The 144,179-nt window shown below is 47.6% G+C and overlaps 3 protein-coding genes across 3 annotated transcripts in view; all 3 read right to left on the bottom strand.

The window, feature by feature from the left end:
- Positions 1-63,230: 63,230 nt before the first annotated feature.
- On the bottom strand, positions 63,231-93,434 carry LOC144501502 (E3 ubiquitin/ISG15 ligase TRIM25-like). Its single transcript, XM_078225292.1, has 7 exons — positions 91,977-93,434; positions 82,277-82,372; positions 80,138-80,371; positions 73,715-73,886; positions 71,814-71,903; positions 69,566-69,626; positions 63,231-64,130 (listed from the first exon to the last, which is right to left on the bottom strand). Exons 1-7 carry the CDS (start codon positions 92,568-92,570, stop codon positions 64,109-64,111), a joined length of 1,269 nt encoding a protein of 422 aa, XP_078081418.1. The 5' UTR covers positions 92,571-93,434; the 3' UTR covers positions 63,231-64,108.
- Positions 93,435-99,941: 6,507 nt separating this feature from the next.
- LOC144501508 (E3 ubiquitin-protein ligase TRIM16-like) lies at positions 99,942-125,939 on the bottom strand. The gene is made up of 6 exons (XM_078225302.1): positions 124,649-125,939; positions 112,613-112,708; positions 111,734-111,967; positions 109,840-110,005; positions 105,633-105,728; positions 99,942-102,041 (listed from the first exon to the last, which is right to left on the bottom strand). The coding sequence occupies exons 1-6, from the start codon at positions 125,231-125,233 to the stop codon at positions 101,509-101,511; spliced, it is 1,710 nt and encodes a 569-aa protein (XP_078081428.1). The 5' UTR covers positions 125,234-125,939; the 3' UTR covers positions 99,942-101,508.
- A 16,326-nt stretch (positions 125,940-142,265) lies between these two features.
- trim65 (tripartite motif containing 65) overlaps positions 142,266-144,179 on the bottom strand; it is a 43,704-nt gene continuing 41,790 nt past the window's right edge. Inside the window, exon 6 of the mRNA XM_078225303.1 lies at positions 142,266-143,271. Coding sequence (XP_078081429.1) covers positions 142,751-143,271 — 521 coding nt within the window. The 3' untranslated portion in view covers positions 142,266-142,750. The remainder of the gene's footprint in view (positions 143,272-144,179) is intronic.

The following is a 144,179-nucleotide window of genomic DNA, read 5'->3' as shown; positions in this document are numbered from 1 at the left end:
AATTAGTTAAGGCTCTGCCTATCCTATATAAATTAGTTGGGGCTCTGCCTATCCTATAGGTGTAAAACGGATAACTTCAGTGTCCAGTATGATGTGTAAATTCATTGTTGGAATTGTAGCTTCCGCCATATTGGTAAAGGCTCTTGAATGGATATGCAGGGCCCACACCTTAAACAGAAATTATGGCCTTCGAATAAACCAGGGTGGGATTTTCTCCCTCCCCGAGACCGGAAATTCCCGACCGAGGTGAATGGATCTTTCAATGGTCCCAAAAATGTACCTGTTTTCCAATGTCGCCAGGGTACACCTGGGTATTGATGTGTATACACGTTGGCCACATTCAGCATAGCCCAGAGCTATAGCACTGTCAGATTGGTGTCCAAATGCTCCCATTCAGAGGGCTCAGTGCTGTGTGGTACATATCTTTGTTTTGTTTTCTTGCACAACCTCTAAAGAACGTCACACATTGTTCTGAAAACCCGTGGCTTGTCACTGGACTGAACCATGCCTTGTTTTCAAGTTGATGAATAGATTCTCTGTGGTGTTATCATGTGAATGCACATGCAGCTCAGTTCAACTCTCTCTGACGCATTTATTCAGCCCGTGTCCTGCAAGGCTTGATCGTTCTCCTCTTGGAATGCAGAGAATTCTGTTCGAGAGAGGAAAGAACATTTACTAGACCTTTCGAAACTAAACTTTTATGCAATGCCTACATTGTAAAATTCAACCAGCAGCAGACCTCTGTTAATGTTTGAATAAAATTTGATACCGGTTTTAATTTCTGAAAACTGGGAGTAGGCAAACCTGTATTTACACAACTCCTGGTTTTGTAGCAGAAATGTTCCTCAGCATTCCACACAATGACTGGACTGCAAACTTCAGCATGAAAAGGGAAGGGATGGACTTGCTGAAAATATCTGACGCGACTCTGGCTGATGTTCCTGGGTCAGGAGGATGTGTGTGCCCTGTATTATAAGGCAGTGTGCAGCAGCTGGCCACCTTCACAGCGAGTGAAGCGAGGGTCAAAGCCAGTTACTGATTTCTCACGAGGCGAAGGCTCTCGCTGCAGTCATGGGGGGAGTGCTACATGATGTGGAGATGCCGGCGTCTGTACCTTTAAGACCTGGCTGGCTGTAGAGATTCGCATTCTAATCAGTATTCTGTAACTTGATTTCTGTGTCTGTGCACTGTTTGAGAACAGATATCCACTCCATCTGACGAAGGAGCAGTGCTCCGAAAGCTTATGGTATTTGCTACCAAATAAACCTGTTGGACTTTAACCTGGTGCTACATTGCCAGAGATGCTGATTCTGGATGAGATCTTAAACTGAGGCCCTCTCTGCTCTCTCAGGGGCCTAAGAAATCCCAAGAAGACTAGGGTAGTTCTCCCCGCTGCTCTGACTAATGTGCATCCCTCAACCACTAAAAGAGAATATCAGATCATTATCTCATTGCTGTTACTGAGAGCTTTATCTGCCCAAATTAGGTGCCAAGGTTCCTGCCTTTCAACAGTGATGACATTTAAAAATAACTTCATTCGCTGGGAAATGCTTTGAGATGTACTAGGCTTGTGGAAAGTGCTAAATAAATGCAAGTCTTTTTTTCTCTTTTACCAATGGTCTAAAAATCCTGGCTGCCGACACCTCTTTCTTCATCACTCACTGCACTGCTGTTAAACTGCCTTGTTTTACAATTGAACTATTCTGCTCTCTCAATCTAAGAGAGAATTGCTTTGTTTCAGGTTTTAAGCAATTTCACTCAGTTGCAACCGACACCAATTTCAATGCAACCTCCCAACTGCAATGTCCCATGGACCCATCTCCATGGAGATTGTCGTCACCTTGATTTGATTTGATTTATTAAAATAAGGTAAAGTTTATTTATTAATCACAAGCAGGCTTACACTGACACTGCAATGAAGTTACTGTGAAAGTCCCCTAGTCGCCACGCTCCGACACCTATTCGGGTACACTGGGGGAGAATTTAGCATGGTCAATCCACTAATCAGCACGTCTTTTGGACTGTGGGAGGAAACCAGACCACCTGGAGGAAACCCAGGCAGACACAGGGAGAACGTGCAAACTCCACACAGACACCAACCTAAGCCAGGAATCGAACCTGGGTCCCTGGCGCTGTGAGGCAGCAGTGCTAACCACTGTACCACCGTGCCGGTGGTATTGTCCAATGTTGTGTACAAGATAAAGCATACCGTTCATAGGGAAGGAAAGGAGAGAGTGCAGAATGTAGTGTGACAGTCATAGCTAGCGTGGAGAGAAAAATCAACTTAATGCGAGGTAGGTCCATTCAAAAGTCTGATGGCAGCAGGGAAGAAGCTGTTTTTCAGTCGCAGGGAAGAAGCTGTTTTTCAGTCACTTGGTATGTGATCTCAGACTTTTGTATCTTTTTCCCGATGGAAGAAGGTGGAACAGAGAATGTCCGGGGTGCATGGGGTCCTTGGTTATGCTGGTTGCTTTTCCGAGGCAGCGGGAAGTGTAGACAGAGTCAATGGATGGGAGGTTGGTTTGCGTGATGGACTGGGCTTCATTCACCTTGCGGTCTTGAGCAGAGCAGGAGCCATACCAAGCTGTGATACAACCAGAAAGAATGCTTTCTATGGGGCATCTGTAAACGTTGGTGAGAGTCGTAGCTGACTTGCCAAATTTCCTTAGTCCTGCCTCCTTGGGCAAACAAGGAGTTTGCCTGACCAACCAAGTGTATTACCATGGTGATGAAGTCTTCTTGGATTCATTATGTCTTCAGTTTGAACATACTTGCAGCTCAAAAGGCTAACTTGCGATTTAAACATTGGTAGCAATTAATGATTAGTAATTAATGCCACAAACACTCTGATCTTTTATACTTGCTTAAAAACTGGCTGGTGTATAACACGGCATATTTTCTGAGCCTAAACAGCAGTATTTATTGAGCTGGCTGCCCCTGGGTAGAGCTGAGTTAAAGATAATCAGCCAGGATTCCTCTTCCTGACGACTATCCACTGAACTCTGCTGGGGCCGGCAGATTGCCACAGCCCAGTAGGATTGGCTTGGGTGTGGCACCTTCCATGGAGAATAGCCTGCCAACTGTCACTGCCTAGGCAAACATCACTAACACAGTACCTGAGGGCTAGGGAATGGATTCATAGCCCAACAAGAGTCACGTACCAACCGACACAAGAACAGCTTCTTCCCTGCTGCTGCCAGACGTTTGAATGGACCTACCTCGCATTAAGTGGATCTTTCTCTACACCCTAGCTACAATTGTAACACTACATTCTGCACTCTCTCCTTTCCTTCTCTATGAACGGTATGTTTTGTCTGTATAACACGCAAGAAACAATATTTTTCACTGTATGTTAATACACGTGTCCCTGACATTTTACCCAACAGAAATCCTTCTCAATAAAAAAATTAAACTCGGTGGAAGAGCTTTGTCTGTCCTGTTTTATTGGACTGTCTCCTGTCCTGTGTGAACACGGACCCCACGATTGTGAAATGTGAGGAAGTGACAGCCGGTAAATCATCGTCCTTTAAAAAATGATTTGGTTATTAAGCTGCTGAATTGGAACAAATTGACTCACACTCAGCGCTTGGAGGTTTTTGCGTCATCGCCTTATTTGCATGTTTATTGCCTTTACTTTAGCTTTTATAGGCAGGATGATTTAAAAAAGCAATGTGAGATAAAAGACTGAGACAAGGAGACAGAGTGAGAGAACAGAGAGAGAGAGAGAGTGTGAGTGAAAAAGGCGACAGAGAGAACAGAGAGAGGAGTGAGACAAGGAGACAGAGTGAGAGAACCGAGAGAGAGAGAGAGAGAATGGAAGAGAGCTTGATGGAGAATGAGTGTGAAAATGAGTAAAGGAAAATGACCAAGGCAAAATGTAAAACTGGGAAAACAAGATGGAAGAAAGTGTAGAAAGTAAAATGGAGAGCGGGGAAATCAGAGGAAAGGCGAGAGACCAGAAATCGATATTGTCTGGACAAAAGGTGGAAAGAGACTGAAGGAAATAGTGAAAATAAAATGAGACGCATCAGCTTAGCTCAAGCTGTCAGAGCTCTGGCTACAGGCCCATCGGAACAGATGCTCAGGAGGCTTCATACGTTGCTGCCTCTGGCTACACAGAGTTGATAATGCCAGTTTAAATGGGATATTAATTGACTGTATGTCAGATCAGCACACTCCCTGGGTGCTGTTTTATTTTGAGATGTCTATGCACCCATGAACAGCGCTGATGTTAAAGTGGGACTGATTAGGGACAGTCAGCATGGCTTTGTGAGTGGAAAATCATGTCTCACAAATTTGATTGAGTTTTTTGAAGGGGTAACCAAGAAGGTAGATGAGGGCAGTGCAGTTGATGTTGTCTACGTGGACTTTAGCAAGGCCTTTGACAAGGTACCGCATGGTAGGTTGTTGCATAAGGTTAAATCTCATGGGATCCAGAGTGAGGTATCTAAATGAATACAAAATTGGCTTCTTGACAGAATAAGAAGTTTAACAACACCAGGTTAAAGTCCAACAGGTTTATTTGGTAGCAAAAGCCACACAAGCTTTCGGAGCTGCAAGCCCCTTCTTCAGGTGAGTGGGAATTCTGTTCACAAACAGAGCATATAAAGACACAAACTCAATTTACATGAATAATGGTTGGAATGCGAATACTTACAACTAATCAAGTCTTTAAGAAACAAAACAACATGAGTGGAGAGAGCATCAAGACAGGCTAAAAAGATGTGTATTGTCTCCAGACAAGACAGCCAGTGAAACTCTGTGGGGGTTACAAATAGTGGGACATGAACCCAATATCCCGGTTGAGGCCGTCCTCGTGTGTGCGGAACTTGGCTATCAGTTTCTGCTCAGCGACTCTGCGCCGTCGTGTGTCGCGAAGGCCGCCTTGGAGAACGCTTACCCGAATATCAGAGGCCGAATGCCCGTGACCGCTGAAGTGCTCCCCAACAGGAAGAGAACAGTCTTGCCTGGTGATTGTCGAGTGGTGTTCATTCATCCGTTATCGTGCCTCAGGACATCCTTTCCTGCAGCGTATCAGGTAGACAACGTTGTCCGAGTTGCAAGAGTATGTACCGTGTACCTGGTGGATGGTGTTCTCACGTCAGATGATGGCATCTGTGACGGCGCAGAGTCGCTGAACAGAAACTGAGATTGTGCGGTTGTTTGAAGGCAAGAAGTGGGGGTGTGGAGATGGCCTTGGCAAGATGTTCGTCTTCATCAATGACATGTTGAAGGCTCCGGAGGAGATGCCGTAGCTTCTCCACTCCGGGGAAGTACTGGACAACGAAGGGTACTCTGTCCACTGTGTCCTGTGTTTGTCTTCTGAGGAGGTCGGTGTGGTTTTTCGCTGTGGCGCGTTGGAACTGTTGATCAATGAGTCGAGCGCCATATCCTGTTCTTATGAGGGCATCTTTCAACGTCTGGAGGTGTCTGTTGCGATCCTCCTCATCTGAGCAGATCCTGTGTATACGGAGGGCTTGTCCGTAGGGGATGGCTTCTTTAACGTGTTTAGGGTGGAAGCTGGAGAAGTGGAGCATCGTGAGGTTATCCGTGGGCTTGCGGTACAGTGAGGTGCTGAGGTGACCGTCCTTAATGCAACGGACAACGGATGAATGAACACCGCTCGACAATCACCAGGCAAGACTGTTCTCTTCCTGTTGGGGAGCACTTCAGCGGTCACGGGCATTCGGCCTCTGATATTCGGGTAAGCGTTCTCCAAGGCGGCCTTCGCGACACACGACGGCGCAGAGTCGCTGAGCAGAAACTGATAGCCAAGTTCCGCACACACGAGGACGGCCTCAACCGGGATATTGGGTTCATGTCCCACTATTTGTAACCCCCACAGAGTTTCACTGGCTGTCTTGTCTGGAGACAATACACATCTTTTTAGCCTGTCTTGATGCTCTCTCCACTCATGTTGTTTTGTTTCTTAAAGACTTGATTAGTTGTAAGTATTCGCATTCCAACCATTATTCATGTAAATTGAGTTTGTGTCTTTATATGCTCTGTTTGTGAACAGAATTCCCACTCACCTGAAGAAGGGGCTTGCAGCTCCGAAAGCTTGTGTGGCTTTTGCTACCAAATAAACCTGTTGGACTTTAACCTGGTGTTGTTAAACTTCTTACTGTGTTTACCCCAGTCCAACGCCGGCATCTCCACATCATTCTTTACAGAAGCCAGAGGGTGGTTGTAGAGAGTTGTTTTTCAAACTGGAGGCCTGTGACCAGCAGTGCGCCTCAGGGATCAGTGCTGGGTCCACTGTTATTTGTCATTTATATTAATGATTTGGATGAGAATTTAGGAGGCATGGTTAGTAAGTTTGCAGATGACACCAAGATTGGTAGCATAGTGGACAGTGAAGAAAGTTATCTTCAATTGCAACGGGATCTTGATCAATTGGGCCAGTGGGCTGACGAATGGCAGATGGAGTTTAATTTAGACAAATGCGAGGTGATGCATTTTGGTAGATTGAACCAGGGCAGGATTTACTCAGTTAATGGTAGGGCGTTGGGGAGAGTTACAGAACAAAGAGATCCAGGGGTACATGTTCATAGCTCCTTGAAAGTGGAGTCACAGGTGGACAGAGTGGTGAAGAAGGCAAAAGGCATGCTTGGTTTCATTGGTCAGAACATTGAATACAGGAGTTGGGATGTCTTGTTGAAGTTGTACAAGACATTGGTAAGGCCACACTGGGAATACTGTGTGCAATTCTGGTCACCCTATTATAGAAAGGATATTATTAAACTAGAAAGAGTGCAGAAACGATTTACTCGGATGCTACCGGGACTTGACGATTTGAGTTATAAGGAGAGCCTGGATAGACGGGGACTTTTTTCTCTGGAGCGTAGGAGGCTGAGGGGTGATCTTATAGAGGTCTATAAAATAATGAGGGGCACAGATCAGCTAGATAGTCAATATCTTTTCCCAAAGGTAGGGGAGTTTAGAACTAGGGGGCATAGGTTTAAGGTTTAAGGTGAGAGGGGAGAAATACAAAAGTGTCCAGAGGGGCAATTTTTTCACACAGAGGGTGGTGAGTGTCTGGAACAAGCTGCCAGAGGTAGTAGTAGAGGCGGGTAAAATTTTGTCTTTTAAAAAGCATTCAGATAGTTACATGGGTAAGATGGGTATAGAGAGATATGGGCCAAATGCGGGCAATTGGGATTAGCTTAGGGGTTTTTTAAAAAAGGGCAGCATGGACAAGTTGGGCCGAAGGGCCTGTTTCCATGCTGTAAACCTCTATGACTCTATAGGACCTTACGTTAACAACCATTGGGAGTATAAAGAAACTGAGGGGATAGCAGCCTTGGGTATGGCAGCCACAACATGACACTGACATTTTAACACGTATCTGTAGAGGTCATGCTGGGCAGAACCAGGACAATGTGGGAGTAAGCCTGGAAACTGGGACAGGAAGATCCATGAGGCTAACTGGGGAAGGTGACAGAGGAAGGGAATCCACCCTCCAGAATTGACACTGTGCAGGAAGGGGGTTCAAGGACATTACCCGAATGTCCAAGATCAGCCACACTCCTGCTGCTAATCCACATCCTCTCCCGCTGCTTGGGTTTTGAACATTTGACCTCAGTACCTTGGTTACCATAGTGCAGTGATTCTGCAATGAGGCAAGACAACAGGCAGAATGCAAGTACCCTGGAGGCCAGCATACAAAGGCAAAGAAGTATTGCCTAGCATGGGCAAAGCAGTGTTTTAACTGCAAGAAGCAGCATCATTTTGCCCATTAGTATTTGGGTCAAAGGAAGTGAAACAAAGTTTAAACAGATGGTCACAGGAGAGCGATCAGCAGATGACTCTGATGAAGAATTATACACCATGCAACAAGTTGGTTCAGATTAGTCTATCGAAGGCAAATGATTTGTGACCATTACACTGATGACCCCAGAGGGAGAACAAGAGGTGTCAGATAGACAGTCACGTCATGAACATAACGGCCTGTGTGAAGTGGTTCAACAGATCCAAAAATGAAGCCCTCAAAAGTAAGATTGAGGCTGTATGATGTCATGATGCTCATACAGAGAGGACAAATGAGTCTGAGAGCCCAGTGCAATTGCAAAAAAGGGCATTCCTCCCCCACTCCCTCACGCACCACCAGCAGCATGCTCCCCCATCTCCTCCCCAACATGGGTCACCAGCATTGGGGTAATGGACACTCCCGATGGGTTTCCCTGCCTGACCCCTGACATTTCCCCATCATAAACCCCGATATGCTCCCCATCGTGCCCCACCCCTAAAACCACCCTCTGCATAGCACCCCCTGCATAGCCCAACGCATTGCCTCCCACACATAGCCCCCACTCAGGCCCCACCCCTTGGCACTGCCCCTGGCACACTGGCAGTGCCCAACTGGTGTCCACTGCCTGGTGGACACTGCCTGATAGGCACTGCCCCGACCACCCGGGGGCTTCAATGGCCTCCAAGCCCCCCAGTGTGGCCATTGCGTCAGGTCTCTGCTAGTGGAACCAGTAGTGATTCGTGCTCATGTGACAGCCAGCCAGAGGGATGGGAACATTCTGGGAGCGGGGGATGATTGCTGCCAAATTCACTGGTGAGATTGAGATCCAGACAATCTGATGCTAGTCAACCTCGCATCCTTTCTGGGTGTGATCCAATAAGGAAGGGATCAGGATGATTGTAAACCATTTGATGGCGGGCACGGAATTGAGTTTTAGGCCCGCATGCTATTTTCCCGGATCAGCATGACCTGTGCCAGGCACGGCGAGGTGGGAAAATCACCTCCTATGTGTATTGAACAAAGGGACTGCCTGAACCCGGGTACAGCTGAGACCAGTTCAAGCGAGTTTCCTTAACTAATGAACTCTCTCAGCTGCTGCCAGTCAATAGCTTCTATCCCCCTACTTAAGCTCTTAGCTGAGATTTATAAGTTAAACAATACTGCAGTTAAATGTTGAACACAAATGCAAACAATATTAGATTTTTAGAACGATACTTTAAGTTTCCCTCACCTCACTGAGCCCCCGCACTCTGTCTGAAGCTGCGAGTCACACAGAAAGTTTCTGAATTTATATGTTCTGAACAAAGGGAGTTGCTGAGGGCACAACAGAGACCAAGGGAGTTACCATATCTTTTTAATAGTTAATGGGTGGCACGGTAGCACAGTGGTTAGCACTGCTGCTTCACAGCTCCAGGGTCCTGGGTTCGATTCCCGGCTTGGGTCACTGTCTGTGTGGAGTTTGCACATTCTCCTCGTGTCTGCGTGGGTTTCCTCCGGGTGCTCCGGTTTCCTCCCACAGTCCAAAGATGTGCGGGTTAGGTTGATTGGCCATGCTAAAAAAAAATTGCCCCTTAGTGTCCTGGGATGCGTAGATTAGTGGGTAAAATATGTAGGAATGTGGGGGTAGGGCCTGGGTGGGATTGTGGTCGGTGCAGACCCGATGGGCCGAATGGCCTCTTTCTGTACTGTAGGGTTTCTATGATTTCTATGAATAAACGCATCCTATCTTAACTCAAGAAAGCCAGGTCAGCCCATGCCTGTGGTGGAACATCTTGAGGATGGAGCACTTCTCTGCAGCATTTTTTGAGATTTATAGCAGTTGTTGTTTTACCTTTATCATCTCTCTTTATCCTTTTGATAAACCTTTTCATTTTTTCTATATATTTTTCTATTCCTCGAGAGAGCTCCTTCCTCCGTCCTTTTTGCAGGATTTGCTAAGCTTAATTTTCCTCTCTGTATCAATTTTAATATCTTTTTGAAATTATTTTGGGTCTCCGAACTGACGGGTTTTGGGTTTACCGAGTCCAGTTTGCTGTATTCAGGCTTCATGTAGTAAAATTGCAATCTTGCATTCTTCTGATTTTGGTTCTGAACAGGTATTCCAGGATGGGGCGGCACGGTAGTACAGTGGTTGGGGCGGCACGGTAGTACAGTGGTTAGCACTGCTGCTTCACAGCTCCAGGGACGTGGGTTCGATTCCCGGCTTGGGTCACTGTCTGTGTGGAGTTTGCACATTCTCCTCGTGTCTACGTGGGTTTCCTCCGGGGGCTCCGGTTTCCTCCCACAGTCCAAAGATGTGCGGGTTAGGTTGATTGGCCACGCTAAAATTGCCCCTTCGTGTCCTGAGATGCGTAGGTTAGAGGGATTACGACTAAATATGTAGGGATATGGGGGTAGGGACTGGGTGGGATTGTGGTCGGTGCAGGCTCGATGGGCCAAGTGGTCTCTTTCTGCGCTGTAGGGTTTCTATGATTCTAAATTAGTTGCTTTTAAAACATAACAATTGGGTGTGGAAAAGGTATGCAAAGGAAAGGGAACCTTGTAAGATTAATCCTTTGTTGCTCCCGGCACAGGGTGAATTGAATAAACACATGGAGCTGGTTATCCCTTCTCACCTGGGTTTGTAACAATTTGGGGATATCCCAGCCGGACAGAGACAAATGGAGGGGTTTCGCCCCCGGATCATCAGTGTTTGGGAACCTCACCTGAGGCCGGTTGTAACACAATGCAAGGTTCATTGAGTTTCCGACGCATTAGTTAACACTCACAGAAAACCATCTCTTCATTAAATATTCTGCCTTTCAAGCCAACAGCTACCAGCTAACATTAGCTGATTGGTTTAGAGGCCATGAAGCAAAGTGGTACAATATCTTCGGAGCATCTGTTATCCCTGTTCCATTTCTCTGAACTCAATCTCCTGGATCAGCATGGTTCCTTTTCCCAACCACGTCAGGAGCAAGTGACACAAGCTTCTTGCGTTTATTTGCACTGGTCCCTGGATGAAACATTCAGCTGAAATTCAGTGAGCACGTCAGAACAAGTCAACACAATCAGCGACATAGACCGTTTGGGCAGTTTACATCAAGAACTGTCAGACGCAGTCAGCATAGCAAGAGGAAATTGTGAATATAAGAGAGGCTTTTGAGAGTAGTGAATCCCAGAGTAGCAAAGCCTCACAAGATAGATTCAAAAATACATTGCAGAATCTTTAGAGTGTAGAAGAAGGCCATTTGGCCCATTGAGTCTGTACCAACCACAATCCCACCCAGGCCCAATCAACTGAACCCACACATCTTTGGACCGTGGGAGGAAACCGGAGCACCCGGAGGAAACCCACGTAGACACAGGGGGAGGGAATGTGCAAACTCCACACAGACAGTCACCCGAGCCAGAATTGAACCTGGGTCCCTGGCGCTGTGAGGCAGCAATTCTAACCATTGTGCCACCGTGTCGCTCATTGCAGATTCTTTAAAGTGTAGAAGGAGGCCATTCAGCCCATCTATCCTGCACTAGCTCTCTGAAAGAGTATTCTACCTCGTCCCACTCCCCTGCCCCATGCCCGTGACCTTGCACATTCTTTCTTTTGAGATCGCAATCCGATTCTCTTTCCAATACCTCGATCGAAGCTGCCGCCAGCCACCCTCTCAGACAGCTCATTCCAGACTCCATCCCCTCTCAGACAGCTCATTCCAGACTCCATCCCCTCTCAGACAGCTCATTCCAGACTCCAGCCACCCTCTCAGACAGCTCATTCCAGACTCCATCCCCTCTCAGACAGCTCATTCCAGACTCCAGCCACCCTCTCAGACAGCTCATTCCAGACTCCATCCCCTCTCAGACAGCTCATTCCAGACTCCATCCCCTCTCAGACAGCTCATTCCAGACTCCAGCCACCCTCTCAGACAGCTCATTCCAGACTCCATCCCCTCTCAGACAGCTCATTCCAGACTCCAGCCACCCTCTCAGACAGTCATTCCAGACTCCATCCCCTCTCAGACAGCTCATTCCAGACTCCAGCCACCCTCTCAGACAGCTCATTCCAGACTCCAGCCACCCTCTCAGACAGCTTGTTCCAGACTCCATCCCCTCTCAGACAGCTCATTCCAGACTCCAGCCACCCTCTCAGACAGCTCGTTCCAGACTCCAGCTACCCTCTCAGACAGCTCATTCCAGACTCCAGCCACCCTCTCAGACAGCTCGTTCCAGACTCCATCCCCTCTCAGACAGCTCATTCCAGACTCCATCCCCTCTCAGACAGCTCATTCCAGACTCCAGCCACCCTCTCAGACAGCTCATTCCAGACTCCATCCCCTCTCAGACAGCTCGTTCCAGACTCCATCCCCTCTCAGACAGCTCGTTCCAGACTCCAGCCACCCTCTCAGACAGCTCATTCCAGACTCCAGCCACCCTCTCAGACAGCTCGTTCCAGACTCCATCCCCTCTCAGACAGCTCATTCCAGACTCCATCCCCTCTCAGACAGCTCGTTCCAGACTCCAGCCACCCTCTCAGACAGCTTGTTCCAGACTCCATCCACTCTGAGACAGCTTGTTCCAGACTCCAGCCACCCTCTCAGACAGCTCATTCCAGACTCCAGCCACCCTCTCAGACAGCTTGTTCCAGACTCCATCCCCTCTCAGACAGCTCATTCCAGACTCCAGCCACCCTCTCAGACAGCTCATTCCAGACTCCATCCCCTCTCAGACAGCTCGTTCCAGACTCCATCCCCTCTCAGACAGCTCGTTCCAGACTCCATCCCCTCTCAGACAGTTTGTTCCAGACTCCAGCCACCCTCTCAGACAGCTCGTTCCAGACTCCATTCCCTCTCAGACAGCTCATTCCAGACTCCAGCCACCCTCTCAGACAGCTCATTCCAGACTCCATCCCCTCTCAGACAGCTCGTTCCAGACTCCATCCCCTCTCAGACAGTTTGTTCCAGACTCCAGCCACCCTCTCAGACAGCTCGTTCCAGACTCCATTCCCTCTCAGACAGCTCATTCCAGACTCCATCCCCTCTCAGACAGCTTGTTCCAGACTCCAGCCACCCTCTCAGACAGCTTGTTCCAGACTCCATCCCCTCTCAGACAGCTCATTCCAGACTCCAGCCACCCTCTCAGACAGCTCATTCCAGACTCCAGCCACCCTCTCAGACAGCTCGTTCCAGACTCCATCCCCTCTGAGACAGCTTGTTCCAGACTCCAGCCACCCTCTCAGACAGCTCATTCCAGACTCCAGCCACCCTCTCAGACAGCTTGTTCCAGACTCCAGCCACCCTCTCAGACAGCTCGTTCCAGACTCCATTCCCTCTCAGACAGCTCATTCCAGACTCCAGCCACCCTCTCAGACAGCTCGTTCCAGACTCCATTCCCTCTCAGATAGCTCATTCCAAACTCCAGCCACCCTCTCAGACAGTCATTCCAGACTCCATCCCCTCTCAGACAGCTCATTCCAGACTCCATCTCCTCTCAGACAGCTCATTCCAGACTCCAGCCACCCTCTCAGACAGCTCATTCCAGACTCCATCCCCTCTCAGACAGCTCGTTCCAGACTCCATCCCCTCTCAGACAGCTCGTTCCAGACTCCAGCCACCCTCTCAGACAGCTCATTCCAGACTCCAGCCACCCTCGCAGACAGCTCGTTCCAGACTCCATCCCCTCTGAGACAGCTTGTTCCAGACTCCAGCCACCCTCTCAGACAGCTCATTCCAGACTCCAGCCACCCTCTCAGACAGCTTGTTCCAGACTCCATTCCCTCTCAGACAGCTCATTCCAGACTCCAGCCACCCTCTCAGACAGCTTGTTCCAGACTCCATCCCCTCTCAGACAGCTTGTTCCAGACTCCAGCCACCCTCTCAGACAGCTTGTTCCAGACTCCATTCCCTCTCAGACAGCTCATTCCAGACTCCAGCCACCCTCTCAGACAGCTCGTTCCAGACTCCAGCCACCCTCTTAGACAGCTTGTTCCAGACTCCATTCCCTCTCAGACAGCTCATTCCAGACTCCAGCCACCCTCTCAGACAGCTCATTCCAGACTCCATCCCCTCTCAGACAGCTCATTCCAGACTCCAGTCACCCTCTCAGACAGCTCGTTCCAGACTCCATCCCCTCTCAGACAGCTCATTCCAGACTCCAGCCACCCTCTCAGACAGCTCATTCCAGACTCCATCCCCTCTCAGACAGCTCATTCCAGACTCCAGCCACCCTCTCAGACAGCTCGTTCCAGACTCCAGCCACCCTCTCAGACAGCTCGTTCCAGACTCCATCCCCTCTCAGACAGCTCATTCCAGACTGCAGCCGCCCTCTCAGACAGCTCGTTCCAGACACCAGACACCCTCTCAGACAGCTCGTTCCAGACTCCATCCCCTCTCAGACAGCTCATTCCAGACTGCAGCCACCCTCTGGCTGTAGTGATTATCCCTCACATCACTTTGACCCCTTTTGTGATTTCAAACTCTGGAGTTAGCTGCCGGAAAGGCAGTGAAGACAATTTCAATATGCATGAGGTAATTTAAATCTCATTAGTGAGTCCCGGACACTATTGTGCGGCTTCGCTTGTCCTTACCCCCCAGCCGGTGCTCACTGGCGAGCGTCATGTCAGTCTCCACCAACAGGGACCAGACATGATGACCTCGCCCACCATACCACAGGCCATTGAAGCCCCCCCGGTGGTCGGGGAAGGAACCAAGCAGTGCCCCTTGAGCAGTGCCAGCCTGTGGCACCCTGGCATTGCCCACCAGACACCTGTCAGTGTCAGGGGCGGGGCCTAAAGGGGAGATGTTATCATGGGGCAGGGCCATGACAGGACAGTCATGACTGGGAGGCATTGTGGAGTGGGGGCGGGGGCTGGAGCTCCACAGTGGTGAGAGGGAAGAGAGTACTCTGCATCAGGGGGTGGCCACAATCGGTGGTGATCAGCGGGGCCGCGATGGGGGGTGTGGTATCGATGCCCAGGGGACGAGTTGGGGAGGGCCGATGTCCAGGAGGAGTGGGGGGGGTCGGGGGAGTGACAGATCTCCCACTATACTGTGTACGCACTGTGCACAGTGCACTGAGAGATTGGACATCTGTGCAATGGCACCCCTAGAGCTCAGTGCCAGCTTCCCAATGCAAGTAGGCTCCCTCACTCCCCCTGCTGGCGAGAATCACATTTGGACTCATTTTGTTTTCTAAGTGCTGAACGATTGCGTGTGGGAGCTTGCTCAGAAAACAGGTACGATTCTCTCCCATTTTCATGCTTGCTTGGCACTTAGGAACGTTTGGTAAGATCGCCCCCTATGTGTTTAATTATTCATGCACTTGAGTACCTTAGAGTATTGAAATCCGTTTCATTGTGTATTTTTCATTTTGTTTAAGTTAACAAATATTCTTAAATGTTCCTCACTGTGGTTTTATGAGACACCTCATGATATTCCAAAAAAAAACTACCCACCACCATGAATCAGCGTTTCAAGTTGGGATACTTAAAACAGGTAACGTTAGTATGGTTTGTGACATATTTTATATGTTTCTGCTTTCAACTCGATAGTCTCCTTAGCCTCCTTAGTTCTTCCTTCCCTCAATTCTTCCCTCCACCTTAGAATGTACTTTTGCTGGGAGTTATGAACTATCTCCCTCAATGTCTGCCACTTCCCAGATATTGTCTGAACTATTAATCTGTTTGACCAGTCCACCTTGGCCAATTCCATTTTCATAATCCCCCTTCTTTAAGTCTAACACTGATATTCCAATTTTCTCACACTCAATCTGAATGCTGAATTCTAGCAGACTCTGAACACCACCTCCTAGGGGATTTTTAACCTTGAGATCATTTAAACCTACCTTATTACACATTACCACATCCAAAGTAGCCTGATCCATAGTTGGCTCCATGACACCATCCTGAAACCATCCTGGGACAGCAAGGTGGCACAGTGGTTAGCACTGCTGCCTCACAGCACAGGGACCAGGGTTTGATTCCCGGCTTGGGTCACTGTCTTTGTGGAGTCTGCACATTCTCCCCGTGCCTGTGTGGGTTTCCTCCGGGTGCCCTGGTTTTCTCCCACAGTCTGAAAGATGTGCTGGTTAAGTGCATTGGCCATGCTACATTCTCCCTCAGTGTACCCGAACAGGCGCTGGAGTGTGGCGACAAGGGGATTTTCCCCGTAACTTCATCGCAGTGTTAATGGAAGCCTACTTGTGATTAATAAATAAGCTTGGAATCCACTCTATGAATTAATTCTCTTGGATGCCATTTCCAATTTGATTTTGCCCAATCTATCTGAAAATTAAAGTTGCCCACGATTAATAGAGTGCTCTTTTTACATACATTTGTTACTTTGTGATATAAATTCTTTCCTACAGTGTGGCTATTTTTTGGATCCTATACAACACTCCTACCGCTCTCTTCCTTTGGTATTTTTCACCTTCATCCAAATCGACTCCATGTCCTCTGAGCCTAGACTGTCCCTCAGAACTGTCCTTACTTCCTCTGTTATTAGCAGGGTTACTCCACCACCTTTTCTTTCCCGTATGTCTTTCCTAAAAGGCAAGTAACCCTGAGTATTGATTTCCCAACATTGATCACCTTGCAACCTTGTCTTGGTAACAGTTATCAGATCAGACCCATTTCACTCGACTTGTGCCATCAATTCAGTTATTGATTTATTTGGAGAAGTTTCCATCTCTAACTCGCTGCTCCGGTACCATTCCCCTGCCATACTAGTTTAAAACCTCTCCAACACTACCAGCAAATCCCCTATAAGTATACTGTCCCAGTCCTGTTGGGGTGTAACACATCCAGTTTGTACAGAGCCCACCATCTCCAGAATCTGTCTGAGTAGAGGCCATTCAGCTCCTTGAGCCTGTTCCGCCATTCCTTACGATCATGGCTGATCTTCTCTCGGCCTTGATTCCATTTTCCTGCCCATTCACCATAACCCTTCAGCCCATTACGAATTAAAAATCTCTCGATCTTCTCCTCAAATTTACTCAAAGTCCCGACATCCACCCCACTCTGGGGTAGTGAATTCCACAGACTCGTCACCCTCTGAGAGTAGTTTCTCCTCATCGCTGTTTTAAATCTGCCGCCCTTAACCTAAAACTGAGGACAGACTGAGTGTGTGGACATGTGCATGGCAGATGCAGTATAATGTGGATACATGTGAGGTTATCCACTTTGGTAGCAATAATAGGAAGACAGATTATTATTTGAATGGGTGTAAATTGAGAGAGGTGGATACTCAGCAAGACTTTAGTATCCTCGTGCATCACTCGCTGAAAGTAAGCACGCAGGTACAGCACGCAGTATAGAAGGCAAATGGTATGTTGGCCCTCATAGCAAGAGGATTTGAGTATTGGGATAGGGATGTTTTGCTGCAATTGTATAGGGCGTTGGTGAGGTCACACCTGGAGTATTGTGTGCAGTTTTGGTGTCCTTATCTGAGGAAGGATATCCTTGCTATAGAGGGAGTACAGCGAAGGTTTACCAGGCTGATTCCTGGGATGGCAGGTCTGTCATATGAGGAGAGACTGAGTCAGTTAGGATTATATTCACTGGAGCTCAGAAGAGTGAGAGGGGATCTCATAGAAACGTATAAAATTCTAACAGGGTTAGACAGGGTAGATTCAGAAAGAATGTTCCCAATGGTGGGGGAGTCCAAAACTAGGAGTCAAAGTTTGAGGATAAGGTGTAAACATTTTAGGACTGAGTGAGAAGAAATCTCTCCGAATGGCCTACTCCTGCTTCTGGTTTCTATGTTTCTATGACCTCTTGTTCTAGATTGCCCCACAAGAGGAAACATGCTCTCCATGTCTATCCTGTCAATCCCCTTTATCATCCTATATTCCTCAATTAGATCATCCCTCATTCTTCTATACCCCAGGGAGTATTGGCCTAAACTGTTCAATCTCTCTTCATAAGACAAACTCCTCATCTCTGGATCAATCTAGTGAACCTCCTCTGAACCACCTCCAATGCAACAATATCCCTCTTCAAGTAAGGGGACCAAAACGGTACACAATATTCCAGGTGTAGTCTCACTTATATAGCAACACTTCCTTAATTTTATACCCTATTCCTTTAAGGATAAATGTCAAAATTCCAATGCTTTCCTTATTACCTGCTGTACCTGCATACCAGTCTTCTGCGACTCATGCACGAGGACACCCAGATCCCTTGAGAAAAAGAGTCATACTTTCTCAAAACATTAACTCTTCATAGATCTTCATCAAATCCCTACAGTGCAGAAGCAGGCCATTTGGCCAATCGAGTCTTCACCGACTATCCAACGGAGTATCCCACCCAGATCTTATCCCCGTAACCCCATATATTTACCCTGCTAATCCCCCTAACCTACACATCTTGGACACTGAGGGGCAATTTAGCATGGTCAGTCCACCTAACCTGCACATCTTTGGACTGCGGGAGGAAACCGGAGCACCCGGAGAAAACCCATGCAGACACGGGAAGAACGTACAGATTCCGCATAGACAGTGACCCAAGGCTGGAATTGAACCCAGTTCCCTGGGCCACTGTGTGCCACCTTGTTGCCCTTCTGTGGAACTCTGCTTCTCTCTCCACAGATGCTGCCAGTCCTGAGTCTATCCAGTATTTTCTGTCTTTATTTTACACATAGCAGGGCTGAATTTCTGCCGTAACATTAGACATGCAGAGTCACAAGAACACACGAAATAGGGTCAGGAGTAGACTACATGGACCACTGAGCCTGCTCCACCACTCACTATGACCATAGTCAATCTTCAGCCTCAACTCCATTTTCCCATCCACTTCCCATATCCCTTAATTCCCTGAAACCAAAGCGGGCGATTCTCCCATCCCACTGCGCTAATTTTTTAGCATGGCGGGCTGGGAGAATCGCATGTTCCCGCCGCGCACACATCACCCAGTGCCGGATATCCGGTGCCGACTGAGCCACGCTGGAAACCACGGGAACACCAGATAAGTGATTTAAATCTACTTTTAATGGAATTTAAATCTGATTAGTGGGCCCGGGACTGAATTCTCTAGGCCCGATAGCATCTCCCACCCTGCCAGGAGTATTTCACCCTGACGGGGTTTAGAGTAGCTCCCCACATGCGGGGAACTAGCCGGAGATCCCACTGGAGTGAAGGGGGGGGCAATCGGGGCCCCCCCCAGGGGTCAGGCAGTGGGGTGAGGTGTGCCCCCTGGGTATGGGCATCACGGCAGTGTCAGCCTGTGGACCCTGGCACTGCCCACGGGGCAAAGTGCCCATGCCCCCCCAGGGGGTCAGGCAGCGGGGTGGCGTGTGGCCCCTGGGTATGGGCATCCTGGCAGTGTCAGCCCGTTGCCCTTGGCACTGCCCATGAGGCATGGGGCAATGCCAAGGGGCGGGTCCCGCTGCCAATCTGCCATTGCGATTGATGGGGATAGGGGGAAGGCCAGCAGGTTGGGTCTGCTGGGCAGGGGGGGGTGGGGTCTGTCTCCCAGGGGGTGTCTGCCGGGGTGGGGGGGGGGGGGGCGGGGGGGTGTTCTGCCTGGGGGGGGGCGGAATCGTCACTGCTGGGAGGTGGGGGTGGCCTATCGATTGGGCAATCCAGGATGGGGGGGTTTAGGGCTGGCCTGCGATCAGGCTAGCCAGCAAAATGCAGGCTGACAGTTCGGGACCATTGCACATGCACAGAGCTCCGGAACAGTCAGACTCCAGCGTGAATAGTCCCTGCCCCCGAGCTTTTAATGACATTCCCGATTGTGACCTCTGCATTGCACAGAGTGGGGGAGATTCGAGTCTGAACTCCCACTGAAAAAAAGTGTGATTGACACCAGTTTTCCCGCGAATTCTGCACTTAGAGAATTTGGGAGAATTGCGGCCCAAAACTTCAGATGGTGGGTAATTAGGAAGAATTCCAGCCCAACTCCCTTGATCAGTGGGGTGGTTCCCAATGGTGAGAGAGCTGCTAAGGGGACCAGTTAGAGGGTAAGATTGTGCGGATATCTGAGGGAGTGGGTGACTGGACAACAGTTTGTTATTAGAACTGGCCCAGAGAACCTGCAAGTATTTTCTGTTGCTGCAAATGTTCCCAGGTTCTGAGATGTGCGCTACACCCATCGCTCAGTGGGTGACTCTGAACTCTGAAACACAAGATTGTAGTTCCACTCCAGGGTCTGAGCACTAATGTTGATGCCGATGCATCAATGCAGTACTGAGGGTAAGCTGTACTGTTGGAGATACCGGGCGGGATTTTCCGGCCGCGCTCGGCCTGAAACCGGAAAGTCCCGCCCGAGGTCACTGGACCTTTCCGTGGTCGCCGCTCGCCCGCTTTGATTCCCATGGCGGGTGGGACGGTAAAATTCGCCCCCCACCATCTTTGTTGCAGCAGTAAACCAAAGCCCTGTCCCTTCTCAAGTGACTTGATCCCACAACACTATTTCAGAGAAGAACAGGAGAGTTATCCCTGGCCCATATTGATCCCTTACTGTCACAATCATATCAGTAGATTATGTAGTCATTACCACATTCCTGCTTGTTGGAGGTTGCAGTGCATAGATTATTTGCTGCATTTTCCACATTACAATGGTGGCTATAGTTCAAAAAGTGTTTAATTGGCTGTGAACTGCTTTGGGATCGCTGGTGCTCATAAAATACGCAATATAAATGCAAGACTTTTCCCTCTGTGAGCAAGCAGATGGGTTTTACAATTTAGGCAGACAGGAAGCACACACAGTCCGTGAAATCCTCCCAGGTCTCTTGGAAGTCCCACAGGTATTAAGGGGTAGATCCTCTCTGTTCAGGAATCAAATTAATGAAGATTTGAACACTAACATCCTCAGAAACAGTGCCTGGGGTATATGTGAAGGTGGAGGGCAGATTGAGAAAGCAGTTGATAAGGCACACAGGATCCTGGACATAATACACAGAGGGATTGGATTTAAAAGCAAGGATATTATGAAGAACATTCATAAAATTCTGGTTCAAATGGAGTATTGTGTCCCAGCTGCAGGTGTTCTTCATAACGCCGTGCTTTTAAACCCTATCCCTCTGTGTATTATGAAAGAGTGTGAATGCTTTAGAGAGGGGGCAGAAAAGATTTAGAATGGTTTCAGAGTCATAGAGTCATAGAGGTTTACAGCTTGGAAACAGGCCCTTCGGCCCAACTTGTCCATGCCACCCTTTCTTTTTTAAAAACCCTAAGCTAATCCCAATTGCCCACATTTGGCCCATATCCCTCTATACCCACCGTACCCATGTAACTATCTGAATGCTTTTTAAAAGACAAAATTGTACCCGCCTCTACTGCTACCTCTGGCAGCTTGTTCCAGACACTCACCACCCTCTGTGTAAAACGATTGCCCCTCTGGACACTTTGGTATCTCTCGCCTCTCACCTTAAACCTATGCCCTCTCGTTTTAGACTCCCCTACCTTTGGGAAAAGATATTGACTATCCAGCTGATCTGTGCCCCTCATTATTTTATAGACGTCTATAAGGTCACCCCTCAGCCTCCTACGCTCCAGAGAAAAAAGTCCCAGTCTGTCCAGCCTCTCCTTATAACTCAATCCATCAAGTCCCGGTAGCATCCTAGTAAATCTTATCTGCACTCTTTCTCGTTTAATAATATCCTTTCTATAATAGGGTGACCAGAATTGCACACAGTATTCCAAGTGTGGTCATACCAATGTCTTGTACAACTTCAACAAGACATTCCAACTCCTGTATTCAATGTTCTGACCAATGAAACCAAGCATGCCTTTTGCCTTTTTCACCACTCTGTCCACCTGTGACTCCACTTTCAAGGAGCTATGAACATGTACCCCTAGATCTCTTTGTTCTGTAACTCTCCCCAACGCCCTACCATTAACTGAGTAAGTCCTGCCCTGGTTCAATCTACCAAAATGCATCACCTCACATTTGCCTAAATTAAACTCCATTTGCCATTCGTCAGCCCACTGGCCCAATTGATCAAGATCCCATCGCAATTGGAGATAACTTTCTTCACTGTCCACTATGCCACCAATCTTAGTGTCATCTGCAAACTTACTAACCATGCCTCCTATATTCTCATCCAAATCATTAATATAAATGACAAATAACAGTGGACCCAGCACTCATCCCTGAGGCACACCGCTGGTCACAGGCCTCCAGTATGAAAAACAACCCTCTACAACCACCCTCTGGCTTCTGTCAAGAAACCAATTTTGTATCCATTTAGATACCTCACCCTGGATCCCATGAGATTTAATCTTATGCAACAACCTACCATGCGGCACCTTGTCAAAGATTTTGCTAAAGTCCATGTAGACAACATCAATTGCACTGCCCTCATCTACCTTCTTGGTTACCCCTTCAAAACACTCAATCAAGTTTGTGAGACATGATTTTCCACTCACAAAGCTATGCTGACTGTCCCTAATCAGTCCTTGCTTCTCTAAATGCCTGTAGATCCTGTCTCTCAAAATACCTTCCAACAATTTACCCACCACAGATGTGAGGCTCACTGGCCGGTAGTTCCCAGGCTTTTCCCTGCAGCCCTTTTTAAACAAAGGCACAACATTTGCCACTCTCCAATCTTCAGGCACCTCACCCGTGACTATTGATGATTCAAATATCTCGGCTAGGGGACCCGCAATTTCCTCCCTAGCCTCCCACAATGTCCTAGGATACACTTCATCAGGTCCCAGGGACTTATCTACCTTGATGCACTTGAAGACTTCCAGCACCTCCTTCTCTGTAATATGTACACTCCTCAAGACATCACTATTTATTTCCCCAAGTTCCCTAACATCCATGCTTTTCTCAACAGTAAATACTAATGAGAAATATTCATTTAGGATCTCACCCATCTCTTGTGGATCCGCACATAGATGACCTTGTTGATCCTGAGGAGGCCCTACTCTCTCCCTTGTTACTTTTTTGCCCTTTATGTATTTGTAGAAGCTCTTTGGATTCTCCTTTGCCTTATCTGCCAAAACAATCTTGTGTCCCCTTTTTGCCCTCCTGATTTCTTTCTTAACTCTACTCCTACACTGCACCCCTTATACTCTTCAAGGGATTCACTTGATCCCAGCTGCCTATGCATGTCATGTGCTTCTTTCTTCTTCTTGACCAGGGCCTCAATATCCCAAGTCATCCAGGGTTCCCTACTTCTGCCAGTCTTGCCCTTCACTCTAAGAGGAATATGTTTACCCTGAACTCTGGTTAACACACTTTTGAAAGTGTGCCACTTACCAGACGTCCCTTTGCCTTCCCACAGACTCCCCCAATTTACTTTTGAAAGTTCCTGCCTGATACCATCAAAATTGGCCTTGCCCCAATTTAGAATTTTAACTTTTGGGCCAGACCTATCATTCTCCATAGCTATCTTAAAACTAATAGAATTATGGTCACTGGTCCCAAAGTGATTCCTCACTAACACTTCTGTCACCTGCCCTTCCTTATTTCCCAAGAGGAGGTCAGGTTTTGCCCCCTCACTAGTCGGGCCATCCACATACTGAATAAGAAATTCCTCTCCATCCAACCCTTTAACACTATGGCTGTCCCAGTCAATGTTGAGAAAGTTAAAATCTCCACCCTATTATTACCACCCTATTATTCTTGGAGCTATCTGTAATCTCCTTACATATTTGCTCCTCAATTTCCCGCCGACTATTTGGGGGCCTATAGTACAACCCTATCAGAGATGAGGTATTTCAATTATATGGATTGATTGGGGAAGAGAACATTGAAAGCAGAGTTGTTCAAGATCATGAGAGGTCTAGACAGAGCAGCTAGGGAAGAGTTCTTTCCATTGGCAAAAGGGTCAAGAACCAGAGGACACCGAGTTAAGGTGACTAGCAGAAGAATCTAAAGCAACATGAGGAAAATACTTTTTACATAGTGAGTGATTTGGATCTGGAATGCACTGCCTGAGGTGAGCAGCAGGGTGGCACAGTGATTAGCACTGCTCAAAGCACTGTAGACCTGGGTTCGATTCCCAGCTTGGGTCACTGTGCGGAGTCTGCTCGTGTCTGCGTGGATTTCCTCCAGGTGCTCCGGTTTCCTCCCACAGTCCAAAAAATGTGCATTGGCCATGCTAAATTCTCCCTCAGTGTACCCGAAGAGGCGCCGGAGAGTGGCAACTAGGAGATTTTCACAGTAACTTCATTGCAGTGTTAATGTAAGCCTACTTGTGACACTAATAAATAAACTTTAAACTGAGAGGGTGATGAAGTTGAGTAGGAATTTCTCCTGATCGATTGGTGCAGTGACGCCCAGAGCATGGCGACAATTTGAAGGAATTTTCTGACCATTTTTTTCAAGTAGAAATAAAAATGTAATGGCAGTATCCCTGTACAAGAAACCGTTTTTAAGATTCAAATTGAGGCATCATGCCTGTGAATTTGTTAATAAAAGGAAAATGTCTCTCTGTAGTAAAGGAAGCAAATAACATTTTTGGTCCAGTGACTGTTTTCTTATCCCAAAGTTTCCCATATTCACAAAATCTAAAAGATAATTAGCTGCAAATGATCCAAACTTCTAGAGATGCTGAGGTCTAGACAGGATTACATGAGCAGGCTATTGACTTGTGTGGTTTATTGGAAAGAGTGAACTTACATGAAAGATGGACACTTGCCCAAACCTTTATAACCACTCGTTAAGCCCCAACTGGAGTTTTGCAGCCAATTCTGGGCACCACACAGATTCTTCAATCTGAAGATATTGCAAAGTGAGGAGCCCAGGATTCTTCAATCCAATCATATCCCCATGCGAGGACTGTTCACTCGGAAGATTGGTGATGATTCATGCCATGCAAAACAAACCCCACCTCCTCAGCTTTAAGTTTGCCGAGAGTTGTGAAAAATACAACCGCCTTCATTTTGGAAATAGTTCACATGTTGTGACAGGATCCAACTACAAGATGACACCTTGAGGAAAGTAACAAAATATAACTGTGAGTGATTTTATCCCAAATTACTCCATAGGTGATGGTAAAAACAAGGAACATTCTGTGGTGAACCATAGATGGTTACCACTATGGGTACTTGTACATATGTTACTCTTGTTACTGTTGGGGTTAGGGTTGGGGTGTTCCACCTGTTAGCATTGTTCTGTGGCACACTCCGTTTGGCTCCGCCTTCTTACAGGAGTGATTTATATAAATGATCTGGAAGAAGGAGTAACTGGGGTGATCAGTAAGTTTGCGGACGACACAAAACTGGCAGGACTTGCAGATAGTGAGGAACATTGTCAGAGGCTACAGAAGGATATAGATAGGCTGGAAATTTGGGCAAAGAAATGGCAGATGGAGTTCAATCCTGATAAATGCGAAGTGATGCATTTTGGTGGGAATAATGTAGGGAGGAGCTACACGATAAATGGCAGGACCATAAAGGGTGTAGAGACGCAGAGGGACCTGGGTGTGCAAGTCCACAGATCTTTGAAGGTGACGTCACAGGTGGAGAAGGTGGTGAAGAAGGCATATGGCATGCTTGCCTTTATAGGACGGGGAATAGAGTATAAAAGTTGGGGTCTGATGTTGCAGATGTATAGAACGTTGGTTCGGCCACATTTGGAATACTGCGTCCAGTTCTGGTCGCCACACTACCAGAAGGACGTGGAGGCTTTGGAGAGAGTACAGAGGAGGTTTACCAGGATGTTGCCTGGTATGGAGGGGTTTGGTTATGAGGAGAGATTGGGGAAACTGGGGTTGTTCTCCTTGGAAAGACGGAGGATGAGGGGAGACTTAATAGAGGTGTATAAAATTATGAAAGGCATAGATAGGGTGAACGGTGGGAAGCTTTTCCCCGGGTCGGTGGTGACGTTCACGAGGGGTCATAGGTTCAAGGTGAAGGGGGGGAGGTTTAACACAGATATCAGAAGGACATATTTTACACAGAGGGTCGTGGGGGCCTGGAATGTGTTGCCGGGCAAGGTGGTGGAGGCGGACACACTGGGAACGTTTAAGACTTATCTAGACAGCTATATGAACGGAGTGGGAATGGAGGGATACAAAAGAGTGGTCTAGTTTGGACCAGGGAGCGGCGCGGGCTAATTGTTCTTTGTTTCTCGTTTCAAGGCTTCATTCTATGATCATCTTGCTGGTGCCAGTACAGAGCGAGACTGCGGATAGTTGGGAACCTGTCTCGGGGGCAGGGAATTCAGATGGTGTTCGTAAAGCAGAAGTGGAAATGAATAGGGTTGGGAAGCATTTTCTGATCAGGGCCAGTGTGATCTCCTGGACTCGTTTCGATCGCCACAGGGGGTCGGAGAGGAATTTCCCAGATTTTTTTTTTCCCCATATTGGCCCTGGGGTTTTCACTCTGGGTTTTCGCCTCTCCCTGGAGATCACATGGTCTGGAATGGGGGGGGTGGGGGTGAGTTAATAGGTTGTGATGAACAAAGCATCGTAGCTGTGAGGGACAGCTCGGTGGATAGGATATTAGGATGTAGATAGGCTGGAAAATTGGGCGGGGATCCTGGATTCAGGATTCAATCCTGGACCGGGGAGCGGCGCGGGCTTGGAGGGCCGAAGGGCCTGTTCCTGTGCTGTATTGTTCTTTGTTCTTTGAGTATAAAGGTCACTGCTACTTCCTAGTGGCCCTTAGTCTGGGATAGTATTGTTAAGCAGTATGCTCTATTCTTGTTGTGAATAAAAGCCTTCATTCTCGGGTACGTCCTAGCCTCCCGAGTGAATTAATCGCGCATCAATTTTATTCACAACAAAATACCGAAAATTTTGTTCGAAGAAAAATGGAGCAGATGCTGAAACCCGATCGGCTAATCTTGGATCCGCGTGCCACGGGAGCGTCGAATACTTTCGACCATTGGGTGAAGTGTTTCCAGGATTACATCGACGCCTCGACAGCAGTCCAGACCGACGCTGACAGATTGCGGGTCCTCCACGCAAGGGTGAGCGACACTGTGTATGCAACAATCCGTGATTCCCAAGATTACAAAGAGGCCATCGAATTACTCAAGAAGCTGTACCATAAACAGTCGAACGAAATTCATGCTCGTCACCTATTAGCCACTCGACGGCGGCAGCCCAGCGAAACGACGGGACAGTACCTGCGCGAACTTCAACAGCTCGCCAAAGCCTGCAATTGCAAGGAGGTGTCGGCGACTCAATACACCAACGATCTGATCCGAGATGCGTTCGTGGTGGGAATCGGCTCATCCTATATTTGCCTGCGGCTGCTAGAGCAGCGTAACCTGGACCAGGCTAAGACGGTAGAATTGGCCGATGCACTGGAAACGGCCTCCAGAAGTCTTGAAACCTACCCCGCCTTCCCTATTTGAAAATCTCGTGCCAGGCTGCAAGCCCATCGCGACTAAGAGCAGGCGTACAGCGCTGAGGATCGGATCTTTATTCGATCTGAGGTTCAGCGGCTCCTCAGGGAAGGGGTCATTCAACCTAGCACTAGCCCATGGAGAGCACAAGTCGTGGTGGTCAAGACTGGAGACAAGCCCCAGATGGTCATAGACTATAGTCAGACCATTAATAGGTACACGCAGCTAGACACATACCCTCTCCCGCGCATATCTGACATGGTCAACCGGATTGCGCTGTACCGGGTGTTCTCCACCATCGACTTGAAGTCAGCTTACCACCAGCTCCCTATTCGCCCAGAGGACCGAAAATACACAGCCTTTGAGGCGGATGGCCGTCTCTACCACTTTTTAAGAGTCCCTTTCGGCGTCACTAATGGGGTCTCGGTCTTCCAGCGTGAGATGGACCAAATGGTGGACCAAAACGGGCTACGGGCTACCTTCCCGTGCCTGGACAACGTCACTATCTGCGGCCATGACCAGCAGGACCACGACGCCAACCTCCAGAAGTTTTTACGCACTGCGTCTCTCCTGAACCTGACCTATAACAGGGAGAAGTGCGTATTTAGCAAGCACCGACTCGCAATCCTCGGATACGTGGTGGAAAACGGGGTCATCGGCCCCGATCCAGACCGTATGCGTCCCCTCCTTGAACTTCCCCTACCCACTAGCATCAAAGCACTGAGAAGATGCTTAGGCTTCTTCTCGTACTGTGCACAGTGGGTTCCCAATTACTCGGACAAAGCCCGTCTGCTCATAAAATCTACCTCTTTTCCCCTGACAGCAGAGGCTCGCCTAGCCTTTGAAAGGTTAAAAGCCGACATCGCGAAAGCCACGATGCACGCTGTCGATGAGTCCATCTCCTTTCAGGTGGAGAGTGATGCATCTGATTTCGCGCTGGCCGCCACACTTAACCAGGCGGGCAGGCCCGTCGCCTTTTTCTCTCGCACCCTCCAAGGCCCTGAAATTCGGCACTCCTCTGTGGAAAAAGAGGCTCAGGCCATTGTGGAGGCCGTATGGCATTGGCGCCATTATTTGGCTGGCAAACGATTTACCCTGCTCACGGACCAGGGGTCCGTGGCCTTCATGTTCAACAACACGTTAAAGGGAAAAATTAAGAATGATAAAATCTTGAGGTGGAGAATCGAACTCTCCACCTACAACTATGATATCATGTACCGTCCGGGGAAGCTCAATGAGCCCTCAGATGCCCTGTCGCGTGGAACATGTGCCAGTGTGCAGGAGGACCGGCTACAGGCCCTCCACAATGATCTCTGCCATCCGGGGATCACTCGGCTCTTCCATTTTGTAAAGGCCCGGAATCTGCCCTACTCCTTAGAAGATGTCAGGTCGATAACTCGAAGCTGCCAGGTATGTGCAGAGTGCAAGCCGCACTTCTACCGGCCTGACAGGGCACATCTCATTAAGGCCACTCGCCCTTTTGAACGACTGAGTGTCGATTGCAAGGGCCCCCTTCCTTCGACAGATCGGAATGTGTATTTCCTCAACGTGGTTGACGAGTACTCCCGATTCCCCTTTGCCATCCCCTGTTCTGATATGTCCTCTGCCACGGTCATCAAAGCCCTGCGGAGTCTTTTTACCCTGTTCGGCTACCCCAGTTATATCCACCATGATAGGGGTTCGTCGTTTATGAGCGACGACTTGAGGCAATACCTGCTCTCTAAAGGAATTGCCTCAAGTAGGACTACAAGTTACAACCCCAGGGGTAATGGACAGATCAAGAGAGAAAATGCTACAGTCTGGAAGGCTGTTTTACTGGCGTTAAGGTCTAGGGGTCTTCCAGTCTCCCTTTGGCAAGAGGTACTTTCTGATGCACTCCATTCAATCCAGTCCTTCCTGTGTACGGCAACCAACGCTACCCCACATGAGCGGATGTTTACCTTCCCCAGGAAGTCTTCCTCTGGGACCTCACTGCCATCTTGGTTGACGTACTCAGGACCTGTCCTCCTGCGGCGGCATGTTAGGGCCCGCAAGTCCGACCCTTTGGTTGAACAGGTCCATCTCCTCCACGCCAACCCTCAATATGCCTATGTGGCATATCCTGACGGGCGAGAGGACACGGTCTCTATCAGAGATCTGGCGCCTGCAGGGGACCTGGAAACCCCCGTCACTCCCGCATCCCTGGTTAGGATTCCTTTGCCCATTCTCTCCCCTCCTGACACGGTGCGGGCAGCATCGGGACCTCCACTTAATCCTCTTACTCCCGAGTACAGCTTGCCTGAGTCCAGGAGATTGTCGCCACCTCGAGGTCCACAGGTGTGTGAGGAACTGGAGGAGTCACTGGACACCACCTCGGAGAGAGAGTCGTCACCATGGTCACCAGAACCGGCACTGGAGCCAGTGCTGCGGAGGTCGCAGAGACAGTGCGGACCCCCGATACGGCTGAACTTGTGAACATGTGGACAGTTCGTATTGTCTCCTTACCCCATCGGCCTTTGTTTTTAAAGGAGGGGTGAATGTGGTGAACCATAGATGGTTACCACTATGGGTACTTGTACATATGTTACTCTTGTTACTGTTGGGGTTAGGGTTGGGGTGTTCCACCTGTTAGCATTGTTCTGTGGTACACTCCGTTTGGCTCCGCCTTCTTACAGGAGTATAAAGGTCACTGTTACTTCCTAGTGGCCCTTAGTCTGGGATAGTATTGTTAAGCAGTGTGCTCTATTCTTGTTGTGAATAAAAGCCTTTATTCCCGGGTACGTCCTAGCCTCCCGAGTGAATTAATCGCGCATCACATTCCATGGCAATTCCACATGGGAAGGTGGTTTCAAACATGCTGACTCGCTGATCTAATAGCAAACTTTGCACTAAGTGACCTAGTTACCATCAGCATGTTGCTCCTGAAGCGTGAGAAGCTTTTCACCAATGTAATGGTGATCTCCTGTGAGTAGGTGATGGGCTAATGCAGTGCTTTATCCTTTACATCAACATCGTTTAAATAATTGGGATATTCCCTTCAATTACCAGCTTATAAAGAGCCCGCACAGAGGTTCAAGGTGATAAACAATAGTGTCTGCAAAAGACAAGGTTAGCTGAAACATTGCATTAGTCATGAATGTTAGAGTAGCTGCTTCAATGGAGCTTGCAGACTGCTGGAAGTACACCGTCAGTAATGGAAGGCAGATGATGAAAGGCATCATTCAGGGTTTTGTACAATCATACCGAACAGAAAGTGGCCATTTGGCACATTGTCCCATGTTGAACAGTGCTTGGAAAAAGCACTGAGGTTGGAAAGGGGCAGAGTGCTCTCTGGGGGATGGAAAGTTTCAATATCTATGACTAAGAGTAGCTCGATAACATCACTACCAACCGAGGTGGCCAAGTCCTAAAGGACACAGCTGCTCAGCCTGGTCTGCAGCACGTGATGAGGGATATGGGAAAGAGAAATTCTACTTGACCTCATTCTCAACAATGTACCTATTGCAGATGCATCTGTCCATGACAGTATCAGCAGGAGTGACCGCCACACAATTCTTTCAAAAACAAAATTCCCAAAATCACACTGAGAATACCCTCTGTCGTGTTGTGTGCCACTGTGCTAAATGGGATAGATTTTGAACAGATCTTGCAACTTATGTCAATGAAATCACCTCTGGTCATCTGAAACTCCTGAGAATGCAGGCCCTGTTCTCTAAGTCACTCTTTTTAAGATAATCCTGCCATCCCAGGGATTAGTTTGGTGATCCTCTGCGCTCCCTCCATGACAAGTAGAAGTAGAAGGAAGCCATTCAGCCCATCGACTTTGCATTGACTCAGCATCTTACCCAGGCCCTCCCTTCCACCCCATCCTGTTACCCTGCGTATTTATCATGGCCAATCCACCCAGTCCATACATCCTGGGACACTAAGGGCCAATTTAGCATTGCCAATCAACCTAACCTGCACATCTTTGGAGTGTGGGAGGAAACTGGAGCACCCGGAGGAAACCCACGCAGACACGTCGAGAACGTGCAGGCTCCACACAGTCACCCGAGTCTGGAATCGAATTGGGGTCTCCAGTGCTGTAAGGCGGCAGTGCTAACCACTGAAGGGGGAATGTTATCTGGTGATTGCATGATGTTCAGCATCATTTACAACTCCTCAGATACTGAAGCAGTCTGTGTCCATCTGCACCAAGACTTGGACAACATTCAGGCTTGGGAAGTGGCACATTCTCAAAAATGTCTCAAAGCACTCCATCATCAACAATCTACCTTCCTGACAGCATCTCGCCCATTAGTATTTCTGATACCTGCATTAATAATGGAAACTGTCTCTATAAAAACCTCATAGCGAAATAATCCTTTTGCACCAGTTGTGGCACACGGCACTTCAATCTCAGCAAGAACTGTGCCTCATGACAAGTCAGGTTCACAGTTTCCATTATAAAGGTGACAAAAGGGTTCATAACGGCAAAGTATTGGCAAAAGGGTTCATAATGGCGGAGCAGGCTTGAGGAGGTAGATGGCCTACTCCTGCTCCTATTTCTTCTTATGTTCAAATGCTTGGAGAATGTGTACACCGACATGTAGGGTAGAGATTCCAATGAGACTCTCAGACACTTGCTGCTGCCTCGGAAAAGCAGCCAGCATAATTAAGGACAACCGTGCAGTCCGGACATTCTCTCTTCCACCTTTTTCTGCCGGGAAAAAGCTAGAAAAGTCTGAAGACACGTACCAACCAACTCAAGAACAGCTTCTTCCCTGCTGCTGTCAGACTTTTGAATGGACGTACCTTGCATTAAGTTGATCTTTCTCAACACCCTAGCTATGACTGTAACACTACATTCTGCACTCTCTCATTTTCTTCCCTATGAACGGTATGCTTTGTCTGTATAGCGCGCAAGAAACAATACTTTCCACTGTATACTAATACATGTGACAATAATATATCAAATCAAATCAGACCTTCCCCTCAATAATCTCCCCAATCATCTCCCCAACCTTCCACCAATCTTCTCCTGATTTTCTCTTTGATCTCCTTCCAGAATTAGTGGAAACAACTTCAATCAGCATCCAACAATTCTGAGAGAATGAATGCCGGGTGGTTGGAAGAACCGCAGCAGAAGTGATTGGAGATGCTTTGTAAGATGGATGGATGGATGGATGGATGGACGGATGGATGGATGAATGATTGATTCTGGCCTCTTGTGCATCCCCAGTTTAATCACTCCACCATTGGTCGTCCACACCTTCAGTTAACTCAGCCTGATGAACTGGAAATCCTTCCTTACGCCTCCCTGCCTCTTGCCCTCTTTCCTCCTGTAGGATACTCATTAAAAGCTACCTCTTTGATCGAGCTTTTGGCCACCTGCCCTCATACATCTTCATGTAGCTTTGTGTCATTTTGCTCCGGTGAAATGCCTTGGAACATTTTACTATGTTAAGAGAGCTATATAAATACTTGCTGGAATTGTTAATAGATAGAGAGACCGACAGTCGGGAAGATAGATGGCTGTGACTTAATATGATGTGGAGATGCCGGCGTTGGACTGGGGTGAACACAGTAAGAAGTCTCACAACACCAGGTTAAAGTCCAACAGGTTTATTTGGTAGCAAACATCATTATGGTATATGCTACCAAATAAAGCTGTTGGACTTTAACCTGGTGTTGTGAGACTTCTTACTATGACGTAATATTACAGTGCTAGTCTCCATGTTACAGAGAGCAGTAAGCTAGTTTGGATTCTCATGGAATGATGAGACCATTTCTTTCCATATTTGGTAGTCTGTTTGCGTGTGCCTGTGTGCATACCAATCAGGATGATTCCTGTCTCTCTGTTATGGTCAGCAGGATGGGTGATATGGCTGGATTGGTGCTTCCGCTACTCTACATGGAGCCTGTCCTTCAAACATTTCGCCCCCCCCACCCCCCCGCCCCCCGGGACGTTGATCGATGCCAGTACCTGCTTGTTGTGTTTGACTTCACACAGTGCATGGCAGCCTGTGGCCTGACTCTTGTTTTTGGGTACTTAGCGATCAGAAATCATCCACAATCAAAACCCACCAGCGTGTCAGACAATAGCACTGATAGAGAACAGTGATTCTGCCCTCGGGGTTCAGATTTGCAAATTCTTCAGATGAAGGAGTCAGTTCTTCGTCTCAGGAAATAAATCGGTGCTGTGTGACTGCGATACAGGCCACAGGCTGCAGTCTCCTACATGGAAGCAGTCTTTAGCCTCACCTCGGGCCCACACATGGGAATGGGGACAACCCCATCTGATTGGGTTACCAACTCTGCTCAGACATATTCCTGGAGGTTTCATCACATGATCTTCTTCCAGGCACACCACCCACAAACCCCCACCATTGGCCAGCCAATACGCCTATCCTCATTGATAGGATGATTCTTAACTGTCAGTCACACTGTCACAGACGTTTTATAGACTCTTCTCCAAAGAAGAATCAATGTGAGTGTTGTGGTAAACCACTGTTAGCTTATTACCTGTATATGTGACATGCCTGGACACATCCCTGCCGGCCCTGCCTGGGACTCCTCCCCCCCGGTCCAGGTATAAATGCGACTGCTCCCCACCCCGCTGCCTCAGTCTGGACCAGTTCATCGGCATGGGTGTGCTCCAAGTCTTTTGCTAATAAAAGCCTATTTGTTCTTGCATACAAACTAGTCTTTGCTCAATTGATGGTGCATCAAGTGTGTGTGCGTGTGTGCATGTGTATGCGTGTATGCGCGTATGCGCGTGTGCGTGTATGTGCGTATGCATGTGTGTGTGTGCGTGGGAGTGTGAGAGCATGGGAGTGTGGGAGCGTGGGAATGCATGTGTGTGTCTATGTGGTGTGTGGGTGTGTGTGTGTGTGTGGCGTGTGTGTGTGTGCATGCATGTGTGTGTGTGTGCGCGCTCCCGTGTGTGTGTGGTGTGTGGAGTGTGGCGTGTGTGTGTATGTAGGTGTGCACGCACATGTGCGTGTATGCGGCATGTGTGGCGCATGTGCAGCGCATGTGTGCAGCATGTGTGTGCGGCACATGTGTGCAGCGTGCGTGTGCGGCACACATGTGCGGCACGCGTGTGATCTTACCAGCAGAGGACAAATTCAATTTAAAATAATCCAGCAACAAAGCCTTTTTACTTCTCTGGTAATAAGTTAATAACACATACGTACACAAAGATCCAGCACAAATGAAGATAAAATAAAGGTATAATACTTCTTAATGTTAATCAAGATTTGCTCACATTTGGTACAGCTCTGATGTGTTTGGAAGTCGAGGTTTGCGTTGTTTGAAGTGAAGTTCTTGAAGCTGTAGAGTTGTCTGGCAACTGTGATGGCTTCCACTGTCAAATTGCCCAATGGTTGCTTTAACACCTCCAACCCTCAATCCTCCACATGGCCCCCAGAATGAGTTTTGAAAACGCCAGTCAGATGACTGAGTGAGTTTGTTCAGGGGCTGCTCCTCCAATCACAGCGTGTTTTACTCCTGTGTTGTTTGCTTTTCCGTAGTGAGCCTATCAGCATCAAACATGGGAGAGAAACTGGCTGTGATTGGAGGAGCAGCGAACACCAGCAGCTGTGAGTATTTCTGGAGCTCACCTTGACCATGGTTTCCCGTGACTATTGGTGCTCTGGTTCAGCTGTGTCCCTTGACCCTGCCCCCCAATCCCACTGGTTCAACCCGGCTTCCTCCAACCCCCCCTCCCCTCCACCCCCTGCATCCCTTTTCCTCTTGGCCCTTCCCTTGGGAGGCAGCCATGTTTGGGTACCTTTACCCACACCCAAGCTGATTTAGTGAGGATGAATGAGTGTGGCTGGGTGAGTGTGAGTGAGGAAGTGTGAGTGAGTATTGGGGTGGGTGAGTGTGAGAGGGGGTGAGGGAAGGTGTGTGGATGAGGGAGGGTGTGTGAGGGAGCGTGTGTGGGTGCGTGAGGGGGGATGTGGGTGAGGGGGGTGTGTGAAGGAGGGGGTGTGTGGGTGAGTGAGGGAGGGGGTGTGTGTGTGAGGGAGGGGGTGTGTGGGTGTGTGAGGGAGGGGGTGTGTGGGTGTGTAAGGGAGGGGGTGTGTGGGTGTGTGAGGGGGGAGGTGTGTGGGTGTGTGAGGGGAGGTGTGTGGGGGTGTGTGAGTGAGGGAGGAGGGGGGTGTGTGACGGAGGAGGGGGGTGTGAGGGTGAGGGAGGGGATGTGTGGGTGAGGGAGGGGATGTGTGGGTGAGGGAGGGTGTGTGGGGGTGTGTGGGTGAAGGAGGGGGTGTGGGGGTGAGGGAGGAGGTGTGGGGGCGAGGGAGGGAGTGTGGGGGTGAGGGAGGGGATGTGGGGGTGAGGGAGGGGATGTGGGGGTGAGGGAGGGGGTGTTTGGGTGAGGGAGCGAGTATGGGGGTGTGTGGGTGAGGGAAGGGGTGTGTGGGTGAGGGAGGGGGTATGTGGGTGTGTGGGTGAGGGAGGGGGTGTGTGGGTGAGGGAGGGAGTGTGTGGGTGAGTGTGTGGGTGTGTGGATGAGGGAGGGGGTGTGTGGGTGAGGGAGGGGGTGTGTGGGTGTGTGGGTGAGGGAGGGGGGGTGTGGGTGAGGGAAGGGGTGTGTGAGTGTGTGGGTGAGGGAGGGGGTGTGGGGGTGTGTGGGTGAGGGAGGGTGTGTGTGGGCGAGGGAGGGTGTGTGGGGCAAGGGTGTGTGGGGGCGAGGGAGGGTGTGTGGGGGCGAGGGAGGGGGTGTGGGGGTGAGGGAGGGGGTGTGGGGGTGAGGGAGGGCGTGTGGGGGTGAAGGAGGTGGTGTGGGGGCGATGGAGGGGGTGTGGGGGTGAGGGAGGTGGTGTGGGGGTGAGGGAGGGGTGTGGGTGCGAGGGAGGGGGTGTGGGTGCGAGGGAGGGGGTGTGGGGTTGAGGGAGGGGATGTGGGGGTGGGGGAGGCAGTATGGGGTGAGGGAGGGGGTGTGGGGGTGAGGGAGGGGATGTGGGGGCGAGGGAGGGGGTGTGGGGGCGAGGGAGGGGGTGTGGGGGCGAGGGAGGGGGTGTGGGGGCGAGGGAGGGGGTGTGGGGGTGAGGGAGAGGGTGTGGAGCCGAGGGAGGGGGTGTGGGGGTGAGGGAGGGGATGTGTAGGTGTGTGAGAGTGGGGGTGAGGGAGGGAGCGAGGGGGTGGGAGAGGGAGTATGAAGGTGGGTGTGAGTGTGAAACCAGTGAGGGAGGTTGGGTCACCCTGCTGTAAATACCTAGGCTTGTATTTTGGGAGTGGGGTTCTGCCGGAGAGATCGGGGAGAGGAGGTGCTGATCATGGAGAGCTCACGGAGGGTCTGGTGCAGCTGGGGGGTCCAATACTCTGCAGGTTGGGGGGAATGGGATGTGGTTTACAGGTTTTTGTGGGGGGGGGGGGAGTCAAAGTGTGCATTTGGGGGTTGGCTGGGCGGGGGCACGGTTGGAGTTAGAAATAATTCCTGCTCTAGCTGGCCCACAAGCAGTGCTTGAAAGGAGGTCACCTTTCTCCAGCCCTCTCCTCTTTCTCATTGAGTTTGCCACAAGAAACCCAACTGAGTCAAGTTAATGCTGGAACTGAAAACAAAAGAGACTCAGACTAAAAACAATTAGATATGTAACTCAGCACCTGGATTGAGTGGTCGCTCATACCCTCCCTGTTTCGCTCAATCCCTCTCCCGGCTCTGTTAAAATCAGAAGTGCGTGACTTCAAGGTGGGTTTTGGGTTTGAGATTTATTTACAATTTCACTTTCTACCCAATCCTAACCCGTCTGTTAAATGTTCCCCTTTTGTTGCTGCTTAACATTTAATAAAAGCTCTTTTCAAGAATCTGCCTCTGTCAGAATCACTTCATTAGCAGACAGTACCCTAATCTAAATTTAATAAAATGTTTTGCCTGCCGTCTCACATGTAACCAGATTATGGCTGATCCAATCTCTGTTAACAGCAGGTACCCAACGTGAGTGCTTGTATTGTCAGAACTCGATCAGTATTCAGAGCGAGTCCTCCACACATCAGCCTCTCAGAGGTAATTTAGAGACCTCGTCAGCTCTCAGTAACAAGGACATCCGCAAGCAGCAGAGGTCAGAGTGGTTCAATAACAGATTAAATAGTAAAAGGAAGCTCGGAGGAGCCCAGAATGGCTCCTCGGTGACAAAACAAACAACAGGCATCTTTTTATTATCATGACTGGCACACTTAAAGATATCAAATACCATTTAAATCACCATCCAGTTCTATTCAATCTCCCACGTTCAATTCTCTTTGCTTCTATTTGATTCTGAGTTAGACTTCAAACTGTATGGAGCTTGATTACTGATTTTCATTTCGGATATCTATATCTGTCTGTGAGATCTTGCTGCACACAATTTATCTGCTGTGTCCCGTGCATTACAAGAGTGACTGCACTGCAAAAGTAGTCCAATGTCCTAAAGTGATTTGCAACATTCTGAGGCTGTGAAGGGTGGGTGCGTTTACCATTGAACACGTGTGTTTTTTAGGGCATTCCAGTCAGGGGTGCCCCCCAACATATGGGTGCCATTCATAAATACCTTTCAATATATTGCAACCAGGGGTGTCTGCTGACACAATCCTCTCCAGCTCACTGCGCCTATCGGTGCCCGCCAGCACAATGCACCCATGGGTGCCTTCCAGTGCTTACACCCATGGGTGCCTTCCAGTGCATACACCCATGGGTGGCCTCCAGCACCTGGTAACCACAGGTGTCCTCCAACACATGACACCCACCAGTGCCCTGTCCTCGCTGGTGTTTCCAAGGTTACTTGGGAGGGGGCATTGCAAAAGTACTCATGCCACTGCAGCACCACACACACCCAGAAGGCCCAATGCCCGCCCACCCCTGTGGTTAGCCGGGTAACCACAAATCAATGGTGCATGAGGCTGCCGCCAATCTGAATCAAATAGGTTGCTGCCAGTGTTTTCTGTCTGAGTTTGAATGATCATACATGGCGCTGAGTCACGGTGGCACAGTGCACTGCTGCCTCACAGTGCCAGGAACCTGGGTTTGATTCCTGGCTCGGGTCACTGTCTGTGTGGAGTCTGCACGTTCTCCCCGTGTCTGCGTGGGTTTCCTCCGGGTGCTCCGGTTTCCTCCCACAGTCCAAAGATGTGCGGGTTAGGTGGTTTGGCCATGCTAAATTGCTCCTTAGTGTCAGGGAGACTAGCTAGGGTAAATGCATGGGGTTATGGGGATAGGGCCTGGGTGGGTTTGTGGTCGGTGCAGACTCGATGGGCTGAATGGCCTCCTTCTGCACTGTAGGGATTCTATGAAAACATAGAAGCCGCTGTGTTTTGGTTGCCGGGCAGCGCTGTGTTGGACTATCTCAGTCGGCAGTGGACTACAATTTACCTCAATTAACCTGAATTAGAGTGGGTGGGGAATGGGTAAATCAGCCAAAGGGAAGCAGCCCCAGATACTTTAGGCCCATGCTGGAAGATGGCTTCAGGTGAGGGAGAGAGAGGGGACTCACTGCCATTCCCTGGGCTCAGGCATCACTGAGCACTCTGGGAGCCGTGACCCTCACAAAGCAATTCCCTTCGCAGGACAAGGAACGGACGAAGCAGCCAGCAACACTTACAACAAGCACAGCCCAGTAAAAAACTTCAAAGCTTCAACAGCAACAACATTAAATCAGTACGGCAACCTGCAGCGAAAAAAACACGAATGTTATGTTAAATTTGTCTGACAAAGACAAGGTTCTTTAATCTCAGTAGGTCTGTGCTTGTTCAATGGTTGTGTCACCACCTGCAGTCCGATATCAGGGACTGCACTTTACTCTGCTGCTTGCCAATAAGAACTTAAGAACATAAGAAATAGGAGCAGGAGTAGGCCATCTAGCCCCTCGAGCAATAAGATCATGGCTGATTTGAAGTGGATCAGTTCCACTTACCCACCTGATCCCCATAACCCCTAATTCCCTTACCGATCAGGAATCCATCTACCCGTGATTTAAACATATTCAACGAGGTAGCCTCCACCACTTCAGTGGGCAGAGAATTCCAGAGATTCACCACCCTCTGAGAGAAGAAGTTCCTCCTCAACTCTGTCCTAAACTGACGCCCCTTTATTTTGAGGCTGTGCCCTCTAGTCCTAGCTTCCTTTCTAAGTGGAAAGAATCTCTCCACCTCTACCCTATCCAGCCCCTTCATTATCTTATAGGTCTCTATAAGATCCCCCCTCAGCCTTCTAAATTCCAATCATTTAATCACTGTTTCCAGCGGGGGAGGAAATTTCATTCAAACCAGTTGAAAATTTAACTGGTCCAAACTGGCAGTAACTGGTTTCAACTGAAAGCGATTAACTTAACCTGTGATTCTGCTGGACTCATCAGAGATGGTGTTGGGATTCCCAAATGGCACCAATATTTTTCAGTCAATTTCAATTGGAACTAGTTGCATTTATCTGGAAGCAGTTACCCTGTTCCTAATTTAACTAAAACCAATACACCAGTGAAAGCTACTCTTTCAGTTGTCTCTCTCTCTCTCTCTCCTCCAGTACTCCTCCCCACCCTTCCTATTTCCACTCCCAGTTTTGGGGGCTGGAACATCGGATATGCGGCAGCACGGTGGCACAGTGGTTAGCCCGGCTACCTCACAATGCCAGGGACCCGGGTTCGATTCCTGGCTTGGGGTCACAGTCTGTGCGGAGTTTGCATGTTCTCCCCATGTCTACGTGGGTTTCCTCCGGGTGTTCCGGTTTCCTCCCACGCTCCAAAAGACGTGCTGGTTAGGTGCATTGACCATGCTAAATTCTCCTTCTGTGTACCCGTACAGGGGCCAGAGTGCAGCGTCTAGGGGATTTTCATAGTAACTTCATTGCAGTGTTAATGTAAGCCTACTTGTGAAACTAATAAACTTTAAAAACTTAGTCCCGAGGAGAGAGAATATAAAATACAGGGTAGGAGCTGCAGGAACAGAGAAAGGTGAAGGGAAATGTGCACAAACAGTTGAAGGTGGAATGGCTGATTGAATAAGCTAAGGCATGGAGAATCTGGCTTTACAAATACAGGTGTAGAGCATTAAAACAGGGATATTATGATGAACGTTTATGAAACATTGGTTCAATCTCAGCTGGAGTAGTGGACCCAATTCTGCAGGCGGATCTATCAGATTATTTTATATAAGTGTTGTCTCGGACGGGTGAAGTAGAGGGTAGCTCGCTGGGTTTTCTCACTGTATTTTTAAACTCACCAGCAAATTAAATGAAGAGCTGGGTTCTCTGACATCACGTTCTCACTCTGTCCACCAGCAATGCAGGTTTTCAAAAGATCGGGGCGCCATTTTATAAGGATTTTAAAAATGTATTCAAGGGTGTGGGTATCACTGGCTCAGCCAGCATTTATTGCCCATCCCTAGTTGCCCATTGGAAGGTGATGGTGAGCTGCCGTCTTGAAACACTGCAGTCCCTTAGGTGTTGGTCCACCCACAGTGCTGTTATGGAGGGAATTCCAGAATTCCACATCAGGATGGTGAATGACTTGGAGGGGAATCTCCAGGTGGCAATGTTCCCATGTATCTGCTGCTCTTGTCCTTCTAGCTGGCAGTGGTCGTGGGTGTTGGCAAAGGAGCCTTGGTGAGTTCCTGCAGTGCATCTTGTAGATGGTACAAGCAGCTGCCACTTTTGTTGATGGTGGAGGGATTGAATGTTTGTGGATGGGGTGCCAATCAAGCAGTCTGCTTTGTCCTGGATGCTGTCAAGATTCTTGAGTGTTGTTGGAGCTGCACTCATCCAGTCATGTGGAAAATATTGCATTATACTCCTGACTTGCTTTGGGGATTGTTGTTCTGAATGCTTCAGTTTTTGCGCTAATGTGCTGAGCTCCTCCATCATTGAGGATGGGGAAATTTCTAGAACTTCTTCCTGTGGGTTGTTTAATTATCCACCACCATTCACTGCTGGATGTGGCAGGACTGTAGAGCTTAGATCTGATCCTTAGATGATGGAATTGGCATGACCCTCTCCCCCCGAGGGGCTGTACTCAACTGTGTGCCTCCAATGGATTCTGTTTGCCTAGTGCACATCATGGGGACCTGTCGTGACTCACACGAGTATTCCCTTAATGAAAATCCATTGCATGTTCATGGTTTGTTTTTTAATTTTTCTTGCAGCAACAGAATTATAAGACTGAAGGGTTAATATAAATAGAGATTCGCGCGTGTTGGAATGCCCACCTGACCTTGGCTCTTGGAAATCAAACTTGGTATTTACATGGAATAATACAAGGCAAGATTCCAGGGCAAAGACCATAAAAAGGTTCTTTCATGATCCCAATCACAGACTTTGCTACTCATTTTTATTCAATTTGTATTCATTAATTTTGATTCTTAGTCTTGCACCTACCAGATGTTTTGCAATTTGTTTCTGGGGTTGTACAGCCTGGCCAACCAATTTACACATTTCATCTATGGGTTTTGTTTTGGCATACAATTATAAGTGCGAAATGTTGTTTGCCACAGGACAAAGCAGTGGCATCTCGAACATTTTAAAACACAGTTTCTAGCTGAGTCCAGGTCAGGGTCATATAACTTGGAAACAATGCAACACAGTGGCACAGTGGTTAGTGCTGCTGCCTCACACTCAAGGGACCTAGGTTCAATTCCAACCTCGGGTCACTGTCTGTGCAGAGTCTGCACATTCTCCCTGTGTCTGCATCGGTTTCCTCCGGGTGTTCCGGTTTTCTCCCACACTCCTAAGATGTGAGGGTTAGGTGGATTAGCCATGCTAAATTGCCCCTTAGTGTCCCAAGATAGGTAAATGAATTAGCTATGGTAAATGTGTAGGGTTAAGGGGATAGGGCAGGGGAGAGGGCCTCGGTCGGATGCTCTGTGCATCCATGCAGACTCAATGGGCCAAATGGCCTCTTCTGCACTGGAGGGTTAGTATGATACCGTCTGTCACTAATCTCCATTTTGACACAACTGGCCAATGATTCGGCCAGAGGCATTGCTTTCAAAGTTGAAGAAATGTTCATGCAAACCCTTGGATACAAAATACAGCCTGTCTCTGGCTGCTGGAATGGGGCAGCATCTTGTAACAACAACTCTTTAATACCTAACGACCTTGAAGTCAAGGTGCTTTGTAGCTGACCAGTTTGCTGATTTACAAACAAAAGAAGAGAATTTGTTTTTGTAAAGTTTCAGACCTGTACTGTGGTGTACAAAAAAAACCGCTTTCCCGTGCATCCTGGGGTATACAAATGATATACCATTCCTATCAATGATATAACCCTCTCAAGACAAAGCTGCAACTACCTGGGGACTGAGCATTCACAACTCACCTGTGCTGAAAATGTCTGCCTCTATGAAGATTTCCCGGGCATTTTTGTTTTCTTGAGTTTAACATTATACTCCAAAATCTTCCAACTGATGTGCTTGCAAAGCTCATCCATTAAGAATGGCAAATTTTACACTCAAAATTTATGCACTATTAATGAGACCATTCCAATGTACCATTCCAGTTGTTGCTTCACTCACCAATGACATATCTCAAAGGGAAGCATGCATGGGTCCACAAGGGGCCCAAAGGACTACACTTTGGGGAAGATGTGTCAATAAATGAACATTAAATATCATGGTGCTTTCAGGATTTGCACACTGCCAATGGAATAATAGATCAATGTATAATACCTGTGTACCTCATCTGGAGAAATCAGTTTTGTAACAAGAGTTAGGAAATCTGCACAAGGACTGAACATAGAAATATAGGAAATAGGAGCAGGAGGCGGCCTTTCAGCCCTTCATGCCTGCTCCATCATTCATCATGACCATGATTGATCATCCAACTCAGTAACCTGTCCTTGCCTATTCCCCATATCCACCCATTTAGACCCAAGAGCTAAATCTAACTGCTTCTTGAAAACATACAATGTTTTGGCCTCAACGACTTTCTGTGGTAGAGAATTCCACAGGCTCACCACTCTCTGGGTGAAGAAATTTCTCCTCATCTCAGTCCTAGAAAATCTACCCCATATCCTCGGTTCTGGACTCCACCACCATCTGGAACATCCTTCTTGTTACAAGATGTTGCCCCATTCCAGCAGCCAGAGACAGGCTGTATTTTGTATCCAAGGGTTTACACGAACATTTCTTCAACTTTGAAAGCAATGCATCTGACCGAATCATTGGCCAGTTGTGTCAAAATGGAGATTAGTGACAGATGGTAACATAGGATCCCTCCAGTGCAGAAGAGGCCATTTGGCCCATCAAGTCTGCATGGACTCTCCAACAGAGCATCCTTCCGAGGCCCTCTCCCCTGCCCTATCCCCTTAACCCCACACATTTACCATAACCAATTCACCTACATATCTTGGGACACAAAGGGACAATTTAGCATGGCCAATCCACCTAACACGCACATCTTAGGAGTGTGGGAGGAACCCGGAGCATCGGAAGGAAACTCACGCAGACACGAGGAGAATATGCAGACTCCACACAGACAGTGACCCGAGGCTGGAATTGAACCTAGTTTCCCGGAGCTGTGAGGCAGCAGCACTAACCACTGTGTCACCATGTTGTATTGTTTCCAAGTTATATGACTCTGAACTGAACTCAGCCTATTAGAACTTAATGAGAACCCCCCTCATTCTTCTCAATTCCGGTAAATATATTCCTAACCAACTCAGTCTCTCCTCATACGTCACTCTTTCCATCCCAGGAATCGATCTGAAGAACTTTGAAAGCAGAATTGTTCAAGATCATGAGGGGTCTAGACAGAGTAGTTGGGGAAGAGTTCTTTCCATTGGCAAGAACCAGAGGACACCGAGTTAAGGTGACGAGCAAAAGAATCTAAGGCAACATGAGGAAAATACTTTTTACATAGTGAGTGGTTAGGATCTGGAATGCACTGCCTGAGAGGGTGAGGATGGCAGATCCAATCATGGTTTATAAAAAGGAATTGGCTAATTATCTAAACAGAAAAAAATTGCAGAGTAAAGCTGGGGGATTGGATAGCGCGCAAGAAACAAGACTTTTCACTGTATCCCTATACATGTGACAATAATTGGGGAGGCAATGGCCTAGTGGTATTATCACTAGACTATTAATCCAGAAACTTGGGCCAATGTTCTGGGGATCTGGGTTTGAATCCTGGAATTCAGAATCTACTGATGACCATGAAACAATTGTCGATTGTCGGAAAATCCCATCTGGTTCACTAATGTCCTTTTAGGAAGGGAAATCTGCCATCCTTACCCGGCCTGGCCTACATGCAACTCCAGAGCTACAGCAATGTGGTTGACCATCAACTGCCCTCTGAACAAGGGCAACGAGGGATGGGCAATAAATGCTGGCCAGCCAGCGACGCCCATGTCCCACGAACAAACGATAAAAAATAAATCAAAACAAATACGTTTTATACTTGCGTCCATCATGTCTTTTCCCTGGAGTCATAATGAGGCTGGTCAGTTTCAAACTCACTGAACCATCCACCATTAAAGGGAATATAACTCAGAATGGAGCGAGCGTGAAACCCTGCATTTGACGGAAATTAACAAGAATTAGAGCAAGTGCTGGAAATCCTCAGGAGCTCAGTGGCTTACTGAGAGAGAACAGCTGAAATGTACAGAGGTGTTTCCCCACCCCTGAGGCACATACTCTCCCTTGGTGTTTACTCCAATGAGTACAGCATAGGCTCTTAGCGTAGCAAGTTTCCAGATTGATGAGCTGATTGGAAAGCTCGTCGCACTAAGTCTTGAGGCTCATTTACACGAGTTCAGATCTTTGGGATTCTGCTACATTTGAATTCCACTCCCATCTCTCAGACAGACTCTGTTTCTAGGAAGGCTAGCCCGAGCAGAGAATGCTGATTAAATCTGTTTCAATTCTACGGAATTTCTTTTAAGTAAAATTCAATTCAGAAAATGGGAAAGGCGAGTACAGGGAGCAGTTTAATTACATCGCAGACCATTGGTGATTGGTGCTAGCAGTCTACCTGCCTGACTGAGATTAATCTTCCATTGTAATTCATTTGTCTGCAAACAGGAAATTTATTTCCTCATTAATATAAGAAAGGAACTGCTTTTATTTTCAACGGATTCTGTTTGTATTACAGGTACAGATGAAGAACCCAAGTGCAATGTATCCATCTCACACGACTAGGTGTGCAAGATCCTACTTCACAATCCCATCCTCCTTAGAGTCATAGAGTCATAGAGGTTTACAGCATGGAAACAGGACCCTCAGTCCAACTTGTCCATGCTGCCCTTTTTTTTTAAAACCCCTAAGCTAATCCCAATTGCCCACATTTGGCCCATATCCCTCTGTACCCATCTTACCCATGTAACTATCTAAATGCTTTTTAAAAGGCCAAATTGTACCTGCCTCTACTACTACCTCTGGCAGCTTGTTCCAGACACTCACCACCCTCTGTGTGAAAAAATTGCTCCTCTGAACCCTTCTATATCTCTCCCCTCTCACCTTAAACCTATGCCCTCTAGTTTTAGACTTCCCTACCTTTGGGAAAAGATATTGACTATCTAGCTGATCTGTGCCCCTCATTATTTTATAGACCCCTCAGCCTCCTACGCTCCAGAGAAAAAAGTCCCAGTCTATCCAGCCTCTCCCTATAACTCAATCCATCAAGTCCCGGTAGCATCCTAGTAAATCTTTTCTGCACTCTTTCTAGTTTAATAATAACCCTTCTATAATAGTGTGGCCAGAATTGCACACAGTATTCCAAGTGTGGCCTTACCAATGTCTTGTACAACTTCAACAAGACGTCCCAACTCCTGTATTTAATGTTCTGACCGATAAAACCAAGCATGCCGAATGCCGTCTTCACCATTCTGTCCACCTGTGACTCCACTTTCAAGGAGCTATGAATATGTCTCTTTGTTCTGTAACTCTCCCCAATGCCCTACCATTAACTGAGTAAGTCCTGCCCTCGTTCAATATACCAAAATGCATCACCTCACATTTGTCTAAATTAAACTCCATCTGCCATTCGTCAGCCCACTGGCCCAATTGATCAAGATCCCATCGCAATTGGAGATAACTTTCTTCACTGTCCATTATGCCACCAATCTTTGTGTCATCTGCAAACTTACTAACCATGCCTCCTATATTCTCATCCAAATCATTAATATAAATGACAAATAACAGTGGACCCAGCACTCATCCCTGAGGCACACCGCTGGTCACAGGCCTCCGGTTTGAAAAACAACTTTCTACAACCACCCTCTTGAAGCCAATTTTGTATCCATTTAGATACCTCACCCTGGATCCTGTGAGATTTAACCTTATGCAACAACCTACCATGCGGTACCTTGTCAAAGATTTTGCTAAAGTCCATGTAGACAACAACAACTGCACTGCCCTCATCTACCTTCTTGGTTACCCCTTCAAAACACTCAATCAAATTTGTGAGACATGATTTTCCACTCACAAAGCCATGCTAACTGTCCCTAATCAGTCCTTGTGTCCCTAAATGCCTGTAGATCCTGTCTCTCAAAATACCTTCCAACAATTTACCCACCACAGATGTGAGGCTCACTGGCCTGTAGTTCCCAGGCTTATCCCTGCAGCCCTTTTTAAACAAAGGCACAACTGTACAGGACCTTGGTGAGACCACATTTGGAATATTGCGTGCAGTTCTGGTCACCTCACTATAAGAAGGATGTGGAAGCACTGGAAAGAGTGCAAAGGAGATTTACCAGGATGCTGCCTGGTTTGGAGGGTAGATCTTTTGAGGAAAGGTTGAGGGAGCTTGGGCTTTTCTCTTTAGAGTGGAGGAGGTTGAGAGGCGACTTAATAGAGGTTTATAAGATGATGAGGGGGCTAGATAGAGTGGACGTTCAGAGACTATTTCCTCGGGTGGATGTAGCTGTTACTAGGGGGCATAACTATAAGGTTCGTGGTGGAAGATATAGGGGGGATGTACAAGGTAGGTTCTTAACTCAGAGAGTGGTTGGGGTGTGGAATGGACTGCCTGCTGTGATAGTGGAGTCGGACACTTTAGGAACTTTCAAGCTGTTATTGGATAGGCACATGGAGCACACCAGGATGATAGGGAGTGGGATAGCTTGATCTTGGTTTCGGAAAATGTTCGGCACAACATCGTGGGCCAAAGGGCCTGTACTGTGCTGTCCTGTTCTATGTTCTATGTTCTATTTGCCACTCTCCAATCTTCAGGCACCTCACCCGTGCCTATCGATTATTCAAATATCTCGGCTAGGGGACCCGCAATTTCCTCCCTATCCTCCCACAATGTCCTGGGATACACTTCATCAGGTCCCGGGGATTTATCTACCTTGATGCACTTGAAGACTTCCAGCACCTCCTTCTCTGTAATATGTACACTCCTCAAGACTATTTATTTCCCCAAGTTCCGTAACATCCATGCTTTTCTCAACAGTAAATACTGATGAGAAATATTCATTTAGGATCTCACCCATCTCTTGTGGATCCGCACATAGATGACCTTGTTGATCCTTAAGAGGCCCTACTCTCTCCTTGTTACTCTTTTGCCCTTTATGTATTTGTAGAAGCTCTTTGGATTCTCCTTTGCCTTATAGAACATAGAACAATACAGCACAGTACAGGCCCTTCGGCCCTCAATGTTGTGCCGAGCTTTGTCCGAACCAAGATCAAGCTATCCCGCTCCCTATCATCCTGGTGTGCTCCATGTGCCTATCCAATAACCGCTTGAAAGTTCCTAAAGTGTCCGACTCCACTATCACAGCAGGCAGTCCATTCCACACCCCAACCACTCTCTGAGTAAAGAACCTACTTCGGACATCCCTCCTATATCTTCCACCATGAACCTTATAGTTATGCCCCCTAGTAACAGCTACATCCACCCGAGGAAATAGTCTCTGAACGTCCACTCTATCCCCCTCATCATCTTATAAACCTCTATTAAGTTGCCTCTCATCCTCCTCCGCTCTAAAGAGAAAAGCCCCAGCTCCCTCAACCTTTCCTCATAAGACCTCCCCTCCAAACCAGGCAGCATCCTGGTAAATCTCCTTTGCACTCTTTCCAATGCTTCCACATCCTTCTTATAGTGAGGTGACCAGAACTGCACACAATATTCCAAATGTGGTCTCACCAAGGTCCTGTACAGTTGCAGCATAACCCCACGGCTCTTAAATTCAAACCCCCTGTTAATAAACGGTAACATACTATAGGCCTTCTTCACGACTCTATCCACTTGAGTGGCAACCTTCAGAGATCTGTGGATATGAACCTCAAGATCTCTCTGTTCCTCCACATTCCTCAGAACCCTGCCGTTGACCCTGTAATCCGCATTCAAATTTGTCCTACCAAAATGAATCACCTCACACTTATCTGCCAAAACAATCTCAATGCTTCTTTTCAAGAGGCGCCCGAGGGAAGTGAAACAATGTGCCTTTTTTGTCCATGTCTCTTGTCCCTTTCTATTTATTCCTTTCCTCCACTCCAATTGATTTTTACATTGATCCCTTTTTTTCCTCTCCTTTGTCTGAGGGGAGGTGATGGCCCAGTGGTATTATCACTAGACTATTAATGCAGAAACTCAGCTAATGTTCTGGGGATCAGGTTCGAATCCCACCACGGCAGGTGTTGGAGTTTGAATTCAATTTTTTTAAATCTAGAATTAAGAATCTACTGATGACTATGGAACCATTGTCGGAAAAACCCATCCGGTACATTAATGTCCTTTAGGGAAGGAAATCTGCCGTCCTTACCCGGTCTGGCCTAAATGTGACTCCAAAGCCACAGCAATGTGGTTGACTCTCAACTGCCCTCTGAAATGACTGAGCAAGTCATTCAGTTTCAAGGGCCACTAGGGATGGGCAATAAATGCTGGCCCAGCCTGCAAAGCCCATGTCCCATGAATGAAAAAAAACACTCCAATTGGTTTTAACATTGATTCCCTCAAGCTATCGCCATCAGCTCGACACATCAGGCGTCCTCAGCCTCACCGTCAGGATGCACCCTCTGGCTGCTGATTTATCTCCTCTCTCTATTCCCTCTTTTGCCATGTCTCTGGTCAATTACCCAAAGTCCTCTTTGTCACTATCTCCCACCGGTGTTTATGCACCTGGCCCTGGATCTGCCTGCTCCTGTTCTGAATTTTTATTTTTAAAACCCCTGTGTCTGTGTGGGTTTCCTCCGGGTGCTCTGGCTTCCTCCCACACTCCAAAGATGTGCAGGTTAGGTGTATTGGCCATGCTAAATTGCCCCTTAGTGTCAGGCAGACTGGCAGGGTAAATATGTGGAGTTACGGGGATAGGGCCTAGGTGGGATTGTTGTCAGCACAGGCTCGATGGGCCGAATGGCCTCCTTCTGCACTGTAGGGATTTTATGATTCTATGAAAAGGCTATTTAAAAATCAGCAAAACACAGAATAGCAGCAGGATCCACACACTCTGCTCACATAGCTCACATGGCTTTGAGGAACCGGAGGCGGAGAACTCAACTTTTGGTCTTCACAGGAGGGAACAGAATGTGGAGGGAAAGCTAAAGGAGTGGGGAGACAACAGGGGATCAGGGTGGATTGGAGATAAGCGGGGTGGGGAGCAGCAGAGATATTGTTAGGGGAATAGGTAGGGAAAGCAGTGAGAAGGGGAAGGGAATCACCAGGGATGGATTGTGGGAGAGAATGGGAAAGAGGCAGTGGGCAGATACATTCCTCTCGGATGTGAAACAGTGAATATGTTCAGCTGTAATAGCTCGCTTGCTACCAATGATTATAGGAACACAGGAAATGGAGCAAGAACAGGCCATTCGACGCTTTGATCCATTCAATTCGACCATGGCTGATCTTCTATCTCAACGCCATTTTCCTGCACATCTCCGTAAACCTCGATGACTTCACCATTTATAAATTGGCCAACTTATACATACTTTTATCAATATTTATATAATCAATCATCACGGATCACTCAATTCTTGGGTTCAGCAAGGGGAAATCCAATAACACCCAGAGCTCCTTATCTCCACATAGCCCATAATCCCCATACTCCCCAAACCAAGGAAATCATTGGAAAGTTAATAGGGAATGGCAAAATACTTCTGACAAAACCACTTGTTTTATTTACAAAATTAGTAATTGGAAATCAGCGAATCCGAATTAAAAAGCAGGAATTTGCAGAAAGATTTCATGTGGTAATGATGCCAGTGTTGTTAAGTTGATAAATTTATAAAAGCCAACGACAGCTTTCTTGCAGCAATTGAACGGGAGTGATTTAGTTTTGTGCCTTCACTCTCCCTCACTGAAATCGTTTATTGATATGAACATGCATTGCATTTTAAATGTGGTCGGGGTAAGGAATTTATTTTGCACAAAGCAGAATCAGCCAAGGTTGAATTTGATAGCGTTGGCCAATGTACTACAACTGGTCCTTACATTCGGTGCCTGAAGAAAAAGATTTTGAAAGCAAAGGATGAAGGAATTCAATTTCTGCAACAGATCTTGTGTTGAAGCCATGGTGGAAACATAGAAAAGAGGAATAGGTCATTTGGCCTTTCGAGCCTGCTCCGCCATTCAATAGGATCATGGCTGTTCCTTAACTCAGGTCAGGTGGGTGGGACTTCTGATTACAAACAGGGCACAAGACACAAACTCAATTTGCATGACTAGAATCATAGAATCCTACAGTGCAGAAAGAGGCTATCCGGCCCATTGAGTCTGCACCAATCACAATCCCACCCAGGCCCTAGCCACATATCTGCCCACTAGCCTATGCATCCCGGTACACTAAGGGGCAATTTAGAATAGCCAATCAACCTAGCCCGCACATCTTTGGACTGTGGGAGGAAACCGGGGCAAACTCACGCAGACACAGGGAGAATGTCCAAACTCCACACAGACAGCAACCCGAGCCGGGATTCGAACCCAGGTCCCTGGAGATGTGAAGCAGCAGTGCTAACCACTGTGCAACCGTGACGGCACTTGAGATAATAGTGATTGGAATGTGAGTCTTTACAGCTAATCAAGTCTTAAAGGTACAGAGAATGTGAGTGGAGGGAGCATTAAGCACAGGTTAAAGAGATGTGAAGATAAGATGTGAAGGAGTAGGACCTATCAAATGTGACGGTGGGAAAGTCTGTATAGAACCGGTAGAAATAGCAGAGGTACTCAATGAATACTTTACTTCAGTATTCACAGTGGAAAAGGATCTTGGTAGTTGCAGTGCAGACTTGCAGTGGACTGAGAAGATTGAGCATGTGGACATTAGGAAAGAGGATGTGTTGGAGCTTTTGAAAAGCATCAAGTTAGATAAGTCGCCGGGACCGGATGGGATGTACCCCAGGTTACTGTGGGAGGCGAGGGAAGAGATTGCTGAGCCTCTGGCGATGATCTTTGCGTCATCAATGGAGATGGGAGAGGTTCCGGAGGATTGGAGGATTGCGGATGCGGTTCCGTTATTCAAGAAAGGGAGAAGAGATAGCCCGGGAAATTATAGACCAGTGAGTCTAACCCCAGTGGTTGGTAAGTTGACGGAGAAGATCCTGAGAGGCAGGATTTATGAACATCTGGAGAGGAATAGTATGATCAGAAATAGCCAGAACGGCTTTGTCCAAGGCAGATCATGCCTTTCGAGCCTAATTGAATTTTTTGAAGATGTAACTAGACACATAGATGAGGGAAGAGCGGTAGATGTAGTTTATATGGATTTTAGCAAGGCGTTTGATAAGGTGCCCCATGCAAGACTTATTGAGAAAGTGAAGGGGCATGGGATACAAGGGGACATTGCTTTGTGGATTCAGAACTGGCTTGCCCACAGAAGGCAAAGAGTGGTTGTAGATGGGTCTTTTTCAGAGTGGAGGCCGGTCACCAGTGGGGTGCCCCAGGGATCTGTTCTGGGACCCTTGCTCTTTGTGATTTTTATAAATGGACTGGATGAGGAAGTGGAAGGATGGGTTGGCAAGTTTGCTGATGACACAAAGGTTGGTGGTGTTGTGGATAGTGTAGAGGGATGTCAGCAGTTGCAACGAGACATAGATAAGATGCAAGACTGGGCGGAGAAGTGGCAGATGGACTTCAACCCAGATAAGTGTGTGGTGGTTCATTTTGGTAGGTCGAATAGGATGAAAGAATATAATATTAAGGGTAAGACGCTTGGCAGTGTGGAAGATCAGAAGGATCTTGGGGTCCGGGTTCATAAGACGCTCAAAGCAGCGTCACAGGTGGAGGCTGTGGTTAAGAAGGCGTATGGAATACTGGCCTTCATCAATAGAGGAATTGAGTTTAGAAATCGGGAGATAATGCTGCAGCTGTATAGGACCCTGTTCAGACCCCACCTGGAATACTGTGCCCAGTTCTGGTCACCTCATTACAGAAAGGATGTGGAAGCCATAGAGAGAGTGCAGAGGAGATTTACAAGGATGTTGCCTGGATTAGGTGGCATGCCTTATGAGGATAGGTTGAGAGAGCTAGGTCTTTTCTCCTTGGAGAAGCGAAGGATGAGAGGTGACCTGATAGAGCTGTATAAGATGTTCAGAGGTATTGATAGAGTGGATTCTCAGAGGCTTTTACCCAGGGCTGAAATGGTTGCCACAAGAGGTCACAGGCGCAGACGCTACGACAATGGATGAATGAACACCGCTCGACAATCACCGGGCAAGACTGTTCTCTTCCTGTAGGGGAGCACTTCAGCGGTCATGGGCATTCAGCCTCTGATCTCCAAGTAAGCGTTCTCTAAGGCGGCCTTCACGACACACTACAGCGCAGAGTCGCTGAGCAGAGACTGATAGCCATGTTCCGCACACATGAGGACGGCCTCAACCGGGATCTTGGGTCCATGTCACACTATCTGTAATCCCCACAACCTGCCTGGATGTGCAAAATCTCACTAGCTGTCCTGCCTGGAGACAATACACATCTCTTTAACCTGTGCTTAATGCTCCCTCCACTCACATTGTCTGTACCTTGAAGACTTGATTAGCTGTAAAGACTCACATTCCAATTATTATTCATGTAAATTGAGTTTGTGTCTTTGTGCCCTGTTTGTGGATCAGAACTCCCACCCACCTGACGAAGGGACAGCCTGTTCCGAAAGCTAGTGGCTTTTGCTACCAAATAAACCTGTTGGACTTTAACCTGGTGTTGTTAGACTTCTTACTGTGTTTACCCCAGTCCAACGCCGGCATCTCCACACCTTATCTCAACACCATACTCCTGCTCTCTCTCCCCATATCCCATGGCACCTTTAGGCCAGAATTTCCGGTCTCACACGGGCCGCCACTGCTGCCAGTGAGAATGCTGAATTTGACGTTTAACCATATCTCCATTCACAGCAGCAGGATTGGAGAATCCCAGCCGTAGGTCAGAGAATTCTAGCCTTCAAGTGAAGGAGTACATCTATTTCCCTCTTTAATACATTCAGTGACTTGGTCTCCACAGCCTTCTGTGGTAGACAATTCCAATGGTTCACCATCCTCGGAGTGGAGAAGTTTCTCCTCATCTCAGTCCTAAATGACCCACCCCATATCCTGAGACTGTGACCCCTTGTTCTAGACCCTCCAGCCAGAGGAAACACTGTCCCTGCATCCAGCCTGTCCAACCCTGTCAGAATTTTATACGCTTCAATTAGATCCACTCTCACTCTTCTAATTTCCAGTGAATACAGGCCCAGTTGACCAAATCTCTCCTCATGCGACAATACTGCTATCCCAGGAATCAGTCAGGTGGACCTGCACTGCACTCCCTCTATGGTAACTATATCCTTTCTTAGATAAGGGGACCAAAGCTGCGCACAATACTCCAACTGTAGCCCTGCACAGCTACAGCAAGACATCCATATTCCTGTACTCAAGTCCTCTTGCAAAGAAGGCCAACACACCATCTAACTTCCTCGCCAGAATTTTGCCACCCGCCCACCACAGAATCGGAGCGGACGAGGGATGGACATCAGAAATGTCCGTTGACCTCGGGCAGGAATTTCCGGTCTCGCTCGAGCAAAGCTGTAAAATCCTGCCCCCTAACTGCTTGCTACACCTGCATGCTTCCTTTCAGTGACTGGTGGACAAGGACACCCAGAACCCTTTTATCGTCAACATTTCCCAATCTATCACCATTAGAATAATACTCTGCCGTTCTGTTTCTCTATTCAAAGTGGATAACTTCACATTTATCCATCTTATACTGCATCTGCCATGATGAATATTACAGCTGAATACACATAAAACGGAGTGGGCATTTACAGTTTAATTTACTGCTACAGTCAAACAATAATTTTCATATTGCACAGATTTAACCAGGAATTAATTTCTGAATTATGTAACTTCTATGGCACAGTGATATTGTCACTGGACTAGTAATCCAGAGAGCAAAGGCAAGGTCTGGGGACCTGGGTTCAAATCCCACCAGGGCAGATGGTGAAATTTGAATTCAATAAAAATCTGGAATTAGCAGTCCAGTAATGACCGTGAAACCATTGCCAATTGTCATAAAAACCCATCTGGTTCACTAAGGTCCTTTAGGGAAGGAAATCTACTGCCCTTACATGGTCAGGCCTAAAGGCCGCTTGGGGCAGCATGGTGGCACAGTAGACAGTAGTAAGCACTGTTGCCTCACAGCGGCAGGGACCCGGGTTCGATTCTGGCATTGGGTAACTGTCTGTGTGGAGTCTGCCCATGTCTGCGTGGGTTTCCTCCGGGTGCTCCGGTTTCCTCCCACACTCCAAAGATGTGTGGGTTAGGTTGATTGGCCATGGTAGATGCACAAGGTTACGGTGATAGGGTGAAGGGGAGGGCCAGGATGGAAAGCTCTTTCGGAGAGTTAGTGCAGACTCGATGGGCCGAATGGCATTGTAGGGATTTGATGATTCTATGATGTGACTCCAGACCCACAGCAATGACTCTTGAATGGCCTCTGAAAAGGTGGACAGTTAGGGATGGGCAATAAATGCTGGTCCAGCCAGCGACACCCACATCCCAAAAACAACTAAAAAATAAAGGCCACCAAGGATCCATTTTGGATCATTCAAACAAAGCTGAAAGCCCAGAGTCAATTCCGTGTGTTAATTTATGGTGGGTGTCTGTTTTTCAGCATTATTTCTGTTTTCAGAACATTTGTCCAGCTTTCAGATTCCTATTCTCGCGATAGTCTGGACAAATGGAGAATATGTAGGCTGGAATTTTCCAGCTGTTCACGTTGACGGGATCTGGTCCCCCCGAGGGCACACCCCCAGCTATGGGTTTCCCAGCAGCGTGGGGTGCAGTCATTGGGAAATGCCACTAACAGCGGTGGGACCAAAAGGTCCTGCCATTGACGAATGGCACACCGCCATAAGAAACATGCTGTGGGGAGGCCAGAGAATCCCCCCACCCATAACCTCAAAATCTGCTTCAGAATCACACTTCCCAATTCAAAGGAGGGGAAATTCGCAATAACTTCATTGCAGTGTTGATGTGAGCCTACTTGTGACTAATAAATAACTTTAACTTTAAAGTACCTTCAGTTTCTCTCACATGTATATTATTTCATTACAGAAAGGGACTGCAATTTCTTTTGTTAAAATCCTGATGCCCATGATTAATACTGAAACTGAATGAACATAGAAAAACATAGGAGATAGAAGCAGCAGGAGGCCATTCGGCCCTTTGAGCCTGCTTTGCCATGCATTTTGATCATGACTGAGCATCAAATTCAATGTCCTGATCCTGCCTTCCCCCCCCATATCCCAATAGAAACATAATGGAATGGTTAAATAAACTTCCTCTCTTGCAAATGAATCAGTTGATTTACATCCAGCTGTAGGTACTTTGCTGAAATATGTCCAGCTGAGCTCTCAACTGGACCTAGTTCAACTTCTTCACCTGTTCAGCCAGTCCCAGTAGGAGAGCTAGGCTTTATTTCCCAATAGACAACTGGCTCAGCTGGTACCAGGCCAACTGCCAATCATTTTTAAATGGTGAAGGAGAGATCTTTATAGAGCTATAGTCACACACAGTGTAATCTTGATTAATCCTGGTGTGATGAGAGTTGTTTTTCGCTTACACACTGCTGACCTAGATTTTCCTTGCTAAATTAAAATTTAAAGTTTTTGAAAAGTTTTAAAAGTTTATTTATTAGTGTCTCAAGTAGGCAACACACTGCAATGAGGTTACTGTGAAAATCCCCTAATTGCCACACTCCGGCACCTGTTCGGGTACACTGAGGGAGAATTTAGCATGGCCAATGCACCTAACCAGCACGTCTTTCAGACTGTGGGAGGAAACCGGAGCACCTGGAGGAAACCTACACAGACACGAGGAGAATGTGCAAACTCCACACACAGACAGTGACCCAAGCCAGGAATCAAACCCGGGTCCCTGACGCTGTGAGGCTGCAGTGCGAACCACTGTGCCGCCGTGCCGCCCCGGTGTATATGCTGAATAAATTTGGGTATGAGTATGTACAAGTCTACAAGCTATTTATAAGTGATTAAGCTTTTTGAATGATGTACCAAATCCTAATCCTACCTGTGTGTTTAATCGGTATCCTGCATTCTCCCCCTTATTCTCAGGAAAACGTTTATGCCTGCGTGTTCAGATTTCTCTAATCGTGACCAACTCTGTACCCCACACCAGAAAGCTCTATCCAACTAGCCACATGGTTTGATTTATTATTGTCACATGCATTGTTTTATAGTGAAAAATATTGTTTCTTGTGCACAACTCAAATTCATGAAATGATGCCCAATAGTTAAAATCTGTCTTGTGCTGTGGGGAAGGTACAAAGTGGGGAGCTGGACAGTTTGCTTCCCCTGAGCCACATTAAAAATCAGACCAATATGCTGGTTAATGGACAAGTACTCTAAAAGCAGATAAGCAGAAACCTCAGGACCTTTTGTTGACCTAGCTTCAAGCTCTAAGCTATGAAGTTGTTCCTCCAGTTTTTACTAGTTCAGATATAGGTCCCCACTAGGACATTATCTTACTATAATGACTTCAACGAGGCCCAAGAGGTTGACCTCTTGGATTATGAGCCCCTAAGTTAATTTGATTTTGTTTATTTGGTTGGACGCTAAAAGGTGTCTCTGACTGAGGCTCTTCGCGCCCGCTGGGCACAGCAGGGACTGGGGTGTATTAGTGACCCCTTTAATCACATTTTAATTTGATGTTTTAAGTTTCCTTTCCACTTTATCTTTTGTTTCAGGCAGTTCCCCTCCTTTTAGAGGGCTGCCCCTTTGAGTTGTCCCCAAGTTAATTTGATTTTGTTTATTTGGTTGGATGCTAAAAGATGTCCCTGCACAACGGTTGAGGAACGGTTGAGGACTCTGGGTCTGTACTCATTGGAGTTTAGAAATATGAGGGGGGATCTTATCGAAACTTACAGGATACTGCGAGGCCCGGATAGAGTGGACATGGAGAGGATGTTTTCACTCGTAGGAAAAACTAGAACCAGAGGACACAACCTCAGGCTGAAGGAACGATCCTTTAAAACAGAGATGAGGAGGAATTTCTTCAGCCAGGGAGTGGTGAATCTGTGGAACTCTTTGCTGCAGAAGGCTGTGGAGGCCAGGTCATTGAGTGTCTTTAAGACAGAGATAGATAGTTTGTTGATTAATAAGGGTATCATGGGTTATAGGGAAAAGGCAGGAGAATGGGGAAGAGAAAAAAAAGTTTTGATTGAATGGCAGAGCAGACTCGATGGGACGAGTGGCCTAATTCTGTTCCTATGTCTCATGGTCTTATGGTCTTATGATTGAGGTCATACTTGCCCACCCAATCAGGGAGCCTCACCTGTATATAAAAATGGGAGTGTCAGGTCCACTGACACTCTGGATTCTGACTGTGTACCTGAAGCACTCTTGAAGTGGAATAGAGTTTGTAAATAAAGGGAATCTGGTGAAGGGATACCAACCTCTGAGGAGTTATGTCACCTACCTTTCTTCATCAATTCCAGGGGAAACACCTTTCATCATCAGTCAGGGCTCCATGTAGCACTCCCGCCTCTTGAGTCAGAAGGTTGTTGGCTTGATTTTGGACGTCTAACTCCAGAAATGTTGGCCTGTCCCTGTGCTGTAATTTTCTTTGTTCTTTGAAGGGTAGGGGGTTTTAGTTCAGTCGGGCAGCATGGTCGGTGCAGGCTTGGAGGGCTGAACAGCCTGTTCCAGTGCTGTAATTTTCTTTGTTCTTTGTTCTTTGTATTCACAACATCCAGGCTGGTACTATACCGAAAAAACTGCTGCCTCACCAGAAGTGTCATCTTTCAGGTGAGATGTTAAACCGAGAGCCTGTCTACTCTTGCTGGGGATGCAAATGTTCCCATTGCAATATTTCACAGAAGAACAGCGGTGTTATCTCCAGTCAATGTCACAAAAACAGGTGATCTAGTTATTATCAAATTAATATTTGTGGAAGCTTGTTGTGTGCAAACTGGCTGCTGTGGTTCCTACATTACAACAATCGTTACATTTTAAAAGCACTTTGAAATACCCTGAGATCATGAAAGGTGCCGTATAAATGCAGGTATTTCACTCAGATTCTAATTGACTGCAACTCATCGCCTGCATTTTCTTTTTATTTATTTCCCATTTGCAGAAAGTGCAGGTTGCCTCTGCTGTTGACCAATAGACACTAATGGGTTGCTGAGATTTATAGAGTGGCTCATCTACTTAAGTGTCCATTAGGTATATTTATTTGAATTACAGGTTTAACTTCAGACAACGAACGGTTGCCATTTGCCAAAGCAGTTTGATACATTGTGCTGCATTGATGTGGAGGGAGGAAAAGACAAAGCATCTTGCTTTAGGCAGCAAGCATTGGAAGCTGTTGGAAAAGGTTTGAACTGTGAGTCATGTTGTCCTTTGCTATCGTTCATGTATCTAAATCATTTCTGAGGCATCCATCTCTCTAAAAGGAGAGCAGGAATGGAGAAGTGGAAAAATGGAAGAGAGAAAGAAGGATGATAAAAATGGATGAATGAGATGAAAAGAAACAGAATGAAATAGAATAAATGTTAATGGGGTGAAGGTGGAGGGGAGAGTTGACGCTCTGAAGTTGTTGAACTCAACATTCAGTCCGGAAAGCTGTAAAGTGCCCAATCGGAAGATGAGGTGCTGTTCTTCCAGTTTGTGTCGGGGTTCACTGGAACAGGCCAAGGACGGACAGGGGGACAGGGGAGCAGGGTGGGGTGTTGAAGGGGCAAACGACAGGAAGGTCTGGGTGCTACTTGCGGACGGACTGAAGGTGCTCAGCAAAGCGGTCACCCAGTCTGTCTGTGTTTGGCCTGTCCAAGGAGGAAAGTACCTCATCTTCGAACTCACATAACTGGAGTAATTCACGCTGTTTTCTTTTCAGTGGGAGTTCAGAGAAGAATCACCCGCACTCTTTGCACTGCAGAGGCCACCAGCGTGAATATCATTAGATTTCAGGGGTGGGGCCTAATCCTGCTGGAGAGGCTGAAATCGGCACGCTGAGTGGGCTACTGCACGTGCCGATCTGTCAGTGCGGAGATCGGCGCATGCGCAGTGGCCCCGCACTGATGGCCTCCCGATTGCTGACCAGCCCAATCGCTGGCCTCCCTCCCTCCCCCACCGATCCCGACTGCAGAGTGGCAGCAGGACCTCCCACCCCCACCGATTGTCCCCTAGGCCCCGCCCCCATAGGCTCCGCCTCCCATATGCCCTGCCCCTTGGCATTGACTGATGCTCGATGGACAGTGCCAAGATGCCCCGGGCAGTGCTGGGGGCCCATGCTGGCACTGCCAGGGTGCCAATGTCCGGGGGGCATGCGCCCGACGCTCTGGGGGAGGGGGTGGGGGGGGCCCGATTGCTCCCCCCTTCACTCCAGCGGGGTTGGGAATTACTGTAGTGAACGTGGGGAGCTACTGTAAACCCTGCTGGAGTGAAATACTGCTGCCAGGGGAGGAAAGGCTAGCGGGCCTGGAGACTTCAGTCCCGGGCCCACTAATTGCATTTGAATGATATTAAAATGACATTTAAACTACTTACCCTGCCTCCCCGACGATTTCTGACGGGGAGCAGATGCCGGGAATCCGGCACTGGGAGACGCTATCATGGCGGGAATGCATGCACGAATCCCGCACATCGCCCACTGCGAGATTCTCCCAAGTAACATGTGCATTCTTTGCTTTTCTGTATCACCCTGTTATATGTAACTACCAGGATGGGAGAATTGCAGCCAGAGAATCTGGTAAACTGGTGCGACAACAATAATCTCTCCCTGAATGTCAGTGAAACAAAGGAAATAGTCATCGAATTCAGGAAGTGTAGTGAAGGACATGCCCCTATTTATATCAACGGGGCTGAAGTGGAAATGGTCGAGAGCTTCAAGGTGTCTAGATCACCAACAACCTGTCCTGTTCCCCCCATGCCAACACTATAGTTAAGAAAGCCCACAAATGCCTCTACTTTCTCAAAAGGCTAAGTAAATCTGGCATGTCCGCTACCACTCTCACCAACCTTTACAGATGCATCATTTAAAGCATTCTTTCTGGTTGTATCACAGCTTGGTATGGCTCCTGCTCTGCCCAAGACCGCAACAAACTACAATGGGTCATGAACGATCACTCAAACCAGCCTCCCATTCATTGACTCTGTCTACAATTCCTGCTGCCTTGGAAAAGCAGCCAGCATAATTAAGGACCCCAGGCACCCCGGACATTCTCTCTTCCACCTTTTTCTGTCGGAAAAAAGGATACAAAAGTCTGAGCTCACATACCAACCGACTCAAAAACAGCTTCTTCCCTGCTGCCATCAGACTTTTGAATAGACCCACTTTGCATTAAGCTGATCTTTCTCTACACCCTAGCTATGACTGTAACACTACATTCTGCACTCTTTTGTTTCCTTCTCTATGAACGGTATGCTTTGTCTGTATAGCGCACACGAAACAATACTTTTCACTGTGTGCTAATAATGTGACAATAATAAATCAAATCATGTGGGCATCGCTGACAAGGACGGCATTTATCTCCCATCCTCACTTGCCCCTGACCCGGGCAGCAATCTTACAGCAGGCATGCTAACAGTCTCTTGGAGTTAAAATAACCTCGGCCTGTTTTCTGCTGCAGCTGGCAAGAATTCCCAAACCCACCAGCACAAATCCCACCTGGAGTTAATATCAGGGTCAGGATTTGGAATCACACACACAAAATCATATACATAATTTTATTGATCTATATCTTATTCAATTATAGTGAGGCAGCAACAGTTTATATAAACATTATCCATTGTTTCTTATATAATTGGAACGTAGGAAGAGAGACTTTAATTAATGCTTTCACATGTAATTAATAAAACAGGAAGGTATTGTGGTCCCACGCCAAACACTCAGCTAACAACTGTTATAGGAGCTGAATGCTAAAATATATGTGCAATAGAAAAGCAGGAAGAGAATAAAATAACATTCAAAGCACTAATGGCTGCAAAATGGCACTTGCAATGTTTAGGAAAGGTTTGTTAGCTGAATTATCTAGGTTTGAGATCTTGTTTACCAGGATTGAGAATTGCGGGCACTCTTCCCTTCTGCCCTCTCACCCTGCGCACTCGGACAGATTGACTATTCCAGGAAGGGTGCCCATAATCTGATGACCATCACCAGAATGACGAGACCACCCTGGATAACTGGCACAATGGTCCATGTGACGGATTGACTTGAGGCATTGAAACACTTCCACATTGTGAGGGGAATGTAATCCAGGCAATAGGGGTTTTGTCCGCTGGCTGGCTAGTTGGTAAGAGTTCCACGTCGCCTCCTTCTAAAGAAGGTCCGCCATATTAAGTGCCAATGAAGCACTAAGTGGCCAGGGCAAGGTGAGGGAAACTCCGCCTCCGGGAAGCTGCTGGCCAATCAGATGCCAGAAGCTCTCCATTGTGGGCAGCTTTACCAAAGCGGTAGTAATTGTCGGCAGTGAATCCACCAATGGCCAGGGGACCCTGGCTACTGGTGAGAGCGCGAAGGGAGATGGTTCTTAGTGGGCCCCCTGGTTCAAGCATTGCAGGCTGACAACAAGGGATCCCAGAGCTCAGAAGGAAGCGGGCTGAATACCAGAGGCAGCGGGAGGAAGGCCCTTAAAACCCCACTAAGGGCCTCAACTGGAGCTGGGACAGGGAAGCCCCCTGGGGTGGGTGAAGAGGGATAATGAGAGGGTCCTCACCTTGTATCCACTTGCCCAATTAAATTCCTCCCCACATCCAAAAACACCTAGGGGAGGGCACTGAATTCTGTCCTCTCTCTGTGTATCGATCACATCACACAACACACCTCCGATAGTGTGGATGGCCTTAAATTAAAAAAACAGAGAATAAGGGGCATTTGGGGCAGAGGGACTAATCCAGGAGCCGAGAACTGCACTGGGTTTGAATTATTCTCTGACATGGGCGTCACTGGCAAGACTGGTATTTATTGCCCACCTGTGATTTGCCCACCTTTAATTGCCCTTGAGAAGGAGCTGATGGGCCACCTTCCTCAGCCGTTGCATTCCGTATGGTGGAGGTACAGCCCCGCTCCGGTTAGGAAAGAATCCCAGGACTTTGACCCAGCGACAGTGAAGGATCAGTCGTGATATAGTTCCAAATTAGGATGGTGTAGGACTTGGAGGGGAACTTGCAGGTGATGGTGTTCCCATGCCCCATGCATCTTCTGTGGTAGCGATCAAGGTTTAGAGGGTGCTGAAGGTAATACATATTGCTGCTCTTGCGGTGGAGCAGGTGAATGGTGAACTTGGTGCAAATCAAGTGGATTGTTATGTTTAGGGTGGTTTCAAATTTGAGTGCACTGATCCAGCCAAATGGAGAGTATCTCATCACACACCTGATTTGTGCCTTGTCGATGGTGGAAATACTCATGGCATTCAAGAGGTGAGTCACTTGCTGCAGAACAAACTATTCACAGCAAAAGCCTCCACTAACACCGGCACACTCTCTAACACTCTCACACTAACACCGGCCAGCATTGAGCTTGGCTGGTGTTAGTGTGAGACCCATTGTGTGAGATATTGTGGTACTTGTTAGTCTGGACCAAGGCCCGAGGGTCAGATTAGGCACCTGCTTCTCACAGTTGCCCAGATACATCTGCTAAGTCAGTGTCAGGGTGAAGGGCTGTTCTCAGACGTAATTGCAATGTCACCTATGGTGGAATAGCTGAACGACACTTGCTGTCCAGACACACACAATAATAACCATTGGAGAGGGCTGAGCCAAATGCCTTTGGAACACATGCATATAGAACACAGCTAAGAAATAAATGTAGCTTTAAGAAAATCCAGCCTGCCCTTTGTTACTTGGGCTTTCCATTACAAAGAGATGTGCCCGTCCCAATGTAAAACACACCATACACTTTGAAGCTGTGTAGCAGACTCATCATGCATACCATTCTGTAAACTGACAAGATGTCCCTCAGTAATTCCCAAATCGGTTGAATATCTGGCCAGGTAACTTTACTTAATTGTGCCAGGTGAACACAGTAAGGCATACAATGTAATCCATTCACAGGCTCATTGGGGGAGACAAATGGTGGGGGGGGGGGGGGGGAGACAGTCGGATGGGGTGTGGGGGCAGTCAGATGGAGTGTGGGGGACAGTCGGATGGGGTGTGTGGGCAGTCAGATGGGGTGTGTGGGCAGTCGGATGGGGTGTGGGGGCAGCCGGATGGGGTGTGGGGGCAGCCGGATGGGGTGTGGGGGCAGCCGGATGGAGTGTGGGGGCAGCCAGATGGGGTGTGGGGGCAGTCAGATGGGGTGTGGGGGCAGCCGGATGGAGTGTGGGGGCAGTCGGATGGGGTGTGGGGGCAGTCGGATGGGGTGTGGGGGCAGTCGGATGGGGTGTGTGGGCAGTCGGATGGGGTGTGGGGGCAGCCGGATGGAGTGTGGGGGCAGCCGGATGGAGTGTGGGGGCAGCCGGATGGGGTGTGGGAGCAGCCGGATGGGGTGTGGGAGCAGCCGGATGGGGTGTGGGGGCAGTCGGATGGGTGTGGGGGCAGTCGGATGGGGTGTGTGGGGGTGGTGTGTGATTTCCAAACACTCAGACACATTAACTCCCAGCCAGGCTATTCCTTCCCAGGTAACATGTGCATTCACTGCTTTTCTGGATCACCCTGCTGTATGTAACTACCCGGTTGGCACAGATGCCTCCCAGGCCTTTGAAAAGGTGAAGCTCGCAGTAACGATTCCCCGCTCTGAGCTGCCCAAACATAGGACTGGCAAACAATTGTGAAATCTCTCCAGCTGCTCTGGATCGTGTCATGGCTTGGGTTAGTTGTCTTCTACTCAGTGACCTCAACTGGACAAGCGGTCAATTTGGATCAAAAGCCAGCTTCATGGCATCTGAAAGACAGAAAGACGATGGAATTTTGTTCAATGTGATGCATCTATTTTCTTATAATAAATTAACAGAAATGGCATTGACACAATAATTAACATCAAAAGCAATGGCAAATTAACATTCTGTTCAGGTATAAGCTGTGATACACTTGCTGCTTTGAGTCAGAATGTTCTAGTTCAAATCCTAATCCAGATATATGAGCAGAAACTCAAGGCTCACACTGATGGAGTGCTGCACTGTTGGAGGTGCCGTCAGATGTTTAATAGAGGCCATGCCTGCCATCTCGGGTGGACATCAATGATCACAAGCAGTTATTCATTGAAGAGCATTGGCGTATTCTCCCCAAGTTCTGGTTAAAGTTATCCTTCAACTAACTACTAATATCTAACTATGAGCAAGCCATTGTTTTGTGGGAACTTGCTGTGTAAAAATGGCTGTCTCAGGATGTCCCAGAGTGCTTTAAAGCCACTAGTTTTGAAATGAAGTCATTGGGTGTAATGTAGGAACCAGGACAGCCAATTAATCAGCAAGGTACCACAAACAGCAATGTGGTAATGAGCAGACGACCTGTGTTAGTGAGAGAGGGACTATGTATTAATGATGCTACCATTCTATTCCAGACATGCAACAGGCGAGCTCAAGGTGGGGTTAGAAACAGCCCCACCTTGAAGTGTAGTTCACATTAATATTGTATTTGCGGATCATATAGCAACTGAGTCAGCAAATAGTGTGAAAGGTTGAATAGTATGGAAATCCATCTGTCATACTCACAAACACTGATATAACTGTCACTAATTAAAAGAGTTACTTTTTCGAACAGCCAATACCAATCATTATATTTATCTGAGAAGCCTTTAAAAATTCAATTCATTTCACGACCAAGAACTCGGATTATAGAACAGAATAATTAAATCCTACAAGACCAAAAAGGCCATTTGGCCCATCATGCTTTAGCTGGCTGTTTGAATGATATTAGAAAATAGAGACAGTTTAAACAATATATATTTGTGTGTTAGAAATAAGGTATAAGTTTAATGTTTGGGTTCCTGTACTTGTGTGCTAAGAGAGAATTAAAATGTCAGTTTAGCTTCATATTAAACAAAGGAGGAGGTGGATCCTTGGTGAAGACATCTGAGAGAAAGCATTGTTTGAGAGAAGATTCCAAGCATGTTTTTCAAGAGTGGAGTTTGGAAACCCTCGTGTAAAAGGCAGAGTTCTGGTGAGACCAGTTGGCTCACAGTATAACAAAACATCTGGGGAGATGTGATGATAAATCCATAGAGGTTGGTTGGGTGGCATCTGTCACTTGAGAGTGCAGTGTATCTGACCACATTTCACCTATTGGTTTATAATTATTGAGAACATTAGAGAATTAGATGCATTTTGTAACTTGTGTAACCATTACAAATCCATATATATCTGTAAAGGTAGAGCTGGGATGAAGGGGTAGAGTATTATAGTTTTCTCTTGTTTAATAAATGTTTAATTCTTTTATTACAAGTTCATCAGCAATCCTGTGACTCTGGTTTGGATCTATCGAGCCGGGGTCCACTCTGGGAGCTGACTTGTAATATGAGCTGGGACCGTAACAAGGAGCTATCCAATGCACCCAACACTTTCCTCAGGCCTGCAATCCTTGCGTGTCCAGTTCACTCCCAATCTCAGGGTGCCCACCCTTACCCCCTGTGAGACTGTCTGCTGTTGTGTGGGTGCGAGGGTGAATGTGAACCCTGAGACTGGGAGTGAGCCTCTATTTCCCGTCCTCCCTCTCTTGCCCTCCCTCCTTCATTCACTCACTCAACTCTTCATCCCGCACCCACCACCAACCTACTTGCATAATCACATCTGGCCTTTTCCTACCCAGAGCGAGTCTCTGTCCCTCTGGCCCGGAGTGAACCCCACCTATGTCTCTGTTGCTGGAGCCCACTGCCACTAGTGTTACTGTGGCTTCAATCACAAATGATTACACTTCCTCTTCAGCAGCAAATGTGGGAGAGGAACAGCCTGATCTTTGGAGGAACATTCCAGATTCCTCCACTGCCTTCATCAGCATTTTGGAAACCACCTCCAGGGGCCACGTTGGGGGGGCTTTCACTGGCCACATCCAGTCAGCTTTCGAAACTTCCCGTCACTGACAACATACAACCAACCTGCAGTTAATGCATTTATCCTACTCCCCTTTTACGAACCTTTCTGAAAAAATTGGGGCGGCGCGGTAGCACAGTGGTAAGCACGGCTGCCTCACAGCGCCTGCGACCTGGGTTCAATTCTCGTCTTGGGTCACTGTCTGTGTGGAGTTTGCACATTCTCCCCGTGTCTGCGTGGGTTTCCTCCGGGTGCTCCGGTTTCCTCCCACAGTCCAAAGATGTGCGGGTGAGATGGATTAGCCATGCTAAGTTCTGAAGACTGTGGAGGAACAGAGAGATCTTGGGGTCCATATCCACAGATCTCTAAAGGTTGCCACTCAAGTGGATAGAGCTGTGAAGAAGGCCTATAGTGTGTTAGCTTTTATTAACAGGGGGTTGGAGTTTAAGAGCCGTGGGGTTATGCTGCAACTGTACAGGACCTTGGTGAGACCACATTTGGAATATTGTGTGCAGTTCTGGTCACCTCACTATAAGAAGGATGCGGAAGCGCTGGAAAGAGTGCAGAGGAGATTTACCAGGATGCTGCCTGGTTTGGAGGGTAGGTCTTATGAGGAAAGGTTGAGGGAGCTAGGGCTGTTCTCTCTGGAGTGGAGGAGGCTGAGGGGAGACTTAATAGAGGTTTATAAAATGATGAAGGGGATAGATAGAGTGAACGTTCAAAGACTATTTCCTCGGGTGGATGGAGCTATTACAAGGGGGCATAACTATAGTGTTCATGGTGGGAGATATAGGAAGGATGTCCGAGGTAGGTTCTTTACGCAGAGAGTGGTTGGGGTGTGGAATGGACTGCCTCCAGTGATAGTGGAGTCAGACACTTTAGGAACATTTAAGCGGTTATTGGATAGGCACATGGAGCACACCAGGATGATAGGGAGTGGGATAGCTTGATCTTGGTTTCAGATAAAGCTCGGCACAACATTGTGGGCCGAAGGGCCTGTTCTGTGCTGTACTGTTCTATGTTCTATGTTCTAAATTCTCCCTTAGTGTCAGGGGGACTAGCTAGGGTAAATGCATGGGGTTATGGGGATAAGGCCTGGGTGGGATTGTGGTCAGTGCAGTCTCGTAGGGCCAAATGGCCTCCTTCTGCCCTGTAGAATTCTATGATTTTATGATTCTATGAAAATTGTAACCCTCCAACCCTTTGGAGTCACGCCTATACCTAAGGAGAATGGAATTTTATGATTAATGCTTCCAAAAGATCTATCCTCACTTCCCTCAGCAACTTAGGGTGGATCACATCCAGACTGGGTGATTTTTCTACCTTGAGTGCCGCCAAATCTTTAAGTGTCTTCACATTATCTAGTTGTATCCTGTCTGCTACCTCCACCTTCATTGCATCATTGGCAGCACACTCTTATATATAGCCAGATGCAAAATACTTCAATTGTACCTCAGTCATATCCTCTGCCTTCAGAAAATCTTGTTTACCGTTCCCTGTCAGTACTATCCTGTCATTCATCAACTTTAGGGCCCAGGCTCCACAAAGAATCATAAGAACATAAGAACATAAGAAATAGGAGCAGGAGTAGGCCATCTAGCCCCTCGAGCCTGCCCCACCATTCAATAAGATCATGGCTGATCTGACGTGGATCAGTACCACTTACCCGCCTGATCCCCATAACCCCTAATTCCCTTACCGATCAGGAATCCATCCATCCGCGCTTTAAACATATTCAGCGAGGTAGCCTCCACCACCTCAGTGGGCAGAGAATTCCAGAGATTCACCACCCTCTGGGAGAAGAAGTTCCTCCTCAACTCTGTCTTAAACCGACCCCCCTTTATTTTGAGGCTGTGTCCTCTAGTTTTAACTTCCTTACTAAGTGGAAAGAATCTCTCCGCCTCCACCCTATCCAGCCCCCGCATTATCTTATAAGTCTCCATAAGATCCCCCCTCATCCTTCTAAACTCCAACGAGTACAAACCCAATCTCCTCAGCCTCTCCTCATAATCCAAACCCCTCATCTCCGGTATCAACCTGGTGAACCTTCTCTGCACTCCCTCCAATGCCAATATATCCTTCCTCATATAAGGGGACCAATACTGCACACAGTATTCCAGCTGCGGCCTCACCAATGCCCTGTACAGGTGCATCAAGACATCCCTGCTTTTATATTCTATCCCCCTCGCAATATAGGCCAACATCCCATTTGCCTTCTTGATCACCTGTTGTACCTGCAGACTGGGCTTTTGCGTCTCATGCACAAGGACCCCCAGGTCCCTTTGCACGGTAGCATGTTTTAATTTGTTTCCATTGAGATAGTAATCCCATTTGTTATTATTTCCTCCAAAGTGTATAACCTCGCATTTCTCAACGTTATACTCCATTTGCCATATCCTCGCCCACTCACTCAGCCTGTCCAAATCTCTCTGCAGATCTTCTCCGTCCTCCACACGATTCACTCTGAGGCCTTCAGGCAATCCAAAGCAGCTTTTACAAGTTTAGTAATGTCATTGTGAACCAGGTCACATTTTGATGTTTCCATTTTGTTTAAAAGCCCTGTGTTCAATGTGAAGAATCTTAGTTACTGAGAAATCTCTTGAATGAGTTCATTGGTCCACTTGGTAATTAATTCCTTCACTTAAATTTGTGAATGAGTTAATGTTAAGAAATGCTATAGTTAAGAAAGCCCACCAACGCTTCTACTTTCTCAGGAGGCTATGGAAATTTGGCATGTCAGTTACGACTCTTTGCAACTTTTACAGGTGCACCATAGAAAGCATTCTTTCTGGTTGTATCACAGCTTGGTATGGCTCCTGCTCTGCCCAAGACCGCAAGGAACTACACAGGGTTGTGAATGAAGCCCAGTACATCATGCAAACCAGCCTCCCATCCATTGACTCTGAGTACACGTCCAGCTGCCTCGGAAAAGCAGCCAGCATAATCAAGGACCCCACGCACCCCAGACTTACTCTCTTCCACCTTCTTCCATCGGGAAAAAGAAACAAAAGTCTGAGGACACGTACCAACCGACTCAAGAACAGCTTCTTCCTTGCTGCTGTCAGACTTTTGAATGGACCTACCTTGCATTAAGTTGATCTTTCTCTGCACCCTAGCTATGACTGTAACACTACATTCTGCACTCTCTCCTTTCCTTCTCTATGTACGGTATGCTTTGTCTGTATAGTGCGCAAGAAACAATACTTTTCACTGTATGTTAATACATGTGACAATAATAAATCAAATCAAACATTTGTTAATAAAAAAGAGAATCATTAAATTGCATTTTAGAATGAAACAAAAGTTTACCTAAAGGTATCATGGAAATTATAAATATGAAATGTAAACTGACCTGCAATGTCTCCTGGAAGGAGAGACCTGGGAGATGTTCCTTGGAGGAAGAGTAGTGCTATCTAATTGTGGGAAGATGAAGGTAAGTTTAATGACGGTGTAAATGTCAGTAAAACCAGCCTTACAGTCACTCAGCCTTTTGGCTAATTGTCAGATGAAGCCCAAAATGGGGTGTAATGCCTTTATCTTGTCAGCTTGGATCATCCTGTTCGTCTCTTGTGGGGATCATGAATTGGATTGAACTTAAATTTGGTTTTTGGAGCAAGCAAGGAGATGGATTGGGGTATGCCCGGTTCTCTCTGAGTATCGGCACTATAACTTTAAGAACGGAGTAAAAAAAAAAGCAGTACCTGTGTGTCACACCTATGACTAAACCACAGGGAGTTAGTCTGACAGCAGCAGGTGCATCCAGGCACCCTGAGATTCTGTACAGAAAGGGGTTCCTCTTCCTGTAACTAGCGAAACTGGTAGGAATCCCCGGAACAATACCAGAGTTTCCAAAACAGTTTTCAGTCACTGTGTAAAGTTTTTAGTTTAGTTTATTTATTAGTGTCACAAGTAGGCTTACATTCACTCTGTACAAATAAAGGTGAGGAACTACCCCGTAGGGAAATGGCAGCAGCAAGGTGCCCATGGTGGGGACACACTGCACGAGACCATCAGGACCCAGCGAAGGGATGGGTATCAATCAGGGACTTTAGAAGGACCCTCAAAGTTTGGCACATTTTGCTTAAATACCGGCTGCAGAGACAGTCTGGGATTGGGAGAAGAGGTCATTTTGGCAATCCCCCATACCAAAGGACAACGGGGAACAGAAAGTTCTATCTGCCAAGGGTAGGTAGATACTGAAAAAATGCTTGTGGTGATGCCTATCCCATGCTAATTAAATCTCTTTCCACCTGCCTCCAGTGTGGTTCTGGTAGGAGTGGGTGGGAATCTTAGGCATCCACTCAAATTTTTGATTCATTCGTGGGACATGGGTGTCGCTGGCTGGCCAGCATTTATTGCCCCGAGGGCAGCTGAGAGTCAACCACATTGCTGTGGCTCTGGAGTCACATATGGGCCAAACCGGGTAAGGACGGCAGATTTCCTTCCCTAAAGGACATTAGTGAACCAGATGGGTTTTTCTGACAATCGACAATGGTTTCATGGTCATCAGTAGATTCTTAATTCCAGATATTTTTAATTGAATTCAAATTCCACCACCTGGCGTGGCGGGATTCGAACCCGGGTCCCCAGAACATTAGCTGCGTTTCTGGATTAATAGTCTAGTGATAATACCACTAGGCCATCGCCTGCCACTGGAAGATCTGTCATGTCTCAGAGGATACATTGCTTTATAACAGTAGAGTCGGTTAAGCACGTCGGGTTGAAAGGGTTGGGAGTAAATCAAATTTGTTTTTTATTGCATAATGTTCTGCGGTTTTTATGCAGCACATGCTATAACCTCCAATATTCTTCTAAATTAGTGGCTCCTACACGTAACTTAGAGGAAATATTCTTCCCTCTGGGTCAGAAGATTGTGAGTTTGAGACCGACAAAAATGACTTGAACACAAATGCCAGAATTCTACAACTCCACCCGCCACGGAATCGGAGCAGGCCAGAGGCGGACAATGAAAATATCCTTTGACCTCAGGCGGGATTTTCCAGTCTCGCTCGAGCGAGGCTGTAAAATCCTGCCCAAAATCTCAGTTGATGCTCTCAGCACTGAGGGAGTGCTGCACTCATAGAATCCCTACAGTGCAGAAGGAAGCCATTTGGCCCATCGAGCCTGCACCGACCACAATCCCACCCAGGCCCTATCCCCGTAACCCCACATATTTAACCCGCTAATCCCCCTGACACTAAGGGGCAATTTAGCATGGCCCATCAACCCAACTTGCACAGTCTTTGGACTGTGGGAGGAAACCCACGCAGACATGGGGAGAACATGCAAACTCCACACTGTGACCCAAGGCCGGAATCGAAGCAAAGTCCCTGGCGCTGTGAGGCTGCAGTGCTAACTACTGTGCCACTGTCCGCCCACACTGTCAGCGGTGCCGTCTTATAGATGAAACGTTAAACCTTTGCCCTTTCAGGTGAGTGTAAAAAAATCCTTTGCCGCCATTGGAAGGAGAGAGGGAAATTCTGATCTGGTGTCCTGATAGATAGCCATCCCTCAGCCCTAACCAACCAAAACATATCCTCTGGTTATTTACCTCAGTGTTGTTTGTGGTCAGTTCAGCCATACTTATAAAAGCTACTCACATTGTGAAACCTCGTTGCGAATCTTGGGTTCTTGGGGAAGCTGAGAAGTGTGTGGAGACATGTCTGATAATCGAGCAGCTTTCTCATTCCCTGAATACAACAACAGAAATCATCATAGAAACCCTACAGTACAGAAAGAGGCCATTCGGCCCATCGAGTCTGCACCGACCACAATCCCACCCAGGCCGTACCCCCATATCCCTCCACATTTTACCCGCTAATCCCTCTAACCTACGCATCCCAGGACACTAAGGGGCAATTTTAGCATGGCCAATCAACCGAACCCGCACATCTTTGGACTGTGGGAGGAAACCGGAGCACCCGGAGGAAACCCACGCAGACACGAGGAGAATGAGCAAACTCCACACAGACAGTGACCCAAGCCGGGAATCGAACCCAGGTCCCTGGAGCTGTGAAGCAGCAGTGCTAACCACTGTGCTACCGTGCCGCCCGGAAATGAAAGAGTTGTGACGTTAGCGTCCCTTTGAGAGATTTTGTTTTGAATCATGATCTCTGCAGCTCTCACAGCCAGTGTTTCTCAGCTCACAGCTTTAGCTGATGTCATTGTTGGGAGGAGAAAAAAAAACTGTCTGCGACTCAGGTGACATGGGTTGTTTTCAGTTTCGTTTTGGCTGCCGTGTTAGAAGCACAGCTGAAAGAAGTCTCTCTCTGTTTATATTTTGAAAGTTTTACTAGTTAGCTGAGAGCACAGCTTATTGCCATCCTGCCGTAAAGAATCTGTGTTTTGATGCTTTGGAGAGCTGAAGACAAGCTGCTCTGAGTTTTCAAGATCATTTGAAATCAGCATTCAACCCAGGGAACTGTATTCCAGTATTATGTGAGCTTTAGCCTGTGCAATGATAAAGGGTTTGGCTATGGGTTTTGGTTTTAAGTGGAACACATCAGAGATATTCATTAAGAGTTATACATTATAGCGGTTGTTTTCTTTCTTGTTTGTAATTGATAAAAGTTGTTACTAAGTTTCTTACCATACATGTTAACTATATTCTTAAGTAAACTTTGTTTGATAAAAGCTCCCTAGTGGGCCTTTTAAATCACATCTGAATTGGAACATATCATGCTTATCCTAGCCAAATTTAAGATTCAAAACTTATGATTCATATAGAGTTATACATTATAGCATTCTAACCTGAACCATAAGAGTGTGGATGTGATTTCTATGTAGTGGATCCTTAGTCAATTCTTTATGGTATCACAGTGACTCATAGGCAGCTTTCTCTCTTGTCTTTGGGTCATGGGTTCAAGTCTCACTCCAGAAATCTGAACCTATTGACTAGACTGGCACTCCGAGTGCAGGACTGAGGGAGTGCACCTCTGTTGGAGAGGCTTCTTAAAACAAGGCCTGCCATCTCAAGTGGAGGCAGAAGCTTCCACAGACGGGGTTTGCCAGGATAATCACTAACAATTACCTTTAACATTTTGAGCTGCTATGTTAGTATCAGTAGCCGCAGGGGGCATGTGTCTGGGAGAGAGAGGGTGGGGGTGATTGGGAAAGGCAGGCACTGGGATTAAGTGTGAACCAGTGGCTGGCTATGGACAATCTGGAGATTCAGGTACATGTTTTTTTGGTGGTGGCTGCAGCAGCCCTTAAGGCAGCTGGTTAGACCATGTGTTGAGAACTTTCTGAATGCAGCTGGCCAGATGTGAATGTGTTCTGGATGGTTCAATTTGAATAAGGAAACATCAAGCAGGCCTTAGGCCCCTCCTGAATGTGATAGACACAGGACAGGCTGAATGCACCAGACAATAATTTCCCATTGTCCCTTCTCTTGTGTCAATCTTCTGACCTGCAGGATGCAAAGCCTGTGTCAATGTCTCGATAACCAGGAGAGGTGGCCATTCGGCCCTTCTCAGCCTGCCCTGCTCTGCAGTGCACTGACCTCTTGACTCTGTGCTCTTCAGTTTGTGTTTCATGGCTCGACGCAGGCACTCCTTCACCTGGACAGAAAGTTCGGTAGCAGCTTCATTGGCACGAGCCAGCTTGGAATGTAGATCAGACTTTAACTTCGGGACATCGGAGACCTGAGAGGAGGAGCTGAAACAAAGGGACTCCTGAGAGGAAATCAAAATTGTAAAGAATGAAGAACTTGCATTTACATAGCGCCTTTCTCAGAACATTCCAAAATGCTTTACAGCCAGTGAAGGCCAGGGCGGAACGGTGGCACAGTGGTTAGCGCTGCTGCCTCACAGCGCCAGGGACACGGGCTCAATTCCAGACTTGGGTCGCAGTCTATGTGGAATCTGCACGTTCTCCCCATGTCTGCGTGGGTTTCCTCCGGGTGCTCCAGTTTCCTCCCACATCTCCAAAGATGTGAGGGTTAGGTTGATTGGCCATGCTAAATTACCACTTAGTGTCAAGGGGACTAGCTAGAGTAAATGCATGGGGTTATGGGGATGGGGCCTGGGTGGGATTGTGGTCGGTGCAGACTCAATGGGCCGAATGGATGATACAGAAGCACTGTAGGATTCTATGATTTATAAAGTCCTATTGAGATGTAACCACAGTTGTAATGTAGGAATTGTGGCAGCCAACTTATATACAACAAACTCCCACAAACAGCACTGTGATAATGACCAAATAATCCGTTTCTGCGATGTTGATTTGAGGGATAAATACTGACCCAGACACCAGGGGGATCTCTCCTTCTCTTCCTCAAAATAGTGCCATAGGATATTTAACATTCAACTAAGCCGATAGATGGGGCCTTAGTTCAACATTTCACCCAAAGGACAGCACCTTCAGTACCACACTGGAGTGTCAGTCTGGATTTACGGGACTGACTCTCAGGATTGGAAACTTGAACCCACAACCTTCTGACTCCGAGGTGAGAGTGCTACCAATGGAGTCACAGCGGACACTGAATTGACATTGTTTACTGGATGAATGAGTGAGCGGATTCGAGCTGGGGTCAGATCCTCTCTCCACCACTCTCTCTGTTACCTCTAAGGGACTCACAATAAATGGCGGCCTTGCGAGTGACACCCACAGCCCATGAAAGAAGAAATAAATAAATGGACAGTCTCAGCCAAGTCCTCAGTAGACAAGGTCCTGGTCCCGACACCACAAAACCGCCAGTAACTGGCACAAAAGCCAGGTTCCGATCCCAGGGGCAACTCAAGGTTGGAGGAAGTGTTTGTAAGAAATAGGACTAGGAATAATCCATTCAGCCCCTCAAGCCTGCGCCACTATTTAATACAATCATGGCTGCTTCCATTTCCCATGATTCACTGAGAGGACAGAAGTGTGTCTCTCTCAGCATTGAATATGTTCAACAATGGCGCATCCCCAACCCTCTGGGTAAAGTATTCCAAAGATTCACAACCCTCTGAATGATGAAATCCCTCCCCATCTCAGCCCTAAATAATCAACCCCAGATGTGTGCCATCATGTTGTAGATTCCTCAGCCAGGGGAAATAATCTCTGTGTCTACCCTGTGAAGCTGCTTCCCAATTCTGCGTGCTTCAGTGAGATCGCACAGACTACACTCTGGATTGCCTTCTTGAGTCTGGGATAAAGGCATATCCTTGAAGTGTAGTGTAGAGGGCTTTACTCTGCTTCTGGAGATGTTGTCATAGAATCATAGAATCCCTACAGTGCAAAAGGAGGTCATTCGGCCCATCGAGTCTGCACCGACCACAATCCCACCCAGGCCCTGTTCCCGTAACCTCACATATTTATCCTGCTAATCGCTAGGGACTAGAGTCAATTTGAGCATGGCCAATCAACCTAACCCGCACATCTTTGGAGTGTGGGAGGAAACCGGAGCACCCGGAGGAAACTCGAGGAGAACGTGCAAATTCCACTCTGACAGTCACCCAATCCGGGAATCGAACCCGGGTCCCTGGCGCTGTGACGCAGCAGTGCTAACCACTCTGCCACCATGCCACCCAATGGTTAGGGGATACATGATACTGGAACTGAGGCCTCAGAGTAATACCAACTCAAGCCAATGTTTGATCTCAGTGCAGTCACATTGCCGACAACTGATAATATTGGCAAGCTGTGGTCACCATCACAGTGCCAGAGGCTGCCCCTGGTCACCCTTACTTATACTTTTAACAGAAGCTGTACCGAGGGTGAACAATTAATCTGTTGGCAGGAGGTGGCTGATCATATTATTAACATGAGGCTGCACATCTTGAAATTAATCACCATTCTAAATTTGACCTTGGCTACAGGGAGTCCTAAAATTGTGCTGAATAATTTAATGTCTTTAATAGAAAATCCAGCATAGCCTCAAATCTGGAGGAAGCCTTGTCCTAGTCTTTAACCCGATTGTTCGTTTCTTAAATGTATGTTTTACTACAGTCTGCAGATCAGATATAATTTTACCCCCTTATATGTTTCAAATGTTACTCTGGTTAATGGTTTAAAACCATTTTCATAGAATCGTAGAATCCCTACAGTGCAGAAGGAGGCCATTCAGCCCATCGAGTCTGCACCGACCACAATCCCATCCAGGCCCTATTCCTGTAATCCCAAATATTTACTCTGTTAATCCCCTTGACACGAGGGTTAATTTAGCATGACCAATCAACCTAACCCCCTAACCTGCACATCTTTGAGCTGTGGGAGCAGTGTTCCACTGTGCCACTTGGTAAGCACTGTATCAACTCAACCAGTTAGACAAATCAAATGTACATGTTTGGAAAGCCAGCAGCTAAAGGGAGGTGGTGATACCTGGATCCAGGATGTGTGCGCTGATCCACTTGCCTTCTGGATTCAGTTTACCCATGAATAGTCATTGCTCACGTCAACCTTTCCAATCTCCACCCCCCCCCCCCCCCACCCGCCCCCCCCCCCCCCGCCTTACCCCCACACACTCCCCAAACACTGACACTTTCAATCTCTGCCTAAACCTCAACCCTTTCAATCCCTGCCTTACTGACCCTCCGATCTCCACCTTCCTGACCTCTCTGATCTTCCATCTGGCCTCCAATCTTCTTCAGACCCCGATCACTTTTTGATCACTCCCTCCTTTCTGCTTCCTGACTGCCGCCTGCAATCCAAGACCACTTGTCCAACAGCCAGCATCTCGCCCTGGCTATGTGTGGCCATGAAACAAAGACAGGCAAAGACAGACTGATCAGCTTTCAAGGCTTCCTTCACAAAAGATCAGAGTCCTTGGAAGTGGATAAGTTGCCAGGGCCAGATGGATTGTTTCCGAGGCTGCTGATGGAGATCAGAGAGGAGATAGCAGATGCTTTGAGGATGATTTTCCAATCCTTACTAGATGTAGGGGAGGTACCAGAGGACTGGAAAAATGCAAATGTATTTGAACAATTATAGGCCATTAATCTTACATAGGTAGTGGACAAATTAGTAGAATCAATCCTGGGAGATAGGAGTAACTGTCGCGTAGAAAGGCATGGACTAGTCAGGGGTGGTCAGCGTGGATTTGTTAAAGGAAGGTCTTGACTCACAAATTTGATTGAATTCTTTAAGTATTCTAGTCCATGCCTTTCTACGCGACAGTTACTCCCATCTCCCAGGATTGATTCTACTAATTTGTCCACTACCTATGTAAGATTAATGGCCTATAATTGTTTAGCATTTCCTTTGATACCTTTTTAAACTACATTTGCATTTTTCCAGTCCTCTGGTACCCCCCCCTACATCTAGTAAGGATTGGAAAATCATCCTCAAAGTAGACAAGTGACAAGAAGGGTTGATGAGGGTAGTGCAGTAGATGTTGTGTACATGGATTTTAGCAAGGCGTTTGACAAGATCCTACATGGCAGATTGGTCAAAAAAGTAAAAGCCCATGGGATACAGGGTAATGTGGCAAACTGGATAAAAAGTTGGCTTAGTAACAGGAAACAAATAGTAATGATCGATGGCTACCCTTGCAAATGGAAAGTTGTTTCAAGTGGTGTTCCACAGGGCTCGGTGTTGGGACCCTTGCTGTTTGTGTTATATATTAACAATTTGAACGTGAATGTGGAGGGGCACGACTGGAAAATTTGCAGAAGACACAAAGATTGGCCGAGTAGTGGATAATGTAGAGGATAGCTATAATCCACAAAACAATATCAATGGGTTGGTGGAGTGGGCGGTAAAGTGGCAGATGGATTTTAACATAGAGAAGTATGAGGTCATGCATTTAGGGAGATCAAACATTTCTAGGGAATACATATTAAATGGGAATATACGAGTAAGTGAAGTGAGAGATCTTGGCATACAAGTACATGGGTCCCTAAAGGCAGCAGTTCAAGTAGACAAGTTTGTAAAGAAAGCCTGTGGAATGCTCTCCTTCATTGGAGAGGAATGGAATATAAAAGTAAGGATATAATGTTGGAATTGTATAAAACACTGGTTTAAAGTTGATTTATTAGTGTCACAAGTAGGCTTACATTGACACTGCAATTAAGTTACTGTGAAAATCCCCTAGTCGCCACATTCCAGCACTTGTTTGGGTACACTGGGGGAGAATTTAGCATGGCCAATGCACCTAACCAGCACGTCTTTCAAATTGTGGGAGGAAACCGGAGTGCCTGGAGGAAACCCACAGAGACACGGGGAGAACGTGCAGACTCCACACAGACAGTGAGCCAAGTCAGGAATCGAACCCGGGTCCCTGGCGCTGTGAGGCAGCAGTGCTAACCACTGTGCCACGCGACAGTGGTGACAGCACAGCTGGAGTATTATGTGCAGTTCTGGTCACCATATCACAGGAAGGATGTAATTGCTCTGGAGAGAGTGCAGAGGAGATTTACAATAATGTTGCCAGAAATGTGTAGCTATGATGGTAATTAAGGTGGTAATTTACTGTAAAGTGCTCCAACCATTTAGGTAAGAATAAAATAAAAATATTTTCAAAATAATTCTCATCTTTTTATGAGGCATATGAAACTTTATGTTACATTCAATCTCCAGGAGAGAACTTCAATTGTAAACCTTTACACAATAAAAAGCCAATCAACTAATATCTCTCCGTGACCTATTAGTTGGTAACTTCAATGAGAAGTTACATAGACCTGCCTCCTTCACAATTCTGGATACAGGTTGGGAAGTGCCTAATTTGGAAAATTAAAAGGGTGTCTAAATTGTGTAGTCCAAAGATGTGCGGGTTAGGTTGATTGGCCAGGTTAAAAATTGCCCTTAGAATTCTGAGATGCGTAGGTTAGAGGGATTAGCGGGTAAATATGTGGGGGTAGGGCCTGGGTGGGATTGTGGTCGGTGCAGACTCGATGGGCCGAATGGCCTCCTTCTGCACTGTAGGGTTTCTATGTTTCTATGAGGAGAGATTGGATAGGTTGGGGTTATTTTCCTTGGAACAAAGATGGCTGAGGGGTACCTTGATAGAGGTGCACAAAATTATGAGGGGAAAAGATAGAGTGAACAGGATGCAATTGTTTCCTTTGGTGGAGAATTCTAGAACCAGAGGACATAGATTCAAGATAAGTGGCAGTAGGTATAGAGGGGGCATGAGGAAGAACTTTTTATGCAGAGGGTGGTGGGTATCTGGAATTCACTGCCTAGTTGGTGGTGGAGGCAGAGACCCTAAACTCTTTTAAAAAGTACCTGGATCTGCACCTTAGGTGCTGTAAGCTACAGGGCTATGGGCCGTGCAGGAAGGTGGGATTAGAAAGGGCACCTGGGTGTCCTCGGGCTGGCATGGACTGGGTGGGCTGAATGGCCTCCTTCTGCGCTGTACCTTTCTATCGTTCTATGGTTTCTAAGGTAATAAGGCAGGACCTGAGAGAAACCCACTCTTCTTGCTTTCTCAACCTCAGACCAGCCGTCCTGCCTCTGAGATATGGCTCTGATCTTTAGCTAATGTCAGATTTTGTCAATGAGTGAGATGATCAGATCGTTCATTTTTTAAATTCTTTCACGGGATGTGGGCATCGCTGGCTGGGCCAGCATTCAGTGCCCTTCTCTAATTGCCCTTGAGGGGGTGTTTAAGAGTCAACTACACGTCAGATCAATTAAGGCAATATACACAACCAATAATGAGTGTTGGCTAGTGACTGGTATTATTGGCAACAGCAGCAATTAGTAAACTATATAGAGGCTGCTCTTCAGGCCACCTTAAGCTGACCTATTCTAACTCACGGCTCACTAGCTCTATCTGAGACACTAACCCTCCCTGATGCAACCTGCAGTGAATTTCAGGCCCTTGCAACTCAATATCCACCTAACTTTTGAACTCCATCCAGTGTCTTAGATAGCCTAATATATAAGAATTACTGTATTATATATTGCAGATATAAACACTTTGGAAATATGCTGGAATCTCCTGCTAATGAGCTAAATGTGTAACGGTGGTGTTGTACCTCATGGTGAATGATGATTTTACCTGTACAAATTTGAAGTGGTCAGTCTTATTGACCAGGATCTCCAGCTGTAGTTTCTTCTCTTTGAGCTCAGTGCATTTCTGCTCCAGCTGTGACCTGATGCTGTTGGCCTGGTTCAGTGCTGCCTGCTGTTCTCTCCCGATTAACCCAATCACCACTTTCAGGGCCTCATCGATGGCATCAATCATTGCGGAAAACTTGTTGGTGATATCCAATTCCACTTGTTGTGTGGTTCTCTGAGGTGAGATGAGAAGGAGCTTTAAACCTCCAGCCCTGTCCAGTGCCACCCACACCCACTCCTCGTGCCACCCAATACATGCTCCCAACACCCAGTTCCACTTAGTTCCCACTCGCTGTGTGGCCAGCATGGTGGCACAGTGGTTAGCACTACTGCCTCACAGCGCCAGGGACCCGGGTTCGATTCCCAGTTCGGGTCACTGTCTGTGCAGAGTCTGCATGTTCTCCCCGTGTCTACATGGGTTTCCTCCGGGTGCTCTGGTTTCCTCCCACAGTCCAAATGATGTGCTGGTTAGGGGGATTGGCCTTGCTAAATTCCCCCTCAGTGTACCCGAACAGGCGCTGGAGTGTGGCGACTAGGGGATTTTCACAGTAACTTCATTGCAGTGTTAATAAACACTAATAAATAAACTTAAAAACTGAATCTACTCTGAACTCCCTGTGCCACCCAGCACTCATTCCTGGAACCATCTCCCAAAGACCAAACTGAGAGAAAAAAGGCTGAGGGTGACCGAAGAGAGATCTTAATAATGATGAAAGATTTTGACAGAGTGGAGATGGAGAGAACGTTTTCTCGTGTGGGGAAGAGCAGAGCTAGAACCAAGAAGATAATCACCAAGAAATCCAATAGGCAACTCAGCAGAAACTTTGTTACCCAAAGGGTAATGAGAATGAGGAGCTCACTGCCACAGGGAGTGGCTGAAGTAAATAGCATAGATGCATATAAGAAGAAACTGGACAATTGAAGGAGAAGAGAATAGAGGGGTATGATGATGGATTTAGATGAGGAAAGATAGAAGGAGTTTCAAGTGGAGCATAATGTGATGGCACTGTGCTATTGATGTTTTAAAATTCAGTATTTTCTACAGTCTGGTGGGAATGCAGCTCAGATGCTGGAAGAGCAGGATAATTACTCGCTTTAGCCATGTAGAAAGCTATCTTACCAAAAGAATTTTAAGTGCCAAATGAGTATGAAAGCGGGAGAGAATCGCACTTTTTTTGGGTGAGTTAAAAATCGAAGCCTACCTCACTTCCCACTCACTATCAGGGGTTCCACGGCTGTCTCCTGTCCAATTACTCACCCACCCCCACCCCTAAAGACCAGTTGATCCTGGTTGCAGAGTGTGCAGTGTTCCCCCTGCCCCTTTAGGCCCCACCTAACTTAACACACGGAGGGTTCTGGGTGTGCAGGCGTGCAGTACCCTAAAAGTTGCAACACAGGTGGCCAAGGTGATTAAGAAAGCATTTGGCATGCTTGCCTTCATCAGCTGTGGCACTGAGTACAGGAGTTGGGAAATCATGTTGCAGCTATATAAAACCTTGGTTAGGCTGCATTGCGTGCAGTTCTGGTCACCTCACTACCAGAAGGATATGAAAGCTTTGGAGAGAGTGCAAAGAAGGTTCACCAGGATATTGCCTGGTCTCGAGGGTGTTGGCTATGAGGAGAGGTTGAATAAACTAGGATTATTTTCACTGGAAAGACAAAGGCTGAGGGGAGACCTGATCGAGGTCTACAAAATTATGAGGCATAGACAGGGTGGATAGTCAGAGGCTTTTTCCCAGGGTAGAAGTGTCAATTACAAGGGGGCACAGGTTCAAGGTGAGAGAGGGAAAGTTTAAGGGAGATGTGTGGGGAAGTTTTTCACACAGAGAATGGTGGGTGCCTGGAACGCACTGCCAGAGGTGGTGGAGGAAGTAGGCACATTAGCAACATTTAAGAGGCACTGGATGGGGACTTGAATAGGGAGGGAATAGAGGGATACCATCCGGGTAAGGGCAGAAGATTTTTTTTTAGTTTAGTTGGGGCATCATGATCGTCCCAGGCTTGGAGGGGCCGAAGGGCCTGTTCCTCTGCTGTACTTTTCTTTGCTCTTTATTCTCTTTGGGGTTGCCAACTATCTCACCGTGATTGAGTCAATGTTGTCCTGAACAGTTCCAATCTCCAGCAGTGTCGCCTGTAGCTGCTTCTCCATCTCGAGGTCAATTTGGTAAAGTTCTTTCTGGTAAAGGAGAGAGCAAATATCATCAGGAGCAGCACGTAAAGGGAAGTTTCATTCGTAGTCAGAGCAGAGGGGCGGGACTGGATTATATTACCACACTGCAGGAATACACCAGAGTTTAACATTTTCAATCAAATGGCTCTGGTCAAATTGCATTAACCTGGAGCTCTTTCTCACACAATCACTACCTAACCTGCTGATTATTTCCAGCATTTTCTGTTTTCATTTCAGATTTCCAGTATCTGCAGTATTTTGCTTTTAGAATGGATCAAAGCCATGTTCATAAATGGGAGCTTATAGGAATTATTATGAAGGTTTCTTGTTTTTGAGAGCAATTATTCCCTTTGTTTAAATTGCTTATACTCCTGTGTGTTTTTATAATTCATTCTAGGGATGTGGGTGTTGCTGGCTGGGCCACCCCTAATTGCCCTTGAGAAGGTGGTGGAGAACTGCCTTCCTGAAATGCTGCAGTCCCTGAGGTGTAGGTACACCCACAGTGCTGTTAGGGAGGGGGCTCCAGGATTTTGACCCAGTGACAATGAATGAATGGTGATATATTTTCTAGTCAGGATGGTGTGTGTTTGATGGGGGTGTTCCCATGTACCTGCTGCCCTTGTCCTTCTAGGTGATCGAGGTTGCAGGTTTTGAAGGTGCTGTCTAAGGAGCCTTGATGATTTGTTGCAGTGTATCTTGTAGATGGTACACACTGATGCCACTGTGTGTTCAGTGGTGGAGTGAACATTGGAAGTGCTGAATGGGGTGGTGATGAATCCAGTTGGCTGCTTTGTCCTGGATGCCGTCAAACTTCTTGAGTGTTATTGGAGCCGCACTCATCCAGGCAAGTGGGGACATTCTCTCACACTCATGACTTGTGTCATGTAGATGGTGGACAGGCTCTGGGGAGTCAGGAGAGAAAAGAGCTGACGTTTCGACCTCTGACGAAGGGTCATCTGAATTCGAAACGTCAGCTCTTTTCTCTGCTTACAGATGTTGCCAGACCTGCTGAGATTTTCCAGCATTTTCTCTTTTGGTAATTAGCTGGCAGTTGGTGTGAATGTCACTTGCCACTTACGAGCCCAAACCTGAAATTACCTCAGTCTTGTTGCACATGAGCATTGGTCTGTTTCAGTACTAGAGACTTTATAAATGATACTAAACACTGGGCAATCAGCAGCGAACATCCCGCTTGACTGTATGATGAATGGAAGGTGATTGATGGAGCAGTTGAATGCTTTGACCTCAGTCGCTGCTCTGAGGAACTCCAACATGATGTCCTGGGACTGATTGGCCTCCAACAACCACATTCCTTTGTGTTCGGTATGACACCAACGAGTGGAGAATTCCCCCTTGATTCCCATTGACTCCAGTTTTGCCGGAGCTTCTTGAAACCACACCCGGTCAAATGCTGCCTTGCTGTCAATCACTCTTCCCTGGCAGGAATAAGTCATGATCAGGCAGGGGACGAGGCTAGTCCATTGCACTGGGAGGGGTGCTGACGCCTGCGATGGTAGTTTGGCCAGGCTAGGGTCGAGTAACAGATCAGGGTAGGTTAAACTGAGGCTTCACCTGTGCTATTTTTCAAAGCCATCTGGGCCTTTTGGCTAAGGTGAAGCGTTAGATCAAGCCCGGGAGGGAGTATAATTCCTCATCCTGTCAGCTTGGATATTGTTTGATCAAGCCCATTTTGGGAAACAGTGTCTTGTCAGCTTGGATCTTGTTTGTCCCTCATCTGGGGACCGTGATTGGACTTAATTTGAATTGGCTTTTTTGATTAGAATTAAAGTACCGAATGGTACCAAAAAAAAGGTTGATCTCTCAGGATGAGGCTATCCAAAAAAAAATTTCTCTTCCCTCACCTCTGGAATTCAGCTGTCCATTGGAGAAAAGCTGTAATGAGGCCTGAAGCAATGGCCCTGGCGGAACCCAACTGAGCATCCGTGAGTGTGCTGTTGCTAGGCTAGTGTCACTTGGCAGCACTGATGACACCTTCCTTGACTTGGCTGATGTCTGACAATAAGCTGATGAGTCAGTAAATGGACAGGTTCAATTTGTCCACCATTTGTGGACAGGACATACTGAGGCAATCTTCCACACGGCCTTGTCAATGCCCATATGGCGACTGCATTGGAATGGCTTGGCTTTAGTTGATGTTATGTGGAGTAAATCAAATCGGCTGAAGACTGGCATCTAGGATGGTGGGGACCTCAGGAGGGAGCTGTAGGCTGAGATGGAACAGCCACTTCTGGCTGAATATGGTTGCAAATGATTCAGCCTTGTCTCTTCACAGACATACTGGGCTCCCCCATCATTGGGGATGGGGAATGTGAAGCCTCCTCCTCCAGGGAGCTGTTTAATTGTCCACCACCATTCACAACTGGATGTGGCAAGACTGCAGAGCTTAGATCTGATCCATTGGTTGTGGGATCACTCAGCTCCGTCTATCACTGTTTCTGGTGTTTAGAATGCAAATAGTCCTCAGATATCATCACCAGATTGTCACCTCATTTTTAGGAATGCCTGGTGCTGCTCCTGGCATGTCCTCCTGCAATCTCCATTGATCCCCTGGCTTGATGGTAGTGGTAGAGTGGGGGCTATGCCGGGCCGTGAGGTTACAGATTGTGGTTGAGTACAATTCTGCTGATAGTCCACACTACCTCATAGATGCCCAGTTTTGAGCTGTTAGATCTGTTCTGAGCATGGTGGAAATGCTACCCAATACGATCAAGGGGATTCCTCTGACAGCACCTTCCAAACCTGCGACCTCCACCACATAGAAGGACGAGGGCAGTGGGGACACCAGCAAACTCCCTCCAAGCCACACACTATCCTGACTTGGAATTTGTTTGCTGTACCTTCATTGTTATTGGGTCAAACTCCTGGAACTCCCTTCCTAACAGCACTGTGGATGTTCCTACGCCACATGGACGGAATTTGACATTGCTCAGACATGTGCACACCCGACCTGAAATCAGGTGAAACATCATCAGGTGAAACATCATCAGGCGTGCGTCCTGAGGTCACTGCGCATTCACACAGTGTTTCAGCAGTATCAGTCAGGCAGTATAGCCCATTGAGGGGCCAATCAAACACAACTGTATGCGACCCGCCTGCTTTTACCATTTAAAATGGGCTGATTTTGGGCAAGTGTCGCTTACATTTTAGCTTCAACCCCGATCCAAGCGGGAGAAAGTGTCCCGGCTGAAATAACATTTTGCAAGGTGTCTGGGGACTGAGTTTGGGTTTGAATGTGCTGCCTGGACACTCTCTGCATAGTTTTTGCATTGCTGTTTATTTTCTACAGATCCTCGGTTCCCTGAGGCAGCTCTGCAGCTACCACCCCGAGGGAGCACATTAGAAATGCCAGCCCCGAATCCTGCCTTTGCTTAGCGCCCACCCTCTCCCCAACAGCGCTGAGCTTTCCCAGGGTGCGTTTCACACTGGTTGCCTGTTAATTGGCCGGCCAACATGACATCATGGTCAGGGGACACCGCAGCTGGGACACCCACTCCCAACCCCACTGAGTGCACACTCCCAACGGAGAATAAATTCAGTCCCTGAACAGCAGCGGTTCAAGAAGGCAGCTCACCATCACCTTGTCAAGGGACAATTAGGGATGGGCAGTAAATGTTGGCCTAGCCAGTAACATCCACATTCTGTGAAGGAATTATAAAAAACCTCAATGTGAAGACGAGACTTCATCTCCACAAATTCTGTGGCTTGGTCACCCCGACTGTCATGGACAGATGCACCTGGGACAGGGGGTTTTGTGAGGGTGAGGTCAAGTAGGCTTCTCTCACTTGTTGGTTCTCTCACCCCCTGCCACAGGCCCAGTCTGGCAGATATGATCAGCTCACTGAAGCCCCCATTCAGAGTATATTCCGTGTCCTTGCCACCCTCAGTGCTTCTTCGAAGTGTCGTACAACGTGGAGAAGTACAGATTCATCAGCTGAGGTAGGTGATAATCAGCAAGAGGTTACCTTGCCAGTGTTTGACCTGATGCCATCAAACTTCAAATACGAGATATCTGGATAGAAATTGTCCCATTGGGCAGACACAGCATGGGTTCATGAAAGGCAGGTCATGTTTAAGTGATTTACTGGAATTCTTTGAGGACATTACAAGCATGGCGGACAACGGGGAACCGGTGGATGTGGTGTATCTGGATTTCCAGAAGGCATTTGACAAGGTGCCGCACCAAAGACTGCTGCATAAGATAAAGGTGCACGGTGTTACGGGTAATGTATTAGCGTGGATAGAGGATTGGTTAACTAACAGAAAGCAAAGAGTGGGGTTAAATAGGTTTTTTTCTGGTTGGCAATCAGTAACTAGTGGTGTGCCTCAGGGATCAGTGTTGGGACCGCAATTGTTTTTGATTTACATAGATGATTTGGAGTTGGGGACCAAGTGTAGTGTGTCAAAATTCACAGATGACACTAACATGAGTGGTACAGCAAAGTGTGCAGAGGACACTGAAAGCCTGCAAAGGGATATGGATAGTCTAAGTGAGTGGGCGAGGGTCTGGCAGATGGACTACAATGTTGGTAAATGTGAGGTCATCCATTTTGGTAGGAATAAAAGCAAAATGGACTATTATTTGAAGGTAAAAAATTGCCGCACACTGCTGTGCAGAGGGACCTGGGTGTCATTGTGCATGAATCACAACAAGTTGGTTTGCAGGTGCAGCAGGTAATTAAGACGGCAAATGGAATTTTGTCCTTTATTGCTGGAGGGATGGAGTTTAAAAACAGTGTGGTTATGTTGCAGTTGTATAAGGTGCTGGTGAGGCCACACCTGGAGTACTGTGTACAGCTTTGGTCTCCTTAGTCTCCTTGGTCTGCCAAAGTTATTCACTTTGGAAGAAATAATAGCAAATTGGATTATTATCTAAATGGAAAGAAATTACAACATGCTGCTGTGCAGAGGGACCTGGGGGTCCTTGTGCATGAGACGCAAAAACCCAGTCTGCAGGTGCAACAGGTGATCAAGAAGGCAAATGGGATGTTGGCCTATATCGCAAGGGGGATAGAATATAAAAGCAGAGATGTCTTGCTGCATCTGTACAGGGCATTGGTGAGGCCGCAGCTGGAATACTGTGTGCAGTATTGGTCCCCTTATTTGCGGAAGGATATATTGGCCTTGGAGGGAGTGCAGAGAAGGTTCACCAGGTTGATACCAGAGATGAGGGGTGTTGATTATGAGGAGAGACTGAGCAGATTGGGTTTGTATTCGTTGGAATTTAGAAGGCTGAGGGGGGATCTTACAGAGACCTATAAGATAATGAAGGGGCTGGATAGGGTAGAGGTGGAGAGATTCTTTCCACTTAGAAAGGAAACTAGAACTAGAGGGCACAGCCTCAAAATAAAGGGGGGTCAGTTTAGGACAGAGTTGAGGAGGAACTTCTTCTCTCAGAGGGTGGTGAATCTCTGGAATTCTCTGCCCACTGAAGTGGTGGAGGCTACCTCGTTGAATATGTTTAAATCACGGATAGATGGATTCCTGATCGGTAAGGGAATTAGGGGTTATGGGGATCAGGTGGGTAAGTGGAACTGATCCACTTCAGATCAGCCATGATCTTATTGAATGGCGGGGCAGGCTCGAGGGGCTAGATGGCCTACTCCTGCTCCTATTTCTTATGTTCTTATGTTCTTACTTGAGAAAGGATATCCTGGCACTGGAGGGGGTGCAGAGGAGATTCACTAGGTTGATTCCGGAGTTGAGAGGATTGGCTTATGAGGAGGGACTGAGTAGACTGGGATTATATACGTTGAAATTTAAAAGAATGAGGGGAGATCTTATAGAAACATGTAAGATTATGAAGGGAATGGATAAGATAGAAGCAGGGAAATTGTTTCCACTGGCAGATGAAACTGGAACTAGGGGGCATAACCTCAAAATAATGGGGAGCAGATTTAGGACTGAGCTGAGGAGGAACTTCTTCACACAAAGGGTTGTGAATCTGTGGAATTCCCTGCCCAGTGAAGCAGTTGAGGCTACCTCATTGAATGTTTTTAAGGCAAAGATTTTTGAACAGTAAAGAAATTAAGGTTTATGGTGAGTGGGCAGGTAAGTGGAGCTGAGTCCAGGAAAAGATCAGCCATGATTTTATTGAATGGCCAAATGGCCTGTTCCTGCTCCTAGTTCTTATGTTCTTATGTCCAGAGTAAATGTCCAGGATTCACATGGCAACTGTGCCGTCACCGCCTCTGCTCAGTCTATCCTGCTGGTGGGATAGGACATAATGTGGAGATGCCAGCAGATAGGACAGACCCAGGAATGGTGATGGTGGTGTGTGGAACATTATATGGTATGACTCTGTGAATATGTCAGGCTAGACTAGTCTGTGGGACAGCTGTATTAAACTCAGCACAACCTCCCAGATGTTGGTGAGCAGGACCCTTCAGGATCAATTGAGCAGGGTGTGGTAAGGAATCTTTTCTCTGAGGGTGGTGAATGTTTGAAATTCTCTTCCCCAGAATGCAGTAGAGGTAGGGTCAATGAATATTTTTAGGCAGAGACAGATGGATTCTTGACAAACAAGGGAGTCAAAAGGGGTGGCACAGTGATTAGCACTGCTGCCTCACAGCGCCAGGGACCTGGGTTCGATTCCCAGCTTGGGTCACAGTCTGTGCGGAGTTTGCACATTCTCTCTGTGTCTGCGTGGGTTTCCTCCCATAGTCCAAAGATGTGCGGGTTAGGTGGATTGGCCATGGTAAATTGACTTAAGTGTCAGGGGGATTAGCGGGGTAAATATGTGGAGTTACAGGGCTAGGGCCTGGGTGGGATTGTGGTTGGTGCAGACTCGATGAGCCGAATGGCCTCCTTCTTGAGAAAGGATATACTGGATATATTTTAGATTTTAGTAAGGCGTTTGATAAGGTTCACCATGGTAGGCTTCTGCAGAAAATGCAGATGTATGGGATTGGGGGTGATCTAGGAAATTGGATCAGGAATTGGCTAGCGGATAGGAAACAGAGGGTGGTGGTTGATAGTAAATATTCATCATGGAGTGCGGTTACAAGTGGTGTACCTCAGGGATCTGTTTTGGGGCCACTGCTGTTTGTAATATTTATTAATGATCTGGATGAGGGTATAGTTGGGTGGATTAGCAAATTTGCTGATGACACCAAAGTCGGTGGTGTGGTAGACAGTGAGGAAGGGTGTCGTAGTTTGCAGGAAGACTTAGACAGGTTGCAAAGTTGGGCCGAGAGGTGGCGGATGGAGTTTAATGCGGAGAAGTGTGAGGTAATTCACTTTGGTAGGAATAACAGATGTGTTGAGTATAGGGCTAACGGGAGGACTTTGAATAGTGTGGAGGAGCAGAGGGATCTAGGTGTATGTGTGCATAGATCCCTGAAAGTTGGGAATCAAGTAGATAAGGTTGTTAAGAAGGCATATGGTGTCTTGGCGTTTATTGGTAGGGGGATTGAATTTAGGAGTCGTAGCGTTATGTTGCAACTGTACACAACTCTGGTGCGGCCGCACTTGGAGTACTGTGTGCAGTTCTGGTCCCCACATTACAGGAAGGATGTGGAGGCTTTGGAGAGGGTGCAGAGGAGGTTTACCAGGATGTTGCCTGGTATGGAGGGGAGATCCTATGAGGAGAGGCTGAGGGATTTGGGATTGTTTTCGCTGGAAAGGCGGCGGCTAAGAGGGGATCTTATTGAAACATATAAGATGATTAGAGGTTTAGATAGGGTGGATAGTGATAGCCTTTTTCCTCTGATGGAGAAATCCAGCACGAGGGGGCATGGCTTTAAATTGAGGGGGGGTAGTTATAGAACCGATGTCAGGGGTAGGTTCTTTACCCAGAGGGTGGTGAGGGATTGGAATGCCCTGCCAGCATCAGTAGTAAATGCGCCTAGTTTGGGGGCGTTTAAGAGATCCGTAGATAGGTTCATGGACGAAAAGAAATTGGTTTAGGTTGGAGGGTCACAGTTTTTTTTTTTAACTGGTCGGTGCAACATCGTGGGCCGAAGGGCCTGTTCTGCGCTGTAATGTTCTATGTTCTATGTTCTATGTTCTGCACTGTAGGATTCCATGATTCTATGATTATCAGCGTTAGGCAGAATATGAAGTTGAGGCTACAATCAGATCAGTCCCAATCTCTCTGGAAAGGCGGAGCAGCCTCGAGGGTCCAGGTGGCCTATTCCTGCTCCGAATTCACATGTTCATACGGTTGTCTGTGTTGTTTACAGTGCCTAGATCGATGCCCGCTACTCCATTTGGTTTTATTATTGACTTTCCTGTAACAGTTTGATACACTGAGTGTCTCACTCGGCCATTTCAGAGGGTAGTTAAGAAGCAACCACATTGCTGTGGCTCTGGAGTCACATGTAGGCCAGACTGGGTAAGGACGGCAGATTTCCTTCCCTAAAGGACATTTGTGAACCAGATGGATTTTTACAACAATCAATGATACTTTCATGATTGTTATTAATGAGATTAGCAAATTAATCCAACTTTATTTCAAAAGTTGAAGTTAATTCCCCAGACCACCATGATGCGATTTGAACTGAATTTTCTGGAACATTAGACCTGGCTCTTTTTGGATTATTAATCCAGCCACATTGCTACCTGTGTTCTGAATGTGATACTATCAGTGTGTTACCCTGAATGTGGAAAATGCAGATCAATTCCTTCATGTGGACGGCACGGTGGCACAGTGGTTAGCACTGCTGCTTCACAGCGTCAGGGACCCGGGTTCGATTCCCGACTTGGGTCACTGTCTGTGTGGAGTTTGCACTTTCTCCCCGTGTCTGCGTGGGTTTCCTCCGGGTGCTCCAGTTTCCTCCCACAATCCAAAGGTGTGCAGGTTAGGTTGTTTGGCCATGCTAAATTGACCCTTAGTGTCAGGGGAAATTAGAGGGTAAATGAGCGGGGTTACGAAAATAGGACCTGGGTGAGATTGTGGTCGGTACAGACTCAATGGGCTGAATGGCCTCCTTCTGTGCCATAGGAATTCTATGAGGTGGAAATAAAGATGTGCGGGTTAGGTGGATTGGCCATGCTAAATTGACCCTTAGTGTCAGGGGAAATTAGAGGGTAAATGAGCGGGGTTACGAGAATAGGACCTGGGTGAGATTGTGGTCGGTACAGATTCAATGGGCTGAATGGCCTCCATCTAGGCCATAGGAATTCTATGAGGTGGAAATAAAGATGTGCAGGTTGTGGTGGACTTCAGTTGTGCCTTTGTCCTACATGGACCACCGTTGTGTGTTTGTTATGCCTGGACACATCCCCTGCTGGCTCGGCTCCTCCCCTTGTCACCTAGTATAAAGGTGGCTGTCTCTTTCCCCTTGTTCAGTCCAGGTCGGTTACCTGTTGGGATGTGCTCCTGATTATGTTATGAATAAAATTGATGCACTATCAATTATGAATAAAAGCCTACAGTTGTATTGGCACACAAGTAGTCTTTTGCCTAATTGATAGTGCATCACATGTTAGGTGGATTGGCCATGCTAAATTGCCCCTTAGTGTCAAGCTTGGGTAAATGCATGGGGTTATGAGGATAGGGCCTGGGCGGGATTGTGGTCAGTGCAGGCTGGATGGGCCGAATGGCCTCCTTCTGCCCTGTAGGGGTTCTATGATTCTGCAAGTTCTGTACCTTTCTGCTGTGCGCCTCTTCCTCCAGCGTGACCACCTTGTGCTCACGGTGCTCACCAGTGGTGCCCACACAGCAGATGAACGTCTTGTCGTTCCTGCAGAAGAGTTCCAGGTGCTTCCTGTGCATCTTGCATTTGCGCTCCTGGATGTCGCGGACAGGTTGTGTGAGGGGGTGGTCCTGGAATGCCGGGCTGTCCCGGTGAGGGCTCAGGTGCTCCTCGCAGTAAGAAGCCAGGCACACCAGGCACGACCTCGCTGCCCTCAGCTTGCCCCCGCTGCAGAAATCGCAGGCCACGTCGCCGGGTCCCGCCAAAGGCCGGCCCAGGCCGGGCTTGGCGCCCGACTTGAGGAAATCTTCCACGATGTCGCAGACGATGATGTTCCTGTGCAGCATGGGCCTGGAGATGAAGCTTTCCCGGCACTGCGGGCAGCTGTAGGCCCCGACACTGAACTGCTGGTCCCAGCACCGGCTGATGCAGTCCAGGCAGAAATTGTGTCCACACGGGATTGTGGCCGGGTTCTTGAACACCTCCAGGCAGATGGCACAGAGCAGCTTCTCCCTGGAAACCTGCACGTTTGACAGCGCTGATGCCATGTCGCGATGCCAGCTCTCTCCACCCCGCCTTACAGCTGGAATCCGGAGCTCTGCCGCTTTCCCCCTGCAGCTTACAGCTGTTTATTGCTCGGTTCCTTGATTCCTTTTCAACATTGCTTAAGTGGGAAGGGCAAGTGTGGAAACAAAAATCCCCTGGGTGGGATTTAATTTTCTTGTTGACCTCGAAATGCATCATGCAATGCCAAACCCTGACTTAAAGTGACAATAAAAATGTCTTTGAGTCCCAGAGGCACAGTTCAAGAAGATATTGAAGTGTCACCTCTTCACTGAGAACCTAGGTGCTGACATCTGGTCAGATCCTGTACACATTAGACCAATGTGTTTGGAATTTAGGCATCTCTGAAACTACAAAAAGGCACCCCTTAAAGGGGAGGCCTACTCCAGCCACAACTGATAGAAGCTTCCCAGGTTAGGGGGGGGAAAAAGCCACATTTACGTAGCACTTTTCCAGACCTCAGAATGTCCAAAAATGCTTTAGGCTCCTGTGGTGAACCATCGTTGGTTCCCACTGTATAGTACTGAGCCAGGGCTGGCCAGTACTACAGGAATGTATATAGGTTACTGTGGGATTGTACTAATGTTGCTGTTGGGTTAGGGTGGGATTGTTACACCTGTGTTTGTTACTGTTGTGGCACATCCCAGTCGGGCTCCGCCTCCTGGGAGAGGTATAAGACTCCCTGCTCGGACGGGACCCCTTCAGTCTGGGATAGTTTGTTAAAGTTCTGATAGCTCCATTGTTAGTTAATAAAAGCCTTCTTTTACTGAAGCTTCGAGCCTCGTGTCCAATTGATGTGCATCAGCTCCGAAAGCTTGTGTGGCTTTTTCTACCAAATAAACCTGTTGGACTTTAACCTGGTGTTGTTAAACTTCTTACTGTGTTTACCCCAGTCCAATGCCGGCATCTCCACATCATGACACACATTAGACCAGAGCAGTGGGCTGGAAACTCAATAGCACTGATAGACCGACGTGCTGAGTTTTAGGCAGACTCAACACGCCTGGTCACCCAGTCCCAGGCACCATGTGAAATCCATGACAATGATACAGGCGGGCAGCTATTGCTACACACGCTATTTATTGGCCACATGTCTGTTCAGGGAGGGGCAGGAATTTGGGCATCTCTGAAACTACATGAAGGCAGCCCTTAAAGGGGAGGCCTACTCCAGCCACAACTGACAGGGAAGCTTCCCAGATTAGCGGGGGGAAAAAAGCCACATTTACATAGCACTTTTCCAGACCTCAGAATGTCCAAAAATGCCCAATGAAATAATTTTGAAATGCAGTCAGTGTTTCATAGAATCCCTACAGGGCAGAAGGAGGCCATTCAGCCCATCAAGCCTGCACCGACCATAATCCCACTTAGTCCCTATCCCCGTAACCCCACATATTTACCCTGCTAATCCCCCTGGCACTAAGGGCTTTAGCATAGCCAATCCCTCTAACCTACACATCTTTGAACACGAAGGGACAATTTTGCATGGCCAATCCCCCCACCCGACACATCTTTGGAGTGTGAGAGGAAACCCAGAGGAAACCCCACAGACACGGGGAGAACGTGCAAACTCCGCACAGCCAGTCACCCGAGGCTGGAATCGAACCTGGGTCCCTGGCGCTGTGAGACAGCAGTGCTAATCATTGTGCTGCCCTTGTAACATCAGGAAACAGGACATCCAATTTGTGCACAGCAAGTTCCCACAAATAGCATTTGTGATAATGACCAAATAATCTGCTATTACAAAGGTTAGAAATCTTAAAACAAGATGGAGATTGGTAAGGAGTGTCATGCAGTTGGAAAGAAAGGGGGAAAGGCTTTAAGGAGGGAATTTCAAAGCTCAGGACCCAGTCAGCTGAAGGGGTGACCAACAATAGGGCAGTGAATAGAATTGGGAATTCTCAAGAGGCCAGAATTAGATAGGCATCGATACATCAGAGGGTTGATGAGTTGCAGGGCTGTGATAACCCACGAGGTCCATGGTGAATCACTGATTGATTTCCCTGTGGGGCTCATTGGGAATGAGTTCCCCTGGTAACAGGCAGTGGCCTGCCCAGCTGGAATTCATTACCTGAGCCTTTTAAAAGGAAGGCCCAGGACTGGGCCTGCTAACCTATAGTCCGAGACAAGTACTAGTGTGTGTACACCACGGTAGCGGTTTTGTTTTGCATTCTATAATAATCTATGTTCCTTTCCAGTCAGGCTTTCTGAGTCATTACAAGGGCCTTACAGAGTTAGGGAGGAGTGAAGCCCTGGATGCATTTGAAAACAAGGGTGAGAATTTTTAATACTTTTTTGGCACCAGTGTAGGTCATCGAGCAGGAGTGATGAGTCTGTATACAGGCTGTACAGGTTTGAATGAGCAACAGTCCAAAGATTGGACACTTTTTTGCTACAATGAATTTGGAGTCAAGTTGACGGGACACTGAAGAAAATGGTTTAAGAGATTAATCGTGCTGCTTTGCAGCTCCATATAATCACCACTTGGTGATGCTGTAGTCCTCGGTGTTGTTCATGAGGTAGAATTTGTGATAAGCAGTGCGACCTGCTGTGGCAATACGGTATTACAAACAATGTAAGGATTTGCTAAATAAACTAAGGTTTAGAGGAATCTGGGCCAAATGCAGAAAAATGGGGTTAGCTTAGATGGGCATTTTGGTCGGCATGGACCAGTTTGGGCCAAAGGGCCTGTCTTTGTGCCATAGAGTCTATGATCTATGTACACCGCAGAGTTGAAATGCCTCTGTGGCCTCGCAGGGAGATGTTCTTTCCAGTGAGGATCAGTATGGTCCCCACAAACAGGGACCAGACATGATGGCCTTGCTGGTGGAACCGGAAGCCATGGGCAGTGCCATGGGATGGGGCCTAAAGGGCAGGGCCTATGCGGGTGGGGCCCACGGGGCCCGGGCCTGAGGGGAGCGGGGCTAGGCCGGGGCAGACCAACCAGGTACGGAAGGGGGCCCTGATGCCACTCTTCAGCTGATCAGTAAGGGAGGGAGGGGGGAGCGATTGGTTTGGAGTGGCGGGAGGGTGCAGGGTTCATATTTCCAGGTGGTGTGGGGCTCGCGATCGGTCGTGGGCACCCACGATAGCTAGGGTGGGTGGGGGGGGCAGCTGGGTCGTGGCCAGGTACAGCAGCAGAGGCCTGACAAGTCTCTCAGACAGGTCTCTCTGTCAGACCTGTCAGGTCTCTGCTGGTTAGCATTACACATGTACAGCCACAAAGGTCTGCACATGCGCAATAGTGCCCTCTGCTGCTACAGCAGGCTTGCTGGTGATTGAAGCCCTGCCCCCTTCCCCTACAGGTGAGGAATGGTTTCGCCCATTTTCACATAAAATTCTGGATTGGAATGTGCCCAGAAAACAGGTGAGAAACTCTCCCGTTTTCCTGCCTGTCCTGGACTTAAAATCTTTCTGGTAAGATCGCCTCCCCTAGATGTCTTTTGCATCCTGGACAGTCTAGTTGTCTAGGGCCTTAGTGCTGGAATTCCCACTCTAAACCTCTCCACCTTACTTTCCTGCCTTCAAAACACCCAATTAGAAACCTAACCCTTATATCAGGTTTATCTCAATGTCGCCTTCTTGCCTCAGTGTCAATTTGTGTATGATTGCACTCCCATGAAGCACTTGGGGATGTTTTACTATGTTGACGGCGCTATATAAATGTACGTTGTTGGTATCATGACATCACAGGACTGACAGTCTCGAGAATATGAGCACAAATTCCAGCATAGCATTTTGAGAATTTAAACTTGCTTTTTTAAGAAATCTGTGAATAAAAAGTCAGCATCAGTAAAAGTGGAAATGTTGGGTTGTGGTGAGAATCTAACACTCTCAATAATGTGCTTGTTAGAAGGAAACTTGGTGTCCCTGTCCATACTGTCCAATGCATGTCTCCAGCAACATGAATCTCAGATCCCCTTTGAAATGGTACCACCACTTTCTCAGGAAAAGTCGAAATAACGAATCCCATTTAAAATCTGCACCGCGTTTATTAAAAACAGAAGCGTCATATTATTTAGTCAATGATGGAACAGCCAAAAGTTGTTACTATGGCAGTAAGGTCACAGGGCATGCTGCCCAACTCACAAGTTCTTGTTTTTCTTTCATGAGATGCGGGCGTCGCTGGCAAGGCCAGCTTTTAATGCCCATGTCTAATTGCCCTGGAGAAGGTGATGGTGAGCTGCCTTCTTGAACTGTTGCAGTCCCTTGCGGTGTAGGTACACCCGCAGTGCTGTTAGGGAGTGAGTTCCAGGATTTTGACCCAGCGACAGTGAAGGAATGGCTGATATAGTTCCAACTCAGGATGGCGTGTGATTTGGAGTGGAACTTCCAGGTGGTGGCATTCCCATGTGTCTGCTGTCCTTGTCCTTCTAGATGGAAGTGGTCGTGGGTTTGGAAGGTGCTGTTAAGAGGGACTAGGCAAGTTTCCGCAGTATATCCTGTTGATGGTACACACTGCTGTTACTGTGGTGAAAAGAGCGAATGTTTAAGGTGGTGGATGGGGTGCCAATCAAGCGGCTGCTTTGTCCTAGATGGTGATGAGCATTTTGAGTGTTGTTGGAGCTGCCTTATCCAGACAAGTGGAGAGTATTCCATCACACCCCCAACTTGTGACTTAGATAGTGGACAGGATTTGGGGAGTCTGGAAAAGTTTATTTATTAGTCACAAGTAGGCTTACATTAACACTGCAATGAAGTTACTGTGAAAATGCCCTAGTCGCCACACTCCAGCGCCTGTGCGGGTACACTGAGGGAGAATTCAGCATGGTCTATGAACCTAACCAGCACCTCTTTCGGACTGGATGAGGAAACCGGAGCACCCGGAGGAAACCCACGCAGACACAGGGAGAGCGTGCAGACTCTGCACAGACAGTGACCCAAGCAGGGAATCAAACCCGGGTCCTCGGCGCTGTGAGGGAGCAGTGCCACCATGCCATCCTTATTACCTCCACAGAATTCCCAGCTTTTAACCTGCTCTTGTAGCCACAGTATTTAAATGGCGAGTCCATTTCAGTTACTGGTCAATGGTAATTGTCAGGATATTGATGATTTTGTAATGGTAATGCCATTGAATATCAAAGGGCCATGGTTAGAATCTTCCTTGTTGGAGATGGTCATTGCATGGCGTTTCCGTGCCTCAAATATTATTTGGTAGCACTCTCATCTGTGAGTCACAGGTTTTCTGGCTTCCAACTCTCACTCCAGGAGAAAATCAAAGCGGACTCTCCAAACAAAGAACAAAGAACAGTACAGCACAGGAAACAGGCCCTTCGGCCCTCCAAGCCTGTGCCGCTCCTTGGTCCAACTAGACCAATCGTTTGTATCCCTCCATTCCCAGGCTGCTCATGTGACTATCCAGGTAAGTCTTAAATGATGTCAGCGTGCCTGCCTCCACCACCCTACTTGGCAGCGCATTCCAGGCCCCCACCACCCTCTGTGTAAAAAACATCCCTCTAATATCTGAGTTATACTTCGCCCCTCTCACCTTGAGCCCGTGACCCCTCGTGAACGTCACTTCTGATCTGGGAAAAAGCTTCCCACCATTCACCCTATCTATCCCCTTCATAATCTTGTACACCTCTATTAGATCTCCCCTCATTCTCCGTCTTTCCAGGGAGAACAACCCCAGTTTACCCAATCTCTCCTCATAGCTAAGACCCTCCATACCAGGCAACATCCTGGTAAACCTTCTCTGCACTCTCTCCAACGCCTCCACGTCCTTCTGGTAGTGCGGCAACCAGAACTGGACGCAGTACTCCAAATGTGGCCTAACCAGCATTCTATACAGTTGCATCATCAGACTCCAGCTTTTATACTCTATACCCCGTCCTATAAAGGCAAGCATACCATATGCCTTCTTCACCACCTTCTCCACCTGTGTTGCCACCTTCAAGGATTTGTGGACTTGCACACCTAGGTCCCTCTGTGTTTCTATACTCCTGATGACTCTGCCATTTATTGTATAACTCCTCCCTACATTATTTCTTCTAAAATGCATCACTTCGCATTTATCCGGATTAAACTCCATCTGCCACCTCTCCGCCCAATTTTCCAGCCTATCTATATCCTGCTGTATTGCCCGACAATGCTCTTCGCTATCCGCAAGTCCAGCCATCTTCGTGTCATCCGCAAACTTGCTGATTACACCAGTTACACCTTCTTCCAAATCATTTATATATATCACAAATAGCAGAGGCCCCAGTACAGAGCCCTGCGGAACACCACTGGTCACAGACCTCCAGCCGGAAAAAGACCCTTCGACCACTACCCTCTGTCTCCTATGGCCAAGCCAGTTCTCCACCCATCTAGCCACTTCTCCTTGTATCCCATGAGCCTTAACCTTCTTAACCAACCTGCCATGTGGGACTTTGTCAAATGCCTTACTGAAATCCATATAGACGACATCCACGGCCCTTCCTTCATCAACCGTTTTTGTCACTTCCTCAAAAAACTCCACCAAATTTGTAAGGCATGACCTCCCTCTTACAAAACCATGCTGTCTGTCACTAATGAGATTGTTCCGTTCTAAATGCACATACATCCTGTCTCTAAGAATCCTCTCCAACAACTTCCCTACCACGGACGTCAAGATCACCGGCCTATAATTTCCTGGGTTATCCCTGCTACCCTTCTTAAACAACGGGACCACATTCGCTATCCTCCAATCCTCAGGGACCTCACCCGTGTCCAAAGAAGCGACAAAGATTTCCGTCAGAGGCCCAGCAATTTCATCTCTCGTCTCCCTGAGCAGTCGAGGATAGATGCCATCAGGCCCTGGGGCTTTGTCAGTTTTAATGTTCCCTAAAAAACCTAACACTTCCTCTCTTGTAATGGAGATTTTCTCTAACTGCACTGCACTTCTCCACTGCAGTACTGAGAGAGAGCTGCATTGTCGAAGGTGGTATCTTTCAGACCAGACGTTTAACTGAGACGTGTTAATAAGATCCCAAAGGCTGGGAGGTTCTCCCTGATATCCTGGCAATAATCCCCCTCAATCACCGCCTCTGAAATGGATTACCTGGTCATTATCACATTGCTGTTTGTTAGATCTTACTGTGCACAAGCTAGAATTCTTACATTACATCAGTGAATACACTTCAAATGGTACTGCACTGGATAAGGTTGGGAAAGGTGCTATATAAATGCAAGGATGGACACTAGTCCACACCAAGAGAGGTGGAGTTTACAATCTCAGCCTTGCGGCTGTGCCCATTAGAGAGTGAAGTCAGTAAATTGTGGCAGTGTTGAAGGAAGTGATAAATTCTCCCAAAGAGTTTAATAGTCAATGAACAGAGCAGGAAAATTCTTTCCTAATGTAATTAAAGTTCAAATCAAAGAGCGATACGGATACTGTTTCAGAGGTTGCTGTCTCACTTTCTTTATTATTAACACTGAAAACATTATTGCTAAAACACACATTGGGTGTGATCTTACCAGCCGTTCATGCCACGCTCCCACTGCAGCGAAGACGGAGATTCTGGCAACAAGCCATTTCTCTGATTCACTGCAGCAGGGTGGGAAAATCCCGCTGGTGTGAACACTTGAAAAATTCCGCCCATTATTTTTGTAACAATTTAGATCAAAGTGCAACTTCCATTCAACCAGTTAAACTGAACATTATTCTTCAACAGGTAATTAATGATTGCAATATCATGGATATAAATATTTCTAAAGTTAAATAAAACAGGAGACATTCAGTGCAACATAATTGTGGTTTAAAGTTGAAGTTTGAAACTGCTGTAAAATTGATAGTGAAGGTAGGATTGACTCGTAGCATTGTGTAGAGACATTAATAACCGATTCCTGCTTCAGTCAGTCTGGACATTGTTAGATGGTCTCTTTGTTAAAGATGCTGATGACAGAAAGGCTTTATGATCAGTTGTGGTTTTTATTTGTTCTTCGTATCCGTTACCCATCGCTGCCCAGTGAAGGTCTTGCTCAAACCTTCTCCTTGACTCTCTGCAGTCCCACGTGCTAAAAGTGCTCCCAGGATGCTGTTCAAGGAGAGAATTCCAGGATAGTAATCCAGTGAGAATCTGGAAACAAAGCTATGGGGCTAAAATTCTGCAGTGTAAGGAATGAGGAAAACTGTCCCAGTCAGGATGATGGTCTTCCTAAGGCATTGTCCTGTTGTGATCGATGTGGTGACAATAGAAGATACTGTCAAAATTAGCTGGGTGAATGTTTTTCATTTATCCTTTCATGGGATGGGGATGTCGCTGGCTAGGCCAACACTTATGGCCCATCCCTAATTTGATTTGATTTGATTTATTATTGTCACATGTATTAGCATTCAGTGAAAAGTATTGTTTCTTGCGCACTATACAGGCTGTTCATAGAGAAGGAAAGGAGAGAGTGCAGAATGTAGTGTTACTGTCATAGCTAGGGTGTAGAGAAAGATCAATTTAATGCGAGGTAGGTCCATTCAAAAGTCTGATGGCAGTCCTTGGGATAATGTAAGATTAGTCCCTGTACCTCATGTAGATCTTAGAGGGCTAGCAATGGGATGGGTGGATAATGAGATCAATAGCAAGAGATATCAGTGCATATAGGGAGCAAGTCATCCTTTCCTGAGGTTCTCTGGACTTTTTGGTTGCAAATTGTAATTATCCTCGATTCCTCTTACATCCTGCAGACATTGGAAATCTGAAAATAAAAACTGTTCTGACCAAACGCCATTGACCTGAAACATTAACTTTTTGTTTGTGTCCACAGATGTTCCCAGACCGACTGAGTGTGGTCTTTTGTTTATGTTCTAGTTAGATATGATTCGCCTGAACTTCTCCATGAGTGAGTTCCACATTCTAACCGCTCTCTGTCAGTGTGTCGCCGTGGACAAATGGTGACCAAAACCAGTTTGCTTTTCCCAACTTGCAAAACGCAGCCAGAAATAGAAATGATCCCCATCGGAGAGAGCCTCCCCTAACTCAGCTTACAGATCTGGAGAGATGTTCCCAGAAATATCCAAAAGGCGGGATACACGGGCTCCGTGAACACTGTCTTGAATCTGTGGATTAGATTCATGGTGCTGCTGATCGCATAGAAGTCCAGTGTCCCCTCGGGATAGTCGAGGTAGATCCCGATCCGCCGGTGCCTGCCTGAGTGTACGGTGACCTCCTGTTTGTTGTGGAGGGCGGAACACTTGCTGTTGCTGTACACCAGGCACCAGGAGAGGTTGTTCCTCCCAATCAGGCTGCACATGTTCGACCCTTTCCGCTTGATTCCTCCGTAAGTGATCCCAATTCCCGCCCAATGTCCGCTCATTTCCACCTCCCAGTAGCAGCGGCCCTCCGAAACGCTCTCAGCACACAGCACTTGAGGGAAGCTGCTGAACCTGTCGGGGTGTTCAGGGTAAGGAACACTGTCGGGGTCAACGTCTGTCACCGTGCTACAGTTATCCGACAGGAGGAGGTGCTTGTGTGCTGTGTTGGGGTCAAATGTCAGCTGGAGAGCATCTGGAGACACAAGGGAAAATGATTAGTGCAGCAAACCTCATAAAGGCCGTTCCTTTTGAGTTCCCAATGCATTCATTGGGTCATAATCCTGGCCAGCACCTTCACTGGTCCACTAGATATCTCGCCTGATTTTCCTTCCCTTATCTTAGAATCATAGAATCCTACAGTGCAGAAGGAGGCCATTCAGCCCTTCGAGCCTACACTGATAACAATCCCACCCAGGTCCTATCCCCATAACCCCATGTATTTACCTGCTAGTCTCTCTGATACTAAGGGGCAATTTAGCATGGTCAATCCACCTAACCCGCACATCTTTGGAGTGTGGGAGGAAACCGGAGCACCCGGAGGAAACCCACGCAGACACGGGGAGAACATGCCACTCAGCATCTCAGCAGCCAATCAGATTAAAGGATTTTCACAGACACACAAACATGAAGTTATAAGGAATGAAATCACTTTAAGAAATGATCACACTGAGTAAATTAAATATTGGGACATCCACTTGCGGTGAAGGTAGAAGCTAAAATATTCTGAGAAGCTTCTTTATTTCTAATTTAGTGTTAGAATTTAACAGCATTCCATTTTATTGAGTCAGTTCCATTGTTTATGGAATGTTATTGTGATGGCCCCCAGGATTCACTGATTGATTTCCCTGTAGGACTCATTGCATGTGAGCTCCCTGGGGATTGGTAACTAACTCACCAGGTGGAGACGTATACGCAGGCCTGTATAAAGCAAGCCCCTGAGCGGGACCATTGTCCCAGTTGGGACCTGTTTCTGTTCACCACAGGTTTGTGGTTTTACTTTACTTTGTGCAATAAAGCACTGTTCCTTCACAGCTGATTCTTGGAGTGATTATAGTTACTAATCCGATCATTAGTAAAAACCCAGTTATACCTGATTGGACTCGTCACAACATCTCAGGGGGTTTCTAAAGGTGTGGGAACAGGAAAGTTAAAATTCTTGTTGATGTCAGTGACTGGGATTCTGTGAGTGGAGGGTAGTGGGTGGCGGAGTGTGGCCTGTCTGTGTCTCCAGTGGCAGTCAGCTACTTCAGGATTGCTGCACTAATCATGTAGCAGATATTGTGAAGGTGTGGTCAGGCAGTGGATACTAACAATTCATTAATACCCCATTGCAGTGGGAGACACAGCCCCTTCTCACTGCAGGGGGAGACATTGAGCCCCTTCTCACTGCAGGGGTAGTCACAGCCCCTTCTCACTGCAGGGGGAGACACTGAGCCCCTTCTCACTGCAGGGGGAGACACTGAGACATTTTCACTGCAGGGGAGGCACTGAGCCCCTTCCCGCTGCAGGGGGAGACACAGCCCCTTCTCACTGCAGGGGGAGACACTGAGCCCCTTTTCACTGCAGGGGGAGGTACTGAGCCCCTTCTTGCTGCAGGGGGAGACACTGAGCCCCTTCTCACTGCAGGGGGAGACACTGAGCCCCTTTTCACTGCAGGGGGAGGCACTGAGCCTCTTCCCGCTGCAGGGGTAGGCACTGAGCCCCTTCTCACTGCAGGGGGAGACACTGAGCCCCTTCTCACTGCAGGGGGAGACACTGAGCCCCTTCCCGCTGCAGGGGGAGACACTGAGCCCCTTCTCACTGCAGAGGAGACACTGAGCCCCTTTTCACTGCAGGGGGAGACACCAAGCCCCTTCTCACTGCAGAGGAGACACTGAGCCCCTTCTCACTGCAGGGGGAGACACTGAGCCCCTGCTCACTGCAGAGGAGACACTGAGCCCCTTCTCACTGCAGGGGGAGACACTGAGCCCTTTTCACTGCGGGGGGAGACACTGAACCCCTGCTCACTGCAGGGGGAGACACTGAGCCCTTTTCACTGCAGGGGAGACATTGAGCCCCTTCTCACTGCAGGGGGAGGCACTGAGCCCCTTCTCGCTACAGGGGGAGACACTGAGCCCCTTCTCAGTGCAGGGGGAGACACTGAGCCCCTTCTCACTGCAGGGGGAGACATTAAGCCCCTTCTCACTGCAGGGGGAGGCACTGAGCCCCTTCTCACTGCAGGGGGAGACACTGAGCGCCTTCTCACTGCAGGGGGAGGCACTGAGCTCCTTCTCACTGCAGGGGGAGACACTGAGCCCCTTCTCGCTGCAGGGGGAGACACTGAGCCCCTTCTCGCTGCAGGGGGAGACACTGAGCCCCTTCTCGCTGCAGGGGGAGACACTGAGCACCTTCTCGCTGCACGGGGAGATACTGAGCCCCTTCTCGCTGCAGGGGGAGATACTGAGCCCCTTCTCACTGCACAGGGAGACACAGCCCCTTCTCACTGCAGGGGGAGACACTGAGCCCCTTCTCACTGCAGGGGGAGGCACTGAGCCCCTTCTCACTGCAGGGGGAGACACTGAGCCCCTTCTCACTGCACGGGGAGACACTGAGCCCCTTCTTGCTGCACGTGGAGGCACTGAGCACCTTCCCGCTGCAGGGGGAGACACTGAGCCCCTTCTCACTGCAGCGGGAGACACTGATTAACGCTCAGGATTGGAAGCTCCAGCTCCACTGAAATTCTGAGGAAAATGAACATCCCTTAAACTGTGCGGAGGGACCCAATCAAAGCAGGGACTTTACTGATCTGTGAGGCTGAGTTCCCGTGTGATCATTTTCTAACATATTGACAAATGCCCCATATTTCATGGCATTGTCCCTGATTTTGTCTGTTTGCCCATGTTCTGTAGGAATTCCTTTATTCCCGTGTTGTGGGAGCAGCCTGTGGGAGGCAGATCCCGGGAGTCTCAGCTGAATGATTTGAGCAGGACTGAGTCAGCTAGCTGTAACTTTCTGGCTCCCCAACATCACATTTAGGGGGTTTCCCATTGATGCTGTGGGGCATCCCTCCAGGAAATTCCCAGGGTAAGAGTTTCCCTGGCAATTGTCCAGAAGTGCTAACTTCCCCTGGGAGCCATCCAGCAAAGTGATTTAAATCACTAGGTTAGGTGGGTTGGCCATGCTAAATAGCCCCTTAGTGTCAGAGCGATTAACAGAGTAAATACATGGGGTTACGGGGATAGGACCTGGGTGGGATTGTTGTTGGTGCAGGCTCGATGGGCTGAATGGCCACCTTCTGCATTGTAGGGATTTTGTGATTCTAATTTCAGATGGTTCTGACAGTTTTACGCTGATAGTTACTCTGAGAGTGTTAGAAAAAATCCCCCCCCCCCTCTGCCCAACTGGTCAGCTAGTGGGGAAAAAGAGGTGTCGCCTTACTCACTGTGCTGCATTTGTACCGCTCTGCTGCACCCAGGGGGTGAGCTTCTCTGCTTCTGCCCACCCTCAGCCAGCTTGAGTGAGGGCAGTCGGGAGAGACAGGGGCCTGGCAGTTCCAGCAAAGGACAATCCCTCTGGGGTGACGAGCCACTGTGATTACCGGAAGTTACGGGTCAATATGTTGCGACACCACAAGATGAGATGCAAGTTTTCGTTCCTCTAAGTCACAGCTGCTGTCACATTGCAATAAAGCAGCACTGCCCGCAGACCGCTCCCAGTCCCACAGCCAAGTGCCTCTTATTTTATTTCATATGAGATGGTTGCCCTGGTTACTCAGATAGGCAGCATTAATAAGATGCATACATACATTGTAAATAATCTGCATTCTGCTTGCAGCTGGACTCAGGCTTGGCTTCCACGGAACATACAACTGGTGGGTTGGAGGACACCGACCTCTCAGTATCTGTGCACAGGACAGAAATCTAATTCAATACACTTGTTTCTTTGCCACCACTCCCAGGCCAGGTACAGCACGGGGTTAGATACAGAGAAAAACTCCCTCTACACTGTCCCCATCAAACACTCCCAGGACAGATACAGCACGGGGTTAGATACAGAGTAAAGCTCCCTCTACACTGTCCCCATCAAACTCTCCCAGGACAGGTACAGCACGGGGTTAGATACAGAGTAAAACTCCCTCTACACTGTCCCCATCAAACACTCCCAGGACAGATACAGCACGGGGTTAGATACAGAGTAAAGCTCCCTCTACACTGTCCCCATCAAACACTCCCAGGACAGGTACAGCACGGGGTTAGATACAGAGTAAAGCTCCCTCTACACTGTCCCCATCAAACTCTCCCAGGACAGGTACAGCACGGGGTTAGATACAGAGTAAAACTCCCTCTACACTGTCCCCATCAAACACTCCCAGGACAGATACAGCACGGGGTTAGATACAGAGTAAAGCTCCCTCTACACTGTTCCCTCAAACACTCCCAGGACAGGTACAGCACGGGGTTAGATACAGAGAAAAACTCCCTCTACACTGTCCCCATCAAACACTCCCAGGACAGGTACAGCACGGGGTTAGATACAGAGAAAAACTCCCTCTACACTGTCCCCATCAAACACTCCCAGGACAGATACAGCACGGGGTTAGATACAGAGTAAAGCTCCCTCTACACTGTCCCCATCAAACACTCCCAGGACAGATACAGCACGGGGTTAGATACAGAGTAAAGCTCCCTCTACACTGTCCCCATCAAACACTCCCAGGGCAGGTACAGCATGGGGTTAGATACAGAGAAAAGCTCCCTCTACACTGTCCCCATCAAACACTCCCAGGACAGGTACAGCACGGGGTTAGATACAGAGTAAAGCTCCCTCTACACTGTCCCCATCAAACACTCCCAGGACAGGTACAGCACGGGGTTAGATACAGAGTAAAACTCCCTCTACACTGTTCCCTCAAACACTCCCAGGACAGGTACAGCATGGGGTTAGATACAGAGTAAAGCTCCCTCTACACTGTCCCCATCAAACACTCCCAGGACAGGTACAGCACGGGGTTAGATACAGAGTAAAACTCCCTCTACACTGTTCCCTCAAACACTCCCAGGACAGGTACAGCATGGGGTTAGATACAGAGTAAAGCTCCCTCTACACTGTCCCCATCAAACACTCCCAGGAGAGGTACAGCATGGGGTTAGATACAGAGAAAAGCTCCCTCTACACTGTCCCCATCAAACACTCACATTGTCTGTATCTTTAAGATCTGGTTGGTTGTAGAGATTCGCATTCTAATCAGTATTCTGTAACTTGACTTTGTGTCTCTGTGCCCTGTTTGAGAGCAGATTTCCACTCCATCTGCCGAAGGAGCAGCGCTCCGAAAGATAATGGTATTTGCTACCAAATAAACCTGTTGGACTTTAACCTGGTGTTGTTAAAACTCTTACTGTGTTTACCCCAGTCCAATGCCGGCATCTCCACATCATGCCCATCAAACACTCCCAGGACAGGTACAGAATGGGGTTAGATACAGAGTAAAGCTCCCTCTACACTGTCCCCATCAAACACTCCCAGGACAGGTACAGCATGGGGTTAGATAGAGAGTAAAGCTCCCTCTACACTGACCCCATCAAACACTCCCAGGACAGGTACAGCACGGGGTTAGATACAGAGTAAAGCTCCCTCTACACTGACCCCATCAAACACTCCCAGGACAGGTACACTGCAGATTTAAATACAGAATAAGAAAATGTTGGAAATCATTGTCTGAAATAAGAGTCACTCTTTGATTATCAGGAGCCTTGTATTGTTGTCCGGTGAAGTTCAATACATTGACTATAAAAGCGTTTAGTTTTTATTCAGATTTTCAACATTTGGCCTTTTCTTTCACTCTTTCCAGAGAGTATAACCCTAACAGATCAGCTGAACAGACAGACTGAGTGCCATACTCCATGGCCCATCCAGTGTGAAATCTCCCACTGCCCACCACATCTCCCGATGCTTCCTCAGAGCCAAGCTGCTAGTTCAGTGCGAGTTAACTGCCCAATACAAACCCCAGCGAGACAACCTCAAACTCACTTCAATAGGAAACCTTACAAGCAGCAGAGAGCAAGGGCCCTTTTAAAGCCTGTTGCATTTGGGTTGGAGCACGAGCTGTGAATGTGCAGGGAGAACACATTGTCCTAATTTACCACTCGATGTTCCCATTAAACCTGGGCCTGTGATTTGGTTATGCAAACTTCCACATCTTGTCCATGCCCTTTCTCTGGCATCACAGAAAGCAAACCAAAGGGAAGGGCTTACATTTCTATAGCATCTTTCACAATCTCAGGATGTCTCCAAATGTTTATTAAGCATTGAAATACTTTCTGAAGAGTAGTGACTGCTGTAAATTATTTTTTTATTCATTCGTGGGACATGGGCGTTGCTGGCTGGCCAGCATTTATTGCCCATCCCTAGTTGCCCTTGAGAAGGTGGTGGTGAGCTGCCTTCTCGAATTGCTGCAGTCCATGTTCTGTGAGTTGACGCCCAGTGCTATTAGGGAGGGAATTCCAGGATTTTGACCCAGCGACTGTGAAGGAACAGCGATATATTTCCAAATCAGGATGGTGAGTGATTTGGAGGGGAACTTGCAAGTGACTGTGTTCCCATGTATCTGCTGCCCTTGTCCTTCCTGATGGAAGTGGTCATGAGTTTGGAAGGTGCTGTCTAAGGATCTTTGGTGAATTGCTGCAGTGCATCTTGTAGATAGTACACACTGCTGCTACTGAGTGTCGGGGGTGGAGGGAGTGGATGTTTGTGGATGTGGTGCCAATCAAGCGGGCTGCTTTGTCCTGGATGGTGTCGAGCTTCTTGAGTGTTGGAGCTGCACTCATCCAGGCAAGGGGTGAATCTTCCATCACAACATAGGGAAACATGGGGCATTGCTCACAACAAGGTCTCAAAAATAAATGTTTGGAATACTGGTCACATGACAGAGTGGAATCCATAACCCAGCAGGAGTCACCCCAGACCCATCTCTATGGAGAAGGGGGAATCTGGGGGGGTGGGAGGAGGAAGGTGTAGATTGCGTGCTGAGGGAATGACCAACATTAAACACAATATCACTGTCAATGATATTTCGGGATCCTAAGGAAGAGAGGCAGGGCACTTCGACACTACCTTGGTCACTTTGCTTATGTCTCTCCCTCAATACTCACAACCTGCAGAATATTTTGTAGCACCATTATTCTGCTGTAATGTTTTGTTAACCTACCATGGCTGAGCAGCCTTGCCCAAGACTACTGGCAGTGAGTGCCAACTATGGCAACGATGAGGCGTCTCAGAAGATTCTTAGCCTCTGTTTCCCTGTCCTGCCCTCTACCCAAACACACCACCAGCTGACCTCCACCTTTCCAACCATCCCTGCCCAGCCACTACCAGGTAAGGTGGGGATGGGGGGGGTTGGAGGGAGAGGGGGCTGGTGGGAGAGAGGGGGTTGGAGGGAGAGGGGGCTGGTGGGAGAGAAGGGGTTAGAGGGAGAGGGGGCTGGTGGGGGGGTTGGTGGGAGGGGAAGGGTTGGTGGGAGGGGTTGGTAGATGGGGGGTTGGTGGGAGGGAGCGGGGTTGGTGGGATGGGGTGTTGGTGGGGGGGGGTTGGTGAAGGGGGGGCTGGTGGAAGGGGGTGAAGTTGGTGGGAGAGGGGGGGTTGGTGGGAGAGGGGGGTTGGTGAGAGGGGGGTTGGTGAGGGCGGGGGTTGGTGGGAGGGGGGTTGGTGGGAGGGGGGTTGGTGAGAGGGGGGTTGGTGGGAGGGGGGTTGGTGGGAGTAGAGGTTGATGGGGGAGGGGGGTTGATGAGAGGGGGGTTGGTGAGAGGGGGGTTGGTGGGAGGGGGGTTGGTGGGAGTAGAGGTTGATGAGGGAGGTGATGGGGGGGGGGGGGAGTTGGTGGGAGGAGGGGATTGGTGGGAGGGGGGTGTTGGTGGGAGTCGCGTGAGGTGTGGGTTTGTTGGGTGGGATGAAGAAGGGAACAGAAGCCACCTCCTCCCACACCGCAGCATGGGTGGCCGTGACATGAAGCGACTGACCTTTGGACACTTCTGCCTCCAGATGTAGATCGAAGCAGATGTGCAGTTGCTCTGTGATATGATTGGACAGTTCAGTCATGGCGTTTTCCACAGCGGAAAATTTGACATTAACCTCACAGTGAGGGAAAGGTTCTGCCTCCACAGGCTTGTTCAGTCTCCGATATTCCTGGAACATTAACAGTATTACTTCAATAGAATCATGAGGTAAATATTCTCAACAGAGCTGCAATTTAAATTAACGTGCAAATCTCTCCATAGGAAGCAAGCTATTAGAAAGAAAAGTACAATTTTCACTGTAATTGTGTGTTATCTTCACCGAAACTCTTCAAATGCAGCTGGATTCAATGGCCGCCACAGTGGGCCATTTCCGGGAATCCCGGCAGGAGTATGAGCGAATCAGGCACTAAAATCAGCTTCAGGGTTCCCAGGTCCAGCAGGGAGCAGAGCCAATCAGAGGCCCACAGCTCTACCGTACCAGCAACGCCACCAGGAGCAGTGTCCATTGGTGGGACCGCAGGATCTCTGGGAAAAGAAGCAGTCATGGAGGGCTGAAGGAGAGGGAAGGAGAGGGGCCATGCCACCTGGGACCAGTCAGGCCAGCAGGGGTGGGGACATCAATTTAAAAGGCAGGGGGATGTCTTGGGCACAGGCTAGTGGGATCCACCACCCAGGCCACAGCAAGGTGGCCAGGTATACCTCAACTTGCCAACATGGTGTGGTCCCCCCTCACGCTGCTTGTAATGTAGCAACAACAGTGAACTGAAGTCCTTATGTGGCCCTTAACTTGCTACATAAGGGCCTCAATTTGCTCCCGGGAAGGAAGGGGGTGTCACTGAATTCTACCCAATGAATTATGATTGTTGTGTAAGCAAACACACCAGACATTTCTCTCAAAACAAGATCCCACAGCCAGTAAAGAGATCAAAGTCCAGTTAGTGTGTTTATTGGATAGGTTAGCTGCAGGGAAAATGTTGACCAGAACATTTTCTTCATCAAGTGGTGCTAACGTTAATGTTAGTCATCCCAGGCAGCTCATTCTATTGGACTGGGATGAAGCCCCATGAGGCAATGGCTTTGGAGTAGATGTTGCTGTCTGGGGACTGTGACTGGAATGGCAGTCGGGCCAGTTTTACAATGAGCAGGCTGCCTGAGCAGGCAAAGTGAAGATTAATCCATTGACTTTGCCTCTCCCTCCTAGTTATCTCCTCCACAAGAGGAAACATTCTCTCTGAACCCACTCTATGAAAACATTCAATAATTTTACACCTCTGTTAGGTCACCCTTCAATCTCCTTTTTTCAAGAGAAAAGACTCTCAGCCTGTCAATCCTTCCTCATATTTATACCCACACATTTCAGGCATCACCCTGGTAAATCTTCACTGCGCCCTCTCCAGTATCTCGATATCCTTTTATAATGTGGTGACCAGAACTGCCCCAAAATTCAATACAGGTTTAACATAACTTCCCTATTTTTTAATTCTATCCCTTTAGAAGTAAAGTATTATACTTAGTTTTCTAAAAGCAAAATACTGTGGATGCTGGACTCTGAAACAAAAACAGAAAATGCTGGAAAATCTCAGCAGGTCTGATGGCACCTGCGTGGAGGGAATAAAGTCAACAGGTCATCCAGACTTGAAACGTTGGCTCTATTCTCTCTCCACAGGTGCTGTCAGACCTGCTAAAATTTTCCAGCATTTTCTGTTTTTGCTTAGTTTTCTATTCTTTGACCTTGCTAACCTGTCACACAACTTCCAGTGATTGGTGTAATTATATTCCGTAATGGTGGCAGTTAAAGGTGAACGGTATTGGTCTGGGAGTGGAGTCACCTGTAGCCTGGGTGACAGCAGACTCCTGGTGCACACAGTCCTTGCTTCACCTGGGTGAGGGCCTTTACCTGTAAGACTAGCAGGTTGTCATCACTCTCCAGGGCAGCCTCCAGCTGCAACCTCCTGTCCTGCAGTCCAGCAAGGCTCTGCTGTAATTGCTTCATGGAATCCTCGGCCTGGCTCACTGCAGCTTCCTCCTGTCCATCGAGAAATCCCAACACTTCCTTCTGCGCCTTCTCAATGGTTTTTGCCAGCTCGATGCACTTATCCCTGGCGTGTTCTTTAACCTGCAGCACCGCACCCTGAGTTTAAAATAGTCACAAATACATAACTCAGCAGATTAATCACAGCTGTGCCACTGCCTGTGATATCAGGGTGCTCGGGACTGTGAGGGTTAATGTGGGTCTGGGGGACACAGTACCACCAACATTATGATGCAGAGTGTGATGTGGGAGGAATAGAGTCCAGTGATGTGTCTGGTAGGAGTTGGCATGAAGATAGCATTTAGTCAGGACTGTATCTGTATATAATAATAAAGTTACTGTTTAAGTTTATTTATTAGTGTCACAAGTAGGCTTACATTAACACTGCAATGAAGTTATTGTGAAAATCCCCTAGTCGCCACACTCCGGCGCCTGTTCGGGTACACGGTGGAAGAATTTAGCATGGCCAATGCACCTAACCAGCATGTCTTTCGGACTGTAGGAGGAAACCGGAGCACCCGGAGGAAACCCACGCAGACACAGGGAGAATGTACAAACTCCACACAGACATTGACGCAAGCTGGGAATCGAACAGGGGTCCCTGGAGCTGTGAGGCAGCAGTGCTAATCCACTGTGCCACCGTGCTCCTCCATATTGTTCAACCATACAAGCCTCTATACCTCTTCATGAGACAATATGCAAACTTACAACACTGTCCAGTTTAAACCTGGCAGCTTCTCTTACTTTAATGGAGTCAACCTTTTGCTGTAACTTTCCGATCTCGCCTGTCGTCTCCTGCAATTGTTGGTTCACTTCAGTCTTTCGGTCATGGAGTTCTTTCTGGAAAATCAGAACATTAAACAACTCAGTCAGTCAGTGACACCAGGTGCTGAATGGATGGGGTGGCTGCGTCCATTAAAACTCAACATAATCTCTCCTATTCACACTGTTTCCCTGACTTCAATAGCATGGAACTCCCTACTTCCTTCAATCTTTTCTTCCATAGAGATGCAGTCAGGTACCAGGCTGGAAGGCAGCACTGTAGATTGCCAAGCCTGTTCTAATGTCCAAACAAACACCATGTGCTTTTCTCCCTGGGTTCTGAGGCATATCAGCAGGCTGCTGGATTGATTGCAAGCTGGAACAAGTTGTATTGACTGTGGTTAAGCCAGTTCTAGAATATAGGAGGCGATTCTCCCAAAAGTGCTGAATTGTCGAGAAAACTGGTCTAGATCACGACTGTTTTTTCAGTGCAACTTCAGACTCGAATCTCCGCACTCTGTGCACTGCAGAGGTCCCAATCGTGAATCTCATTAAAAACCCAGGGGGCGGGGCCTATTCACGCCAGAGTCTGACAGCTCTGGAACTCTGCGCATGATGTGGAGATGCCGGCGTTGGACTGGGGTAAACACAGTAAGAGTTTTAACACCAGGTTAAAGTCCAACAGGTTTATTTGGCAGCAAATGCCATTAGCTTTCTGAGCGCTGCTCCTTCGTCAGATGAAGTGGAAATCTGCCTCCATCTGATATCCAGCAGATTTCCACTCCATCTGAGGAAGGAGCAGCGCTCCGAAAGCTAATGGTATTTGCTACCAAATAAACCTGTTGGACTTTAACCTGGTGTTGTTAAAACTCTTACTCTGCGCATGCACAGTGGTCCCGATCTGTCAGTCTCCCCATTTGCTGGCCAGCTCGACCTCTGGCCAGCTCGACCTCTGGCCAGCTCGACCTCTGGCCAGCTCGACCTCTGGCCAGCCCGACCTCTGGCCAGCCCAGGACCTCCGCAGTGCTGGCCCTCCTGACACCACCACAGTTCAATCGTGGTCCCCGCAACAATTCCCAGGCCAGCCCCGACCCCCCTCCCCCCATCCAGGAGCCCCCCGCATCCAGCAGTGGCGATTCCCCCCACCTCCCTCACCCCAGCAGACCCCCTTCCCCCACTGACCCCCCCCCCCGCCCCGGGGTCAGACCTCCCCCAGCAGGAGGAAGTCCCGCCCAGCAGAGCACTGCACCCCTCCCCCCCAACCCCCCAGCCCGCTCCAATTGCTGGCCTCCCTCCTGCCCAGACCGATCCCATGCAGAGTGGCAGTGGGACTCCCGCCCACACCAATCGCCCCCTAGGCCCCGCCCACAATAGGCCCACCCCTTTGGCACTGCTCCATGCCTGGTGGGCAGTGCCAAGTTGCCCCCTGGGCATGGGCACTTTGCCCTTTGAGCAGCGCTGGGGGCACAGGCTGGCATTGCCAGGGTGCCCATGCCGAGGGGGCACCATCCCCCACCGCCCGATCCCCTGCGGGGCCCCTGATTGCCCCACCTTCACTCCGGCGGGGTCTCCTGCTAGTTGCCCGAACATGGGGAGCTAGTCTGAACCCTGCCAGAATGAAATACTCCTGGCTGAGTGGGAGATGCTACCGGGCCTGGAGAATTCCGTGCCGGGCCCGATAATCACATGTAAAATACATTTAAAATACATTTTAAAAGATTTAAATTACTTAACTCTCTCCTGGCCGGTTTCCAGTGCGGTCCCGACTGCGACTGACCCTGGCTCTAGGAGACGTTCGGGAACGCATGCACGAATCCCGCTAAATGGCCAACACGCGATTCTCCCAACCAGACCTACCAGAACATTTGCAGGTCGCAATGGGAGAATTGCCCCATAGGGTGTGGACCCTATTTCTGAAAGGGATTTGATACAAAATTGCTCAGTCGCTATCATTAATTACTTCCCTCGTAACTCTTAATTTTAAAAAAAACATCATTAGTGTTATGTATGTTGGGGCATAGCCCCTTTAAGGAAATAGGTCATGTGACCTGGGTTATGGGTGAGCTGGTTGGGAACCGCCCTGAGTGGGCAGCCAACATTTGGTGTGTGGAGCCAGTAGACTGAATTAAAATCTGTGTTCCCTGACTGTCAGGTAGTTCTTGAGGAGACCTCAGTACTAAGAGATTTAACAATTAGTTACAAAACATAAAAGCATTGTGACCAACACAAAACTAACAAATCACAATGTTGGGGAAAGTGAGCTGTTTCCCAAACCTTTCATAAGTAGCCATCACTCAAACTGCCTCAATTAAATCACCAGTTCCACTGCTGCATCAGCCTATATGTTGCCGAAACCCAGATCTACACCTTTACCAACCCCTTTGTTCCATTATCTAAATGCAATCTTGACCAGTCTCCCACTTTGTACCTTCTGTTCACTTTCAATTCCTTTATAATTCTGTTGCTTGTGTCCTAACTCTCACTGTGTCATGTTCTTCCAGTACCCCTGTGCCTGTTGATCTACATTGCATTGTGGTCCACATAGACTTCCAACTTCAATTCTTAGCCATGTTTAAATCACTTCATAGCCTCACTCCTCCCTATCCCCTGTCTGAAACTGTCTACATTCCTACAATCCCCTCAGAATCCTTTGTTTCTCTGACTCTGGCTGTTTCCCCCATTTCTTCACTCCTCCATTGCGAACATGTCTTCAACTGTTAGATATGATGCCCTGGAATTCCCCTGGAACCTCGTGGCCTCTCCACTTTCTTCATCCCCAAAAGCACCTCCATCAAAACCAACTCCCTGACCACGGTTTTGATCAACCTTGCCCTTCTTTGACTAAACATCTACTTTTGTCCGCTTGCACTGTGACATGCAGCTGGATGGTTTGCTATGGGAAAGGCACTATGTAAATGCACATTGTTGTTGAGCCACTGGACCTTGGGGTTAAGCAGCAAAACAAGTTGCCAATTAGCATATGGGCAACAGTTCCAACACCTTAGCGATTTCAAAGCTTTCCAAAAAAGACATTTACAGTAATCCTAGCCTATGGTACAGCTCAGATTCCCATTGCCTCAGGTGACAAGGATCTAATCTCTGGAATTCTTGCCCCAAACCTCTCACTGATCTCTGACCTCATTGATCAAGCTTTTAACCAATGGCCCTGGTGTCTCATGAGGTGTTTTGGTGTCAAACTTTGTTTGAAAGTTTTCCAATGACTTTGTTAAAGGTGCTATATAAATGTAATTTGCTGATGATAAAAAGCGTATTTGGAGGAGGGAGTGGATGCTGAAGGTGGTGGATGGAGTGAGGATCAAGCGGCTGCTTTGTCCTGGATGGTGTTGAGCTTCTTGAGTGTTGTTGGAGCTGCATTCATCCAGGCAAGTGGAGAGTATTCCATCACACTCTTCACATATGTCCAGTAGATGGTGGGCAAGCTTTAGGGAGTCAGGAGTTGAATTACTAACCATAGAATTCCTAACCTCTGACTTGCTCCTGTGGCCACAGTATTTATTTGGCCGATCAAGTTAAATTTCTGCTCAATGGTAACCCCCCAGGGAATTGATGATGGTTGATTCAGTGATGGTAATGCTGTTAAACATCAAAGAGAGATGGTTAGATTTTCTCTTGTTGGTGTTTGTTGTTGCCTGACACTTGTATGGCACAAATGTTACTGGTCACTTATAAGTGCGAGTTTGAATGATGTCCAGAGCTTGCTGCATATGGACACAGATTGCATCTGTATCTGAGGATGGCATTGAACAAATGGTATTGAACACCAGAACACAAATCTTTTAAGATAAGGAGAAAGCTTCCATATATTTAATACCTTTCACATACCTAGAATTTCTCACACCAATGATCTACTCTTGAAGTGTGGCCATTCATTTTATAGGAAAATACAGTCATCAGTTTGAACACAAGTTCTGACTAACAGCACTGAGTTAGTCTCTTGTGTTGTTGTTTTCAGGGTTTGTGTTAATCTGGAGCTTGGAGAATATGTCTCTGTTCTTCATTTAGTGGCATGAGCAGGTTTACATTCAAATAAACAGGTAAACAAAACAGAGCTAGGGTTTAAAGGGAATATTAGGGAGGGCTTCTTCACGCAGAGAGTGGTGGGAGTGTGGAATGAGCTGCCGGATAAAGTGGTAAATGCTTTTAACATTTAAGAAAAACTTGGACGGGTTCATGGATGAGAGGGGTGTGGAGGGATATGGTCCAAGTGCAGGTCAGTGGGACTAGGCATAAAATGGTTCGGCACAGACAAGAAGGGCCAAAAGGCCTGTTTCTGAGCTGTAATTTTCTATGGTTCTGTGGTTCTATGGTTTAACTTCTCAAACTATAGCACTTCTGACATTGCAGCATGTCAGACGGTGCAGCACATCTGACAGAGCAGCACGTCCAACAGTGCAGCATATCCAACAGTGCAGCATGTCAGACGGTGCAGCACCTCCAACCATGCAGCAGCTCCAACAGCACAGCTAATCTGACAGCGCAGCACCTCCAACCACGCAGCACGTCCGACAGCCCAGCACTGCCTCAGTATCAGTGTCAACATAGATTATTTGTTAAAGTGCTGCCCTGTGGTTTGAACCTATAATTTCTAACTCACGGGTAGAGTCACCATTTAGCTAAACTGACACTGATATCAGTTTAGTATTTTCTTAAGTGGAGTTGTATAATCCACTTGTCTCCAACACCCCAGCAATGCTCAGTGAGGAGCTGTATACTCTCAGACACAGTTCTATATATTAATGACTCAAACCACTGGATTACATTCTAGCCTGAGTGTCCATCATACTATCAATATATATATCTCAAGAATCGTCCAATAGATTCCAGCCTGTAATTCACTCCTTGGTAGCTGTAATTCTACTTATAAACTTCCTGAGTCATTCAATGAACACTCAATGGTCATTTCCCACTGACAGATAATGTAATCAGATACCTGACACATGATGACATTTGACTAAATGTAAATTACCAAAACGCTGCAACTTTTCCAGTAACCAATGACTCAGGACAAATGACTTGTTAATCAGTAACATGGATTATGTTGATGGAATTGTCAAATAACACAACGCAGTGGCAAATAAAGGCAAGCTCGTTGAAGAGCCAAGGTTCTCTTATTTTAAGTACGAGGCTGACTTTTGTCCTTCCTGAACGCTGATTATTCTCCTTCTGATTTTTGCTTTCTCTCCTGATTGATCTTCCCCGGGTTATCATTCCAAGACTGCCAAGACTCTTAGGCCGGAGTATTACCACCGTTCACATTGGTGGAATTTTCCCATCCCGCTGCAGTGAACGGAGATTTGGCTGGGCACCAAATTCTCCGACCTCGTGCAGCAGGAGCGTGGCGGGAATGGCCGGTAAGATCGTGCCCCGAGAGTAATGCAATTTCCTGGATCACCGCTGGATAATTCTGAAACAGTTACAGGGGGTGGTCATTGCAATCAGATTTATTTATTATCACATATCTGAACCCATCGAGGCCCTTGTTGAAATTCCAGCCTGTAACTCACTCCTAGGTATCTGTTATTCTAGATATAAACCATTCAAACCCCTTGCAGATCACTCCCAGGTATCTGTCGTACTATATATCAATCGCCCAAATCCCTTGAATAGATTCCAGCCTGTAACTCACTCCCTGTAACTCACATAGGCAAATATACAACAAGTAACCATTCATTGCGAGGGGGATTGATTACAAAAGTAGGGAAGTTGTACAGAGCACTAGTGAGACCATATCTGGAGATTTGTGTACAGTATTGGTCACCTTATTTAAAAAAGGATGTAAATGAATTGGGAGCAGTTCAGAGAACGTTTATGAAACTATTACCTGGAATGGGCGGGTTGTCTTATGAGGAAAGATTGGACAGGCTGGGCTTGTATCCGCTGGAATTTAGAAGAGTAAGAGGCGACTTGATTGAAACATACAGGGTGGAATTTTCCACTCCCCCTGCGGCATGTTTCGCGGAGGTGGCCTGCCAGTGGCTGGCGGCTGATCTTCTGTATCCCGCCGCTGTCAAAGAGGTTTCCCATTCTAGGCAGCCCCCACTGCCCAGAAATCTGCAGAGGGGGATCTCCATCGGCAGGACCGGGGGATCCCACTGGCAAGGTCAGCCGGACAATTCCGCCCATAAGCTCCTGAAGGGTATTGACAGGGTGGATGTGAAGAGGATGCTTCCTCTTGTAGGAGAATCTAGAACTAAGGGTCACTGTTTAAAAATAAGGGATCGCCCATTTAAGTCAGTGATGAGGTAATTTTTTTTCTGAGGGTGGTGAGTCTCTGGAACTCACTTCCTAAAAAGACGGTGGAAGCAATGTCTTTGAATATTGTTAAGGCAGAGGTGGATGGATTCTTGGTGAGCAAGGAGGTGAAAGGTTATGGGGGTAGCTTGGTGCAGACTTGAGGTGACTATCAGATCAGCTATGAACTTATTAAGTGGCGGAGCAGGCTTGAGGGGCCGAATAGCCTACTCCTGCTCCTTGTTCATATTAATTATTCTACATATAAACTACTTAAATCGCTAGATTAGTTCCAGACTGTAACTCATTTTGTGGTATTTGTTTTTCTGTATACAACCCCTCAATTTAATTCCAGCCTATAACTCACTCCCTGGTATTCATTATTCTATAAATAAACCACCCACACTCCTTGATTAGATTCCAGTTTGTAACTCACTCCCGGGTATCTGTTATTCTATATATAAACCACCCCGAACCCCTCGATTAGATTCCAGTCTGTAACTCACTCCCGAGTATCTGTTATTCTATATATAAACCACCCCGAACCCCTCGATTAGACTCCAGTCTGTAACTCACTCCCGAGTATCTGTTATTCTATATATAAACCACCCCGAACCCCTCGATTAGATTCCAGTCTGTAACTCACTCCCGGGTATCTGTTATTCTATATATAAACCACCCCGAACCCCTCGATTAGATTCCAATCTGTAACTCACCCCGGGTATCTGTTATTCTATATATAAACCACCCCGAACCCCTCGATTAGATTCCAATCTGTAACTCACGCCCGGGTATCTGTTATTCTATATATAAACCACCCCGAACCCCTCGATTAGATTCCAATCTGTAACTCACTCCCGGGTATCTGTTATTCTATATATAAACCACCCCGAACCCCTCGATTAGATTCCAATCTGTAACTCACTCCCGGGTATCTGTTATTCTATATATAAACCACCCCGAACCCCTCGATTAGATTCCAATCTGTAACTCACGCCCGGGTATCTGTTATTCTATATATAAACCACCCTGAACCGATCGATTAGATTCCAGCCCGAAACGCACTCCCGAGTGTCTGATACTCTATATATAAACCACCCTGAACCCCTTGATTAGATTACAATCTGTAACTCACTCCCGGGTATCTGTTATTCTATATATAAACCACCCTGAACCCCTCGATTAGATTCCAGTCTGTAACTCACTCCCGGGTATCTGTTATTCTATATATAAACCACCCTGAACCCCTCGATTAGATTCCAGTCTGTAACTCACTCCCGGGTATCTGTTATTCTATATATAAACCTGCCTGAGCCCCTCACTTAGATTCCAATCTGTAACTCACTCCCGGGTGTCTGTTATTCTATATATAAACCACCCCGAATGCCTCGATTAGATTCCAATCTGTAACTCACTCCCGGGTATCTGTTATTCTATATATAAACCACCCTGAACCGATCGATTAGATTCCAGTCCGAAACGCACTCCCGAGTGTCTGTTACTCTATATATAAACCACCCTGAAAGCCTTGATTAGATTCCAATCTGTAACTCACTCCCAGGTATCTGTTATTCTATATATAAACCTGCCTGAGCCCCTCACTTAGATTCCAATCTGTAACTCACTCCCGGGTATCTGTTATTCTATATATAAACCACCCCGAACCCCTCGATTAGATTCCAATCTGTAACTCACTCCCGGGTATCTGTGATTCTATATATAAACCTGCCTGAGCCCCTCACTTAGATTCCAATCTGTAACTCACTCCCGGGTATCTGTTATTCTATATATAAAGCTGCCTGAGCCCCTCACTTAGATTCCAGTCTGTAACTCACTCCCGGGTATCTGTTATTCTATATATAAACCACCCCGAACCCCTCGATTAGATTCCAATCTGTAACTCACTCCCGGGTATCTGTTATTCTATATATAAACCACCCCGAACCCCTCGATTAGATTCCAATCTGTAACTCACTCCCGGGTATCTGTTATTCTATATATAAACCACCCTGAACCCCTCGATTAGATTCCAATCTGTAACTCACTCCCGGGTATCAGTTATTCTACATATAAACCACCCTGAACCGATCGATTAGATTCCAATCTGTAACTCACTCCCGGGTATCTGTTATTCTATATATAAACCACCCCGAACCCCTCGATTAGATTCCAGTCTGTAACTCACTCCCGGGTATCTGTTATTCTATATATAAACCACCCTGAACCGATCGATTAGATTCCAATCTGTAACTCACTCCCGGGTATCTGTTATTCTATATATAAACCACCCCGAACCCCTCGATTAGATTCCAATCTGTAAGTCACTCCCGGGTATCAGTTATTCTACATATAAACCACCCTGAACCCCTCGATTAGATTCCAGTCTGTAACTCACTCCCGGGTATCTGTTATTCTACAAATAAACCACCCTGAACCCCTCGATTAGATTCCAGTCTGAAACTCACTCCCGGGTATCTGTTATTCTATATATAAACTACCTTGAACACCTCGATTAGATTCCATCTGTAACTCACACATGGGTATCTGTTATTCTATATATAAACCAACCCAAACCCCTTGATTAGATTCCAGTCTGTAACTCACTCCAGGGTATCTGTTAGTCTACATATAAACCACCCTGAACTCCCTGATTAGATTCCAGTCTGTAACTCAATCTCAGGATTTTGTTATTCTATATATAAATCACCCTGAACCCCTCGATTAGATTCCAGTCTGAAACTCACTCCCGGGTATGTTATTCTATATATAAACTACCTTGAACACCTCGATTAGATTCCATCTGTATTTGCCAAATATTAACGATAGAGGGTTGGCAGCAGGAGAAATACAATTAATGTTACCAGAGAGGCAGTGCTGGGTAGACTAATGGGACTGAAGGTGGACAAGTCCCCGGGTCCGGATGGAATGAATCCCAGGGTATTGAAAGAAATGTCAGAGGTAATAGTGGATGCGTTAGTGATTATTTATCAAAACTCGTTGCATTCTGGGGTAGTACCGGTTGATTGGAAAACGGCTAATGTTACGCCGCTGTTTAAAAAAGGAAGGAGACAAAAGGCGGGTAACTATAGGCCGGTCAGCTTAACGTCTGTAGTAGGGAAAATGCTGGAATCCATTATTAAAGAGGAGGTAGCAGGGCATCTGGATAGAAATGGTTCGATCAATCAGACGCAGCATGGATTCATGAGGGGAAAGTCGTGCTTGACGAACATGTTGGATTTTTATGAAGATGTGACTAGGGCGGTTGATGGAGGAGAACCGGTGGATGCGGTGTTTTTGGATTTCCAAAAGGCGTTTGATAAGGTGCCCCATAAAAGGCTGCTGAAGAAGATTAGGGCACACGGAGTTGGGGGTAGTGTGTTAAAGTGGATTGGGGACTAGCTATCCGACAGGAAGCAAAGAGTCGGAATAAATGGGTGTTTTTCCGGTTGGAGGAAGGTAACTAGTGGCGTGCCGCAGGGATCGGTACTCAGGCCGCAACTATTTACCATTTATATAGATGATCTGGAGGAGGGGACGGAGTGTAGCGTAACGAAGTTTGCAGACGACACAAAGATAAGTGGAAAAGTGAATCGTGTGGAGGACGGAGAAGATCTGCAGAGAGATTTGGACAGGCTGAGTGAGTGGGCGAGGATATGGCAAATGGAGTATAACGTTGATAAATGCGAGGTTATACACTTTGGAGGAAATAATAACAAATGGGATTACTATCTCAATGGAAACAAATTAAAACATGCTACCGTGCAAAGGGGCCTGGGGGTCCTTGTGCATGAGACGCAAAAGCCCAGTCTGCAGGTACAACAGGTGATCAAGAAGGCAAATGGGATGTTGGCCTATATTGCGAGGGGGATAGAATATAAAAGCAGGGATGTCTTGATGCACCTGTACAGGGCATTGGTGAGGCTGCAGCTGGAATACTGTGTGCAGTATTGGTCCCCTTATATGAGGAAGGATATATTGGCATTGGAGGGAGTGCAGAGAAGGTTCACCAGGTTGATACCGGAGATGAGGGGTTTGGATTATGAGGAGAGGCTGAGGAGATTGGGTTTGTACTCGTTGGAGTTTAGAAGGATGAGGGGGGATCTTATGGAGACTTATAAGATAATGCGGGGGCTGGATAGGGTGGAGGTGGAGAGATTCTTTCCACTTAGTAAGGAAGTTAAAACTAGAGGACACAGCCTCAAAATAAAGGGGGGTCGGTTTAAGACAGAGTTGAGGAGGAACTTCTTCTCCCAGAGGGTGGTGAATCTCTGGAATTCTCTGCCCACTGAGGTGGTGGAGGCTACCTCGCTGAATATGTTTAAAGCGCGGATGGATGGATTCCTGATCGGTAAGGGAATTAAGGGTTATGGGGATCAGGCGGGTAAGTGGTACTGATCCACGTCAGATCAGCCATGATCTTATTGAATGGCGGGGCAGGCTCGAGGGGCTAGATGGCCTACTCCTGCTCCTATTTCTTATGTTCTTATGTAACTCACACATGTGTATCTGTTATTCTATATATAAACCAACCCAAACCCCTCGATTAGATTCCAGTCTGTAACTCACTCCAGGGTATCTGTTAGTCTACATATAAACCACCCTGAACTCCTTGATTAGATTCCAGTCTGTAACTCAATCCCAGGTATCTGTTATTCCATATTTAAACCACCCCAAACCTGTCAATTAGATGCCAGTCTGCAAATCACTCCCTGAACCCCTCGATTAGATTCCAGCCTGTAACTCACTCCCGAGTGTCTGTTACTCTATATATAAACCACCCCGAACCCCTTGATTAGATTCCAGTCTGTAACTCACTCCCTGAACCCCTCGATTAGATTCCAGTCTGTAACTCACTCCCTGAACCCCTCGATTAGATTCCAGTCTGTAACTCACTCCCTGAACCCCTCGATTAGATTCCAGTCTGTAACTCACTCCCTGAACCCCTCGATTAGATTCCAGTCTGTAACTCACTCCCTGAACCCCTCGATTAGGTTCCAGTCTGTAACTCACTCCCCTGTAAGCATTATTCTATATATAAACCAGCAGAAACCTGCCATTAGATTCCAGCCTGCAACTCACTCCTAGACATCTATTTATAAACGAGTTGCAAGCGACTGTCTCAAGTTCTTGTTGAAGCAGGAACAGATACAGAATAAAATGATTAAACCAGTGTTGGGGAATACTGAGCCTGGAAATCTATATCCAGACTTGATTCTGATCGGGAATCTCATGGAAACACATGGATTTAAATCAATGCCATCCGTAAAAACTGAGAACAAAGAGCCTTTTTAAAAAGAAAATCGCACATGCTTGAAATTTGAAATAAAAACCGCAGGGGCTAGAAATACACAGCTGGTCAGTCAGCAAATGATAAAAAGCAGGCAGGAACGCAGCGGGGATACCTCAGGTATGACTCGCCCAGTTTGGTTCTAATGGCAAACAGATCTGTATCAAATTCCTTTCTCAATAGAGTTTAACTCCTTCACATGCACCGAAAACTTCCATTGCTAGCAGCAAAACGGGTGATTTCAACACAGTCGTCACAAAGGGTTTTGTTTGCTTTCTTTCTATACTGTGCCTGTCCTGCTTTACGTGTTTGTAGATGGTGTCCGGAATTTTAGCGCCTTGCCCACCCTGGAATCGGGGCTCACAGGACGGCTCGCAGAACGGAAACCTCTGTTGGTCTCGGGCAGGATTTTACAATCTTGCCTGAGCGAAGTTGTAAAATCCCTCCCGGCCACATTTTACAAAGCATATTTCCTGTACCTTCAATTCATTCACTTGCTCCTCCACAGAAACAGTCTCGTGCTGTCTGTGTTCGTTGATGGCACACAGGCAGCAGACGCACACCTGATCGGTCCTGCAGAAGACCTCGAGAGGTTTGCGATGGATCGGGCATTTCCTCCTCTCGATATCCCTGACTGGATCGATGAGTCGGTGATCGCTGAAGACCGGGTTGCTGCCGTGGGGCTGCAGGTGGACCTCGCAGTATGACGCCATGCAGACCACGCACGACTTGACGGCTCTGAGCTTCTCGTTAGCGCAGAAATCGCAGAGGACATCCCGGGAGCTGGCGGGATCCTGAGCGGCGGAGGCAGGGTCAGCATTGGAGAAGTCCTCCACGATCTCACACAGGATAGTGTTCTTGGAGAGGGGAGGCCTGGAGCTGAACGTTTCCCGGCACTGAGGGCATTTGAACGCCTCCGAACTGCCCTCCTGGTGCCAACATCTTCCAATGCACTCCATGCAGAAATTGTGGCCGCAGGGGATGGTGGCAGGAGATTTCAGGAGGTCCAGACAGATGGCGCAGGCTAGCTTTGCTTCTGAGATGGAAACTTTCGACACCGCCATTCCTCAGGGAAAGAGAGAGAGTAAAAACCCAACCCTCACCAAGTCTGGGCAAGCAGAGAACTGAAAGAGAAACTTGGAAACAGTCCTGCGAGTTAAGTTAATGATTCACAAACATTTATCTCGAAGCAATTACAGTGGATTAATTCAGTAACTCAAGATCTGTCTCAATAGCAATGGCTTCCTTATTATTTTTCTGCTTTAACGTTCTTTAAAAAAAACCCTTTTGTTTCAACATAACCAGGAACTCCACCCATATTTAATATCCAGTTTCACAAGCCAGCTACCGACATTCCTGTAGGTTTTTATTGGAATGACATCTGTGCCTGCCTGTAAGCTGTACGGTAATGGCTTAAAGGGGCAGTGATTTCATCTTCCTCCCTATTTCTGAGCTTGAACGATACAGCCGCACAGGCTTAGCCATATACTGGTGATCAGAAAAAGGACTTGTGTAAGAACGTGGAATGGTGATAATTGATAAACCAGTCAAACTTTGGAGAAGTCCTTGTTGTGGATGGATATTACACCCACACATATAAAATAGGTCATCAGGAGGGGGTGTTAGAGGAATGTCAGACGGCTCATGTGAGTCCTATAGATAGAAAAGAAAGACAAGCACTTTTCACAACCACCAAACATCACAAAGCGTTTTACAGACAGCGAAATACGTCTTGAAGCGCAGTTACTGTTGTTTTAATTCTTTCTTTTAATTCATTCATGGGACATGGGCGCCGCCGGCTGGCCAGCATTTATTGCCCATCCCTAGTTGCCTGAGGACAGTTGACAGTCAACCACATTGCTGTGGCTCTGGAGTCACATGTAGACCAGACCGGGTAAGGACGGCAGATTTCCTTCCCTAAAGGACATTAGTGAACCAGATGGGTTTTTCCAACAATCGACAATGGTTTCATGGTCATCAGTAGATTCTTAATTCCAGATATTCTTTATTGAATTCAAATTCCCACCATCTGCTGTGGCGGGCTTCGAACCCGGGTCCCCAGAACATTAGCTGAGTTTCTGGATTAATAGTCGAGTGATAATATCATTAGGCCATCGCCTGGCCTTAATGTAGGGAAAAGTGCAGCCAATTTGCACTTGGCAAACATCCCCCCTGCAAACAGCGATGTGAAAATGAACAGATAATCTGTTTTTTATGATGTTGATTGAGGGATAAATATTGACCAGGACATTGGGGTAATTGCCTCATTCTTCTTCAGAATAATGTCATGGGATCCTTCACATCTACCTGACCAGACAGATGGGGCTCAGTTTAACAGCTCATCTGAAAGACTCCAGGGTAAACCCTTATACTTAAAGAGAGAAATACAGGAAGTCCAAAAAGTTATAGACCAATTATTTAAATGTTGGTGTTTGGAAAGATAATAGAATGTTTACTCAGAGATGTAATCAATTAATATTTAACATTGGAAATATTAGAGTTTCTCAGTCTTCATATTATAACAATAATGTTCCAATAAAGGTAGGAAAAGAGGATATTAAAGTTTTATTAAAGACCTGTACAAAATTAAAGACATTGTCGCGTTAACAGAAATTCTGATGCGGGGAAAATCACCAGGATTTAGCTGTTGCAAAATTGGGGGTAAATTTATTGTAATGTGGACTAGGCTGAAGATATTTTAACTTTCCATTCCTCATTCCCATGAATAGTCTGGTGTAAGGAAGAGGGAAATGGAGTCGGCCTCACATTGTTAAAGTGCGACTTCTCACTGCTAAAGGAGGAAGAGCAAAGGGAGGAAAATGATGAGTGCAAGAGGGGAAAAAAAAAATATTCATTCAATTCAGCACAGACTAAACATTGGAACCAGGACCCCTGCCCTGCCCTGCCCAGCTTGTGTGGCTCATCGAGTGAATGCAGTACCTCACTGGACCACCAGGGAAGCTGAAGGAGGCAGTCCCCCGGGTTTGAGAATATCCAAGCAGTCACCTGACCCGCGGTTGTATTTTGTTCCGTGTTCCCCCCTCTGGCTTCACCAATGCTTTACAATTTTACTCTTGAAGACTTTGGTTTTGTCACCACACTTTCCAATTAAGGTCCTAACAAAGCCAGCAGGTGTGAAGTGTAGGACTTTACAGTGAGGGGTGAGGCGTGGCTCACTCCAACTGCTCAGGAAATCTGGGAACAAGATGTTCACGCCATGGCTGAGTTGTAGGGCTGCAGCAAAACCCAGCCAATGGGAGTTCAAGTTTCCAATCTGCCGCCTGACCCCAATGTGAGTGGGTCCAGAGGTTAGAATTCTGCCCATTGTCTACAATCTTCACCATAAATGCCATTCCCTAGCCACCAGCTCCATCCTTCTCCCTGGTAACCATCTAAGGTTGAACCAGACTCTTCACAGAACCACAGGGTGGCTATGGTGGAACCTTGGTGGCATATTTGACTCCAAGATGAGCTTCTAACCCAGTATTTGTGCCATTGCTACATCAACCTCTATAACATCACCTGATTTTGCCTCTGTCTCAGCTTGTGTGCTGCTGAAACCCTAATTGATACCTTCATTACCTCCAGATGTGATTATTGCAGCACACTCCTGGCTGGCCTCCCACATTCTACCCATAATTGAGCTCATTCAAACCCTGCTGCCCATGTCCTACTCAACACCCTTTCACCCATCACCCCTGTGCCTACTCAACACCCTTTCACCCGTCACCCCTGTGCCTACTCAACACCCTTTCACCCATCACCCCTGTGTTCTCTATATATTGACACCCAGTTAAGCAATGCCTCCATTTTAAAAATCTGTTCCTTGTTTTCAAATCTCTTCATCGTGTCATGCCTTAGTCATATTCTGAACTTCAAACTAGTTGGGGTCACTCACTCTGAGGGTAGGAAAACACACATCTCTTCCACACAAACACGCTGATTCTGGGCAGTAAAATGAAACACATCCAATTCTGTTCATGAAAATATTGGAGCCTGCAACCCTCAATAGAATCCATTACAAAGAAGCGAAATTGGACTTTAAAGGAAATTGGCAGGAGAAGGCAGAAGTGACATAGCCAAAATTTTGGAGGAAAAAAGAGATTACAGCGGAATGCTAAGAATATAAAGTAAGCTGGCTGCTTTCAATGTAAAAACATTGAAGCAAGAGGAGGACTTAACTTGGCCAAAATTCATAGAATCCCTACAGTGCAGAAGGAGGCCATTCGGCCCATCGAGTCTGCACCGACCACAATCCCACAAATAATCTCTCCCTCAATGTCAACAAAACAAAGGAGATTGTCATTGACCTCAGGAAGTAAAGGAGAAAATGCTCCTGTCTACATCAACGGGAACGAAGTAGAAAAGGTCGAGAGCTTCAAGTTTTTAGAAGTCCAGATCACCAACAACCTGTCCTGGTTCTCCCATGCCGACACTATAGTTAAGAAAGCCCACCAACGCTTCTACTTTCTCAGAAGAGTGAGGAAATTTGGCATGTCAGCCAAGACTCCCACCAACTTTTACAGATGCACCATAGAAAGCATTCTTTCTAGTTGTATCACAGCTTGGTATGGCTCCTGCCCTGCCCAAGACCGCAAGGAACTACAAAAGGTCGTGAACATAGCTCAATCCATCACGCAAATCAGCCTCCCATCCATTGACTCTGTCTACACTTCCCGCTGCCTCAGTAAAGCAGGCAGCATAATTAAGGACCCCACACACCCCAGACATTCTCTCTTCCACCTTCTTCCGTCGGGAAAAAGATACAAAAGTCTGAGGTCACGTACCGACCGACTCAAGAACAGCTTCTTCCCTGCTGCTGTCAGACTTTTGAATGGACTTACCTTGCATTAAGTTGATCTTTCTCTACACCCTAGCTATGACTGTAACACTACATTCTGCACTCTCTTGTTTCCTTCTCAATGAACAGTATGCTTTGGCTGTATAGTGTGCAAGAAACAATACTTTTCACTGCATGTTAATACATATGACAATAATAAATCAAATCAAATCAAATCCTATTCCTGTAACCCCACATATTTACTCTGTTAATCCCCCTGACATTAGGGTCAATTTAGTATGGCCAATAAACCTAAACCGCACATCTTTCGAACTGTGGGAGGAAACTGGAGCACCCGGAGGAAACCCACACAGACACGGGGAGAAAGTGCAAACTCCACACAGTGACCCAAGCTGGGAATTGAACCTGGGTACCTGGCGCTGGGAGGCAGCAGTGTTAACCACTGTGCCACCGTGCCGCCCTTAGCGTTCTTAAACCTAGAACAACTAAAAGCCATAGCTGAGCGAGTAGAATTTAACATGTGTAATGAAGCACGGAGGTCTGAGGTAATATCTGAATGGTGGAACAGGCTTAAGGAGCTGAATAGCCTACTTCTGCTTTTATGTTTCCTGAAATGCTGGCTGAGCACTTTGTCCTCACTCCAGCTTGGGAACAGGGAGAACGTCACACTGATCAGGCGATGTGGGCCAGAATTCACCCGGAGGAGCAGAAGCAAGAGATAGAGTTTCAGACAAGTGTTGGGTCCCTGGGACATGAAAGGAAATACAGAACTTTATTCTTGTCACTTTTTTTATTAAATGGATTTCCTACTGAACCAAAAAAGATGGTTGCTGCAAGTCACATGAACACAGGGACCTATCCCCAGGAGTTACAAGAACAAAATATTTTCTCAGCTGGTGGCATCTTGCACCTCATTGCACAGACCCCTTGTAATGATGTCAACCAAGAGACTCACACATCAGAACTCTTTCTAACAGAGGTGTTAACGGACTCATCACACCTGGGACAGTCCAGGCCTATTTCAAAGGGGAACCAAAGGGATGTTTGAATCTGATAAGCTCACCTTTCTAGCGGAGTCAAAGCCAGTTCCAGACACTGGATAAACATCACTTTTGGAAGTCATTGTGGAGAAAGAAGGTCACAAGGCTCAAGTGACCATTTTGAAATCTCTATATGCCTTTGAGAACTGAGAAATCCCCAGACTGCTGTTTTAACACCAACTGGGAAAGGCTCCAGCAGCTTGGCTGAGCAAGCAGTCTGCTACCGCCCGTCAGCTCCACAAAGCCTGCTCAATTTGAAGTCTCTGAGCAATGCCTGCCAAGCACAGAAATTTTTGTGGTTCTTTTACTGTAAAGCGGCTTTTTCTGACCCTCCCCTCCCCCGCCACCAGTTGTTTTGAATGTGAAGGAAACTAATCTGGGTGAACCATAATGCAAGCTTGCTGAAAATTATTAGTAAATTAGATCATGCAAACCAAGGGATAAGTAAACCGTGCCAATATATGGGTGGCACAGTGGCACAGTGGTTAGCACTGCCGTCTCAGTGCCAGGGACCCGGGTTCAATTCCGGCCTCGAGTGACTGACTGTCATTGTCTTTAAAACACTAAATGTTTTGGCATCAACTCCACACATTCACCACTCTCTGGGTGAAGAAATTTCTCCTTTTCTCAGTCTTAAAAGATTTATCCCGTATCCTCAGACTGTGACTCCTGGTTCTGGACATCCCCAGCTATTGGAAACATCCTTCCTGCATCTACACTGTCTAGTCCTGTTAGAATTTTATTAGTTTCTATGAGATCCCCCCCTCATTTTTCTAAACTCCAATGAATACAATCCTAACCGATTGGATCTCTTCTCATACATCAGTCCTGCTATTCCAGGAATCAGTCTGATAAACCTTCGCTACGCTCCCTCTCTAGCAAAAACATTCTTCCTCAGATAAGGAGACCAAAACTGCACACAATATTCCAGGTGTGGCCTCACCAAGGCCCTGTATAACTGCAGCAACACATTCCTGCTCCTGTACTCTAATCCCCTTGCTGTGAAGGCCAACATACCATTGCCTTCTTTACTGCCTGCTGCAGCTGCATGCTTACTTTCAGTGACAGGTGTACAAGGACACCCAGGTCTCATTGCACATTCCCCTCTCCCAATCTATAGCCATTTGAATAATAATTTGCCTTCCTGCTATTGCTACCCAAGTGGATAACCACACGTTTATCCACATCGTATTGCATCTGCCATGCATTTGCCCACAGCACACTGAAGGATCTCTGCATCCTCCTCACAGCTCACCCTCCCAACCAGCTTTGTGTCATCTGCAAATGTGGAAAGATTATATTTGGTTCCCTTATCTAAATCAATATATATGGTTTAAAGCTGGGGTCCCAGCACTGATCCCTGTGGTACCCCACTAGTCACTGCCTACCACTCAGAAAAAGGCCTGTTTATTCTTACTCTTTGTTTCCTGTCTGCCAATCAGTTTTCTATCCATCTCAATACATCACCCCCAATCCCATGTGCTTTAAAAATAAGTTGTCACTCATTTAAGGAGATCTTTTTTTCTCTCAGAGAGCTGTGAGTCTCTAAAACTCTCTTCCTCAAGAAGTAGTGTCAGAGAGTCTTTGAATATATTTAAGGGAGAGCGAGGTAGATTCCTGATTAACAAGGGGGTGAAAGGTTATCAGGGGATAGGCAGGAATGTGGGGTTGAGATTACAGTCAGGTCAGCCATGGTCTTATTGAATGGCAGGGCAGGCTGGAGGGGTCAGGTGGCCTACTCCTGCTCCTCATTCATTTGTTTGTAAAAGCCAGAAATGCAGTATCATGGCTGTTGACTGTGAATTAACCCAAAAAGCCTCGAAACTAAAACAAGTTAAGGAAAAGAGAGTAAAGACAGCAAAAATCAACCCCCAACTTGAAAAAGAATGAACCAGTGGAAACTCTCCCTGCTTCACTCCAGTGCAAAAAACCTGGACACAGAATAGAAAGCTGCGATTTACCCAAAACCAACAGAGGGGTCTGCAGTCAGATCTTTGGCTATAGCCTGGAAGGTACCAAAGCCAGACGCAAATGAATCGGGGATAAGAAAGAATGCCTCCCAGGACTTCTATTGTACAAAGGGACAATGATTCCTTTTGTGTCACAATCTCCAAGAAGACAAATAACCATTTTCAGAGATACTGGCTATTTTTAAACACTGCTTGTAGTAAAGGCTGCTGAGATGTCATGCAAAGCAGGGCAAACATCATCGTGCGAGTAAAAGGGCTCCCTGGCACATGTTTAAAGATTCCACTCAAAGATTCACCGGCAGAGAAAGTGGGTCACTGACGTAGTGACGGTCAGTGTTGTTCCAAGCTTGTCCACACACAGAGTGGATCTATTGTTGGAAAATGCCTGATGGGGTACCAGGTGCTATGACCAGAGGGCCAGAAACAGTCTACAGAGACTGAGGAAACAGAGGGGACCAGCAAATTCCAGCAGCTGCAGAAAGCTGAGCAAGTCCCGAACATCCCGCAGGGCCAATAGGGAAATAGAAATAAAGTCAGAGGACTTTCTAGAAGCCGGTGGAGGGCCAATCGAGGTAAAAGGGGTCAGGAAAAAAACGTAATAGTTAAGCGCAAGGACAGTCATTAAAAAGAACCATGGAGCTGAAGCAGAGGTCTGCTCATAGAAACCACCTTCCCCTGAATAGATAACTGGTAGCAGACAGAAAACAAAGAGTAGGAATAAATGGGTCTTTTTCCAAATGGCAGGCAGTGACTAGTGGGTTACCACAGGGATCGGTGCTGGGACCCCAACTATTCACTGTATATGTTAATGATTTAGATAAGGGAACTAAATATAATATCTCCAAATTTGCAGATGACACAAAGCTGGTTGGGAGGGTGAGCTGTGAGGAGGATGCAGAGATGCTTCAGTGTGATGTAGACAAGTTGAGTGAGTGGGCAAATGCATGGCAGATGCAATATAATGTGGATAAATGTGAGGTTATCCACTTTGGTAGCAAAAACAGGAAGGCAGTTCATAGAAGTCATAGAAACCCTACAGTGCAGAAGGAGGCCATTCGGCCCATCGAGTCTGCACCGACCACAATCCCACCCAGGCCCTACGCCCATATCCCTACATATTTACCTGCTAATCCCTCTAACCTACACATCTCAGGACACTAAGGGGCAATTTTAGCATGGCCAATCAACCTAACCCGCACATCTTTGGACAGTTATTATCTGAATGGCTATAGATTGGGGGAGAGGAATGTACAACAAGATTTGGGTATCCTCGTACACCAGTTGCTGAAGGTAAGCACACAGGTGCAGCAGGCAGTAAAAAAAAAGGCAAATGGTATGTTGACTTTCATAGCTGAGGACTCTGGGTCTGTACTAGTTGGAGTTTAGAAGGATGAAGGGGGATCTTATTGAAACTTACAGGATACTGCGAGGCTCGGATAGAGTGGAAGTGGAGAGGATGTTTCCACTATTAGGAAAAATTAGAACCAGAGGGCACAATCTCAGGCTGAAGGGACGATCCTTTAAAACAGAGATGAGGAGGAATTTCTTCAGCCAGAGAGTGGTGAATGTGTGGAACTCTTTGCCGCAGAAGGCTGTGGAGGCCAGGTCACTGAGTGTCTTTAAGACAGCGATAGATAGGTTCTTGATTAATAAGGGGATCAGGGGTTATGGGGAAAAGGCAGGAGAATGGGGATGAGAAAAATATCAGCCATGATTGAATGGCGGAGCAGACTCGATGGGCCGAGTGGCCTAATTCTGCTCCTGTGTCTTATGGTCTTATAGCGAGAGGATTCGAGTACAGGAGCAGGGGTGCCTTGCTGCAATTATACAGGGCCTTGGTGAGACCACACTTGGAATATTGTGTGCAGTTTTGGTCTCCTTATCTGAGGAAAGATGTTCTTGCCATAGAGGGAATGCAGAGAAGGTTTACCAGGCTGATTCCGGGATTAATGTACGAGGAGAGATTGACTAGGTTAGGATTGTTTTCGCTGGAATTCAGAAGAATGAGCCGGAATCTCATAGAGACTAACTGTAACAGGACTAGCCTGGGCAGATGCAGGAAGGATATTTCCATTGGTGGGAGAGTTCAGAACCAGTGGTCAGAGTCTCAGGATACAGGGTAGACCATTTAGGACAGAGACGAGGAGAAATCTTGTCATCCAGAGAGTGATGAGCCTGTGGAATTCCCGACCACAAAAAGTAGTTGAGGCCAAAACATTGAATGTTTTCAAAAAGAAATTAGGTATAGCACTTGGGGTGAAGGAGATCAAAGGATATGAGGGGAAGGAAGGATCAAGATATTGAATTCGATGGCACGGTGGCACAGTGGTTAGCGCTGCTGCTTCACAGTGCCAGGGACCCGGCTTCGATTCCGACTTTGGATCAGTGTGTGTGTGGAGTTTGCACAATCTCCCCGTGCCTGTGTGGGTTTCCTCCGGGTGCTCCGGTTTCCTCCCACAGTCCAAAGATTTGCAGGTTAGGTTGATTGGCCGTGCTAAATTGCTCCTTAGTGTCTGGAGGACTGGCAGGGTAAATATGTGGGGTTACGGGAAAGGGCCTGGGTGGGATTGTAGTCGATGCAGGCTCGAAGGGCCGAATGGCCACCTCCTGCTCTTTTCTATGTTTAACTGGATTCAGAGGAAATTCCTGAACCAGTAGACAGTGAGCGAGTCTCTTCATCCAGTTAAAATGCTGCAGTAAAGTACAGCAGAACCACACTGTGACAGGCTCAAGGGAGATAAATTGTCTGCTAACCCATCAGCGGATCAGGTTCTGAACTTAAATCCACCAAAACCCCCAAGGCCACAGGGGATAAGGTGCCTGGGGAAAGGCCAGATGCTTCACAGGGGGTTTAAAACAATCCACCCTACATCAGCATCCAGGATCTGGGACCAGAATTTCCAGATGGCTGTGTTGTGGAAGCAGCCATGAAAGGGTTAAGAGCCCTACAGGCAATATAAAGCAATCAGAGTTAATCCACACAGTATCGGGCGGAGCTCCTGAAAATTCCAGCCAAAGCTTTGAAACAAACACCAGGCCTGTTAAATCTAACTCCTCCCCAGAAATTAGCAAAGAATTTCCACCAACTGCGAAATGCATTGAGAATCATATCGCTGTTGGTGTTAAAGCTCGGGATATTAATGAACATTCACCAGGCAGAAGGTAAAAGGGTTAATGGAGCTTGAACTGATTATGTCAACAATGGAGTGCTTGATCTGCCCTCAAGCTGTCAATCAGAAAGCTTTTAGCAGCAAATGGACCATCAGTTCCTTGTGCAAACAAACTTCAGCTAATTCCCTCTTTGATCTGCCCTGGAGCCGTCAATCAGAGCAGTTCCAAAGCTCCTGTCAATCAGCATGCTTCAAAGAGCTTTCAGAGTACCTGGGGTTTAGAATCCTACAGTGCAGAAAGAGGCCATTCGGCCCATCGAGTCTGCACCAACCACAATCCCACCCAGGCCCTATCCACATATCCCTACATATTTACCCACTAACCCCTCTAACCTATGCATCCCGGGACACTAAGGGGCAATTTAGAATGGACAATCAACCTAGCCCGCACATCTTTGGACTGTGGGAGGAAACCGGAGCACCCGGAGGAAACCCACGCAGACGCAGGGAGAATGTGCAAACTCCACACAGACAGCGACGCGAGCCGGGAGTCGAACCCAGGTCCCTGGAGCTGTGAAGCAGCAGTGCTAACCACTGTGCTACCGTGCCGCCCACCACTGTTTATGAGAGGAAGAAAGGGGATCTGCCTAGTGAAGCTGACATCTCCTGTCAAAGTACTTCAAAGAGGTCTGGTAACACCTGGGGCTTCTGAATTCAACCTAGGGCAATCCTTACAATAGAGTGCTGTTGTGATTTTGAAGGCTTCCAAGTGTTTGGGGGCATGAATATTAATGTGACCAGGCCACTTCAAAGGTTTTACACAGCACAGACAATAATGAAGATTTTAACCAGGAAATGCCTGAAATCATCATCCTGAGAGTGATTTCCCAGGGCAGGAAGGAGAGGCCCAGCCACAAGACCCCCATTCCGGGAGAGAGTCCCAAGGTCAGTTCCCTCCCCCCCCAACCCAAGCCTCCCAACCCTCAGGTTCTTCGAGGGACCATCCCTCTGCAGCCTGACAGCCGTAGAGAGGCCAGTGGGCACAGTTAGGGGCAGCACCTATGTCCTTTTGCCCCCTCGGAGTCTCTGGCACCTTGTCAAGAGCAGGAGAGGTTGGAGCTGGTTGAGGGATGGGAGCATACCAGGAGCCGGAACATCCTGCGTGGAACCCACTAATTACATTTAGACAAATGTTAATGAGTAGTGAGCAGGTTCTCTCCCGCTCTGGGCAAGAAGCTGATCGGGACAGGTGCAGCGGGCCAGGCAACTCGCAACGGGTTGGATGCCCAGCGAGAGTCCCGATTTGGCCCTCACGGCTGATTCAACCGGCCATCGGGAATCCCACTGGGGCTATCAGCCCCAGAGAATCAGCCCCTATCTTTGAAATCAGCCCTCCCTATCGCTGTGGTGTCCTCCACTCCCCCAGTCCTCTAACATATCTGTGCTCTTCCGATTCTGATCTTTAAAGCATCCTTGGTTTTTATTGCTCAATGATTGGTAGCTGAGCCTTCGGTCATCAATGCCCTAAGCTCAGAGAACCCCCCCCCACAACATCCCCACCCAGCCAGCAGCACCAACCCCCACAACCTCCCCCCACAACATCCCCACCTAGCCAGCAGCACCAACCCCCCCAACCTCCACCCCAGCCAGCAGCACCAACCCCCCCCCCCCAACCTCCACCCCCCAGCCAGCAGCACCAACCCCCCGCCAACCTCCACCCCCCAGCCAGCAGCACCAACCCCCCCCCCCCAACCTCCACCCCCCAGCCAGCAGCACCAACCCCCCCCCAACCTCCATCCCCCAGCCAGCAGCACCAACCCCCCTCCAACCTCCATCCCCCAGCCAGCAGCACCAACCCCCCCAACCTCCCCCCCAGCCAGCAGCACCAACCCCCCCCCCAACCTCCCCCCCAGCCAGCAGCACCAACCCCCCGCCAACCTCCACCCCCCAGCCAGCAGCACCAACCCCCCCCTCCCAACCTCCACCCCCCAGCCAGCAGCACCAACCCCCCCCCAACCTCCACCCCCAGCCAGCAGCACCAACCCCCCTCCAACCTCCATCCCCCAGCCAGCAGCACCAACCCCCCCAATCTCTCCCCCAGCCAGCAGCACCAACCCCCCGCCAACCTCCACCCCCCAGCCAGCAGCACCAACCCCCCCCCAACCTCCATCCCCCAGCCAGCAGCACCAACCCCCCCAACCTCCCCCCCAGCCAGCAGCACCAACCCCCCGCCAACCTCCACCCCCCAGCCAGCAGCACCAACCACCCCCCAACCTCCACCCCCCAGCCAGCAGCACCAACCCCCCGCCAACCTCCCTCCCCAGCCAGCAGCACCAACCCCCCGCCAACCTCCCTCCCCAGCCAGCAGCACCAACGCCCCCCCCAACCTCCACCCCCCAGCCAGCAGCACCAACCCCCCGCCAACCTCCCCCCCAGCCAGCAGCACCAACCCCCCGCCAACCTCCACCCCCCAGCCAGCAGCACCAACCCCCCGCCAACCTCCACCCCCCCAGCCAGCAGCACCAACCACCCCCCCCGCAACCTCCCTCCCCAGCCAGCAGCACCAACCCCCCCCCAACCTCCACCCCCCCAGCCAGCAGCACCAACCCCCCCCCAACCTCCACCCCCAGCCAGCAGCACCAACCCCCCCCCCAACCTCCACCCCCCAGCCAGCAGCACCAACCCCCACCCCCCCAACCTCCCCCCCAGCCAGCAGCACCAACCCCCACCCCCCCAACCTCCCCCCCAGCCAGCAGCACCAACCCCCACCCCCCCAACCTCCCTTCCCAGCCAGCAGCACCAACCCCCACCCCCCCAACCTCCCTCCCCAGCCAGCAGCACCAACCCCCTCCCCCCCCAACCTCTCCACCTCTTTTAAGATGATGCGTAAAGATTTCTCCCTTTGATCAAAATTATGTTGATTGTCTCATCTATCTCGTGTGGCCTGGTGTTAAATATTGCTTTATAATACTCCTGTTAAAAGATGTCCAAAGTCCACAAATGTGCAGGTTGGGTGGGTTGGCCATGCTAAATTCTTCTTAGTGTCAAGGGGACTAGCTAGGGTAAATGCCAGGGGTTATGGGGATAGGGCCGAATGGCCTCCATCGCACTGTAGGATTCTATGATTCTATGTTAAGTGTTTTGGCCAGTTTTATTATGTTAAATACGAGTTGTTCTGGTGTGCCCATGAACTGTAGTCTTGCTTTGGACTGTATCGCTCTGCTCTGCACTCTCACTATGAACGGTGTCTGTCTAATGCATTTAGCTCTTATCTGGGTTTGTTGCCACTCTGTCAGGGCATCACACAGGCAGTGTGGACGGGGTGGCAGAGAGAGTCAGTGCTGATCTATCTGTGGCCTGAGCCTGTGGATTAGGCAGGGGGGAATGCTGCTGGCCAATGAAATGTTATCAATTTAAACGTGTTCACACTTTGCAGAATTGGATGATGCTTTTTTATGAATGATGTTAATAGCAGATCAGGGTACGGTATAGCACATTGATATAGCACCGGAGAGGGGAAGACTGCAGCATGTGTGCATTCAGTGCTCACTCTCTCTCCTCTCTGTCACACCAGTGCAGTGCTGAGGGAGTGCTGCGCTGTCGCTTGTGCCACCTTTTTTTGGATGAAGCATGCTACAAATTTTGATAATCTCTGGTACAGCAGTGATAATCACCCAGCTACATGTTCTCAGCATCTATGGTTCAGGAGGATGCCATAATCTGTTGACAGTAGCACTCCTGTCTCTGAATCACCATGTTCTGGGCTCAAATCCTATGATGTGGAGATGCCGGCGTTGGACTGGGGTAAACACAGTAAGAAGTTTAACAACACCAGGTTAAAGTCCAACAGGTTTATTTGGTAGCAAAAGCCACACAAGCTTTCGGAGCTGCAAGCCCCTTCTTCAGGTGAGTGGGAATTCTGTTCACAAACAGAGCTTATAAAGACACAAACTCAATTTACATGAATAATGGTTGGAATGCGAATACTTACAACTAATCAAGTCTTTAAGAAACAAAACAACGTGAGTGGAGAGAGCATCAAGACAGGCTAAAAAGATGTGTATTGTCTCCAGACAAGACAGCCAGTGAAACTCTGTGGGGGTTACAAATAGTGTGACATGAACCCAATATCCCGGTTGAGGCCGTCCTCGTGTGTACACGGTACCTACTCTTGCAACTCGGCCAACGTTGTCTACCTGATACGCTGCAAGAAGGGATGTCCCGAGGCATGGTACATTGGGGAAACTATGGAGACGCTGCGACAACGGATGAATGAACACCGCTCGACAATCACCAGGCAAGACTGTTCTCTTCCTGTTGGGGAGCACTTCAGCGGTCACGGGCATTCGGCCTCTGATATTCGGGTAAGCGTTCTCCAAGGCGGCCTTCGCGACACACGACAGCGCAGAGTCGCTGAGCAGAAACTGATAGCCAAGTTCCGCACACACGAGGACGGCCTCAACCGGGGTATTGGGTTCATGTCCCACTATTTGTAACCCCCACAGAGTTTCACTGGCTGTCTTGTCTGGAGACAATACGCATCTTTTTAGCCTGTCTTGATGCTCTCTCCACTCACATTGTTTTGTTTCTTAAAGACTTGATTAGTTGTAAGTATTCGCATTCCAACCATTATTCATGTAAATTGAGTTTGTGTCTTTATATGCTCTGTTTGTGAACAGAATTCCCACTCACCTGAAGAAGGGGCTTGCAGCTCCGAAAGCTTGTGTGGCTTTTGCTACCAAATAAACCTGTTGGACTTTAACCTGGTGTTGTTAAACTTCTTACTCAAATCCTATTCCAGAGCTTAAACACAAACAACAAAGGCTGACTCTCCAGTGCAGTACTGAGGGAGTGCTACACTGTCAGATGAAATATTAAGCCAAGGAGACCCTGTCTGCCCTCTCAGGTTGATATAAAAGATCCCCGTGGCAGTTTCCAAAGAGCAGACGAGTTTGCCCCAATGTCCTGGCCCCAATTAACATCACAAACAAGTTACCTGGCCATTATGATGTTGGTATTTGTGGGAGCTCCTGTTTTTCCTTCATGACAACAGTGACCAAACTTCAAAAAAGCACTTCATTGGCTGTAAACCACTTTAAGTACGTCCTGCGGTTGTGAAGAGATCTGTATAAATCCAAGTTTTTTATTCATGGCCTAGCATGGTGACACAGTGGTTAGCACTGCTGTCTCACAGCGCCAGGGACCCGCATTCGATTCCCGACTTGGGTGACTGTCTGTGTGGAGTCTGCACATTCTCCCTGTGTCTGCGTGGGTTTCTTCCGGGTGCTCTAGTTTCCTCCCACAGTCCAAAGATGTGTGGGTTAGGTGGATTGGCCATGCTAAAATTGACCATAGTTTCAGGGGGATTAGCGAGGTAAATATGTGGGGTCACGGGGTTCATGCTCGAAGGGCCGACTGGCCTCCTTCCGTAATGTAGGGATTCTATTCTATTCTAAGTGTAACAACAAGAGTTATTCCCTGTGATCAGAATTGGATATCATGTCTTCTGAATGTGAATTCCTGCAATCTTTCCGTCAATGGGGAAGACTTTCAAGAAATGAAGCCAGATGTGTATCATTAGGTTTATTGAACGCAGAATGTGACCATACAGAGCACAATTGTGAACAAAACTCATTCACTTCATTCAATTTCACTGCTGCCCCAGAAAAATGATAGAAAAGAACCTCACAAGGCTGTATCCTGTCTTTCTGCTTTTCCTTCACAATCTAACTACAAAAACGGAGCTGCTGTGTCTCAGCTCCCAGCCGTGGCTCCAAGTCTGTCCCCTTGCAGTGTCCTGTTTAAAACCAAACTGACTGTCCAAATGCCTCTTTTCTCTCCCAGCATTTATAAAATAGGGAAGAGAAGAGCCAGAAATTTCTTCACCCAGAGAGTGGTCAGCCTCTGGAATTCTCTGCCACAGAAAGCAGGGGAAGCCAAAACATTGTAGGGGGAATTTTCCCGTTCCGCCGGCCACGGAAATTGGAGCAGGCGGAGGGGGGTGGGGGGGGGGGGGGGACGGACAGGCCATGCAAGGGTCTGCTGACCTTAGACAGTATTTTCCGGTTTTGGGGCGAGCGGAGCTGGAAAATTCCACCCTGTATGTTTTCAGGAAGCAGTTAGATATAACACTTGGGGTGAAAGGGATCAAAGGATATGGGGGAAGGCAGGATCAGGCTATTGAGTTGGATGATCAGCCATCATCATAATGAATGGCGGAGCAGGCTCAAAGGGCCGAATGGCCTCCTCCTGCTTTAGCTTCTATGTTTCTAATTACTTCCCTATTTGTTACTTCACATGTCAACCAAACCCAAGAACAGTAAGAAGTCTCACATCACCAGGTTAACGTCCATAGGTTTATTTGGAATCACGAGCTTTCAGAGCACTGCTCCTTCCTCAGGTGATTCCAAATAAACCTGTTGGACTTTAACCTGGTGATGAGAGACTTCTTACCGTGCCCACCCCAGTCCAACGCCGGCATCTCCACCTCAAACCCAAGAACACATTGTGAGCAGATCCCTCATCCTGGGTAACACGGGTAGAATCCTCTGCACAATAACTGATATAAATGTTTATTCAGACTGGCTGAGGTGAGACAATGGCCAGAACGTTCCCAACCCACCCGCCATGGGAATCGGAGTGGGCAAGGGGTGGACCATGGAAAAGTCCGTTGACCTTGGGCGGGATTTTCCAGTTTCAGGACAAGCGAGGCTGTTAAATCCCACCCAATGACTTACTCACCATTCTCTGGTGTCAAGGAAATCTCCACAAATTCACCTCTCAAAACCCTCCCAATTGCGAGTTCACATTTCAGAACACATTTTCGTGAATTTATTTGTAACAGTGATTCCCAAACCAATGCCAGGGTTTAAACTGAGGTGGGTCGGGAAAAGAAAAATCCCACTTGAAGAGCATTTATCCCTCTACCAAAAACAGGTCTATCGAAAGATCCACTGCAGGTCCAAACAGCCCTCATACCAGCCTCCTCAAAATAAACCAGAATTCAATAAATCAAAGGTAATGTGGCACATCCCACCTCTTCCTGGACTCCAGCATATAGAAAAACAAGCTGACACTTGAGCACAGGACTGAGGGAGTGCTGCACTGTCTGAGGTGGACATAAAGGATCCCATGGTTCTATTTGAAAGTAGTAAGAAGTCTCACAACACCAGGTTAAAGTCCAACAGGTTTATTTGGTAGCAAAAGCCACTAGCTTTCGGAGCGCTTGCTGCCCCTTCGTCAGGTGAGTGGGAGTTCTGTTCACAAACAGGGCATATAAAGATACAAACTCAATTTACAAAATAATGGTTGGAATGCGAGTCTTTACAGGTAATCAAGTCTTAAAGGTACAGACAATGTGAGTGGAGAGAGCGTTAAGCACAGGTTAAAGAGATGTGTATTGTCTCCAGCCAGGATAGTTAGTGAGATTTTTCAAGCCCAGGCAAGTCGTGGGGGTTACAGATAGTGTGACATGAATCCAGGATCCCGGTTGAGGCCGTCCTCAATTTGAAAGAGCAGGGGAGTGTCCCAGCAAATAATCATCCATCTGGACACTGACATTTAGCAGTTTAGTTCAGAAGTATGTAATTGGCTGTAAAGTGCTTTCGGATGTCCGGAAATTGGGAAAGTTTATATAAATGCAAGGAAGAAGCTCCTACTCTCAGGGAGGCAAGCACAGTGTTGCAACTACATCATCCCCCACCCAAACAGCCGGATACAAGGGCTCGATGAAGACTGATTGGAAGGTGTGGATCAGAGTCATGGTGTTGTTAATGCCATAGAAGCTCAGGGTCCCCATAGTGCAATCCAGGTACACCCCAACTCGGCCGTAGTTGGCAGGCGGCAGCTTCTCTTCCTGGCTGTTGTGCCAGGCTGAATAACTCTTACTGAAGAGCTGCAGGGCCCAGGAAACACTGTTCCTGCCGATCAGGGCTGAGTCATCACGTCTGCTGATCTTCTTGTACGTAACTCCGAGGTAGACCCACTGGCTGCTGATCTGCACCTCCCAGTAGTGCTGGCCCGTGTCGAAGCTCTCACAGCACAGAACCTGCCACACCTTCTCAAATCGCTCCTCGTGCATCGGGTATTTCTGGGTGTCCTTGTGGGAAACTCTGCGGTTGCCCTTGGATAGAGTGAGGAATCGGTGCACGGTGTTGGGGTTGAAACTCAGCTGACGATAACCTGCAAAGACATAAGCAATCAAGATTGTATACAACCACAGCGAAAAGGCATTTCAAATAAAACAGACAACTGCACAGTGAATAATCCACAACACTGCTCTGAATAAAGTGACTCTGTACAGTTACACAGTGAATGATCCTCACCCTGAATAAACAGTAACTCTGTACAGTTACACAGTGAGTGATCCTTACCCTGAATAAACAGTGACTCTGTACAGTTACACAGTGAATGATCCTCACCCTGAATAAACAGTGACTCTGTACAGTTACACAGTGAGTGATCCTCACCCTGAATAAACAGTAACTCTGTACAGTTACACAGTGAATGATCCTCACCCTGAATAAACAGTGACTCTGTACAGTTACACAGTGAGTGATCCTCACCCTGAATAAACAGTGACTCTGTACAGTTACACAGTGAGTGATCCTCACCCTGAATAAACAGTGACTCTGTACAGTTACACAGTGAGTGACCCTCACCCTGAATAAACAGTGACTCTGTACAGTTACACAGTGAGTGATCCTCACTCTGAACAAACAGTGACTCTGTACAGTTAGTAAGAGTTTTAACAACACCAGGCTAAAGTCCAACAGGTTTATTTGGTAGCAAATGCCATTAGCTTTCGGAGCACTGCTCCTTCGTCAGATGGAGTGGATATCTGCTCTCAAACACAGGGCACAGAGACACAAAATCAAGTTACAGAATACTGATTAGAATGCGAATCTCTACAGCCAACCAGGTCTTAAAGATACAGACAATGCGAGTGGAGGGAGCATTAAGCACAGGTTAAAGAGATGTGTATTGTCTCCAGACAGGACAGCCAGTGAGATTCTGCAAGTCCAGGAGGCAAGCTGTGGGGGTTACTGATAGTGTGACATAAACCCAAGATCCCGGTTTAGGCCGTCCTC

This window comes from Mustelus asterias, chromosome 12, assembly GCF_964213995.1.
Source record: "Mustelus asterias chromosome 12, sMusAst1.hap1.1, whole genome shotgun sequence".
Lineage (NCBI taxonomy): Eukaryota > Metazoa > Chordata > Chondrichthyes > Carcharhiniformes > Triakidae > Mustelus > Mustelus asterias.
This window is presented reverse-complemented; position numbering and strand designations above follow the sequence as displayed.

Excerpts from the sequence above, each read along its gene's own strand:
- LOC144501508 (XM_078225302.1), bottom strand. The coding sequence starts at position 125,233 with ATGGCGGTGTCGAAAGTTTCCATCTCAGAAGCAAAGCTAGCCTGCGCC. Across the intron at positions 111,968-112,612 it reads AAAAGGTTGACTCCATTAAA|GGTGCGGTGCTGCAGGTTAA; the intron begins GTAAGAGAAGCT and ends TTTTAAACTCAG. Across the intron at positions 110,006-111,733 it reads ACAACCTGCTAGTCTTACAG|GAATATCGGAGACTGAACAA; the intron begins GTAAAGGCCCTC and ends TTAATGTTCCAG.
- LOC144501502 (XM_078225292.1), bottom strand. The coding sequence starts at position 92,570 with ATGGCATCAGCGCTGTCAAACGTGCAGGTTTCCAGGGAGAAGCTGCTC. Across the intron at positions 82,373-91,976 it reads AAGAGGCGCACAGCAGAAAG|AAAGAACTTTACCAAATTGA; the intron begins GTACAGAACTTG and ends CTCCTTTACCAG. Across the intron at positions 71,904-73,714 it reads GAAGAGCACAGAGTCAAGAG|GGAATGAGAAAGCTGCTCGA; the intron begins GTCAGTGCACTG and ends TGTTGTATTCAG.